We start from the raw sequence: 104,454 nt of genomic DNA, 5'->3' as shown, positions 1-104,454 counted from the left end.
TGATGAGTGGAATTGAGTGAGTCACTGCAGTCAATGCCCTCAATCTGCATTCTTCAGTTTATTTTATGGTCCTTGCTATTCCTGTATTTTAAAACCTGTTAAAATTCAGGTTTCGTTGCAGAGTTTGTAAATTATTAAAATATAACTGCCAATGATATGTATCTGAATTTAGTATCAGTGAAATATTCACTGGGGATTTGACACCAGAATTGCATCTGGATTCATGAATAATTATGAGCTTGTTAGTTCAATTAGAAACTCAGAAGCACACAAGCAATGATGCAGCGTCACATCATATGTTAGTATGTTCAGTAGTTATTCTTCTAAGTGTAATGCAGTCTTTTTGCACTTGTGTTTTTGTTTTTGTCCATAAACAGCTCTGGTTTTGAAACCTCTTGTAACGTAGTTGTTGCAGGGAACCCATATCTAAACACGAGCCAGCATGTTTCCACTGTCACCCTTTCTGTCCTCTTATGGCAGGAGTGGGCATTGTGTGGCCAGCAGGCTGAATACGTTCGCTTCTTCCGGCCCATGAGGTTGAGGAAAAATTGCACTGTTTTGCTGATGACGCCTTTATCGATCCACCCCACAGGCCGCACAATGTCCATGTCTGCTATATGGGGCCCCCCCACAGGGTGACATAAAGCTTTCGGTAGCCTTACATATATCCTTTCCACTCCACATCTATTTCTGGCCTGTCTCTTAATATCATGTGTGAAATGACGCATGACCAAGGATTTCTGGAAATCTCTGATTTATGATCTCTCATACCACATCATTGATTCTGTATCAAAGAGAACGCCTGTAACATAGTCTGTGACCTTGGCTGCCACTTGTGCATGGAGGAAAATGCTGCAAACTGAAAGAAAAAAAATTGTGGAAGTGAGATTACCTTTTTTCTGTTTTCTTCTTCTCCTCCTCCTTCACTGTATAATGGCTGTTTTTCTTCTCTGGCTCGGCTGATCTCAGTGACAGGCACGTCCAAAAATAGTCCCAGAGGCTGGGGAGGGGGGGGTTTCAGTAGAGATTGTAGTTTTGCGTGCTGCATGCTCCAGCAATAAGGAGACCCTTAATTAACTGTGTCATGATAGCTTTCGTGAATTATTAAATTCTGTCCTACACACCGAGTCCCTAAGTGTAAGTACTGCTGGACTACCAACCAGCAGCATTTGTTTTCTCCTGGAGACAAAGCAGCACAGTATGGTAATGCCATTTAGATAAATTGGCACTGCAAACACCATTTCTTTCTGCTAGGACATGAGAAAAATGTAAAAGCAGCTCATTCACTGTCTTTTCTGAGGAATGTGTGTTAGTTTTGAGCCCTCACTTCAAGGTTTCGAGAAATTTGAGGTACATTTGTTTAATTAATTAGTTATTTAAACTAAATTTTTAACAGGTTTATAGGGTTTTAGTGTGATTCTTTTTAGGATACTTTTACATATTTGCAGATGAGAAAATCTGGAAATGGCAAAACTACATTTTGTCAGGTATTAAGAAGAAAGATCTTATTGGATAACTTTATTTTGATGGTTTTAGTTCCATTTCTGGGCAGCACGGTGGCATAGTGGTTAATGTTGTTGTCCTACAGTAAGAAGGTTGTGGATTCAGTTCCCAGCCTGGGACCTTTCTCTGCAGAGTTTGCATGTTCTCCCCATGCCTGCGTGGGTTTCCTCCAGGCATTGCAGTTTCCTCCCGCCATCCGAAGACATTATGCTTAGGTTAATTGGTGACTCTAAACTGTCTGAGTGGTCTGTCTCTGTGCGTCGTCCCTGGGACGAACTGGTGACCTGCCCAGGGTGTACCCTGGTGAGCTGGAATTGGCTCTGGCACCCCCCATGACCCAGAAAATGATAAACAGTGGAAGATGAATGAATTCATTGAGAAATCCCTGTTAAAAGTATATTCTGACTCTTAGCTCAGCTCTTCTGAGAGGAAGGATTGCTGTGTATGTATATTCCTTCCTGATTCACAGCTGGCTGACAAATAGTAATAATTGTTGTGCACTAAAGTAAATCTTTATTAAAACTAGTAGAGATGAGTTATGAGTAGAAAGGTAAGGGAGAGGAAAATGTTCAATTGAATCAAAATAAGGTGGATCAGTATGTTTTTGCCAAAATGAGATAATTATCATGCTGAGGCACACAGCCTCAAATATCAGCAATTTCTTCACTGATTTGCACCTGCAATGCAGATTTCCTGTTTGATGTTAAGCATAGTTTCAAAATGATCCCCATGGTATCACAAATTGTTTGTGGGGTAAGGGTAAATATGATATAACTATCTGCAGTCAAACATCTTGAGATGAAGTGACGTACCTCTAGTTATGATGCAGGTAGGAAGCCATTGTCTTCCACAGTTGAAATAGGAAATCCGTTGCTTGGTGAAAGGTGTCAATTTAAAGCCTCAAAGTGTGCCTGGATGGGAGGAGGGTTGTAAAACAAGGACATTGTTACAATTTTTAGGACTGGATTAATAGGATGTGCTTCACTTTGTTTAGTTTTTTCCCCCTCTAAATTTGCAAACATTTCTTGAAATGGGAGACAATACGACTGAAAATACCTCCCATCGTGCACTTTCAAATCCTCGGTTTCCACCTGGCTCTTCTCTGCTTCAGTGGAGGTCTGTGAAGCTGCACCAGTCATTTGTAATCATTTATACACCCTAGGCAGAGTATCAATCTAAATCTTAACACAATCTATCAGAAGTGCAGTCTTGGTATAGGAGCAGTGGGAGTTGTTGTTAATTGTGCTGGGAGTGAAAGTGAGAGATTGGAGAGCACTTTTGCAGCAGATAGTAATAATCGCATCCTTGGTGAGACGAGTCCCTCTTCTCTCTCGGCCTCCACTTTAGCCCTGTGTAATGTCTTCCACACTCTGCTTTTGCACACTGCTACTTCCAGTCCTTTCCATTCTTCAATCCCCTCTCAAATCTGATCCTGGAGAAGAACTGGAGTGCTGCAGCTGACTGACAGAAACAGAAATCGATCATTTTTGTTTTTTTGTTAACTAGTTTAATAGTTGCTTTTACCTTCCTGGTATTTTTGTGTGGAGTCATTTCTTAACGCTGGACTATTAAATAGGTAGGATTACCTTCAACTGTTTGGATAGAATTAGGCAACAGACACAGGACAGGGCAGTATAGTGGCGCCACCAGATGAAAATTTTTGGGTTCAGCATGATTATTGTGATTAATCATCCTCTGAGGATCCGTATGAATAAAATGTCATGAAGGTTTTTCCCTTTCCTCTTTTTCGCCTTCAGCTGCAGTTTTTCTAAACTGTTATTATGCTATGTTTTTGATTTGCTTTAGATTCTTTAGGCAGCTGACTTTTCTCCGTCCCACTTGTGTGTGAGTTGAAGGAGTTCACTGATCCTCATTTATTTCTCAAGGCTAAAGGCCTTATTAATCCACTGATCAAAAAGTAGGACAAGACATAACGCAGAGAAAGATTGAAGAATTCAAAATGTTTTATCGACAGCACTATAATATTTGTTGCAATCAGCAGAATTTCTTCATGGTAACTAAATGAGAAAAACATAGTTTGCTTTTAAGTTGTGAACTGTTGTTACACACGGTTGTTTGCCAAGCCGAGTCTTTCTATGGTGATAAAGTTTGCAATGCTTTTCTCTGTTATTGGCTTATGACTCAAAAGACCATCCCAACACGCACGTGGCTAAGACGGCACAAATCTTGACAGTCATTCAAGAGTGAGTCATTTATTATCATGAGACAATGAGGCAAAGAGGCAATGAGGCATTGTGTAGCATTGTGTAGCTAATATCTGACTGACCTTATGTGTTTCTTTTTAGAATATCTGAAAAGGCCATGAAAAATATTTGTATTATTTCATTATAATTCATAACTTTATATCTGCACAGATAGTGTATAGAGTGGCTAATCCAGAGCTTTGGTTTTCACAAAAGACCTCCACCTCACCTTAATCTACACTTGTATTGAACGTATTGACTCATCTTCTCAGGCAGATCTTGGCTTTAAAGCTCTATGAAGGAATGTGGAGGATTTATTACAGATAACCTATAACATATTCTCAACTCATAGCTTCTACACTGCTGCATAGAATATCAAGGGGATTTCAGTGGCTCTTTGGAAAGGATTTTGGCCAATTCTTAGAGATAAAACGAGAGTATGGCATTTGGCCATTAAAAGATTATAGAGGAGTGTAACAGAAGGGGGCACACTTTTAAAATGAGATATTGAGCTTCATTTTATTAGAGGCAAAGGTATTGTTTTTTGCAGCTTAAAAAGACAAATGCCAGAAATGCAGATTTTTGTTCAATTATAAGTAATATTAAACAAACAGAATTAAGTATTATTAATTTCTTCATTTTTTTTTTTTTTTAATCAAACCCTTACCAAAGCTGAGCTGTATCATCACTACATCTCTTATTTTTTAAATGCTGTTTCATCTGCTGCTTTTTTCAGTGAAAACACACTGAGATGCCTCTATAGCATGCATGGACATACAGTGAATAATGGCAAAGAGTGATCGGGAGCGAGCAGCGGCAGCAGTCAATTTTACTGAAGGCTTGAAGTATGTTGTTTTTAGGGAAGAAGTGACTTGTGAGGAAAACATTTTCTTTTTTTTCATTTGCAGAGGTTGGCCGTAATCTTTACTGCAGCCTGAAGGGCAAGAGGTGAATGCGGGAGGAAATGAAACAGATACATATCAGACTAGCGTTAAATTCACTGTCAGTTTGGTCCTCTTGCCAGGAGCAAACACTTTGGACATTATACTACTGAGCTCAAATGCACTGGCTTCGCAGAAGCAATATGTCTTTTTGTCACTAATTTTTGCTGAGGAAAAACTTTAAATGAGATTCATCTAAAGTTGCTAAAGGTACTGCACTTTCTCAATTTTGTTTATTTTTTGTATAACTGGTTAGCTAAGCAATTTAGAGACAAATTTCTTAACTATAAGTCAAGACACTAGAAGGCTGCCCTTCACATTTACAAACAGATAAGGGCCCATCAATGTAATGTGACACCCAGGAGACAGATGACACACAGGCTGATTTCAATATTAAGGAAGAAAACACATTTCTCCCAAACTTTCTTTAATTCACCATGTCACACTATCATATTAGATTTTATTTTTAGTTTTTTCAGTATTGGGGTGGCGATTATTTATATTATTATCCTTTTTCAGTGAGTGGTGGGCTAAGTCATGAACACATATGTTATAGAAATAATACTTTCTTTCTTTTTTCTGTGCAACCCTTTTTTTTTTTTAAACCTAACCTTTACACTTTGCTGTTGAGATGGAACATAAACAACCAATGTATTATGTAAAAAATGTGCAGCAAAAGCACTGAAATAAAACTGTTCTGCTTATTTAAAACAGCCAAGAACTTTTTCTGCAGTTTTGTACAAATGACTCTAACAATCAGAAGAGTAGTCAGCATTCCAGCTGCTGATGGATTTCTTGCTAATAGCCATATTGTATAGAGACAGTTGAAAATTGCTTTTCACATGAATGAATTAAGGGATTTAGCTAACTAACAACTAAGCTTGTGGAAGAAAAGAAGCAAGCATAAGCAAACTCAATAGAGTAATTACAGTATGGATTACCTATTATTACGGAAAAGGCCAAAATAGGATCATTTTGTGTAAAAGATAAAATATACAAGAAACAAAGAGGTTTGATGCATGAAATTCACACACAAATAGACTATTTATCTTACCAAGACAGTTAGGAGTTAGGAAGTGCATTTCTCCTCAGCATGAGATGCTGCTAATCTACACGTACTGTGCTGTAAAGTGTATTCAAATACTCCCAAGTGTTGGGGTGTTCTGCTCTGCGCAAGGATGATAGCAATGTGAACCACCATTAATCATTTTGCAAGAACATGATACCAAGAAAAGCTGAAAGGATAATAACAATACAGGAGAAAACAAGACCAGTCAGCGTAGGAATGGGCTATTATTTAAAATCCTAAAGTCATAAATTAAGAATAATCTTTCTGTAAACTGTTGTGTATGTACTTTATCTATTCGGCATGTTAATGTAATTCAAAACTAATTCAACCAAAATGCTCTTAGTAACCTGAATGGAAGCTTGTTGACGTGACAAAAGCTCAGTCACTCGCAAATTAGTAAGCAACTACCTTGGAGATGTAGAGAGACCAAACACACATTTTTTTCCCCTGTCATGCAATATTGCAGCGTGAGAGGTCGCAAACAGATGAGGCAAAAAATATTTTCCATATCATCAATCCAAAAGGAATAACTCCCTGTTAGAGATGATCAATTGCTCAATCACTTACTGTGACAAGGACCAGAGACGCCGGCTTAGAGGCCTGTTTAGTCCTGCTGGGGTGGCACACCTGGGTCAAAAGACACAGATGCGTCAGTCATGATTGTAACATCTTAACACCACAGGGCACAGCTCAAAGTTGACTTTAACCCTGCCAGTAAGATGGGCCCTTCGGAGAGTGTATAATGGCTCTCCACTGAGATGCTAAATATACCGATAAGTAGCCAGATTACTTCCTATCATTAAGATGAGAGCTGTGAATGTCACACAGACCTTTATAACTGCTTCAGAGCCCATGATGGAGTTAAATAAAAATGTTTAATCTTTATGGAATTACAGCTGTAACTTTTCTGAACCGCCTAAACATTGTATAGGGGTTTAAGTAGAATGAGAAAACAAATTAAACTGCTCATCCATATAAATCCCAAATGCAATTTTAATGTATGCAAATTGCTCTTGATGAGTTTTACAGCAAAGCCTTTAGGGCCTTTGAACGCAGCAACACAATTTTAATTTTGTGTCGATGGAAACACATCACGGTGAGATGTATTGTTTTGTCATTTTGCGTCCGTTCAGTCAACAATTACTGAATCTTCTTTTTAATTCAGTTCACAAAAATTTTACAAGTTGCACTACTGCACTGCACAAAACATAAACAGAACCACAGGGCATTGTTACATCATCCTCTTCCTTTTCCTTTATTCTCTGGCACTGTTGGCACCAGCAACATATGTGACATTATCTCCTTCCTGCTTCACTCTCTGTTAGAGAACAAAATTAGTTTAGGAGCCTCCAAACCTAATTATTGGGCAAACGAAGGTGTCAAATGTGGGGGCAGCAATATTGATTTAGGTAGACCGGATTAGTTGTAAAAGCACGCTTGAATGCTAGGATAAAAATGCTGTTGGACGAGTTACACAATCAGACAGCTGTGTGGATTCCATAGATGAGTGTTATCCCCTTCAGTTGAATTATGGCCATGCTGTTTTCCGTAGAGAATGATTTCACAAAAGTGGCCCGCCTTCAATTTTTAAGACATTGATACCCTCCTAAATTTCAAGTGATTTTCAAACTCAAGTGGATAGATAACAGTGAGAGCAAGGTGAGCCTGATAGGTTGTCAGACTTCCGATATAAGCCATGATATTATAAACCAGGACTTTGCTTATCTAAATCTGAGGCAGTCAGGGTGAGCGCAGCTCCCTGATCAGTGTCTAAAAGTAACAGAAAAATAAATAAAACAGACTTAGATCAGTATTGCAGGAAGAAAATATAACCAAAGACTGAATCAGAATAAGCAATTTATGTTTGCCAAAGTAAATAAACACTTATTGTGCCTACCTGTAATAACTTTTGTTGTAAAGAAACTATGCTATAAAGTGTGTATGAGCCTAGGTTATCTTATTAGAGGTTAATTACCTTTTAGTTGGGGTTACAAGTAGGTCTGTTTGTGCTCCTTGGAGTGTACCATGAGAGGTGAAAGGTCCAACAAAAAAGCGGTCTAAGTCCATCTCAACTCTTCTCTATTCGGTTACAGTAATTTGATTCGGCTCAGCTCCCACATCTCCATCTGAGTCAGCCTCTGGCGGTTTGAGGGAGCACTCGGTAAACACGTATGCCAATATAACGCCTGAATCTGTGCATTTCATTTGAATTTAATAATAAGTTGTCAGTGTGGCACAAGCTGGGCAGTGCCTCCTCCAATCTGCTGGAGATGACTTACGCATTTATAATGGAAGTCAGCTTTTTCATCCGATTACTCGACTCCCAATACTCTCATTAGGTTTTATAGGTTTAGAAAAATTTATTTGCCTATAAGTCACAATGCAAGCAGCTGTTTTGTTCTCATTTCCATCCCTACTGTCCATACAGAAGAGTTCACCATTCACCATGAAAAGCATAAAGGATAATCAATACCTGCTTTGTCATTATGGCGTACTTCACCTGATTATGACCCCATGTGCAGGTTCTTACACACTACTTTTCCATTATTTGGCATTCAAGACAGTTTGTCTGGTAGATCTATTAAAGCTCACCTTATGGTAAATACAGTCCAAATTAGACAAAGAATAAAAAATCAACAGTTTTAATTCTACAATGATTAGCCAGAATCCAAAGTTAAGGGCTTTTGTGGAGTAGTCTGGTATCACTTTCCCAAAGGTCTGATTAGGAGGAAAACATTATGGAACAAAGTCTTTGTGTATTTCCCCTGTATAGTATAAAAATCTATTTCTAAAAAGAAATAAGGCATTGAAAAGTAATAGGTCAAAATCTTGCTTTCAGCAGCCTAATAAAAGTCCTACTAAAAAGCAGGATAATGCTTCCGTTGCGGCACTGATGTGTTCATTGTACCATAATCCTTCCAGACTATCGGCTTTACCCAAAACTAGAGTCATGGTTTCCAATCCTTTTCCAACAGTTGGACTATTTCCCATTTTTCACACCTCTGGGCTATATTCAGAGCTGTAGAGCCAGAGGAATCCAGCAATGTCCTGTCTGCTCCATTCAGTAACAGCGCCTTTACAATTGGGGCACAGCCATGCTGGGCAGCCAGGTGTAAGGGCGTTGCTTTTCCCGAGTTCACGGCATTGACATCTGCATGATGTGTTATCAAGTGAAGGACAGCTGGGAAGCTGACGCCATTGCAGGCTACATGTAATGGGGTCCATCTTTCACTATCCTCTGTCAGGTTTGGGTCAGCTTTGGCTTCCAGGAGCCGTGCCACCACTTCCGTCTCGCCCTGCTTGCAGGCAAGGTGAAGGGGGGTCCATCCATTCTCACCTGAAGCATTCACACAACCGCCCTGACTGTTCAGCTCAACCACCGTTGTTTCGTGACCCCTCAGGGCCGCCAGGTGCATGGCAGTCCAGCCTTGGAGGGTCCTGGAGTCGGGGCTGGCCCCATTTGACAAAAGTTTCTTGCATATGACTGTATGACCCCTGAGAGAAGCCAGGTGAAGTGCAGTATATCCTCTTCTGTCTGCACTGTTAGGAGTTGCCCCGTTCTGAACCAACTCTCTCACTACTCTGTAATTGCCTTCCCCGGCTGCTAAATGAAGAGCAGTAGAGAGAGAGTGGTCAGTGGCGTTGGGGTCTGCTCCCTGAGAGAGGAGAAGCTTGGCAATATTCAGGTGTCCATAGACAGAGGCTAGGTGGAGCGGCGTCCTCCCTTGTGCCATCTCACATTCTCTCAGTGCTTCCGCTGACAGCCTTGAAAGCAGCAGGCGCACCACTGTTTCATGCCCGTTCTGACAGGCCAGATGGAGGGGCATCCAGCCGACTTTTTCCCGAACATCAGCCACAGCTCCTTTGTCCAAAAGGAGACGCACAGTCCTGCAGTCTCCATTCTGAGCTGCAAAATGCAATGCTGTCCACTGGTCCTCATCTCCCTGGGAGACAGACGCACCATGGTCCAGCAGCATTGAGATGATTTCGTGAAATCTGTTGAAAAGATGTTTCATCCTTAGTGTTCTGTATTACTTTTAAATTATTATTATTGCTTATATGCTGATTTTCTCCCTTAGCAAGGGTTGGTTAAAAGAAAATGAAATTTGATGCAGTCATTTCAGTGCTTAGTATGGCTAAAGAATCAGAATCAGTCCAGCTCTGACGAAATAAATTAAATGACTCACAGCCACTACAAACTTTTATGTGACATCATGTTATGCGATGTCAGAACAACACATTTTGCTGTTGCCTGGGATTGTGTATAACATTTCACAGGGGAGATTATGGTTTAAGATAAACAAACTGTCATCTGTGTACCCCTAATGCACATTCATTGTTTAACTTCATTATGAAATATATTATTACCGAAGTATCTTGCTTCCCTCTGTCAGAGTTTTCTACAATTATCAGTACAGACCTGTGCAGAACAGCAATGATGAGAGGAGTGTAACCACTGGCAGTCACACAATTGACTTCAGCACCGAGACTCAGGACATGCGCCACGCTCTCTGCATCCCCGCTGGCAACCGTATAGTGAAGAAGGCTCTTGTTTCCAGAAAACTGTGTGTGCACATGCTCTCTTTTCACAGACTGTCTGAAACTACTAAAATCCTTTCTGTGCAGTATAGACAGGATGCTCTCTGTATCTGTCAAATAAGAGCAAAGGGAGTTCATTTTTACTTTTATGAATTTAGTTTTATTTCTGTTATTTAGAGCCGTCCTTGTGAACATAATGATAGTTTTCCGCACAATCAGTCAATGGTCTGATTTCTGAATGGTGGTCAGTCAATATCAGATGTTGATGGGAAATATTAACCTTGTCCACCAGTTGATTTCTACAAATCTACCAATACACATACTGTATTCAAATTTTGTTACAGTTTAGATTAAAACATCAACATAATGTGTAGTGACTCATCAATTCAATAGGCTAATCAGCTTTTAAAAGTAAACGCATTCAAGGCTCTATGAATCTTTCTTTTTTTCTTTTCTCCAATAGTGCTAGCCTGTGCTTTTCAATACAAAAAGGTAATATTACAAAAATGACGGCAGAGTAAATAGCAATTATCCAAATGTGAGATCTCTAAGCTTTACATTCAATATGATTTCCCCTCCTGCAGTACCTGAGGGAAGGTCGGGCAACTTGGGCCAAGAAATCTAAAATGAATAGGAAAACAAAATATTTAAAAATGTATTAGTTGCACCATCAATCATCACAAGCAGCAAATAAGCTATATTATTATAGTACTATATCAATCAATACTGTGAATATGGTTGTTCATGGGTATGAATGACTCAGCAGCTTAACACAAGAATCTATCACGTGTCTGCACAGAATAAAGTAATCTCATGCCAAGTTATTCTGTATTTTTTTCTAGCTTTTAAGAATTCTGTAAAACGTACATAAATTCATGGCCAACACTGAAGTTTCAGTGAACTAGCACCACTATTCTTAGCAAGAATTTTTTCGCAACTAATGAATGAATGACCATTAACTTTTGGTAGGACTGTCCATTGTTTCAAGCTGGACAAATCCTAATAATTGGGATGATCAGATGACTTTTGATTGAACATGCTAGCATGCTAAAGTTATCATTCACCAGTGTTGCCAGATTTGATTGGGATTTTATTGACAGTACTCTAATCAGAGCATAATGAAATTGTAAAATATATACATATGTTGAATATGTAACACATGATGTACTGACAATAGTCACTGGGCCTCTGTTGAAAACATGATTTTTTTCCTTCATTCATCTTCTACTGTTTAGGTCGGGGGGGGGGGATTGGTGCTGGACACTGGACATGTCACCAGTCCATCACAGAAAGGCCCCGGGCCCAGGAACCAAACACACAACTTGCTTGCTGAGGGGCAACAGCATTGACCACTATGCTGCCGTGCTGTCCAAAGACATGACCCTGTTATTGTCTAAACTGCATTACCTTTTCTGTCTCTTCCTTATAATAGCATGGTTTAATTATGGTAAAGGTGGATAGTAGATATTCCAATATAAAATAAACAAACTTTATGAATTGGAGGAACCAGCCGAGAATTGTCCTCATCCCCATCTTTACGACAGTCGATTGGTCCAGGTACCTTGAGCACTTCGCTCAGAGTCTCAGTTTTTATCACAATGTCTGAAAACAAAACAAAAATCAGAGACTGATCTGTATTTGCCTAATCAACCAAGTCTAGTCTGTTACCTGCAGCTCCACGCCCCAGAGGGATTTCCCTAAAATTGCATCACTACAGAGAATGAACAGTCATGCATGAATTACAGCTAAATTCTTTCAAAGACAGAGTAATATAGCAATGAGTTTCTCTGAACATCAAAAGTAGGAATGTCTGCACTTTATGAATAAACATGACGTTGCTTTGTATTCATGACTATGACTTCTCAAACAAAGGTGGTTTGAATGCATTGCACTCAGCTGTCACAACCTTAGTCTTATGTTGTCGCCATGATTGCATGCAAAATAAAACCACAACATGCTTGTCTTGTGGGGGACATTTTGTTGCAGACAGCTGTTGCCGACAACTTCCAATTTTGATTGTTGTTATTTGGGGAATATAAGTAAGCGTACATTGAAATATCCTTGTACAGATTTGGACTAACATTAAACATTAGACAGCACGAATCTGATGCTTAATTTAATGATAAATCAATATTTAATTTTAAGAGCAAGTTGGTGATATGACAATCAAGTGAGAGATTTTCAAACAAAATGTATGTCAATATTCCAGTGTTCTGCTGAAATTTAACTCCTAAAGTTTGGAGAATTTGAATTCATATTTAATCATCCTAAGTGTTAATATTATACTGTCGTCAGCAAGTTAACGTTATAAAGAGCTATAATTCCGCTGAGTACTTAAAGTCTAAATTATGCAGTGACAGATTTTTGTTTGCTTTTTTTTGTGTGTACCTGTGAACTGTGGCCTTGTCCTGTGGTCCTGGTCCCAGCACTGCTGCATGATTCTGATCATCTGATCACACTCATTGGGGCTCTGCTCAGAAATGATCTTCACACAGGGTCTCTTACCATGTGACACCTCTAAAAGCACCGTGGTCACACTGCACCCTGGGTCAACACATTGGGTGGCACACAGAGATATGGACAATTTCTTTACATAGTTGCAAAACTGTTCTCGACAACCTTGTTACAATTTGTTGACACGTTAAAAAATAATAATTGATATGGAAATTACTTATCTAGTCCTATCATACCTTTAAAAGGAATTCTTTGGCAGATACTGAGTCTACACTTTGTTGAAATCAATTGCCTACATGTTAATTTGTTAATTTGTGATTTTCCAAGGTAAAAATCTGTGGGTTTATTAAGATTTAGTAAGATGTTATGATATGATGTGAAAGCAAATTAAAATCAAATATTAGGCTTGAATTTTTAGTTGAAGGGCTGCCATTAAGTTATAATGATTAACCAAACCTTAAAACCTTAAATAAATAAATAAATAAATAATCAATGTAGCGCCTTGAGTTAACTTGAAAGGTGATGCTCTTTCCTATTATTGTCATCTCTCCACTGATATTTGGAGCTTGTTATTTTGATGAAAAACTGTGTGACCACTGGTAATTCTAAGCAAGTGTTTTTCTTACTTTCTGTGTCAATGAGGCTTGAAACAATAAAGCAGTTTTTAGTAATATTGTATTTATCTTTTATGTTCAGTTTTGTAAGCAAAAGAAATTGCACCCTCGTGCTGTTCAAGTGATATTAGGTGTGACATGAACCCTTTCTGATGTCTTACTTATAAATCTATAAAATATCAAGATAGAATTCATATCAAATGGATGAAATGCTACCTGTATATGGTTTCTGCTGTGTCAGAATCTCCCACACCACAATTCCAAAGCTAGATCAAAGCAGAGAGAGTCATCAATTCTCACTTTTATCGTTTTGCAACTTTGTAAAGGTGCATTTTCTATTCCATAAAAATACTAAATCCCATTAACAAAAACTGAATATAAAAAGGTAAGACTCTCAGACATGAATCGAATATACAGAATTGGTCCCTGTCATTTATAATAGAATACAAAATGAGTGTTGACGCTAGATTGTGGATTTACCACTGGCACATAAGTAAACAGTGGCTCTCTATTGGTGTAATTTCAAAAATTCCCTTGGCAAGTCACCTATAAACATCAAAGGATGGTCCTGGAGGATCAGGGCAGTGTGTGAAAATCTCTGGAGGAATATAATTAATGTTCCCTCTCGCTGTCAGGTGCTCCATAAACAACTTTTTGCTCATTCCCTCTTCCCAGTGAATTAATCCAAAATCTGAAATCTAAGAGAGAGAAGAGAGAGAGAAAGAAGAGAGAGAGAGAGAGAGAGAAGAGAAGAGAGAGAAAGAAGAATTCTAAAGCAGCATGCAATTATGATTAATTGGTCAGAAATGTCAACAGATCGTCTATTATTCATTACTGAGTTTCACTGACCTTGACATGGAGGTGATCGTCCACTAATATGTTGGATGTCTTAAGATTAAGATGGAGCAGCGGAGGTTCCATGCTGTGGAGGAAATTCATACCCATGGACGCTTCATGAATCATCAGGAACTTCTTTGGCCACATCAAAGTGTGGTTGGCTAAGAGATTGTTCAGTGATCCATTACTCATGTACTCCATCACCACAGCTCTCACTTCACTGCACAATCCGTAGATGGACATAACATATTTGAATTTCAGTTTGGCTATGTTGGTTGCCTCTTTCGTTACTCTCCTATGATGGAAAAAGTAAAAGTAATGATCAGTAAAGAGGCTTGGGACATTAAAGAGGAATTTTAAACTTTGACAACTAGAAACGTTACATTCTGTGTCAATTGTTTTCAAAGGCGTAATACTAGCCTTAAGGTCTTTACGAAGTTCAGTAGAAATTCAAAGCACACAACCAGAACAAACACACAAAGAGATTTGTGATAAGTCCTACCTGTAAAAGTTGTTTGCACACAAACCGTCAAGTGTTTTCAGGGCACATTTTTCACGCCAGAGCTTGAGCTTGACCTGGTACACCTGACCAAATCTGCATTCTGCCACCTTAATCCAGTTGGCTTCAAAGTCGTCTTTCCGGAAGTTCCTAAACTGCCCAGGGGATCTGTCAAGGCAATCCATGAATACAGAAACACACACTCCGTCTCTAATCCTACACACTAACAGGGTTTATCCTCCAAATCAGCATCGATCAATGGCACCGCGGGAACTTGTGTGTCAAGCTGGGAAAGAGAAGGCTATAGACCTCCGAGGTACACATGAAAACCAGTAGCAACTAGGTGTGTGTGAGGTGTGTAGAGTCACACACAGTATACTGTTGATCTGTGGGAGGAATTCATACAGAACTCGTTTGCACTGAAATGTTGTAGATCCGGTTTCCATCTCCCATAACTGCTGACATAGCTTTAAGTCATGCAGACACATGAGAGAGACATGTACGATCATTCTCCAGATGCAAAGAATGACTCACAGCTTTCTGAGAAGAGAACTTAGTTTTTGCTCAGAATTTCTCTGATTCAACACCATCAGAGCAACAACATGAAAGCTGAAGCGATACATATACTAAATGGACTGCCTAATGAACCATCTACTGCTATCAGATTACACTTTAACAAGATGTTTAACTCCCAGCAGATGCAGCGGGATGGCTCAGTGGTTGACAGTTTGAAATAGAGCATAAGGCAGTTCTGTGCCATTCGTGCATGTGTCTGTGTGTGGTGGCGTGTGGCTTCAACCCACAAAAACCCAGACATTTGCAAGTGGTTATGTCAAGAAATCTTGAAATATCCGTAAATCAGAAACTAAAAGAAAGCAAATACACAAGAGGCATGCCCTGTAACATATATTATTACATTACCAGTAATTAGTTGAATGTTTTGGGATATGCTTATGCACGTTGGTGTTTTAGACCCATTTAAATAAGGTCACTAGCACACTCATGTCTGTCAGTGAACTATGAAGTTATGACAGGCAGTTATTCCAGCCATGAAATGTGAGTCCTCTTGTCACCGACACAACCAGCAGAGCACATTACCGCTCCTGAACAACTGTGGGTCACTCACATGTTGCAGAACTGGCGGTTTGAACGGCGGATCTTCTTGCCAATTGTCCTTGTATTAAATACTGTATAGTTCCTGGTTGTCAGGTCAGACCAAAGTTTTGAGTGTAAGAGCTTCATCTTTCATGGTTTTCATCATTTCTTGCACATAGCACATTTATATTCAATATGGTTCCTGCTGAGCGTATGATGCAAATCTCACCAAGAAGCCAACCATCTCCCATTGTTTCTGTTGTTCTGTAGTTTAGATTAACTGAAACTCTAGCTAACATTCGTTTCTATTCTGCAGCAATTTCTGCTCTTATTCTATCTTCCTGCTCGTCCTGCCCTGCTCAGGATTCATTCCTGAAGGAAACTTAAACATGACAATTTCTATTCTATCTATTCTATCTATCTTTCTTTATGATGGGATGTCCAATCTCTCTTTAGTACAAACAACAAAAGAAATAGCCAACCATAAAAACATTAAAGGCCACCATCATTAAATGCATAGTCAGCTTGTATTTATAGCAATATTTGTCACTACTCAAGCCTTGTATGCAGCCACATTGAAACCTGTTATTGTCCTAGCTGTAGACTGCAGCTGCAGAAAATGTGATTTTATTGCTACATATCCCACAGGTTTTCTTTTCATTTAAGTGTCAACCACTTTCAATATTATGTTCTCCAACACTTCATATCTGCCTCTTGGTATATATATGTAGTTGTACTAATTGATTAATCTAACTGACAGTCATTGTTTCATGCTTCACTAACTCTCCCTATTATTCTGGACAGACTCGTGGATTGAAAATTTATCAGATTTTTGATGACTACCTGAGGAGCAAAGTCTTTCTTCAATGATGGAAACGTCTCAGAACTCAGCCAATCACATTAGCAGGCTCCACCACACTGGGTAAGCTGACTGGCTGGAGCCAAAGGCTTTTTCATTCCCTCTCATGTCCTCTAATAACTAACAAGCTTAACTTCAGTGCCCCTGATACTTATCCTGTGAGCATAGACAACAAAACCAAGCAAAATGAACAAGTGGAGGGGCTGTTGGCATTGCAGTGAACAGGATATCTAATCAGCTCTGTTATTGTAAATGCTGGAGTATGTCAACAGTGCGTTTCTAGACTAGAAAATTAATTGGTTTTTGTTTATCTCTCAAAAGCACTGAAAGTTTTATTTAAATCAAAGTTTTATCGTATGCAATTTTTTACCATGTGTATTTCTGCAGAAATATAAACTTGCAAGGTGATTGTGTCATATGCTTGATTCTCTGAATATATTCAAAGTGCCAATAAAAAAAAAAGTGTGGGTGGGAAAAATTGCAGTATGATGATGAATCCTTCTTTTTGGTGCTGGTCCATTTTGTGTATAATCTCAGTTAGAAGTCTTCAAATTTTTGAAACCTCGCTCAATATAGGGTAGAATCTGTTTTCTTATATCTCTGAATGTCCCTCGGTTGTTGCATTTTCCTCTACAGCAGAGGTGTCCAAACCTTTTTCAAAGAGGGCCAGATTTGATGAGGTGAACATGCATGAGGGCCGTTGTCGTTGGCAATTTTATTGCCAATGCATTTGTTCGGCCATTTTTGTCAATCTTTGTGTAAATAGATGCCAGCTAGCATATCTGTGCGAGAGTAGCCTACGTTAAGTAAACCTCACTGCCGGATCACTTACACTAGTTGGTCGCTTCGAAATGGACTGCTAGCTAACTGGTTAGCTAACTGGTTAGCATGCTCGGCTGACAAATTGATGACATTATTTTTGACGTATAACGTAACTATTGCTCACCGTTCATTTGGAAACGGGCAGAGCGCCTGCGAATGACACAAGTTTACCATTTTAAGAACATACAGTCACATGACAAACGGCCATCCTGGCCTCCCGAATGTATCAACTTTGCGCCCTTTGGAAGCCTACACATCTGTTATGTCTTGAACGACATGCCCATAAAATAGGCTATAAGTCTACATAAATATCACTGATCGATCAGCCAGTTAAATTGTAGCATATACACAAGAAATTTTCTTGTGTAAAGCATGGTATTTATTTACTCATAAAAGTTATGAACAAGTCAACAGGCGTGGCCTCGGAGCTCAAGAAGAGGTCACGTGGGATGCTGGAGCCAATCGCAGCCCACTCCGGGTCGTACGTCATCACGGTTAGGTCAGGTGACGTAAATGTGAAATGGTGAAGTAGCGCAAATGTTTGCTGCAACTCGAGCAGCGCTGTGGCGCAGCGGTAACGCTGCCGCCCCGCACCTAGGTGGGAGGGGTTCGATTCCTGTAAATGTATAATGTAATGTAACCCCGGGGTTAGCGATGATGATGTTAATATGTATATATGATGTAAATGTAATGTGATTGTATGACTTACTGTAACCATAAATGTATGTAATGTTGAATATGAATGTAAATGTATGTAATGTAATGTGTATGTATGTAAAGGTCCATTCCCGGTGTGGGCACCTGAACGTGTCTACGAGTTGGTTACGAGTAATGGACTGGGCTAATGCAGATACGGCGCCCCCCCCAGGACCTAGGCCGAACCAGACCGGACGGGTGACGGCACCCCTCCAGGAACGGACCAGACCGGAGACAGGACGCGTCCACAGACTAGACCAGTAAAGCGAACATTGATCAGTTATTTTAGTGAAAGATTATGTAATTGTTTTCTTCCTAATTGTAACCCCCCCCCCCCCCCCCCCCAACAACAAATGGTTTGGCCACCGATCCTTCGCTAAGCCCCGCCCTCTTTGGTTACTGTTGCTATGCTAGCCTGTTGTCTGAAGTCGGTAGGAAAATGTCCAGTCCACAGAAGACATCCAAACTCTGGCTACAAGCTAATGAGTGTTCCAGGTAATAATACGGCCACAATGAATGAAGAATGAGCCGATCGTTATGGAGAAATAATCCAGGTAGGATGAGCATTATACATCGTGGCCATCTTCTTAACTGGAACACGTAGAGATATGAAATGTGCAGTCAATTTCTCAACCCTTTATTTTCAGTGCATACATTGTATGCATACAGCAAACACTTGCGCTACTTCACCATTTCACATTTACGTCACCTGACCTAACCGTGATGACGTGCCACCCGGAGTGGGCTGCGATTGGCTCCAGCATCCCACGTGACCTCTTTTTCTTAGCTGTCTGTTAGCTGTTGCTGTCTCTACTATTCACCTTGATTAACAGACTGTCCTGTGTGCTCCATGTCTAGTTCTTCCTCTGCCTCCTTTTATGATTGTACCTCTTGTCATATATTCGGTAGAAATGGAGGTGAGAATTAGTGAGTTAGAGTCGCGGCTCCGCATTTTAGCTAGCTGAGCTTATGCTAGCTCAGCTAGCTACAAAGCTAATTCTGTTTAACCTTAGCTTGGCTCGTTCACGCTGGTAACCATGGTAACTATCAGTCCGGGCTAAGAGGAGAGGTGGAGTAGTTGAACACATGGACCGGCTTTATTCAGCTCTTTACTTCCGTCAACATCACAACAGCACTTTTAGGAGTTTCATCACACTGACTATAAAGCTCACAGCGGCCACAGCTGGAGTTACTTCTCACACCGTTCACCGGACAGAGGGACAAACACAACACAACATGGCTACGTACTGACTACGTCACACATTACCCACAAGCCCACCTGCTTAAAGGGGAATGCTCGGGTCACACTGAGCAGCGGCCATGAGACAAGTGAACGAGAGACTCAGAACCGAAGACCCGGAGTCGGATCCCCTAAAGTGGAGCTGTGTGGACATTAACCAGCTGTTTTAGCACAATGTCTCATGTGCCACAAGTATCAACATACGTTTCTATATAGTTCCCCATTTCTGAACATATTTTGTGTTTAAACCTTTCAGCATCTAATCTGTACAAAAACGAGCTGTTTGTCTGTCATGTTGGGAAGTAAAGCACACTGCAGTGTAAAGCTGAGGCAGCATGTCTCTGTATGACTTACTGTGTGAATCATGCATGTAAGTGAACTTCCCTCATGATAAATAAAATAGATATCACATTTATAACAAATATATATATATAATATTTATAATATTTCTGTTTCCCAGTTCAGGATGTACAAGAAAAATGCAGATAGAGGATCCTGATGTACAGATTCTTTTCTGCCGTTTAGTGGTTAGTGCTGCCGCCACGCAATGAGGAGGGCAACGTCCGAGTAATGGACGGCTACAGCAAGGTATGGCACCCCCCAGGACCCAGACCGGACCGGACCAGGAAAAAAAGGAATCACCCACTGAGGAAAGGGGGACAGAATTAAATATACCAGAGCATTAATTGTAAAAATATAGAGAATTATTTCACTTTTTAATTTATTATTGCATCGTCCTGTTGCAGTGTTGCAAAGTCAGTGGGCGGGGCCAGGCCAGCAGATGAGGGTCAGCTGTTTTCAATTGTACTCCACCGCTGATGAGGAGTTGGACCGTGTTGTTGTCAGTGATGTCAGAAGACATCCAAACTCTGGATACAAGCTAATGCATGTTCAGGTAATACGGCCACGATTTATAATGAAGAAGGAGCCGATCATTATGGAGAAATAATCCAGGTAGGATGAGGATTATACACACACAGAGGTGTGTGATAAAAAAACAATTACAATTAAAAACAATGGACAAGTAAAGTTAGACGAGAGCAAAAGTAGAAAGTAAGTAGAGCAGCAATAGAAATGTAGTGGAGTAAAAAGTACAATATTTGTCCGTCAAATGTGGTGAAGTGAAAGTAAAAGTATCCCCCAAAAATAATACTCAAGTACAGATTCTCTGAACTGTACATCAGTACTGATTAAATGTACTTCAGTACATCACTGAGGTAAACATGTCCCTCCCTGTGAGTCATAAATGTAAATGTATCTTGGGAAGACATATTTTCACTAACATTATTTATAACAGTTGGATTAACTTCCATTGTGTCTTCAGAACGGAAATTGAGAAGTAGCCTATGGTTTTTGGATACAGAACATGTATCACAATGACCTTAAATATACTCACACTCCCTCTAAAATGAAAGGTGTTCAGTAACTTTAAGTGTTACAAATGGCTCATACTGATCCAGTCAATGGAATGAAGGAGAATGAAAAGGTGAGGGAAACATGAGCTACTAACTTTGGCCATCGTGTTACTCAGCTCATAGGTGCTAGCTCGTTCAGTTGATAAAGATTTTGCCTTGTCTTAGTTCAAAGAGAATTTGAGATGCATTTTTACCTCCCAAGAGCTTTTGCATATTTCGTTATTTGGATAAAATACTCTCATGCACAATTTTATTTTTTTATTTACTCCTGTGTTCTCATTGTTAAAAGTTATGTCTCATTAAATCTCTCCATTTGCTCTGTCTTTCTCCATATTTGATGCAGTTCCCACACACTCCCACTGGTCATTTATTTGGCATGTAGCCTGCAGCCTCTGTGACCATGGATACTCTAATCAAATTTGTGTGTGTGTTTGTGTGTGCCCTAAGAAGAAGGTAATTTAGGCCCAGAGAGGATCCAAGGCAGCTGGACAAACTGGAGGAAAGAGCTGGCTCTGTGATTGGAAACAGATTAGGCGCACTGTGGTGGAGCGCTGGGCAGAGGAAGGCAGAAATCATTTAAAAATATTCGGACCATCCACTTCATAAGACCCAAGTGGATCACAGAAACCAGAGCAGTGTACGATGCAGGGCAGAAAGATACAGAAAATCATTCATTCCCACTGGCATCAGACTTTACAACTCCTGAACTATTAGAAGATCAGACACCAAACAGCAGGAAACCAAATAGTAAATGAAAATAAGAAATGCACATGATAGAATATGATTATAAAAAATATGCAAACCTTGAATATTATTATTTTGCTTTTAGAATGAAATCATTAGTCATCTTATCATCTGTTTTGATTTTGTAACACAATCTCCCTTTTTTTTTTTTTTTCAGATTTCTTTATTGGTTCAATTATTTCATTTTCAATTCAGTGTTTTTGTTGACTTATTTTTACTTTTTTCTTTTTCCACAGTTTATTTCTTTGCTTTTAATACATTTTTTGCTCATCATAAAAGGTGCCCGTGCCTATATTTTGGCTTGTAGGGATTTCATGGAGTACAGTGGTCAATTATTTGCTTTGAAGCAGAATTTTATTACAGCATTGCCTAACGTCCTCAAAGGGTACACGACTAAAGTCGTCATAATTTAAAGCAAGTCCTGTGTATTCATGAACCTCGGCTTGGTAATAATGAAATGCATTCACTAAAATTATGCCTATGAGATTTGTCCCAAATAGTTGTGGGTGTGTGGTGGCTCATGTTCATGATATTACCATCATAAAAGTAACATTAAAAATATATGAAAGGGGTCTTTTGAGAGGCACATCGTGCTTTTTAAATAGTATACATTTACAGACAGCTACGGTAGGAAAGTCCCAGTGCAGACAGTGTTACAGGAAAATATTGTTATTTCATTTATATAATGAATATAATGTCAGAAATAACAGCCAATAGTGAGCCAGTAATGGCTAACTGTTACTTTTAAGTATTAAAATCATTAGTTTCTCTGTAAAGTGCCTGTTGGTGTATATATTCAACTAAAGGTCATATGGTACATGATGAATAATGACCGCACAAATTACATTATTTTTCCTATATTCCAATATAATGATGGAGTATGGTAAACAATTTCTAATTGCATATTTAATAAGAAAAAAGTATTGGAAACTGTCTTTGTATGTTCTCTTGCAATGAAAAATGGGTTTGAATTTGTGTAATCTTATGAGACATATTCTGTAATCGTTTTATTATAATATAAAGCCTCAATATAGCTGTCAGGCCATAACTGTATGTATTATTCTACCTCCTATGATCAATCTCAAAGCGTGATACAAAGACTATTGATTTTGTGCCACTGAGGAAAATAAAATGATCAAAGCAGCTTTTCTACTTGGGGATGATGTATTTTCTTTGACTAATAGACTGCTCTTGGTTAAGTGTGAAATTTGACTTCGACAGCTGTGTCACCTATGAGAAGAAGTGTGAATTGGATTGCTTCTCATCATCTGGTCCTGTCCATACCAGCTGATACAACTGGCCACCACTGCTCTATGGCTAATATGATTGACTGCCCCACTGTCTGGTGACTAATGTAATTGTCTGCTGCTATTTTGGTGAGGACACGATCACCATAATTGGCGGCGGTTCCTCCATGGTCACGGTAGGATCAAGTCACCTCCTTGGCGCAGACAGCCACAGCAGGGTTGGGGTGGAGCTCGGTGACGGTAGGCCAGCCACATCAGCAGCAGAGTCACTGTGATAAGGCCGCCAAAGACCACAACCAGGTCCAGCTCACATGGATCTGAAAGTCAAATAGGTAGGCAATCTGGCATGATTACTCTGAGCACCATTGTCCTTCGAGAGGAAAACATTTCTGCTCTTCTTGAAGTGCAAGCTTTCCATGATCAATCCAAAAAGAGAAAGTTAAAAACAGAGAACAACTTAACATTGTGGCTCTTTTTCTCACATAGATGCACAAAAAGCACCAAAGATAAATGCCAGTCTTTCATTTCCTGTCCAGCAGTATGTCTCCTCCCATCTTCCTTTATCTGTGATTGATCTTTTTTAAAGCAGAGCGGATAATTACCCATCTCCAGTGGGACGGAAGGGTTCTTCACTTCTTTCAACATAGGACCGAAAGATATGCGATTCCTCACGTTGGTAACAAGAGCCTCTAAGGGAAATGCACTCCTCCGCTGAAGACACTGCTATAAAAAGTCAAGGGATATATGTAAGTAATGAGTATGAAAAATGCCAGCATTGCTAACAGGTAATTAACTTTTGGGAGGAAGCATGTTTATCATTAAGGTGGTGGGAACAGAAATAGAAACTCAAATAACAGTACAGGTCCAGCTCTGATAAGAGTTATCCTTCAGTGTTTGTTACAAAGAAAGCTGCGAGCTCTGTTGAAAGCTTGAAAGTACACAATCAAATTTATGCATCAATAACCCAGTGCAAACACCATATAATGCATTTAAAATGGCTATAACCTGCATCAGAAAATTTCTGATATGACAGAACTAAAAAATAGGAAGATCCTCAAAAAAAAAATGCTTCAGGAAGAGAACTGTAGATTTGCTATACAAATGCTAGTTAGTTCCTATAGTTTATCCCATATTTCACCTCTGCCCTGCAGCATGCGTTTGTCAAATGATTCAGTTTTTCCCATTAAATATATTGCCTAATTCCCGCAACAGTAGGAGGCAGGAGTATTCGCCTCCTTTATAATTCTGAAAGCGTTATGCTTTATTCTGCATCTTTTCAATACCTCATTTGACCTTTAGAGTACATAATGACATAATAGATGTTTTAGAATGAATTTGTCCAGCTGTCGGCCTTGGCTGTAGTCAGTTAATATCACTCATTTCAAATTTAGAAATACATTCAAGGTCAGTGATCCTACCAACTCCTTTTAAATCCTGGTTCAGGGAAATGATTTACACTCCTGATCCTCTATCCTTTGGGGATCTACTCTTTTACCCCTTTAGCAGTTAGTCGTCATGATCTCTCCGACACAGTTACATCAGCCGGTTTTCATCTCTTCTTTGTCTTGTTTTCATGGGGTCAAACCAGGTGTCATTGAATTTAAATCATTCTGAGCCATTCATTCTCTTGTCTTCATGGATTCATTACACTCCGCAGCCTCACCCTTTCACAGTCGGAGCGGTTCCTCAAGCAGACACTGAGATCACAGTGTAGGTACACCACAGAGTAATTAATCATTTGGAAGAGACTGATGGTGAAGCTGGCACTGGTTGACAGGGCACTGGGCAGGAGCGTTATCCCTGCTGGCTCAGCCGCTAGCCTGAGGCAAAAACAAAAAAACAAAAAAACAAACTGTGTATTTTTAGTGGAGTTATTTCCCTCTAAAAAAAAAAACAAAGAAGAATGCTAAAACAGAGAATATTCTGTAGATAAGGTCCCTGTACAGCTGCCAAAAGACATTGAAGTTGTGCTGATCAATAAACACAAAAAAACTCAGTGAAGCTTGTTATGAATATTTTATATTGAACTGAATGCTTCAGAGAAATAATATTCAGTAAAGGGCAGCTTTTATTTTGAATCTGTTGCTACCAGGTCAGTGTCATTACTCACAGTGTACAATGTCAAGAGTTGATGTATTCAAATTTAGCCTTATCCACAAGACTTTGTTCATTAGTATTTAGATTTTTGGTTAGTTTATTCGACAACCAAAGAGAGATTTTTCAGGCGATTGTTAAATGTTTAATAATTATCTTTTTGAAGAAAATTATGAATATCAAAAAGCTTTGTTCCACTGGTAGTTGCAAATGTGTATCTTAGGTGTTATTGTCAGATAGATGACCAGTCTAATCCAACCACACTGCGGCACACAAGTTTCAGCATTCATAAAGCTGCATCTTGACGTGTACAAGAGTGATGGCGAGTGGCTTGGAGAGAGAAGACCATCAACCAGCAGCTGTCCTCTGTTTACTCAACTAAATATATCCGGTTCTTTAAAATGTAACTGCAACTTCCTGGAGTGACGTGAAATAGAGTAACACTGTTTCTCTTGTCAGCATGTTTGTAAGCAAAGAAAGTCTGACCAAGTTGTATCACAGCTTGTACAATGTTGAAAATTTTGTTCATTCATTGATGCACTTTTTCTAATATTCGCTGATGAAAAAACCAAAATTTTGTTTAACTTTGAAAAAAAAAAAAAAAAAGACACAATGGAAGACTGAGAGCAAACACTACTCTTCATGAAAAGCAGTCCACATAGCAGCATTATTCAGTATTCTGATCTTTTCATTCTTGCACATACGCCATTCACTCTATTATTAACTTCCCACTGTGCTCTTGTATTGGTTACTTCCCTCTGTACCTGGAGAAAAGGTAGCAGGTGGAGTTGGTGAGTTCAGGCTGGACGGTGGGAGACAGGCAACAGGAGGTGACCTCAAGGTTTAGTTGACTGTTGTTTGTCTTGAGGTTGACAACCACTCTAAGTTTTCCCAAGGCAGGCACAGCATCACCAGGCTCCAGGCCTCTCCCCAGGTTCAGACTCATCACCGCTGTGTAGTTTCCACTGCCACACAACTCATCTGAAACCTCTGTTACACTGGCAAGAAATTGAAAAATACCAATAATTTTGAATGTTCATGGCCATAATCAGGTCAATTTCAGTGGCTTGACACTCTATACTCACCCTCTACTCATATACACATCTATTTTCTTCAATAGTAACTATTATAATAATAAGATTAGGCATTGAGTTTACCCAGAGAGATACAGATGAGGTGAACTCCTCCTCCTGTGGTTCAGACTTGGCAGCTCTGATTCAGACTCTGTCTCCAGTAGCAACAGCCTGCGCTCAGACTCTTGAACTGCTGTCTCTCCTTCAGCCACAGCACGCACTGACCTGATGACATTTTGTGTTTCAAATGTCGTTGTTTTTGCTGCTCCTCTATTTAATTGTATTTCAGATTTTTTTTTAGCCGACAATGTCTGCTCAGCAGACTTGATAGTGGTCTGAGCTCCAGATACTTCAGGTTCAGATGAAGTGACCTTTGTTGCTGTAGCCTCCTGAGCCCCAGTGTTTTCTCTATGAGAGTGACTTTGTGCTGTGTTGTCTGCAAACCAAGCCTGCCTGGGTGTCCCTCGACTCTCCATATGGTCAGATTCAACAAGGCCTCCCAGTGTTTTTGTTGAAATTTCATCTGTCATGCTCCTGGCATATTTTTTCATAGTCTCATCTGTAGCAGCATGGTCATGATCAGATTTGCTGGCGTCACGTTTGGTGAGCTGTGGGATAGCCTTTCCAAGCAAGCAGAAGTAAGTGCTACAGTTACCATCTTGTAGTTTTGCTAAAGGAGTGTGTGCTGCGTTGAAATTATCCCTTATTATGTTTTCAGCCTGTGTTTTATATATTTCCTCAGGAGCAGTGTGATCAATCTCACTGGGTCCAAATGTTGTTTTAGTTGTCTCGATTGGCTTAGCACAGGCGATTGTGCCACAGTTGGTTGAAAGAATAATCCCTGTCAGCAAGGTCCCTGTAGGTTGGACAGAATCACTCACAGCTCCCAGTATCCTGTGACTTATTGAGGTCTGTTCGGGTAATGTATTCTTTTGTTGGACTTCTCTGTGCAGCGTATGTGCTACAAAAGTCCTTTCATGGTTGGAATATTTGGCCTCAAAGGCAGCCTTTGTGAAGAAAGCTGTTCTGATGTCTTTGGATAAATATTCAACTCGTTTAGACACAGTGTGTGTTCTGTCAGCTGCCCATCCAGCTCTGAGGGTATCCTCTAACAAACCTGTTTGCGCCCCCTGCACACGTGGAGTGAAAAGCACCATCGTATCAGATGAGGCGTGCTGGCTTTGTTCAATCGCCTGCACAGAAATTCCATGCACAGGCCGCTGTACACCTTTTGTTTCTGTTGTATTTTTCCCTTTGACAGCAGGGGGGAGTTTGCCAGGAGTTGGAGTTGCAGGCAGTTCTCCCAGTGACAGAGGCTCCATGTGACTCTTGGACTGTACCTTACTCTCAGCATCAGCAGGTTGAAATGACTTTTCAGTAACAAGTTGAGTGCTCTCACTATTGGTCAGCACTGATTCATGAGCTTCTGTGGACTCCACAGGGCTGCTTGTGATGGCAATCGGTGCCAGAGATACAAAATCATTGTTTTTCACACTGGATATGTGAAATTCAGATGTAACATTCATTATCTGAACAGAAATTGGCTGTGTGGATTCACCGGTGACCTCATCGTCACAATTGTGTGGAACGGGAGTGGTGTCGTCACCCGCCATGCGTTGTTTTTTTAATTGTTTGCGCTGCTTTTCAGTTGTTTTGACAAAAGAGTGCATCATGAGAGAAGTGCCATTGCTAATCACACCATTAGCCAGTGTTTTGGGCATTTTAGGCAGACTGCCTGGTTTGAGAAATGGAGCGGTGCTAGTTGGATCTGTCCTGTCAATCACAGGTACAGAAAGACCATCCACAACAGGCACAGAATCCTCACTTACTTCCTGTATAGTTGCGTGGGTGGTCTCCATTATAAAGACAGCCGGTTCAGTGCTTATGTCATTATCATCTGCTATCTGGGACAGATGATTATTCCCCAGGCTCCCTCTCGCTGTATTGTTGGCATCGTTGTTGCCATCGACATGGAACAGGTCATCATTATTATCCTCGGTAATGTTTTTCCCTGCTAGTTTCTCAGTTTGCATCAGAAACGAAGAGCTGAATTCCTCTCTGTTATTAGCATGATGTGTACTTCTGCCAAAGGGTTGTGCTATTGGAGGGAAACTGTTCTTTTCATCTCTGCTCTCTAACGTCTGCTTTATGACTGGGACTGAATGCTGTAACGCAGAGCTCACAATTATTTGCTCTCTTCCATCCTCTAGAGTTTGAATTGCCTGCTCGGCTGTTCCTAACAGAGACGCAGCTTGGCCGCTGCTTGCACCGGAGTTGTCCCTCGATATTTCTTTTTCTAAGGATGATCTTGTTATCCCTTCCAGGCTGTAGGTTCCAGGTAAACTGTCACCTCCAGGCCTCATGAGATTTGGCAGTGGTGACACGCTGCTGTGAGGAAATTGATCGTCTTTTGCTTCAGGGCTCAATGATGCCATTAGTGTCTGTGCAGATTCTTTCCTGCTCTCATCAAGAGCAGCATGCAAAGCATTTGAATGGGCTGTCTGTTCTGACAGTTTAAATGAGCATGGCTGGCCCGAGGTCATGTCAGAGGAGGTGACAGAAGACTGGCTTATCTGAGGGGCGGTCTGCCCTTGGTGAGGCTGCAACTGGCCTGTGGAGACGTGGGCCGCAGATGACAAGGCTGTGGCTGTGGGTGGTCTGTTGGATGAGTCATTACACATCTGCTGAGACTGTGCACGATTCACTGGCATAGATATGTGCACTTGTTCAGTCATGTTAGAGGTTAAAAAGTCCTTGACACTGGATTTAGAAATGCGTGCTGGTATGATGTGTTGTACATGGCCTTTTTTATTTTTAGACCATAAAAGTGAAAGTGCCTTTGAAGCTCCAGTACTAAATGTACGCCTCTGAACTGACACACTGGGACCGAAACTTTGTCCAATAAAGTTGGACTGAGCTCTCATGAGGCCAGTTGTGACTGGCGGTCGCAGGACAGCGAATGATAACATATTAATGGTATTGTTTGGTACAGGAAGAGCTGATCTACTGCTGAGCAGGGAAATAGTTTGCTTCGATTTTGAAGTTTCAAATATGAGAGTGCATTTAGGGAGCGTTTTTGGCCTAGCAGTCACAGAAAATGCAACCTCTGCAGATTTATTCAGAATATTTTCCTTTAATGGTGAAGATATATCTTTATGTGGGGAAGACAGATGAGTTTCAATCCGGGTGTGTGACTTTTCGGGAAGAGATGCCACTCCTGATATTTCTGGGCCCTGAGACGTCACAGTTAAATGATGGATTGACGGCGGCTCATTTTTTAATTCAACTTTTTGAGTAATATTTTCACGCAGTTTAATACCCTCATACTCAGAAACCCTTGTCTGTTTAATCAGACTGTGACAGCAAGTCAAGTTTGTAACAGTGTGCTCTTTGTCCCTGTGAAGTAAATTAGAATTAGTGGTAGCTTCAAGGGGAATATTCGTCATATCTCTGTTATGTTTAATATTTTCCTCTGTTTTAACTTTTGCTCCTACGTTCATCAAAGTCTCTCCCTTTTTAGTTAAATCATTGGGGAAATTTGTTGTTTTTATTTTTGTCTCAACTTTGCTTCCACCACCTTCTTGTTCCCTAACCTTGTCTTGTTTCAAAGTACCTGCAGTACCTCCCTCTGTCGTTAGCTCAGCCTGATGTTCTTCAATCCCCCCCCCCTCCATGTCTGTGTTCGGGTTTATCTCTACTTCTGCACTAATTATTTCTTCCTCTTTCCTGGTTTCTTTCTTATCTAATATGAGTAATGATTCTCCTTTGCTCTGCAACTGTTCAAGTTCCCAGTCCTCTTTGTCTTCCTGCAACTTAATTATCTCTTTTTTACCTTTAATTTGTTTGCCCTCTGTCTTAATACTCCTCATTTTATCATCTGCACCTTCAGACAACACTTTCTTAATTTTGTCACCCTCCCTCAAATTATGGGCTTTTTGTGACTCTCTGTTGTATTTAATAAAATACTGGTGTATCATGGCCACATGGTAATCAGCACTAACATTAAATGTCCTCTTGTGAGTGCTTTTTGAATGATCACCTAAAAGAACGTTCGGTGTCTGTCTTTTAGAGGATGCTTTCCTTGGCAGTGTTGTTAGTCTCAACGTTTCGCCATCATTAAAGTCCCGTCTCGGTTCTGAAGGAAACAAATTCACAGGCACAGGAGCTGTTATTGTTGTGGAGGGTAGAGTTTGCAGTTCTTCCGTAACTGGATTATCTGAAGACATTACAGCATCAAAAACAGGCTGTTTTAAAATGCTGTTTACATTGTTCAGTGTGTGAAAATCTTGCACCTTTGTCAGGTCTCTCTTTGTTGCGGACTTGGTGGCAGAAGTATTTGGTAAAAAAGTAGGTCCAGGCTCTTCAGTTTCAGAGCTTGAATTATCTTGTGTTTGGTTCCTCAGTGCAGAAGCTGAAGGAGTCGCTGCCCCACTAAGGCTGAAGAGTTTGCTATGAGACTCCATTAACCTCATTCTTGCAGTTGGGTGAGATGCAGAGCTGTGAGCTCCTGTCTTGCTGCTCTCGGGAGCTCCAGAGCTGCCAGGTGTGATGCTTACTGACCTACTGCTGAGGTCCAAAGGGTGCTTTCTGAGAAACATATTTTTGGAGCTTGTGGGGGTACTGTGTGAAGAATTTCTGTTATTCAGTTTTGACTGCGTGTTCCCAATGCTCACATTTTTTCCAAACATCTTTTGCTCTAGGTTTTTTTCATGAAGTGACTTTAATAGGTGGTAAAACACTGTGGTTGTTGAGCTTGGTCTCTCAGTGACGGACAGATAAGTGTGTGTCGATTGTTGGTTGTTGTCTACTTGTGTTGCTGATGACATCTCAGCTAGAGACTGGGTGCCAGATTCAACTGTTCCTGTATCGGAGGTAAAAAATGTCGTTTGGGAACTAATCAAAATACTTTGAGTGTGATTCACAGTTTTATTGAAGGACAAAAGCTCCGTCTTACTGTAACTAGAGTCTTTGACTATTTTTTGGTAAGTTATCTCTTTGTTCAGTACGTCTTCTTGTTTCCCAGATAACTGTTGATGTAAGCTAGGTAATGAGGCAGTAAATTGATTTGGATCTGAAGCAAGCCCCTCTGGAGGAAGTGAGACGGAAGAGGTATCAGGTGACAGTGCGGGCAGAGCCACAGATTTCTCAGTAGACACTCGTCGATCTCTCAGGCAGGTCAAACACAAGTTTGTCACAGTGTTTCCTCTCACAGAATCATCCGCTGTTTCATTGTGGGAAATGGATTGCGTCGTACCCAACGGATACTCATTCCTTCCGAGGTTTGAAATTGCCTTTTCATCCTTGCCTTGAGATTGTTTGTCATCATCATCATTAGTCACAGAAACCAGGTTATCAATTAGAGAAGGACGGGATGCAGTTAGCGTCAGATATTCTGACCCTGAAACAGCAGACGTTACAGCAATAGATGTAGTGTTTCTCCGATTTCTGTTGTCAAGCAGAGTGTGAAGCCAAGATAAGGGTTTCGCTGCATCTGAGGAAAGATGGACTTCTGGATCCAAGGTGTCATTCAACGTTGACGCAAACGCAGCATGTGGAGATGAGAGAATAGTATCCTCGTAATGAGAGCTCAGTGGTTTTGATTCAGTAGAAAGTGTCATAGCTAATGGATTGTCTCTTGTCGCTGTGAAGGGGTTTTGCTTGTTTCTGGAAACTGAATGTTCTCTGGCCAATGAGGGAATTAAAGTCGATGCTTCCATGATTTGTAATCTCCTATAAGGAGATGTTTGCCTGGTGTCCAGCATGACCACCGCTGGAAACTTAGTTGATGCAGTGACTTGTGTGTTCTCCATAGTTGTTGCTTCTCTGCCAAGACCGATTGCATTTAACTTTTTCAAAAGCAGATCTTTTATGACAGTTGTGCCCTTTGTTTGTTCTGTGCAGGGACCTTGAAAATCTTCTTCTGCCCTGACTGCAAAGAAAAAACAAAGCATGTCACTAAACTAAACTATTAAGTGATGATCGATTTGGGTCATTTAGTGCTACACTGTTACATATTACAATTGGAGAATTCATACTCGGACACTTGGAGAGTGAGTGAATGATTAGTAATTAAACAGTATGGAGAATTGTATTTTTTTGTATTAGGTGTTAAGCTACAGCACAATAATTATCTACAGGCAATGTCAATGTTGAAGCACTGTTATACACATAGTGATTAAACTTATGTTGTATGTGGGGAAAAAAATGTTTTTATACAAGAAAGGAATTTCCTGTAGTATGAAATGTTTGGACACTCAGCAAGAAAAACTGATTGTTTATATTCAAAACACCACAGGGTATGCCCAACAATTTGAAACCTGTTGTAATACCAAACAAGAAAAAAGTAATGATGTTTACTGGCTTCAGTGTATGATTGATGCCTGAGCTACAGCGTTATGTACCTTCATTCTCAGTTATAGCATTAACACTTTGTAATTTGGGTACTTTTCAAATGAAATTTGTTTGTGAAGCTTATCTCAGGCTTCATCCAGTCAGTTATCACGACAACTCATGTTGTGTAAGATGCACAGAATGAATGATTCGAAGACAGAAAAGTCACAAGGGAAGGAACAATAAATGTGGCTCATTCCTTCCATTATTTGCTGATAAAACAAGTATTGCTTTTGCAGACTTAAATATTTATCAAATATTTGTTTATGTATGCAAATTATTTGTCTTGGCTGTGCATCTCATAATGAAGAACAGTAACAGCATTCAAATTAAAAGATCCATCTTTTCCATTAAAAACAAATGTAATGGCAGTAACTACTTCACTGTGGCTAAAAAATGAACAAAAACTCAAATGAGCAGTTACCTGTAAACAGGAAGAATCCCAGTGTAAAGGGGTAAAGCCTCATCATTTCTTTTCAGTCCTGCTTGCCTTTACTCTGTGTTCTTATTATTGTATAATCCAGTTCAGTCGAAGGTATCAGTCGCTTGCACACATTCGGTGATAGAGTCATCCCAGACAGTGAGCTTTTGTCTTCTGCTGTTCATTTATACACGGATGGGGTTTCTCACTCACTGCTCCTTCTAGAGCCAATGTACGTATGACAGTCAACAGTTTTCATTATATTATAACTGGCCTGAAAGAGTTATAATGGTTTCCTGCTGGGTTAAACATGCAAGTGTATAGAATGGCATTGTGTTTGAGCTTTTGTTGAGAGAGTTGCCATATTAAATTGTGGTGCCCAGCACTTTCTGTGAGTTTAAAAGTAAAACCTTAACTTCACTGTAAACACTGAAAGCACATTTGTCTCTTATAAGATAATTTGCCATCCTGGGACTCTAAACACTGATGTTTTTATATCTAAGGCCCATTAGAACTTTTCTGGATATTAAAAACAACAACAACAACAAAAAGAGACAGACTTTGAAAGGACGAGGCGATATCACATTATTCATTATGAGTGTATTCACGATAATTAACCATATTTAATAAATTCAAATGGAAAATAAGGAAAGCCAAAAAGAATTTATGTTTATGTTTATGACTATGTTTATGGAGATGAAGTAATTAGGAGCAGGGTTATTCATTTTCAAATGAATAAATCTTTGCTTATCGTCAAGATAATCTTATTATTCTTACAAAAAAAGAGAAATTGGTCTCAGAATTTAAAAAAAGGTATCATTTGAATGGAAATGCAATAAATTATAGAGAGAGATTTTTACTTTTGAGAACTGATGAGTGTTTAACACGTTGTCAGATGTTCATGTGATGAGCTTCACACAGGAATGCAGGATCTCTAGCCCATGTAATTCTCGCAGTTTGTTCAAATGTCTGCAAATGGAGAAAAAAGATAAACAAAGTGACAGTGTTCAGTATATCTGCTTCAAATTATGTACGTATAATGTGTAGGAATATAAAATCTAACAATATAATAAATTATGTTCAATTGACTTCTTTGACTGGAGTCATAACATCACATTAGCTCTTGTCAGCGTGGCATTTTGTCAGATTTCATCAATGCTCCCTGAAGTGTGTTTCTGAAATGTAATCAACAGCATGTGGTTGATAGATTGAGAGGGCACCTGGGCTCAGAGCGACACAGCTTCCCCAGAGCAATTGCTGCATTTTTTTGCACAGCTGTCCTCTTTGCATCCCCTGCAGCATGGCGTAGCAGCAGTAGCACAATATCAGTGCCCAGCAGGTTGCTGGCAGTTCTCTCTAACTCAAGGCAGTGGGCCAAACAAAGGGCTGCATTTCCTGACACCATCTCATCACAGCTGGAACCCAGTAAATTGCGTAAAATAGACAGTTCTGTGTTGAACAATCAAAGAACAGCAAACAGAAAGAGAATGGTAACACATTAAATTAATCATTCAAGTGAGCGAATAACATGCACTAACACAAAAACCTGATTTCCATATGAGGTCAACCATCATATAATATTCATGCCCTAATAAAGGAGCCTGTTAAAATACTGCTAACATGTCAATCATTCCTCACTTTTATCAGACTTCACCAACTCCTCCCGTGCCAAGTAACTGGAAGCTGTACAGATTGTCAGCGTCTTAATGGCATATTTCGTGGCAGTCAGCCCTGTTTTCTGGGAAGACAGACACAAAACAATTTATTCAAAAAGTAGAATTTGTCCATGTAAAATTAAACTTTACACTCATAGGTAACACAACTGCAAGTATGAATAAGTAAGCAGTTGATATGTGACACAATAATGATGGTTAATTTATAATTAAATACACATGAATGAAATGAAAATAGTTTTTCTCCTCTCTTCCCAACATGATTTGATAAATGGCCTACACTTATACATTTATTCTTATCAACCACTCAAAGCACTGAACACTGCATGCCACATTTATTCATTCACATATATACTGTATTCATACAGCACCTTCTGAAATAACATTGCTATGTCCTACAGTGCATACTGTATGTGTCCTAACTGATTCTTTCATTTACCATCTCAGTTGTTAATTTGCCTCAACATATGCACAAGTAGAAATCCAAGCAAGACCCTGGTTATTTGTATGCATGGCTAAGATATCTATATTCTCCAAGAGAAATCTAGCTGAGGAAATCAGGTGTAAACAGAAACTGTTGTTTACATGATGTGTGCGAAATAAAAATAAGAATAACATATGTTCAAAGATTGTTGGGAAAAAGAACAAGATGCAAGTAAAAAATATGCTCGCTGTTCATTGAGCTATGTGATATGTACCTTTAGCAACCGGCACATGGTCCGAACCGCATCCCCCTGAATAACATGCTGAACAGCATCGGGGGACTGAGGAGTGACACTGCTCAGCACACCTGTAGCTCGCTGAGGGACAAACAGGAATGTTGTTGAAGAAATATAAATAAGAAACTGCATTGAACAGCAAAACATCAAGAGACAACTATTTCATCAGGAGTTTTCAGAATAAATGACAGACAACAAAATGAAAAAAGACAAAGAATGGGAGAGGGTGTGCGGGACAAAAAAAAAAAAGCAGGAAATAGAAAAACAGAAAACTGTTGCTTCAAGACATGAAGTCAGCCGGTGTTGTGGAAGTGTCTGCATGAAGTAGACACACATTTATGAGATGGTGAGAAAATTATGCAGAAACATGTTTGAGTGAATATAAATTTTGTGACCTTTTAAGGACAAGATGAGAAAATGAGCATAACAACAGAGACATTCCAATAAAAGCATGAGAATTAGAAAAATGTCAGGCATGGGTCACAAATTGTCATTATATGCAATGGCTTGAGGGTGTAATTTGGTCACCAAAGTGCACCAAAAACAAATGAATTGTCGAACAGAGAGAGTGAAATGAGTAAATGTGACTCACAAATTTGGAATGAATAACCTATCAATATACTATCTGTCTATGGGACACATAAACGGAGACCCAATACAGCCTTCAGTTGAATATCACTGCTCTCATCAGTCGAGCTCATAGCAGCAGCGGACAAGCAAGCATTTCTCAATACAGGCTCATATTAATACTCAGCATTCTGCCAAAGGGCAGATACACGCATTGGTGATTAGCTGGTAAAGACAACTGCACATCTAGCAGCTCAAATTTCTTAATTTATCAGGAATCAATAAATAAATTTAAGATTAAATAAAATTTCATTCATTCATCTTCTACTGCTTATCCGTTTCCAGGTGGCAGGGGTGCTGGAGCCAATCCCTGCTCACCAGGGTACACCCTGGACAGCTCACCAGTCCATCACAGGGCCAACACACAGAGACAAACAGAGACCAACAACCCCAAACATGATGTCTTTGGACACTGGGAGGAAACCAAAGTACCCAAAGGAAACCCACACAGACACAGGGAGAACATGCAAACTCCACACAGAAAGGACCTTGTTATGGGGCAATAGCACTAACCACTCTGCCACCATGCTGCCCTTGAATTAAATTTAACGTTTAAAATGAAATTGTCGCCCCAAAAAAAACCTTAACTATAACCGAATGATAATACTGTCAATGTCATCAGGGTCGTGTCGCTATCTGGTTTCTGAGGACCTTTGCTCCCTGATGCCTAATATTCATTGATGTAGCTTTCAATCTTTAAATCCAAAACATATTGCAAACACATCTGGTTGCTCTGCACATCTGCTAAAAAGAACAAAATGTTTAAAGAAAAAGAAAAAAAGAAACAGCACTCGTATTATGATGCATCAAAGAGAAAAAAGTAAGCAAAGACAAGGCAAGATAAGGTGAGATGCGCTAACAATAAAAATTAAAGCAAAATTGGCATTCGATGAAAAAAAGAAGTCAGAAGAAAGCATCACAGCTAGGCAATGACTGAGCTTTGAAACAGAGAAAACAGACAGATGTGTGGATGTGTGAGCCTAAAAAGGCAGACTGAAACTGCTATAACAGCCATTAGCAGAGACAACAGCAGCTGGAGTTGGGGTTTTAATCAACTGTAATGCCTCATATACAAGGTCCTTTGAACAACGTGGAATGCTGTTACCTGCTTTTGAGGCACATTGCCAATGAGCTCACAAGGCTGAAGAAAGTGCCATTACTCAAGATGAATGTCTTATATGTTTGTCTACTTGTCTACTAACGGAAGGCTTTTGCATTAAGGAATACAAAAGTTTTGAAAAAGAACAAGGGAAAAAGTTTTCAGCAAGCATCTTAAGAAGCTGTACAAATTTTTAAGGACATGTTTTTTCAAACTTCAAATACAAAAACCTCAAGAGTGGAGTCAGCCCTGCTGAGTTTATTTGTGTAGTGCGAGTGTTAGAGTCACTCACAGTTATGACTCCTCCATCACTGTCCTTCAGCAGGCTCAGACAGCATTCACAGAGTGAAACAGCGTGCTCCTACAAAAAGGCAGGGACAGAAAAATGGTCAAACCAATTTTTACATTCATGTCACCTCTGAATAGGTGGCATCACAAATCAGGTTTACACAAATGCTCTCTGCTTCCTTTCCCGTTAATTTGCTTTTGTCATAGTTTCACAATGTGTTCTTATCTATTTTCAATAACTATAAGTAGTAATGGTTAGGATGAAGGCTTTTTTATTCTTTGATTGTGTCTATCCAAACAGGATTTTTATGTGTTTTGTACTTTTTTTTTTTTTTTTTTTCAATGAGCACTCCCTAACATTCCCAGACAGCATACCTGGATGACTGGAGAAGTTATAGTTGAGAGGTTAATGATCAACCCCAGCAGAGGGTAAAGGATGTCCTTGTATTCACATGCATGGGAATGCCTCTACAATGAAAGCCAACAAATAAGTAAAGGAAAATTAAACGCATACAGTGAGTTTAACCAACAGTGCACTTTTCTGAGCATAGTTTGTAATCTTACTAACAATGGCGTCCAGAAAGGCCTTCCAACATTCTGAATCATGAGCAAGTTTGTGATGTAGGACATTGTCCTGAGCCAGATATCCAATAGCCTCTATTAGCGATGGAAGGATATGATGATTTGACTTGATGTTTCTCTAAAAAATGAGGAACTTTTACTTAGACACACACACATAAACACACAAATGTGCAAAATATTCATATCTTACCAGAATTGCTGTAAATGGCCCAATGACAGCGTCTGTCAAGACATTCCTTAGCTCAATACAAAATCTGAAAGAAATTAAGAGCATATTTATATTGTGCACAATCAGACAAATACACTATAGTGGAAGTACGCATAAGTAAAAATATTCTCATAGGTGAGGCAGTGAGTCAAGCTGCATCTATTTAATTTCTTTGCAGCCCAGCATGGCATAAGTAAGTGAAGCAAGAGCAAATAAAACTTTCACGCAAAAATCACTAAAGCATGTGTGTGCTAAATTCAGAGGTATAAAGCTATTGATATGTTTCTGATGTTTCTAGTTTCTCCACTTAGCAGGCACTAAAGAAATCAGTTCCTAAACTCTACAGTCCAGAATTTAGGACTAAAGGTAATAGGAAATATGCTAAGAACCACATATAAATTGTGTTAGATACATAAATGCTGTGTGAGAATCTCTATATATAATATACATTTTGTACTCTTTTTACTTGGAAGGATTTGAAATATGTGGATTTTGGACCAGTTCTTTTAAATTTCGCACAGAAATCTAAAATCAATTCATGTGAACTTCAACAATAAAGAGAAACCTCTGTGGGATATAACACATTGTAACTCTCTTTGAGTTGTAGTCAGGAAAAATTGATCTCCCTATTTCAAATCTTGACACCTTAACTTATTTCCTGCTGTGTTGGAGAGCATAGATTGTCCTTTCTTGTCTATTTCCATGACTTGCCAGAAAGGCAGGGAGGTTTTAAATGGCCTTTTGCCTCCAAGTGACATTAGCCCTTAGAAAACCCCTGCTGATTTATTAACGGAGCCACATTTCCCATTTCTCAGGAGATCTCTCCTTGTGTGGGTGGATTTTAAAGTGCTTTTAATTTACATTAAAATGATTTACGGTATGGGAAGATAATAGACCAAGAGTTCTGCAGCTAAGTAAGGTGTGACAGGAATAATGTTAGGTGTTTATCTGTGTATCATAAATACTTGTTTTCCATGGCGAAGTTTTCCAGAATGCTGACCGCTGTTTTCTCCTGTTGCTGCTTTGGCTGTGAGATGCACCCCATGAGGTTACTCACTAACCTTTAGGTCCAGATGAAGAGTAAAGAGAGATAAAGAGCAAGACTGAAGTAAAGGACAAAGTAAGGGAATCAGCCATTTAGCTAAATTACTTATTCTTAATGATTATTATCAAATGTTAATTAACATTTTGTATAAGAAAATACAGTGGTGTCCACTATTTGATTAATTACAGCTCAATTAATTTCTTTACAGCTCAGATTTGATCAAACATAAAGATAGTAAGAAATCACCTTTCTGTGTTATTTTTAAAATTCTGTAACAAAGCAAATAATATATCAAATATATAATGTGGCTCGTTGAGACCTAAAATAAAAGTCATGTGGTTGATTTTGGGGATAAATATAATTATATTTTCCTAGTTGGGATGCAAAAATGAAAAATGAAAAACAATTATAAATAATTAATTTGATTAGGACATGCAGTGAACCAATCATCTCCTTCTGTTCCTGCAGTGTTCCTAGGTTTGAATGAGCAAAGAGGCCAGCCATGTTATTGCTTTCATAACTTACTTCAGAGGATAATACAAAAAATGTCTTACATGTCTACATTCAGATTGTCAATGACTAAATGCCTGCCATGTGGCTTTTGTGAGTACATATATAGTAATGCCAGACATTCTTTCTGTACTGCAGCATGTTCTGATGCCACCAAGTGAACAGTGGCTTGTTTTGTGACTGTGCATGCCATCAGCCTCTTTTGGTTTTCATCTGCAAACAAATAAAAAACAAAGTCATGCAGAGTTCACTTGACACAGTTCCCACAGACCAACAACCTTTAGTGTAAACATGATTACAGTACCATTAAGTTGCTATGCTGATGATAGAGAATGCTCTGTTGTTCATAAGTAATTAACATGCACACATTGTGCAATAGCAGAATTAATGAAGAAATTACCACAATTTGTACAAACAACTGATGGAGCCATCTTGTGTGATTCAAAGGAAAATAAATACATGAGAAAAGAATAGCTCTCATCATCATTCTAACAATCTATGCAGTAGTGGTTCAATGGCGTCACATAAATTATTGCCTCTACCAAAGGGATTTTTTCATACATGATTATTTCTTTCACAAAAAATTACTCAGTTAAAGTTCCTTATGATTATGAAGCATTTTTTAACATTTTCATCATATTCTAAGGGATTGTTGTCATGTTTATGAGGCTGACTTTGTTTAATGCAGACATGTTTGTTTTTTAATAGCAGAGGTTTGCATTCTACTGAGTGTCATTTTATTATTTTGTGCTAAACTGATTGGAGTCAACTGTTACATAGACAAAGATAACACTTAAATGTAACTCAGTGATCTAAATACCATTTCCACAACAAATAGCCCTCCATAATTTCAGAGTTGATACACACAACTCTTGGCTGTCTGGATCCTTTGTTTCCTGCAACAGGCAACTGTGGAGAGAATCATTTTGTGAACAATCAGTGACAATGACAATAGCAAATCCAGCTGAAATATTACTGTTACACTTTGAAAAGGTCACCTACAGAAATTTACTCCAGCTAAAATGTATCTTAGCACAGCACAAAATATGAAAAGAAAATTACATACCTGTATGCAAAAACAGGACATAATACAAAATTATTATCAAGGGAGCAATTCAAAACAATTAAGATCATTCCATACTGATATTCTCTAATCCTTCTGCAGCAGAAAGTATATTTTAGCTTAGCTGTATAACAAAACCAAAGTAGCCAACATTTGGGAGCATTTGGGTGAACTTGCACTGAAACCACTGCTGGACTAAATTACTTTGTCATTTACAGTGGCTAACTTAACATAGCCATCAGTCACTTCTTTATTTCGTTTAAATTTGTCCTGTAGCTTCAATTTCTTTTTCTTTCTTTTGAAGTGCTCCAGTCCTTTTTCCACATTCCTCTAAGTCTCAAAAAGTATTCAGACTTTCTATAGTAAGTTATAAGGACACATGAACTCATTGGTCCCTTCAGATTGTGATCAGGACAGCAGAACAATGACACTGGCCTCTCTGCTTCCTTCCCCCATAGATTTCAGTTGGTTTATCTGACTCACAGCACTATCTTTATGGGTATTTTTAATCAAGCTAAGGCTGCTCCTTCAGTTTCCATGCCACTGAAGGAGCTTGTATAATACTAGTACTGACAATTGAAAACATGGAAAGTATTCAATACAATAATAAGCTAACTGATCTGGCATGAGGGAGTTTCCATCTTGTACAAAACACCCACTCTTTTTGGAACAAAACACTGTCTTTGATCATTTCAGTAATCAGCATGCTCTCCAATATGATCATCTGTTCCCTCTTTGGGCTCTCAGTCAAAAAAACCATAGAGGGAGAGGGTGAGGAATGATCTCCCTAGTTTAGGCTATCATTGTTTCCGTATGCCTCTGTCCCTGGGTCCATCTGTCAAAGCATCTCTGAGGGCTGGCAGCTACCTCTCTCTGTGGTCTCCTTACCTCTTCACCATGGTATTGCTGCTGATGATACTAAAGCCATTGTTCAGTCTGAAAATGGTCTGGCCTGTACCTGTTGAAAGAGAACAGGAGATAGTGTAAATATGTTAGGCATAAGGTACAGTCAATCTACTTTCCACTAATTAGTGGGAATATCAAGAAAGTAGAGTAGAGCAGTGCAGGAGTAGTTTGAGGGGCAAAAGCTTCTCATGAGAGCCCTGCTGAGATCCTTTCACTTCTTAGTTATGGTATTTTTGCCCTTTTCAGTTGAAGGGCACTTGGTGTATCAAAAAATAAATAAATAAATAAACATACTGATGGGACCATTTAGTTTTATAAATTGTACTATTAAATTGGTTTAGCTAAAAAAAAAAAAAAAATTGTATTAGCCTTGTGGAATTTCAAAGTTATCTGCTCAAGAACAAAAATATCAACAGGTGACAGAGGAGGGGTGAACAATCTGGTGAAGAGGATCTGCCTGTCAACAAAGGTTTCTTTTCATACAGTAGAGGTCTTTGTAAGTTACTTATAGCCACTTTTCAAACAGATACCATCATTATCTGATGTGTGCATGCTGTGGAATTTCTCTTAATATCAAATATCCCACTTTGCCAGCACAAGGTCAAAAGTTTTTTTGTCCCTAAATGGAGAAAAGAGTTTGGGCTGCAGGAGGTCTGTCTGTTTTGACTAATCTGAAAACCAACAAACACTGCACCATAACCACCCTAATTCAATTACACACCATTTGTCTTCTGCACATATTTGAACTTCATGACTAGCTGTAATGTAAATGAATCCTCCTTCTTAAATAATCTGGAGAAGAACAGTTCATCCTTGCCATGAAATATACATAAGCATCAACAGCCTGACAAGTTGCAGGGTTCTTGTCCATCACAATACCTCAGCTTGGGCTATCATAAATCTATAGAGCTGACAGACAGGTACCAGTATGCACGAGTTCTACACCCTGAATCTGACAAGGTTTAGTCCGGGTATACCATGAAGCATATTCAATGGACACCAGCTATCACACTGGAATCAATTAATTGCTTCCAAAATGGCTACAGTAGGCTTGATAGTGTTCTCTATCATCCCATCTACTTGATCTCAACATTAAAGTATCTATACAACCCTGTACTTAAAAGTATCTTAATGACATTACTTAGCTGATGAAACAGCGGTCATTGCTATTCACTCAGTTGACTAATCAAGTTACATCAACAAAAGCCAGGGTGATGTCTAAATCCTCCAACACAGAAAATTAGAATCACTAATCAAATCATGCCAGCCTACCATACAGGCAACTGACAACATGTGATACAGTGTAACCAAATACACTTCTCCTTTGCACAGTGCATCAACAGGAAGCTTTTGTGGGTAAGGGTGGCCGCCTGGTGGCAAGAGAGGCCGTAAGAATTTTAGCCTGTAATCAAAATGAAATGAAGCAGCCAACAGGTTTTTCGCTCTTAAATGCTGATGGTTGAGAAATTGAATGATGAATGAACTAGTCAGTATTTACTGTTTGATTTTCTGCAGTTTTCTGAAGGTTGAAACCCTAAAAGGAGGAAATATGTAGTGTGGGTGTATTGGTTGTCTAGGCCATGCTGGCCTGATCTGTTTATTATAATGGGATACCCAGAAGCGTAATTGTTTTCATAAACGGATGTGTTGAAGAATTGCTGGAAATGTGCAACCATTGGAAATTTGGCATACACAGATATGCTGTGTGACCTCAAAGACATACTGGAGGAGTGAATTTGCCAAAACCACCTCCCTTTTGGAAAATTTGCCACTTTGCAAACACACACATGCATGCACACACATTTGGACCTACACTACCAGTCATTTGAATGTGAAATTGTGTCCAAATGTTTGACTGGTAGTGTATGTGTAAGTGAGGGAGATTTTCATACGCTGGGCTTTTAATCAGCTGTGTTGATGCGATGAAATAAAAACCTTTCTCCACAACACTGTTAGGTTTTGTTCTTCTAATGTAGTTTCACAGTCTTCACAGAAATTTGTTCAATATAAAGAGCGTGTGGCACAATAACTGAAACCAGTGATGCACACTGTTAGGCCAGCCCTCTCTTCCATTGTCATACAGCAATGCCACGTCCTAAGATGTTCTATTTCAGTTCTTTTTAATGCCCCTGTCTTGAAGGCTGATGTCTTGAAAACATCTCAGCCATAAAACTGCAGAATAAGTGGACCAGTGAAGCACATTATAGTGGAAAGAGTGGACACAAATAGATTAGGCAAGAAAGATAATTGCGCAAAGCTTTTCTCTCAAGAGCCCTCACATTCAGTAACTGCTTGTAAGAGAATCTTCAATCCTGTAGAGTAGTAGAAGGGGATCTGGCCAGGTCTTGACAGCTTTTCCAGTAGCTCGGGTACTGTTGTGGCCTTCGCCTCTCCCTTGTCAAACTCTTGCCTTGCTTGCATCTCCTGATTCTCTCTCTCTTGTTCCAGATCTACTCGGATCAGGTATTCTGCATGAATAAAACAAATCAATAACAGAAGAACAAACAAACAGAAAAAAGGCAGATCTGAAAGACAGTTATTCCAAAGCAGTAACTGTAGTTGCAGTGTATTTAGACCAATATATTGCATCAGAAAAAAAAAACAACACATCAAACTTTTCCTGACCTAAACCTTCTTTTTATTACCTTTTACCATCTTGTCCCTCTCAGGTTCAATTTCCACTATCTTTTCAAAGCAGTGTCTTGACTGAAAAAAAAAGGGTAAAAAAATTGCTTTAATGGTTGTATGTACATTAGTGGTCTCTTCTATATCTATGGAATTCAATATTATCGCCACTACTCTAAAAGACTATGGCAGATATAACAGTGTGGAAGACAACTATATTTCAAATTGCAATAATGTAGCTTTTACTATATAATATTATGGTATGTGCAAAATTCTTACACTGACTTCAGAACTGTTATTAATGTTCTGTATTCCAACCACACAAAAAAAGATGTGAGGGGAAATAATTATACTTGCCTCCATATATTTCTTCAGCTCCATATATGCTTTTCCCATGTGTAAATATGCTTTTATGCACCTCTCATTACACTGATAGAGAGACAGTCATTATGGGGCTGTATTAGTTAAAGCACCTCACAGCACATAATGCATAAAGGTAATTTAATATTTCTGCACTAACAAAACTAGCCCAACAATAAACAAGTATTCAATCTTATTTCACAAATGTACTACACTACAGAAAGCTTAAATTAAAAAAAGCTTAAAACAATTTGCACTGTCACTTATAGAGAACACAAGCCATCTTCTACTTCTGCACAATATCAAATGAGGCAACAACTAGCAGATGCACATCACCAGCAAGGCCTTACTTTCAGGGCCCATTCACAGTCACGGATAGCCTCCTCATACTTTCCCAGCTTGATGTAAGCCTAAATAGATTCAAAGGACAGTAACTGGCAACTACTCATTAAAAACAGACCTAACAACTTTTACAAAGTAGAAGTTATTTATAGTATACCAGTGTTTGTTTATTAATATATAACACAGTAGCCTTTTAACATTTGGGAAGGGGTAGTTGGGTATAATCCTGCTGAAATTATAATTAGTAAATGGCAGCCCTAAAGTTACCTTTGGACCATTGTAACAACCTTTTTTGTCATCATGTCACAGTCCTACAAACATTCAAAACATTGCCACTCACTTTTTATCTAAATCTGTAGGTGTACAACATATATAAATTATAAATGACAAAAACATAGGTTGAAAATATTCACTTGCGCTCTATTGGTGTACAATGGCTGCATGTCCCGTTGTTCATCCAAGCCATTGCTGTAATACTTCACAGCTGTTTCATAGTCTTCTTGAGCATAGGCTTCATTCCCTTTGTGTTTGAGTGCTGCAATGGCATAGAGAGTTCAAGGTTGAAAAGCACAAATTACAGGAAAACATTTTACCTCAAACACTAACTTCGAGTAACAAAATCACCTTACTTACCAGTTGCTTTTTTTTCTTTAGCAATCCGTTTTATCCTCCTTTCTTCTGCATCTCTCTCCATAATCTTCATGAAACACTCTGTTGAAAAAATATCATCAGTCAATATTTCACATTTTATGTATGAACTTCACTTTAAGTTCACTGTCACTGAACCTGTACTGTAATAAATATCATTTGGGGGAATTTTAAAAACCTTACTTTGTAAAGTGATGCAAAATGGGTTAACTTCAGCTTTTGTGGTTTCACAGCCATAGGTGTGATACAGTCACGTATTTGCAGCTTTACTGCTCCTAGAGTTGGCTCCTGGGCTTCTACCACCTTGTTCAATATTTGAGTAGACACTAAACCTTAGTAAAAACTCCAAGTCTCTAAATTATTAAGCACCTAGACAAACCAACCAACAAAATCATATCAATCATGTCCAATGATTGCCATAGCTGTGCCCTTTCCATGATACAGTGGCAGTTTGATAAGGGGGTGAAGACTTCCTTTCATACTATTATCAAATGTCTTCCAAAAACAATGACAAAAATAACAAAAACATAGGAGGCCATTTGAACTGGTCTTAGCAGGCAAGTAGCTGATAGTGTGAAACATGCTCAAGTCACTTAAATACCAAGGACACACCTTGTACCGCATCTGTCTTAGTACTGACTGAGTCACCTATCTGACAAAAAAAAAACAAAAAACCTTAATATTATGTCTGGAGTAAATATCAGTGCAGAATTTATTTTTACTTATGTTTTTAATCCTATGAAGCATGGAAATCATTGAATAAATGAATAATTTTTGTCCTTTGTAGAATCTAACAGTTATATTCATAGAATTCTCAAAAAGACTGACTTGTGTAAAGCCAGCACACGCTGCTATATAGGCAAGGCTGTTGATATTCACATCATCTGCTGAGATCCCAAGTGAAACAAACTACATCTTTTACAGCTGTTTGTTTAGGCAGTCTCAGAAAATACATAGAGCAGTCCAGTAGAGCACACAAACAGTTTGCCACCTCCTTCAAATTCTTCATTGTTGTCTTTATTTATCTTTGAGAATAATTAATATATCCATTTCCTTCGGTTGTCATTTGGAACCTTTCCTGACCAGTCCGCTTTAGCAATAATTCAATTAATTGCAAGTGACAACAACAGAGAGATTTATTTTCATTGTATCTCACCTGGGCTTTCATTCTGCAGACTCTGTCAAACAGAAAAACTCATCAGAGCAATGTTAAGAAAGAAAGTCCCTTTGTGATCAGTGCTTAATGTAGCACCCTGTCCTTCTTACAGTACATGGGCCAAAACAGACAGTACAACAAGAAATTGTATCGTTTATATGTGCTTGAGGGACAGTGAGAGAGAGAAAGACAAACAGAGGATTAAACAGAGTGAAAAAGACTGATATGGACAGAGGGCAGGAATGTGATGAGAATGACTTTGTGTGCATTTCTTTACAAAGGAGGACTGGAGTGATGGCTTTGTGTTGATTGTAGTCTTGTTGATTTTTGTCCTGCAAGGTTCATCCAATGCAGCAATATAGGAATCAGCTTCCTCTATGGCTTTTTGCTGGACTTTGACATCAGTGGAGTTAAGATCCTTCACTAGCTCACCTGAAAAGAATTAGCGATTTACTTTACTGTTCACAGCCTTAAATTCAACATCTGTAATAATCACAGATGCTTCAAAATGCACATTTTATATGAATAACCAAGTAAATAGACAATATGTATAGTCCATTTTGACTTAATCAAACTAAATGAAATTTTATTTGTATGGCATATTTCATTCATAAAAGCAACACAAAGTGCCTCACATAGAGGCTAAAAACAATAAGGGGAAAAAACAAAACACAAAGCAAACCCTCCCATCCCCAAAAATACGCACAGACATAGAGAGAGACATGCACACTCGTACAAGTTTACACTCACACGCACTAGCTGTCATTAGAGAGACATGGCCAGGCACCAAGACCTGAGGTGAGAAGGCCACCTTTGGGGGGCCAACCACCCTGAGGCCTCCGGCCCACGACTTCATAAGTTCGTTGTTTTCTTTTAGTCAGGAGGAAGGAAGGAATTCACAGCATAACGGATGAGATTCTAAGGTGTAAATGAAGACTTGACAATCATCTTGGATCTGCTTAAATTTGGATTTTATTTTTTTTTCATTGAAAATGACTTAATGGATTCATGAACCATCCAAATAGTTGCTCGACTCGTTCTTCCTACATTATTTCTGTACAGTTTGACTTTATTTGCAAAACTGTGATGGCTAAGACACAAACAACCAAATTTTAAACCAATAAACGAAAATGTGAATTTAACTATGTAACAAAACAGCTCTTTCCCAATCCATTTTTTCAGGATGATACGGCCCATTTACAAATTAAAAGCGCCATTACTGTGAACCGGTGGCGTCGTCTTACACGGACGTTTCCTCGGTAGCGTTTACCTCATAAAAGTTGTATTACTCACTTATTTTGTCAACGCTGTTCAGAAATGTCTCGAAGTCCTCCGCTTTCTCCATCGTCCCTTCGACCTTTCAGGGCTACTTTTACTTTGCAGCTTTGCAGTTTGTGCTAGCTAACGCTGCTTTTATGTTAGCTTACCTGGAGTTTTGGCGTGACTATGACGATGATGCCTTCAGGGCCCCTCGTAAGACCCTAATCTACAGACCTAAAATACACACAGTTGATTACGTTTAGTTACTCCGTGGAAAGTAATCATGAAAACTTCCCTGTAGTTTGTGTTTGCACAGATTAAAGAACGAGTCTGTTGTTTTAGGTAAAAAGCTTTTCATAACAAACAAAGCAGCAGAAATCTGCGACGATCATCTCCGCTGTTGTGAATGATCGCCTGTATTTGTTTCTACGTCTGCAAAGGCGTGACGCTTGACGTTGTGCTCAATCTGGATTTGGAAGGTCATATTTTTGTCAATTTGGTCAGCGCTACGATCACATTCATTCCTTAAAAATTCATATATATACTATTTCCTGGCTACGTCTGTTGTTTTCATTGTGCTGTGGAGGGCTTCGGGGACTTACTATCCATGCATATGTAGTTTCTGTGCATCCCAGCTGTGCTATGAGTTTCCCTGCAGAGTGACTACAGATCACATAGCTACTGGAAATAAGCTCAGCACTTCAATGAACATACTGTCATCATGGCTCTCGGTGAGAGGGCCCCTGGCCCTTTGAACCCAGGCCTTGTATTTTCTGAACAGAAGATCAATACTGCCTCCCTGTGGTTATAGACACAAAATTACAAACTGTTATGCCAAAACAAAAATCAGATGATTGTCAGAAAGAAACTTATAACTAGCCCGTCTTTCTATTTAAAACATGTAAATGTGGAAATCACGTAAACTCAAACTGTAATAAACTGTGATATTTTGGATGCGGATATTGAAGTCTGTTTCAAAACATCTGTTTGCTGCTGAAAATCAGGTAACCATTTTACTTCATACAGGAAAATTTTTACTTTGTTCATTTTAGTTTGTTTTGTTGTGTTTTGTTTATTCCTCCTTTCAGTAGCTTGTGCTTGTTTAAATGTTTATGCAATGTGAACTACTATCTAATTGTGAATATGTTTCGAAATAGGTGAAGATTTCAATAAAATTCAAGTTAAATTTAAATTCAACATATTGTTTTCAGTAGAACTCACCCTTATAAAGATTTCTGCATGTTTTAATGTATGTATATATTTATGTTTTCAAATGGCAAGAATAGATTTCTTATCATTTAGATTACATAAGCAAATAAAAATGTCTGAAGCAAAATTGGAATCAGGTTTTGCTTTAAAACAGATACTGTGGCAACTTAGTTCAGTTGTAACAAATGCAAACTTACAATACAACACAACACAGACAGTAAAATAAAATGGGGGAAGGGGGCCCCAGCGTGCATTGACCTCCTCCTCCTTCCAGAGCCTCAGCTACATTCCTGTCAACAACAACCAGATAGAAAGAGACCCTTGTACAAAAATAATGAGGATAAAAACTTCCCAGCAACAGTCATTTGAGCTAAATTATTAAAAATTTACTTTCATCTTAATCTTAAATTGTTCACAAGTTAGTTACGCCAACAGTGTGCCAGGTTAATTGAAAGACTACTATTCTTGCATCTCACACATTCCAGAGATAGTCTCTCCAAGTCTTTAAATAGCAGGATGGAAAGTTTTCCGGAGCCAAGATCTCAAAGGTTAAGAGGACAGTTCTTATGAAGAATTCAAGAAGATGTTGTGAAAGAACTGTCCTAACATCGATGAAGTGTAAAATGAGCACTCCCACATTAAAATATTTAGAAAAAGACATCTGGAAGATATGAAGCAGCATATGTAATTGTATCAGATTTCAATAACACAAAGTGCGAAAGATTCAAAGATGTGGGAGTGTGTGGTACGATGAATGCGCTCTGTCTTGATTCAGATTCTAGTGAGTTATTTCAAAACCCTGTGCGTCAGACCACAGGATGTAAGAAAAACAAGAAGTGCAATCAAATGTTGCAGTACCGAATGAATGTCTATTTTTAATTTCAAGTGCACTTACAGAGAGATATTAAAGGTCTTTTCTTTCTGCTGGTGGCAGACTGACACCTTACCACATGCAACTAATGACATACACCGATTGTTTAATATTTTCTCAATATTTTTTTCAATTGTGTAAATACCAGACGATTGTCAATTTTTTTCAAAACTTACAAAAGCTTGTGGCTTTGTGATTTAGTATTTCATTTTTTTAGCGTTGTCCCCTTTGCTGCTTTATCACCAGAAATGTGTTACCCTGATATTACTGTGCACATACGGTGCACTGTGCAGGCATGCAGTCTGTGCTGCCTCGGAAGACAACTAATGAGGTGGTACACTCCAGCAGGTGTCTATTGTAATGTACTGAATTACTGATTTTGCAATATAGTCATCTATAAATTATTCTTGATTTTTGCTGAGAATCTTTTGAATCTGATTTGTGGTCACAGAGAGAATGAATAGAGAAAATAACCGTTATTAGCACTGATTATGGGAAAGCAAACTAATTACTAGAGTATTGGTGAATGTTATAAAATGTAACAGTCTTTATTTTCTTGTGTGAAGCATTCCAGCCTTTGTAATTCATTGTGTTGTTGATCACTTTTTGTGATTTTTGGCTAATTTTGAAGATTTTTGCCCAGTGTTCTTGTACTTAAGCCCATTCTGACCGTCTGCCATGGGACCTTGCCTGTGTGTGTTTGAGTTCATTGTTTGTTCCTGCCAGCTGCTGTTATAACTGACTAATTTTAGTGTAAATACTGTTTTAAACTGTATCTACACTTTCTAAGTAGAATGAACTTAACATGGGTAAAATTGAATGTGAAATATCAGCCACAAAAGAGGATTTTCAAAGTTGTAAAGCACAGCCACCCAAGCAACACCCCAAAAGCTGATTTGCTGAAAAAGCCAAATAATAACTTTTTTCTATCCACATTTCTTCCACATAGTTGTTAGTCTTATATAACTCCTTAAACCACACCCACCAAGGATATAAGTAGAAGCCCCAACCCCCCACCAGCCATAGAACCACCATCAGGGAGCTTTGAACAACTACATATTATTCCAATTCCAATCCAGAGAGAAAAAGCCCTGCCATGGAAGGAGGCCAAAGCCGCTCTGTTGTGCCATCCTATCTTGGATGGTCCATCTTCAACACTTTGTGTTGTTGTTTGCCTCTTGGAATTGCAGCCATAGTCTATTCCTGCAAAGTAAGTGATTTTTCCTGAATGTCAAACTTAAAAAAAAAATAATAATAATCTTTTTCTGCTTTAAATTAAACTTCACAAACTAGTTTTTAGAAACATTTAAAAACATACTCCTTAATTTGAAATTGAATTGAATTTTGATCATTGTTTTTTTAAGGCAAAAAATGCCAATGCTGCTGGAGAATCCACCATAGCTGCTCACGCATCAAGGACAGCCAAGATCCTAAATGTGGTCGCACTTGTCTGTGGAATAATTTTGATCATCATTTTCATCGCTCTCAAAGCTGCTCAAAATTAGCAAATGAGACTGACGGGGCCAGTTTCAGCCATCAGAAACTTTGGGATTTCTGCAGAGTTTTTGTTACCATGGACTGTCCCTAGCTCACCCATAAAAAGAAACAGATGTCTGAATGTGTGCTCATGCACACGCACACACAAATTGCATGTTGGTTTATGTACTTCTTGAAACCAGGCACTTGCACAAATGGCAATTGCTATTAAAGATTGTGTTCAAAACTAACATTTATATCAATTTTGTTTTACTCATTTATAATGGAATTATTGTTTTGTAAAATAAAATAAACATTACAAAATGACTCTTTTGTGTGATCAGTGTTGATGAAATTTACAGAAACAAAAACATGGGTTGTAGAATAAAGCTCCACAGAAATATTAAAGGAGCAGTTCTTGCGTCAGACGGACATCTGAGTTTGATTAATAAACAGTGGCGTCTGTTCTCTCTGCTGTAAAGGATACCATACTACCTAAATGGGGAGATGAAGCAAATCCTTTCCTAAACAGATTTTTTTGTTGACTCATTTTTTTCCCCCCACAAATGTCTCATTTCAAAAAAGGGATTATCTGAAACATAGTGTAGCAGTGTGAATAGTCAAATAACATAAAATACTGCTGCTCTAAGGTTGGTGGTAATTACATTTGGATGTAGAGTTGTGGTTAACAATGTGGTTTCTCCATGAACAGTTAGAAATACAGTACAGTATGATACTTCCTATTTAGTAATTTATCGGAAAAATGTGGTGAAACTGCACTGTACACGTTGACTTATAATCATTTCTAATCTGATAGTTGTTTTGTGTAATATCTCATATCTCACATTTTCATAACTCCTTTGAAGAGCAAAGTTATGTGAAAAGCACAAGCTTTTGACAAAGATGGCAGTCTGTCTGTATGTTTATCCCAACTAGTCTCCGCCTTTCTCTGTAGAGTTCTTTTCTCTCAGAAGACTTTCAAGATGATAAAACAAAGATGTTTCTCTGAGCTTCCCCTGGAGTTGTCCAACTTCCTGTCCCCATAATTAAAAACAGACACACAACAAGAAACATACAAACATTCTGGTTACTCTCGAACTCACAGATGTTTCTCTAACTGTTGCGACTTTTTCCACAATACCGGCAGACAAAAATTCCTTATGTCAAAAAAAAAGACATTATTATATCTGTTAACATGTAGTGGAAAAAAATCAGTTCTTACTTCTGCAAACCTCTGCTTGGTTTGTGAAGCTTGTCAAACAAGGAGGAATCCAGAGAGTCTGACAGAGTCCTGTGTAAGCCTCCTGAACACCAATTAGCCTCCTGTCCACAGGGGGGCATATCCAGCCTGGTCTGAAACAACTCTCCAAGGCATGCCTGTATTACCTGTGAAAGAGAATTAAGCAATACATTTGAATTTATGTCATACATAAAATAGTAAAACAAACAACTTTTAAACCCATACAAAAAGATCTGAAAATTCATCTGTAACTTTTCATGAGTGAGTGCTTGTCTGTACCTTGTAGAAAAGCCTCTGAAAAACAGGACTGGAGTCAGTGGTCATGTCTTTTACTTTGATGTGGGACAAACAGTGAAGCAGCAGTAAAGAGAAGCCTCCAACTGAATGGAGCCTCTGGCGACGAACAAAGAGCATCCCCTCTAGCTCCTGTCAACAAAGTAGTCATTCACATGTGCGTGACAGTTGCTCTGAACAACACACTGCAAATGTCCAAACATGCAAAACAGTAGTAGTAACTAAGTAGAAAACAACAGAAAAAAACATCATCATTTATTTCCTTATTATAAGGGGGAAGTTAAATGCACCAAATTGCTGAAATGCAAAAAATTAAAGAAGAAATGGCTACTACAGAAATCCCTAGGCAGCTATTTAACACCTACACAGAAGTGAAGCAAAGCTTAATGTTAGTTTGAAAAGATGTTGTTTTGCTGGTCTGTAATCACAAACTGTAAAACCCCAGTTCTGTGAGCTTTAATCCAAGCTTCTCTGTTTTCATTAGAAGCTCTACACATCAGATTTCCCTTCATTTGTCCCCCATGTTGTGGCCTTCCCCACTTTTAAATATACAGGCAACACCCATATGTGAACAGAACACAAAAAGAGGCGGAGCTAAGCGTACTGCATACTGTTCTCTGATTGGTCTATCGTTGCCAGGGTAGTAAACACCTGAAGTTGGTGTGACGTTGGAACAACGTTGTCTCCCGATATTTGCTTATAATTGGATTATGATATGGATTTGAAAAGTGGGCTTACGTTAAAAACCTACCGTTGGCTTGATGTCTATCCATGTAACATTGACAAAATGTTGGATGGCGGTTGGTTGTCAGCACTACACAATTAGTTATCTAACGTTGTCTGACGTTGCAGCCCATATCCAACCAAGGACCAACATTAACACAACTCCCTGTGTCAGCTGGGAATGAAGCGGAGCGGCTTCGTGGCTTCCCAAACCGCTAAACCATTCTGATTTTTGAGCACAGTGGGCCACATAAAACTGGTTCGAGGTCAGTAAGCACAACAAGAATTCATAAGGCGCACTGCCGATTTTTAAGAAAATGTAAGGATTTTAAGTGCAGCACTTTGTGCGACTTATTGCTTCCATAAATTTAGGTTCACGCATCCAAAGTGCGTACATATGATTTCCTGGTATCGCCTAAAGACCAAACTTTGAAGACGTGTATTACATGACAAAAACGCAGTGTTATTACCAAGTAATGCACGAATGAATGCAAGAGTTGTGCGCAGCCATCTCAAGCGTGCAAAGTTGACACGGGGTGCTTAGAGTAGCCTAAATAAAGTTGTTTTTTTTGTTTGTTTGTTTTTACCTTTATTGCTGACAAACACAGAAATCGTGGTGAAAACAACAAAATAAGAAAATAGATAAATAAAAAGTACATGTAAAGATTGGAAAACAGGCCCACTGGATGTGTGTGGTGGAAGGGTGGGCGTGGTTGTGAACGATGACTATACCAGGAACCTCATTTACAGAACAATGGTGACAAGTTGGGCTGTTCACATTTGAGTTGTGGGTAGAAAAGAAAAATGGCTGGGCTGTGGTAGAAATGGGAGGGGGGACTTCTTCCGTGGCTTGGCTTTCTTCCATATTATGTCCAAGACACTCCCTTCTCCAATTTTGAGTCCAAGAACAACCTATCTGATCACAGACTAACACAATGAAATTTTTTTTTTTTTTTTCAAAGCAAAAGTTATGTGGACACACTCAAAGTGCGTCTCACTGTGTGCTGTAAAGTGCTGCAAATTCACAGATGAAAGTCAGCTCATGACATGAAATGCTTGTCCACAGTTGCTGGATTGCTCTTTAGATTGGGAAATGTGAACTGTTTTGGAACGCCACAGAGTAACAGGAAACTAGATTTCCTTATTCAGGAAATTTGAAGGCTATGGAAATGCTGCTTATTTCCTGACACTGGCGACATTTTCTACTGCCCTTTCTCCCTTGCGAACCGATAGAGGATGACCAGAGAAAGAACTTTTTGTGTCAAGATAAGCAGAGCTGGAGCGGATTTTCAACAAAGCCATTTATTGTTCAGACTGCTCTCTGGAATGGCTTGTTCAGAATAAGTGAGGGCTCAAAAATAGATAAATAGGAGATGGCCACAGCAAGATGTTGTGGTGGTGGGGCATGACAGTGTCCAGTGGCCGGAAGAAGTATTCTGATCAGACAGGAGCAGAATTACACCAAATTTAAAAAAAAACAAAACAAAAAAATAAAAAATGGAGCTATTAACCCTTGTTAACTCTCTATTGTTTTTTTAATTACAAACTACTAATAATACCAGTAAGGTACAATTTCTTTGCAAAAAAATAATAGTGATATGCAGAAGACAGTCTTCAGTCTGATATGAGATTATGTGGTTTTGATCATTTTGTTTCGCTTTATGTATGTTTTGTCACGTGCCTTATGTATGAAAATTTACATTGCGCCTTATGGTCCGCAAAATACGGTAATAATGGTTACTTTTGGCCACTAACCATAATAAAGATGTGCCAGGGTCTATTATCTAATCAAATTTTACACTCTAGTTCACATGACCAGCTGCATATTTGCAGTGAGGTACTTTTACTCAAGTCTGGCTTTTGGGGAGTTCCACGAAGTTTATGGGCAAGTCATTCAACAGCTTTACAGAGCTGTTCATTGCATCCATCACAAGTATTTTCTTTTAATCCACTTTCTCCACTTTATTGCTCTTCTTTTAACTGTAGGATTTCATTATTATAATAGTGATCTTATTTCTCTTTTACAGACAACAAAGTTTACCTGATAAAAGAAAGAATTCCTGAAGGCGTTGTTCAAGTAGTTGTTGTTTGGGAGACTAGCAGCGATATGAAGTGAAATGGGTGGAGTCTGTAAGAAAAGAAAACAACATCTGTGGCTTTTCTATTAAAATATGTTAACTAACTCTTAGATCTTATATCGAGACACTGACATAACAAGGAAATCAAGGAAAAGAGAAAGAATGCAGATACAGGTATATATTTCAAGCTAAGATAAATTAAAGAATAAATTAGTCTATGAAAAATGAATAGGCAGTAATGATAAAAGATTGAAACTGTGGCACTAACCAGGTTCAAATTATGCAACGTATGTATCAGGAATAACCCGTGCTGGTAGACCAGGAACTCTCTGGGGTTAAGGACCGACAAATCCAAAGGGATCAGTTCCCCTTCACATTCCCACTGTGCATCAAGAACATCTACAAAACTCTTGCCTCCATCTGGACAGATGCAGAACAGTTGGCTTGATCAGATCAAGCCAATTATTTGCAACAGTGGCACACAATTATTAATCTGTCCAAAACATTTGACTTCACATCACAAACATCAAACTCATGGTGGCACTGAAGTAAAGATCCGAGTGTCACCAAAGTCAGTAGCATTCATTTCACGAGGATGTCCGTAAAAACTGGAAAGCAAACCATCCTTGTGTTGACACAGAGATTGGCTGACAATAACTTCCCCTGAGTCACATTGCTTCACTGATTTCTTGATAGTCACTGTAGATCTATTTTTTGATACATGTGGAAAAGCATCAGTAAAGCAAATCTGATTAAGTTAATTAAAGACTGAGTTGCTGAAGCCAAACAAACTAGCATATGGTTCAACACGTAAGGTTCAGTAAGCATCTACTTCCTGTGCTTCACAAGGCTTTGGAGAGCAATAATACGAGAACAGTTGCAAAAACATACATGAAATGCTAAAATTTTACACAGAATTTCAGTCCTACTCTTGATTCATGTATGCATGTATAGATAAATACTTTTAAATTGAGCATATTCAAATTTTCTTCATGTTGGTTTTATTTAGGAGGAAAGGCGATTGAGGAACATGCAATGGTTGATTGTCTATGAATGGCCAATGATTAGTTTGCTTCATGTGTATCTATAGATGTGAAGCAAATTACTTTGTTTGAAATATAAAAAAAAAACAACTCCATCTGACAGACCTCTGCGCTCTCCTTGAAGAAGCCCTGCCCCACATGCCCAGCCCCTCAGCTGTAGCTCCACAGCTCTCACTAGGTGGAACAGGGGAGAGAGCTGCAGCAGCTTGTTCCAATCTTCTTCTGAGGAGTAAGTGGCACACGGATGAGAAAAGTTCCAATGAAAATGCATGCCACACACTCTGGCTATGATTTATTCATTCATTCATTCATTCATCTTCTACCGCTCATCTGTTTCTGGGTTGGGGTGGTGCTGGAGCCAATCCCAACTCACATTGGGCGAGAGCGGTGTACGCCCTGGACAGGTCGCCAGTCCATCCACAATTTAGAGTCACCAATTAGCCTAAACATGCGTGTCACGTACCCAGAGGAAACCCACACGACACATAAAGGCCCCAGGCCTGGGAACCAAACCTGTGACCTCCTTGTTGTGGGGCAACAGCACTAACCGCTATGCCACTGTGCTGCCGGACTATGATTTATTTTTTGATTACTATTATTATTAAATTATTATGTTGCCTGTAATTGAAAAGACAATAGTATTTCTAAGGAGAAGGAGACTCTTTCATAACTTTGCTTTCTGTTAAGAAATTAAGATAAAAATTACTCATTGTAGTTCAAGAAAAAGAGTTATTATCTGATAATTATCTTACTTGTCCTTTTTGCTTTGTGGTTGTGAAGGGCAACTGCCATCACTTTTGTTTTTTCTGGATGAATCTACAGCCAGCTGGTTATCGTAACTTCCCTGTCTGTGTAGTGCATAAACAAGCTGCATAGTTTTAGAGATTCTGTTTGCAGTCTGCTAACTGTACCTTCGTCTGCTCATGAGGGAGTTTCAAATGTATACTTCACTGCACAGCTGTAATAAATTCTATGCTTAAATATATATGTGCAAGGGAATTTTACCATATATGGCTCTGTCACACATCTGGAGCACAGTAATGCACAGGCACCAAAGAATAGGACAGGTCTCCTGAGAAACCCATTACACTGACTACACTAATTTCCAAGTGTCTTAATGAGGTTTGGGGCCAACGCATTCTGCCAGAAAAACCTCTTTGCCTTTCACAATAATTTCACTCATCCCTGCAAGTCTATTAGAAGGTACTGTTGTTCCTCATCACTCCTTCCTGTTAACAGTGATAGAGGGTTCCCTGATCAGTTTGAGATCTAGTTGCTCATCATTTTCATGACCATTAAACAATCCAGCAACCTTTCATGCCTTAAGAATGGAAGCAGTGTCAACATTTTTTGCACTGTTTTTTAACATCTTTCCTGTAATTTCTCACCCGTCTGTGCAATTCTTGGCTTTTCCTCAGCCTGGGAGTGAATACCCAAAGATGCAGTTTGTTGCGAGTTGTGTGTTGGTGCTGAGTTGGTCTGCAACACAGTGTCCTGGGACTGGGCTAGACTCAGAGGCTCCCTCAGAGAATGGTTGGAGTTTCCTTTAAAAACACAAAGTCCTTGCAATAATTGTGTGCCAGAGATTGTGGTATAATAAACACACCGCCACGAGAGCTTTCATTTAGGATCAAACTAATTTGTGTGGAAAATGCTCTCCAGCAACTCCTATGCTTTATTTTGTAAAAGTAATTCAAGGCAGAATATACTGTGGAACTGCAATTTCACTTTAAATAATGAGCCTTGACAGAGACAGTTTCCTCACTCTAGAACATATCCCAATGCTCTCGCTATTTGTCATATGCATTTGAATATACATAAAAGAAACAAAGCATAGAGAAAAAGACAAACAGAATGTCCTGCAGCAGTAGAAAAATGTGCAAGTGAATATGTGCCAACATACTGACTGTTTCCCTTCTCACTGTTCTGAAACATTTTGACAATGAAACTGTCACGATCTGTTGAGATGTCCTGAAACACTCCATGTACACCCATAAAGATGGTATCATAAAGCTGGAGTGGCTTAAAAAAGAACATACCTTTTACCACAGGCATTGAGGAAGTCCAGACTCGAGAGTCTATCTCTAATCCATAAGCCTGCTTTGCTGACAAAACTGAAACATAAAAAATCATATTCAAAAGAGAAAATAAAAGCAGATAGATCTCTATTGATGCATAACAAATGTTAGCATTAACAGCGGTTTAATTGCTTGTCGTGTCAAGTTGCTAAGCCACTATTCACTATACAAGATGGCTTACAATACAAGTTACAGTACACCTCAAGGGCAGACTGGGCACAAGAGGGACTCAATATCAGGAAGAGATGTATGAATCTTGCAGGTCAGCAGGCTGATCCATTAAATAAGAATAGAAATACATTTTGTGTAACCGTAACGCAAATGTAATGCAAAACTCAAATATCGCTCGAAAAGACGAGCCTCGCCAAATTGTCAAATTGGATTCAGATTTCTGATGTCTGAATAGTAAAAGCCTAAAAAAAAAAATATACGAAAGCTAGGGTGCTACATTCACAAAGTATTTTGGAAGAATTTTAATCATTTATTTATTTATTTATTTATTTATTTTTAAACTGAAAATGCTTTAAATGTTTTGAATTTTTGTTAAGAAACCGGGTCTAGTTTGGGTCTCACCAGCTTTATCTTTCAATCAAAATGTGTTTGTATAAGAATTGGCATAGGTAATCAAGATATCTCAAACTCAAAGATGTTCAGATCGATGAAGAAAATTTGTAACTGTAAATGAAAGCCATTTATATTTAGGTAATGTGCTAACAATACCGCATACCTAAATGTTTGCCTCCTTTCACGTATTGGCACCTGTAAAATGTGGTAAACATCCTGCTCCTGTCTGCTACTGGTCCAGTACCTGAGCTGTGCTGAGGCTGTTTGTCCTCCAGGAGTTGGTTCAGTCTCTCCAGAATAGGCAGCATCCTTTGTTGGAGCAAACCTATGGCCTGCTCTCTTGGCTGCTGGCACTGAACCAAACCAAATTCTCTGTACCACAAGTTCCCACATAGTACTGCCTGTATAGGCAAGACGGAAAGATGAGCTCAAGCAGGTGGTGGAATCCACCAAAGTAAACAAATATCATGACTATCTGTGGAGTGTGTTTCCATGCGTGTTTTGACCTGAGCAGTGTTGGCACGGAGCTGAGAATGGTGCCGGACAAAATGAAGTGCAGCAAGAGCAGTCTCCAGCTCTGTCTGTCTTGACATACACTGCTCCCACACATCTCTGTGTCTCATTTCTCTAGCCTGGAGAACAAACAAGCCCATGCTTGCAAAAGAAGATGCACCAAATCTTGCACAATTATGTAAATGCCTGCATTTCACTACAAGGCCATTATTCTGACCAGAGCATTCACAGTGGCGGCCCAGTCTCCTCCCTGTGCTGTCCACTTTTCTTGGTCTTGTTGCAGCTGCTCCATACACACATCCACCTTATCAAGGCCCAACAAGAGCTCTGAATGAAACAGAGCCTGGTGATCCCACTCCTCCTCATCACCTATATACATGCAGACAGAGATGCACAAAGACATGCTGCCAATCCACATGAAGCACTGAAATTATGTAAATCACTTCAAAACTCTAGGGTGCAAGATATAATGCTGACACGATCCATGTGCCTCTCAGAAAGCAACAAAGTAATGATAATGGCATTGCAGGTCATGACAGTCGTTTCCCTTTGTACCACTCATGTACCACTGCCATCTTGCCAGCCAATTTACCCAATGTGAGGATATGTAAAACATGTGGAGGAACAATCAGAGCTAAGGGATAGTGCTGAGCTGCTCTCCTCTGTGCCTCAGTCTCCGATGAATCCCGCAGCTCCAACACTGCTTCTCTCAGCTGTCTCCCTGACCACTGGACCTGCTGTAGAATAGACACTTTAACTTGGAACAAAGAAAGTGGAGCAGATTTTTTATATTTGCACACAAAAAGACACATCCACTCACCCATCTTCAATTTAAGAAAAAAGAGGTATGGAAAACTCTCATACACAGTGATGAGGTGGCATTGCAGTTGTGTCAAAAAAGAACAAACAGCAATTTGCTTATTTACCACGCATTGCCAATGCTGCTGCTTCATTGACGTATCTTTTTCTTTTTTACCAATTTCTACTGCTATATTCCAGCACTGCTACAGAGCCAATGTACAAGCACAAACAACTCCTACTTCTGGACTTACATTCCTTGGCAATAACTGAAAAGGTGAGCAAGCTCTATCATGATCCCACTCATTCCCTCCTTTCTACATTTAAGCTGCCAAAGAAGAAGGGCTGTAAAGCTCCTTTATCCCATCACTTGTAGTCATTCATTATAAGGAACAGTTTAATAGGTCCAAACAGGATCTGTCACTATCACACATACATGCCACTAATTTTTAATATAAGTCTTATTTATCTTATTTAGCTACACTGCTCTTATCTCCCACCCCACATTTTTAGATGGATCTGAACTAAACACCATTTGCTTATGTTGTGTTGTTTTTTGCCACCCATGCCAGTGCCAAAGACAAATGTCTACTTAGTGGAATTTTAATGGCCAATAAAGTAGACCAAGTCTGACTCTCTGTCGAACAGCTGTGTATTTGCGAGTCTCATATAGTGTTTAAGACATTTTTCTATTTCAAAGACAATTACAATATAAGGTGTTGGAATACACCCTCTGAATAGTGCTATTTCTTATGGCTTCAATGGTTAACCCTATTGAAGCAAAGCATGAGAGTTGCTTTCCATAGATCTTGGCAAGTTAAGCATGGTGCAATTATAGTTCAGACTTAATAGTTATAGAGGGAGTAATTGATCATGTTGAATTTCCTCTGAAATGTTAAGTCTTAGTTCTAATGGTGGCTATGCAGCAGTAGTGAAAATATGAATATTGTGCCTTTAAAATATAAGCCTGGCAAAATTTTATTGCCTGAAGACCAAAATGGCCAACCAAATGTATTCAGATGCCTCATGTCTGTTTAGTCAAAGCCTGGTGCAGCTACTGTCTGTCAATGCCAAAGAGCTCCAATGTTTTTCAAAAACTACTGAAAACACATGAATAAGCCTCAATGTTACTGGTTAAATGCCCTTTCAATATTATTAATATGGTCACTACGGCTCTACAGACTCACCAAAACACCAAGGCCGTGTTCACACACTATTTTGGAACAATTTTCATTCTTTTTAGAAATTGAACTATATATTTGTAAGTGGTTTTTTAATTTTCACATTTCTTGCGGAAACCACAAGGTTCGGTTTTGGTCTTTTCACGGGATTTGTAAAAATCCAACAGTGCTTTTCTCGACTGTCTCCCCAACGACTGGATCTGCTGTGGCGTAGATTCTTACACTTGGAACATAAAAAGTAAAGGCAGATTTAGAAATTCAATTTAAGAAAAAAAGAAAGGCATGGGAAACATTTATGCACACACTCATACCCAGTAATGAGGCAACTTTACGTTTGTATACAAAAACCTAACCATTAACTTGCTGATTTGCAGCATATGGCAAGAAAAACCTGAATCTCTTCCCAGTATTGCATGCCACCACAAGCACATATCTTTGTACTTGATTCCATGTGTTTAAAAGGCCAAATCCTTTGAATCTCTCTTGCGTTACTCACACTGTGTGTGATAATTTAAACCAAAAGAGTAACCCACCCTTTCTAACCTGTGAATAGTTAAATTGTGTGATTCTAAAGAGATACTGGGATAGAGATAAGTCCAGATCTGAAAGGAAATCCTCCTCCCGCTGTCTCTGATGCTGCCAGTAAATATTTCGAGCACACACCTCCCTCTGCAAAGCCTCCACCTGGCATACAATGGGAACAACAAAAGAAAGTGTATTAGATTCATTCAATTCTGTGAAAAGGGAAAACTGACACTTAACATTTGAAAAACTGCCATCAAGTGTTATCAACAAATTCGCCACCAGTGGAATTTATGACAGCAAAAAAAAAAAAGAAAGTTTTTTGCAGACGAGAAAGGTCTCTAATCGTTTTTCACCCCACCTGGACGCTATCAGTGTGATCCATCGCTGTTAACCAGTAGGAAGCTGTGACAGGTAGAACATTTTTTCTTGACACATCCAGCCTTGCTCCAATCACTGGGGCCAACACACCTGTCACTGGGTCCACAGTCTGAGATCCACAACGGATCGCCACTAGGCCTGTCACATGCCACAGCATAGAAAGGTACCAGTTGCTTTATTCTTTTTGTTTTATAGAATAACTCAATTACATAAAAGGTCAGGTGAAGACCAAGGAGTACAACGGCTTCATTTTCATACTACCTTTTCCGTCAGGGTCCTCCATTGTCCCTGCCAAGGGTGTTGCAATACCAGAGCAAAGGTCAGTTTTGCATCCCAGCACAGGCACACTAACACCAGATCCCACAGGATCAGGATATTCCATCCCCAGCAGAGCAGGCACACACATGTCAGAGCCTGGGAGAGGTATCTCTCCTAGTTTAAACAGCACAGAGGAAGCCAGAGCATCAGAGTGGAGCCAGAAAAATGTTTACCACGTGCAAAAATATTACATGTATGATATAAGCATTGCTGAAAAGGATCAGAGTTTTAGACCAGTCTTGAATTACACATTGGCATTACTGTGGCAGAATAAGCACCATTTAGTGGTGTCTCATTTGAGATTAAACAACTTCTGAACAAAAGTAAATGCAAAAAAAATTGAGTGAGATACATAAAACAAGACTGTGAACGACATGCTGCTTATTGGAAAGTGTATCAATCTCTATAAACTGCAAAACTAAAAAGCTTATTATTGAGCAGTTGAGCAAAGAAGCGCAGCACCTGAAACTTAGCCTAAAAGTGTACCACAGCAGACACAATACAGAGATAAATCTGATCTGATTATGTCTGTGACGCAGGCATAATTGGATTTGCGAGTCAGAAGCCCCAAACCACTGAAAACTGAACGCTAACTTTAAGTGAGATTAGAGCAGTTCTGTACAACCAAATATCATAAAAAAAAGAAATTAAAAGAGTTGCACATTCCCAATTGCGGTGTGTTTATGTGGGACAAATCGGCCAGAGGATAGGACTATTCACAAGAATTTATGACGTCAAATCAAGACACTCCTCATCCGTTCATCCACTCAAAGGCATTTCCTTACCCAAGATCCCTCCATCCTGCTGAAGACAAATGGCCCAGTCCAGCAGGCTCTCCAGCCTGGTTTGTAACTGCAAATGGCAATACACACTCCTACCCCAGGCCTGCTGGAGCTCCTTGGTCACAGCAAGAAGATGCTCTTGTTGGCCACTTGCTCTGTCACTGCCTGCATGGGGCTGCGGGTGCTGCAGGACTTGATCTGAAGCCCACTCCTCAGTTATTGGCTTCAGGATATCCAGTACTTTGAACATCTCTGCAAGACCCTGATTGAGAAAATTTTGCATTTTTTTTTTCTTTTTGTTTGTTTTGCAACAAGATAGACCTGGCTAAATTGGTAAATGCATGTTAGAGGTATCAAAACAAACTAGACAAGAGTTTCAAAAGAGTATAAATAATATCTATTTAAAGAGCAAGTTTATGAATGATGTGTCAAACCAATGTTCAATTCTATAAAAATACATTAAGAAGAAAAGCACTTTCACAGAGAGTAATTTAAACATTCACATATAAAGCGGACCTTCATGCTGAGTAAAGTTTGGTATCCCCCTGAATTAGGCAACACTTGGCCCATCCTTATGCTGGCCCCCTCTATTCTCAACATCTGCCCACTCAGAGGTTCAATGAAGGACTCAGCCAAAAGAACTCCACCAACTGGCAGCACACCTCCTGCACAAGCATATAAAGGAGAGTTAACAAATGTGAGTATAACAATAACTCTCATTTGCTGGGGTCTAAGCAGCACTGACCTGTTGCTGGATCTAAACTGACCCCAGCTGTGAGCACCATGTTTCCTGTCCTGGGGTCTAACATGGGATAACCAATCTGTATGGGCTGAGGCAGGCGGGTGATGGGGCAGATGTGCACCCCTCCCAGCGGGCAGACTAGTCCAGTTTGGGGGTGAATGGTCACAGCCAAAATGGGAACCGGGACACCCGTGTCTGCGTCTGTCATGGGAGCTCCAAACTGCAGAATCTGGCCAGGTCCAAGACCTCGAAGCTGAGTGCTGGGCAGAGGCTGGTCTGAGAGGCAGGTGGTTGGGTAAGGAATGAAAGGTAGAACGGGACTGTCCAACTTTCTGTTGTCTCCTGGGACAGAGAAAGGCACCAAATAGCACAACTATATAGCCATCCACTTTGATATCTTATACTTCTACCAAATGTTTTTGAGTAACATCTCATGAACACAAAGTTATCAAATCAATCTCTAGTTCACTGAGGGCCGATTTCACACCAAGAATAACCACGTGATTAAATGATCAGTTTTTGAGAAATAAGTATGTGACACACTTTACTCTGGTTGCGACACATTCAGATACATTTTCTTCTGGTAGCTGTAGATTAACAGCAAAGTCAGATCAAGTATCCTTAAATTGACCTGACTTGTACAGCTACTCAAAGTCTACATCTATTGTCTCTGCTTTTTCTTCCAGTCTTCAAGCGTAAAACACTGGAACAGGTCAAATGTCAATTCTTTTATGTCTACTTTACCCTTTTAAGTTCTACAGAGGCCTACAAAGAAATTTCAATTGACACTGCGTTTCATCCACATGTTAACTGCGTAACTGGTTAACTGGTAATTATTGGAGATCCTTTTGTTGCTGCCAGTGTAATGTTAAGTGATACTAGGGCAAGAAAAAATATTACAACCAAAAGGTCCCATTTGTTTTCATCAGATATCAACAAATGAATTGCATACATACAGTAATTGTGTTTTTTTTGTTTTTTTTTCTTGTCTTTCATGATCATGTTTTTTCTTCGCTTAATTTAGCGGACCATCCTCCACAGCACACTCTCTTTATGTTACCTGTACCTGGGCAATTCATGAACACTAAAGTAGAGCTTGCAGCGTCAAAGGCCACATTGCCAACTATGGGCAGAACTCGGCATGTCTGAGGGTGGAGGAAGAAATTAGGTGGCACTGCCATGGTGTGGCAGCTGCTCAGCAGCATATGGGTGCGAGCATTTGGCTTTATGAGTCCTGTGACGGAATCAAAATGAAGCGCTCTGGAAGCACACAGGGACCCATCAGGACCTTGAGAGAGGTAGAAGGAGATATTTCTGTTATCAGTCTTCAGACTGAATAATTATGATGATGATTTAAAGCAGCAACATTCAGGGTATAAAATTTACTTTTTGACCAACGTGCCAATGGCAGGTAAGGTGTGCATACTTAGGGGCCAAAATATATTTTTACAGGCTACTAAATTTTTCAGTACTAACTTATGTTAGCACAATAGTACACAAAATCTGTTAATTGCCCATCAACTGATTTTTAGTAGGGAGCTTTATTAATGACTGTTTTCTGAAGCTGTTAGCAATAATGTAATTTTTAGTTTAAATCCCATGCCATACACACACAGTACACTAGTATGTGTAAACAACAATGTGCACACAACATGCACTCTTATGTGCATTCATGTACCATCAACTACAATCTCACTTGGTTGAATTTAAATGTTAAATGATTTCATGTGAGATCGTCGTTGTGTTTGCGTCACTTTTCACTAATACAATGTTACATACTCTCAAATGTTGAGAGACAGTTCCTAGCCAGGGACAAAATCCAAATTTAGCAACAGATGGCGCTGTTTCTCTAAAATTCAGGGACAGAGTGTCTTGCACTTGAATGGCAGTACAGATGAATTTACCAAAGATGTGCTCTTTGGTGAGCACAGCTCCAGAGTCCGGACAGAGCAGCTTGGCTCCTGGCCCCTCACCCAGCAGCTCCCAGGCCCCCTGACGCTGACACTCCCCCGATACCAGATCCCCCATCTCATCCACTAGGGATGTTAACCTCTGCATAAGACTGATGAGGGGAGACAGCTGATTAATAGAAGATGTGAGCTACTTTACTTGGCCCCACTTGTTGCCTGTGACAGTCAGGAAGAATAAATGGGAGCTTTACTTCTGCTGTAGCTCACATAACGGCTGGTTGTTGCTGTAAATTTTGGACAATAATCTGGTGCACTCTCTCAGATGAGTCGTAAACGCAGTGTAGACCCTCTGCTGGGCCTGCTGTTCTTGCCTCAGGACCTGGAAGAAAACAGTAAAACAGTCATTACTGACCGAACATCCTAACATAGTTCACAGAAGGATTTGGATCTTAAATAATTATTAAAGAAAAGGAATACAGGTCTTTATATTTATTTTGATAAATATGAATTAGTTAGGTCAATTTTCAAGTAAAAATGTTGAATGTTCTCTGGGTCCAGTAATTCTTCATCTGTGAAATTAAACCTAAAAGCTTTGGGCTTTCTTTGGCTTTAGGAAATTGTGATTGACTATTTCAGACATCCTCTAGACAAAAAAAAAAACTAATCTAGAAAAATAAATTGCATATTAAAATAATCAACAGTAGTAACCAGAGAAAGATATTTTTCTTGAAAAAACCCAAAAAGATTAGATAGATTTATTAGATATATCCAAATTTATTTAGCAGAATTAGGAACTTGGCTTTTTCTAATCTTATGAATTGGACAATAGGAGATGCACAGATGGGAGTGAGGTGTAAACCTGCAGCTGACTGTTGAGCAATGTCCTTAGCTGTGAGCCTAGGCTCTTCCGTCGTGCTACCTCTTTCTCCACCTCCCTCTTTATCCTCTCATAACCTTCCCCCACCCTTTCCTCAGTCATCAGGCAGGGTTGGATTAGTTGCAGTTTCCCAAGAACTCCCTGGTACAGCTCTTTTACCTGGATGTAAATAAGACATATAAAATCAAATGGCTGCTACACAAATACCACAAGGGAGTAGTATTCTCATTCCTTAACACCTCAGCTGTGTTGAGGGCTGTAACAACAATCTCTGCTTGCTTCACTACAGCCAACTATTTGATGGCAAAACAGGAAGCAGGCAGGAGAAAAAGCTCCAACCAAAATAGAGACATTCCAGTTGTGACACTTAATCTGCTTTAACAGACATGAACTTTATGAACAGCAAATACTGCTCTCCCCTATTGTGAATAGAAAAACTCAGGTACTGATACTTCATTAAATATTGTATCTATTTTCAAACAATGGCAACTAAATGATAATTGTTCATTGGTGATAAAGGACATTAATTTTGTGTGTGAAGCAGCTCAAAGGGGAACAGTTGTGTCTTGGCGGAGATATGTGCCACTTTTTGTTGTATGGTTATTTTGTGTGTAAACTAAAAGCTGCACACCTCAGTGGTGAGCTGTCCCAAATGTGTTGTGACAGACAAGTTCTGTTTGAGCAGAAGTCTGTAGAAGGTGTTGCTGCTGAATGCCTCCAGATCCACCTGGTGTTCATAATCCCAGAACTCCCCCATGGAGTCTGTACAGGCTGTCGTTGAGAGGGTGAAACAGAGAAAGAGGTTGAAACATATGTGTCTTGGTACTATAGGTATACAGTTCTCATGTTCATTTGGTTCCTGGAGTCTTTTAAGAAGTTTTACATTTAGAAAATTTACAAAGAAAAGATGATCGCTTCTATTTGTTTCCCTGAACACAGATTTTGTGAGGGTTTTTTTGCACAAACCCAGTTTTTTTACCTGTCTCATCTTATAGCTCCATGTTTGGAGAACACACCTCCTTTATTGTTATCAAAATATGAAGGATCTTTCATAATTGGACAATTTCAATGCCACAGTGCATCATCTAGAGCTGATGTAATTTGATGTTATTTCCTGAGTTGCATGACATTTGGAGTGCTGCTATTTTTATCTGTTAGTCACAGCAGGAGATATGAGGTCCATGACAAGAGCCTTTTCAACAGTATTGCCTGGGTGGGAGCTGCACCCAAGGGTCACTATTAGTGTTACATAAGAGGCTACAAGTCTTCAAAGACTAACAAAGTTTGCGTGTGTGTGCGCAGATTGTAGATTCTGTTTGCATGTAACTTATGTAACTAGTGTCCTTTTGGCTTTCACTAAAAGAGAGGAGTAGTTTTGTATCTGGTTTCAAATGCAACAATTCACCTGCTTGCACAGTGTCCCGTGCCATTCTGGCTTGTTGGCTTCGGTGAGTCTTCCTCAGTGAGATCACCCTTGAAACTTTCGATGAGTAATCGTCCATGTGGTAAGCCAGCTGCAACAAGCGATACCGTGCTTTGATTTTTTCCTTCGCTGGCCATCCATATTCACGAAACAGGATCTACACATGGGATAGATTTATGAATGCGTTGTATTTGATGTGAAGTGGCAGCATAGGTCTGTGTGTCTGCACTAACCAGAACGGTAACACATAAACAGAGCACAACCACAGCTCCCAACAGCAATCCTCCAGTCACCAACCAATCTGGCCGAAGTAAAAGGTTGCGTCTCCGACTGATTCCAACCCTGGTCACATGACGAGGGATGCTGGGGAAGAAGGGGCCAGCCTCATAACACTGGACCCCTGCAGGCATCACCCGCACATACTGAGTAAGAAAAAAATTAAGATTGTTGAAACACTGATTGACAGTGTTTTAATTTTAATCTGTGTATTCATATTAGAATGGGACAAAAAAAACAAAAACAAAGAAAAAAGGGTAATTGTGGCACAAACTATATGTTTCAAGTTGTGTATGCTACAAAATCTTTTCTCTATTCAGTTGTTCTGCTCTTTTATCTGTTGTTTGGTTCAAGTACCCTACCAGCAAATGCACAAGAATACTAATATGCTTTGGAAAACGTCATGTTAAGTGGCAGGAATTCTTAATGCCATTTGGTCAGGCATGCAAATATTAATTTAAAATGAAAACTGTTTGAAGGCTTCTTTTAATCATTTTATCAAATTGAGTTACCAAGTGTTTGTGCTGATGGCTGCTCAGTGTAAAAACATATACGCCAGGCTGGCTAAAGAGCACTGAAAAGAAACTGGGAGGAGTCCAAGACAGCATCAGCTCCTCTTTCAGCTGCCTGAATGTGCCCCAGTCGAAGTCTTTGTTTGTGTTGTACAGGCTGTCACTGAAAGACATGGACTTAAGTGTAAGGGTAAGTGAGTAAGATGGTGAGTGTAAAACAAAGGTACAACACAGATTAATGACAGGAAATGTTTATCCCTGGAGAATGACTTACAGGTCATACTGAGGATAGTGATGCATGTCAACAGTGAACAGTATAACATCACCCAGATTGAGACATGCTGTTGGATTGTGAACTCCAGTAACACTTTTCAGTTCTTCCTTCGCATCTCTCTTGTCTTCCCTTGTCCTGCTGGAATTAGTTTTTCTACTTCCATGACTGATATTTTCGACTTCAGTGACCTCCTTCTGAAAGTCAGACCTTTCCACTAAAAATCATTATTATAAAACCTTCATTAGTGCATGAATTAATCATTAGTTTGCAGATACCCATCTGACAATCACCAGTTATTCTTGTATTTATTGTTATCTGTGATTTAAAAATGATGAGGAAACATTGTAACAAACCAGCTGAGCTGTTGAGGTCCTGTGGTTTGATGACAGGAAACAGTCGACGAAGCTCCTCTGGGAGGCCACTCAAGAGACCAAGGAAGCCTGTGTCTGTAGGCAACCAGCCGGGAGAAATGCAAAACAAAGGAAAAAGGACAAAGAAATCAAGTGCTGGTTGTGTTTGTTTGTGCATGTGTTAATGTGTGTCTCTGCACCTGTCGTCAGAACAATGTAGACAGGACGTGTGGAAGTGGGATGGCTGCTGCACAGTAGAGTCCCCTGGGAGTCCCACTGTTTAAAAAGCATCTCAAGCTCACGGCCTGAGACAGCCAAGACCTGCACAAGCACAATAACAGAGTTTACCATTTATAACACAAAAGACACCTGTCTCTTTTACTGCTGGTGAAAGTAGATACAATGAGTAAAGGTATTATATGCATTGTGTGTTCAAATAGCATCACTCAGGCAATGCTTTACTATGTTTAATCTTAGTCCAATTTCATGGAAATACCATTATGGATATGAGCATGTTATTTATGTAACTCAAAAGCTGCCTTTGTTCACCTTACTGTCATGGCTCCACACCAGCTCCAGATCTCCACTGGTTCTGCAATGGAGGTGCAGTTCATCAGCTGGCCTGCTCCTACAGAGGTCTCCACATAGCACTGTTCCAGGAACCTCTTTACAAACACAGAGACCCAGCTCTCTATCATACCCATGATAGTCCTCTGCAGATAGACACACCTGTAGAAGAGTAACCAGTGCAAAGGTAGTATCAGCACAAGGTGTTTTAGTCAAATCCTTTTTTAAACCAAGTGGGGATTTTTAATTCATGCTGAAAGAATTGGTAGTATTTTCAGCTAACTTTCTCTCTGAGTGTATAACTAGGTGAAAGGCCATGTGTCCCAAAGACTGGGACAATGACTAACATAAACACTGCAAGGGGGCAACAGTGAAGGCCTTTCTAAACAACAGTTTCAGGAAGCATGCTTTAGTTAAACATTTGGCTGAACTAATACAATCCTCTACCAAATAAAGCACTATCGGATTAATTAAAGAAATAGGGCAAAGGCATATAGCCTGTAAATCATTCTGATTAGCCCTGTCTGCAATTGCAGAGTATGTTTTATTGACGTTTTCTGTAAACAGATCTCTGTTTACAACTTAACTTGTATTTCTCAATCAACCTCATTCATACTGGGATGGGTTTCTTGCCAGGTCAATTTGTCAAAGACAAACTGATTATCTCTGTCCTACTTTTAGTGCTCACGTGTGATTTCAAACCTGCTGCCTACAGTGAAGTGACCACTGATGTTTGTCCAGGCAGCCTCCATACTGCGTACGTGTTTTTCCATCTCTGCAGACATCATAAAATTTGTGTTTACACACATTTCCATTCTTGGTAGGTTGATAGCCGATGGTACAGTGGCACCGCCCATCACTGACCTACAGAGAAGGCGGAAGGGTTAAGACACTCAGACACAGTGTTGTGCAATGATATATTCAGTTCACACTGTAGTCGGTTTGTTATCTAATATGTTAATTTGGTCATACATTCATGTACAAAGTCTATGTGTGTGTATCAAACTGCATCTGTTTTTCTTTTCCTCCTTCCATTCATTTCTTTCTTCATCTGTTTGACTTCCCTCATTGATTGCTTAATTCTTTTCTTCACTTTCCTTCTTACATTGTTTCCTTCCATCCTAGTCTTGGTGATTTGAACTTCCGTTTTTACTTAATTGATTCCTTCCTATATTGGTTTCCAACAATCATTGCCTCCTGTCTTTCTTTCTTGCAACTTTACTTCACAGAGTCCTTAAAAATTTTCATCCACCATTCCTTCTTACCTTACAGAAGTCAAATAAAAAAAAATCTCATTCCCCTTATCATGATCTGATGAATGGAGGACTCAACATTCATGCAAACTGCAGTAGACTCGGAAACAGGACCCCACTGAAAGGGAACCTGATCTTCAGTTCTTTCAGCTTGAAGCTACAGATTGTTCAGTGTAAAGTTACTGATGGTCTGTGAGGAAGCTCTCAAAACTATATTCATTTCTTGGTTGTATCTCAGGGCTCAAAAGTAACAAAAATAATGGCTTTGAAATGTTAGTGGTAGTTTCTAAATTTATAGAATAAAGGTTGCGTGTACTGGGGAAAAGTACAATAAAGGACTGCATGGTGATGTTGGTACAGAATCATGTGACAACCAGAGTAAATGCACCTGACTGCTACAGAAATGACTGGTTTAATCTTACTATCATGTGAAAACACTTGGTCACCTGAAAACTTTGTCCCTCTCCTGTGCAAATGCAGCTGTCTTGTCCAGTAAGAGGCTGCTGAGCCATGGAACCACAGGCCAGCGCAGCAGACAAGCCTGGTCTTGGACAGTAGTGGTGAGGTGGGCACTTCAGACAGCTGTCTATCGAACTAGCACCAGCAGCTGGCCCGTAGGTTCCTTTGGGGCAGGGTACTGGGCCAAAGCTCTCCGGTGGGCAATAGAAACCTATAAGATGTAATATGGTTGCTCTGACTTTGTTATGTACACATTTGTTTGTAGAGTCATGCTCATTATAGTTCTTCTGTGTATTTAGACTATACAAAGTGGGAGGCATCCTGGTGGGGGTCAGCTGAAGAAACCAACCTCTCTCCTTTCTGATCTAGCTGTTGTACACGTCACATTTTCATAAACAGGTCTTTCTGCTACCTATTCTCTGTGTAGGAATGGCTGATTTGGTCACAACCAAAAAGTAAGAGTCTTTGGGCCTTTTGTTCATTATTCATGTGGTTACAGCAGTAACATCACCAATGCTGTCTCTAGTGTGTGGAGGGATCCGGTTTAGTCTTTAGTCTCTGGAGGGGTCCAGCCTGTGGAGGGATCCGGTTTAGTCTCTAGTCTCTGGAGGGGCCCAGCCTGTGGAGGGATCCGGTTTAGTCTCTAGTCTCTGGAGGGGTCAGGGGGTCCAGTCTAGTCCCATCTCTGTGGAGGATTGGACTCACATAATCCATATCACATCACAATTCATCTACCACTTTTCCTGATTTGTGCGGTCCATCAGTCACACTATGGACACTTTAGAGTCACCAGACACCAGCCCCCATGACCTACACCGGTGACAGCACCCCTCCAGAGGCCGGAACACACCAGACGAGACCAGTCTACAACCGGAGACCAGAGGAGACCAGACAATATGGACCAGGAAAAAAACAGAACGAATCACCCACTGAGATGACATGTTTATGGAGGAAAAAGGGGCTGAATTTAATATATCAGTTCATTAAATGTAAAAAAAATATATAATTATTTCACTATTTAATTACACACACAAGGACCGGCACATTAATCTTGTTAATGTTTTTGTTGTGCGTGTGTGTGTGTGTGTGTGTGCGTGCAGAAAGACAGACCTGTGTCCAGCTGTGACTGATGAGGAGTTGGACCGTGTTGTTGTCAGTGATGTCAGAAGACATCCAAACTCTGAATACAAGCTAATGCGTGTTCAGGTAATACGGCCACGATTTATAATGAAGAATCATTATGGAGAAATAATCCAGGTAGGGTGAGGATTATACACACACAGAGGTGTGTGTGTGTTACAAAAACAATTACAATTAAAAATAATGAACAGTAATTTTAGACTAGCGATGTTAATGCTAAAGTAGCGAGTAACAACAGAAATGTAGTGAAGTAAAAAGTACAAAATGTATCCTTCAAATGTAGTGAAAGAGAAAGTATCCCCCAAAATAATACTCAAGTACAGATACTCAAAAACTGTACTTAAGTACAGTACTGAAGTACATTTACTTCGTTGCTGTCCACCCCAGCTTCTTGTCATAGATGCAGGATGACGGCAGAGCCGGAGGTGAGAATCAGCTAGCCCAGCTTATGCTACTGTAGCTAGCCGCCCTCCTGTAGCTGGAGCAGCTCCTGCGGCAGCCGAGAGAGTTTCCTCCCCGACAGCAGCTCCCAAGCAGCCGGGATCTATTCAGGACGGCTGGGGGGCCATCCGAGACAAGAGGCAGAGTCTTAGGCAGCAGCCCGGTTCACCGCCAACAGGCCCCCCACTGGGCGACACACCCGCCGAAAAGCCGACTGTAGTGATCGGTGAGGTTAGTTACACCAGCGTCCATTAGTGATGTGTCGTTCATTTTGAACGAATCTTCTGTATGACTCAGGAGAAAGAAAGTCATCTCAGGGGTGATTCATTTTAGTTCCCTTGTACACGCATGCGCACCACACGCTCAGGTTCGTTCACGACTCACAAGTACGGGTCTTCTGATCTGAGTCTCTCGTTCACTTGTGTCATGGCCGCTGCGCAGGCTCAATGTAGAAATGAGTGATTCGTTCACAACTCATAACTACGGGTCTTCGGGTCTTTTGTTCATTATTTTAGTGGTTACAGCAGTAACATGACCAATGCTGTTATTACTGGAGAGGAGAGCTATTGGATGGATTTTTAATTTGTCTTTCTGTTGGAACAAATTCATACACTACAGGTCTTCAGTGACCAGGTAGGCTGAAGTGAACAGCCATCACAGAATGAGAAGTTTTTAATGATAGGCAGAGCCCTCTCCTACTGGCAAATGAAATAATCATTTCCACCTCAGTAGGATATGGCTTAAAAGTTTAACAAAATCAAACTTGTGCATTATATGCCAAGTGAAGCAGACCATGTTGCTCTTGGTGCTTTTTCCGTCATTGCTCAAATGACAGCTACAGCGCCACACTGGTTCCAATGCACGAAATGAACCAAAGACTTGAAAAAAGATTTGTTCCTTTTACTGAACAAGATTAAAAGACCTGAGTCAGTAAAAAGATCAGAACTTCCCACCACTGGTACATAGGCATGTGCCTATGTAAAGAACATTATGTAAAGTAGAGTTTTTGGGATGGATCAAACATCAGCCACATTTTTGTAATGATGTACATTATATATATATTATATATATATTTAAATTAAATTGTAGTATGTACAATTGTAGTATGTAATCAGGACAGCCTACCTGGCTGACAGAGTGGCCTCTCCTGGTAATGATGACTGAAGTTGTTTTCCTTTGCCAGAGTTAGCACAGAAGCAAACATCCACAACAAGAATCCAAAACTCTCGTATTTAAATGTCTTACACATTGTTGACTTGTCTGCTTGTCAAAGATTAGGGGGGCAGAGTCAAAAAACTAACTTTTCACAATTCTTTTTCATCCAGGAGCTGTGAATAGCGTCTTGGTTCCCTGTTTTGTTTTGGCCATAGCCAAGAGAGTTATGAAGATGCTGTATCCAGCTTATTATCTTGATAAACCTCACCTGACTGCTGTAGGTCTGCACCTATAACATGATCTGCCCACTGGTAGAAAGAGCTGGAAGGTAAGTGGCAGGGTAGTTAGTTTGCATAACTTTCAGTGACATTCTGAATGATTGATGAGGCCAGTGAGGTAAGGTGACAGCGACTGCGAGCAGGTTTCTGGTTGGAAAGTGACTGCGAAACAGAAAGTATCACTTTACTGTGTTTGTTCCTCTCAGTTCTACCGTGAAGCTGATTAATGATTTGGCTCACACTCTACATCAAGGCAGCTTTGCTTTATAAGATGCACCAGCAGCTTAAAAGCGTTGAACAACCTGCCTTCATCACTTTAATTTATATTTCACATGGCAAATTGGTGGGAGGAGTCTACAGGTAAGATTGGAAATCCATGCCAATAAGGTCAGGGTTCTGTCTTCATGGTTAACTGTTTTTTAGTTTTTATGTTTTTGTTTTATTTATATTTTAGGTGATTGTTATTTATTCTTTTTTCCTGCAAAAAGGAATTTTTTCAACAAAAAAATGAAACAAAATGTACACAGTGACACAGTTAACGCTCTTCATTTTTCCACATAAGCCATTGACCTTCAGGTTGCACAGCTCCTGTGATGCTCTGTACTCCAGTGTACAACCAAGATCAGATTCCTACAAGATACCTCTGAGATGCACTTTGCTCCACATTGAAATGAAACAGGTGACTTCATTTTCGCTTACCATGCACTGAGGCATTCATATCAGAAGTTATGAGATTCCCCGCGGGTATAAATTCTTCAGTGAGCACACAGGAGGTAGTGCAGAAAGTATTCAACTGTGCTATTTTCATGTACAGTAAGCCCTTTTTCGACACTGTTGTTGTATTGAAATAAATGTTGGACTTTGATAACTGAAATAACCAGCATATTTCATCATGGAAGCAATGGACTATGATCCTCCAATGACAACTCCTAACTTACCTAACTGAACAGGTTCAACTTTCACTCAGATATCCATGTCACAGGGGAAAAACCTACACATTAGATTTTACAATCACAAACAAGGAATCATTAGAAATATGAGGCCATTTTGTTCACAATTATGGGACAATTAAAGCAAAAGCACCTCAAACTGTAGATGTAAAGACCTCCTCTTTAAAATCAGCATCTAAACAAGGCATTCCTTATTTTGAAAAAAAAAAAAAAAAACTTAGCACAATTGGCAATGTTTACCTGGACTCTTTTGAGCTGTTTTGTCCAGATTAGCAATACAAACAAATAGTGTAAACTGTTGATTGTCAGGCATCCAAAACAAACCATGATAATCAAGGCTTTATCAGTACCAACCTTGAATACAGAATAAAATTAAAATATAAAAAAAAATTAAACCCTCTTTAAATTTTCCATAATTCTTCAAAAGCCACATCAGACACTGTATCAAACTGGGGACCTCACTGTAAATATTCATATAATTCTGTTTCCTGGCAAAGTGGAGCTTTTACATACAAAGCCAGAAATGCAGCCTAAACTTGCAGCTGACTATAACATATAAACGTGAACTTGTTGAACCTTTTTCCTTTTTTTTTTGGTGCAGAGTTCAAACATGTTTTCAATTTGTCTGCAGTCTTTTTATATCAATCATTAAAGCACTAATCAGTGAATCCTTGAACTATATATATATATATATATATATAAAATTGTTATTTTTCTTACTTTTATAGTTATATATTATTGTTATCATATAGTGCTAGATACAATTTACTCCCTTTGAGACTTTCTGTTAAAGTAGGACATCCTTAATGACACTTCCTGAAATCAATACTGCAAAAATGCTGTTAAGTTTTTTTTTTTGTTTTTTTTTTAATGGTCACCAGTGGTGTAACTCCATTCATAGAGAGTGTGTGTGTGTGTGTGTGTGTAAGTAATTCCCTGTGTAATGTATGTGCATGTTGTGCACTATCATCAGTGTGACCCTCCACGTGTTGACTGTTGACACAGGCAGGGTTTGTGCAGCCACTCTGATAACAAACCTTTATAAGGCAGATGAGAGGAGCAGTTACCCTGTAGATCCCTGATCCTCAGGTAAAGGCCAGCAACTCTTTAACAAATTAATCTTTTTGCGCACTTCAATTGTGAATGTAAAAGGAGTTGTGTTTAATTTACAGAAATGTTCAAAATCTATAGTTTTTTATTCAGATGTAAAAATGTTATACACTTCTCTCATCTGTTCTTCTGCAGAAAGATAAAAATGCATCTAAAAGTCATCCTCTTCACTCTTTCATTTTTGGCAACTTCAGGTATTAATCGTTAAATATCATTTAGTATCCTTTATTCTGGAGCAAGCTTTTTTAATTTGTTCATCTGTTCATTTTTTTTCACATCTCATTTATTAATCTGTAGCATACCCACTTCATCGTAACACGAGGGAAATCACTTGGATTAATTCAAAGGCCAACCAGGTTCATGACAAGATAAACTTCACAAAGGATGTGGAGTGAGTGATTCCGTTCAGGACTTTTAACCAGCTGAATTCTCAAAAACGTACATCCGTGCACTGATTTAAAGTGAATGTGTGAATTGTTGAATGTGTTACATCTAAGTGTATCTGTCTGTCTTTCCAAAGCGGGATCTACAAGAGTCACATAGACAGCAACAATCTTTACAGCCAAGAGGAAAGGGACAACAATAACCCTGTGGCACAGGAGATGCAGCACAAAATCAATATGGAGTCAGAGCGTCTGCGTATCCGTGTGCGCCAAGAGCTGGCTGAGCTACAGGAGAGGTTGGCCCCATCTCCGACCCACCTCTATTCCACCCTGGCCAGCATGAGGGAGCGTTTGGCTCCCCTTACCCAACAGCTACAGAGCTCTCTCAGCAGCAGCACACAAGATCTTTGTGGCCAACTGAGCCTCTATTTCAAGAGTTTGGAGTCAGCGGAGGCCCAGTCTGAAGCCAGTCCGGCTCTCTATCAAGAGGCCTTCCACTGGATGACCCAAACCCTGGAGCACGGCAGCTTCAAAATGGCTGACATCATCAGTGACTTCCAAACAAAATCTGTCGAGGTGATTGAACATCTGAGAGAGATTAGTACTAGCGAGGAAGAAGTAGACAAGTCAGACATCTGGAAAATAACAAGCTCCAGGTTGGGAGAGGAAGTGAATTCACTGAGGGTGGAGACACAGGACAGGATAGAGGCTCTCAGAGCAGACCTTGCTCTTCTGCTTGAAGCGCCACAGCGGCTTAAGGCTGAAGTGGCAGCCAGTATCAAGCAGTTCTGCCAAAATGCAGCCTTACAGACTGAAGTTTCTCAGGCACGCATGGCAAAGTTTTTTCAAGAACTGGAAAAGGAGCTAGAAGGCCACAGGGCCTCCAGTCTGTCTCCTTCATTTCTCCCCCCTTCCATACAGCCTGGTGCGTCTCTGCAGGAGGATTTCTCAGTTAAACTCTCTGCTCTTATCCAGGACATTCTGCACTTGGTGCAATGAGAAAGACACCTGTACATATTTAGGAAACATGATACATTATAAATTAAGAAATGTTAATTTACTACCATTGCCATAAAAAGTGATTCTTATCATGAATTTGTTTGGGGTTTTTTTTTTGTTTGTTTTAGTTTTCTGGGGGATGGGGATTTGTTTTTGTTTTTTTGCCAGGCAAATAGCCAATATTTATGAAAGTATGGATTTGATTGATGTTTTCATTTGATTCTCTTTGTGAATAAGTGTGTAATTGTCAGCATATGTCCACTGTACCTTGCAAAAAGATGCTGTTTGGTAGTAAAGCTATTCCATTCATCTGTATCTGCCTATCCAAGGTCAGGTCATGGAAGTAAAGTTATTGATATTCAAATTACCTCTTCCTATTGTAAGGCAGAGCGCAAAACCAAACTTTTTTTAAACTTTATTTCAAATGTGTATAAAATATATATTCCATATTCATGTTTGCTTAAATATATATTTTAAGCAATGCATTCAAGATTCTGTACAAAACCCCCAAAAAAAGACACCTGTAAAATTGTTAGCCTCTCAGGCATTCTCAAAGCAGATTAATACTTTCATAAAATATTCAAATTACTCTTGTTTCATTTTTTTCTATGGTTGAAGTATCTAGTTTGTTTCTTTATTACTCTTAGTTGAGGCCAGCAAATATTAGTATTAAATGCATGATACAGAAAAAGCCAGAAAAAGCTATCTGTTGTTTTTGGCTATCAGTGAAAAATCACAACATTATCAGAGTTGTCGAGGAGAATATCTGTCAGATGACAAGGCATGTTGTTGGTGGATCCATCAGCCAAGCACATTACGTAATCTTCCTGTCCAATAAAGCTTCTTCAGGACGAACCAACCACCAAGAACCAGCATGGCAGCAGCAGCTGACCCAAACACCACCCCCACCACCAGGCCTGTCACATTTAAATCTTCCTTCTCTGGTGCTATGTCATTACCTGATGGATGCAAAGGGAAGGGAATTGAGATTTCATTTGAAAATGACCAAATATAAGGATGCATTTCTGAGTTTATTATGCGATTAAAGTATACTCACTGTAGGCGGCTGCATAGGGCCTGCCTTTATAATGAGGAAAGATAAGGTAGTTTATTGTGGCATTTAAAAAGTAGATGAAAAAGTTAAGAAGTGTGTTTTTTGCGAGCAGATCAAACCTTCTTGAGCGGTGTAAAGCGGTCCGACTGAAACAGTGGCTGACTCTTTGCTCTCTTCTCCAAAGGGAATCACAGACCTTTTTCTTCTGCTACTACAGGACTGAAAAACAGTAAACATCCTAAATAACTTTATGGATTTTCAATATACATTTTAAGAAATAGAATGCGATTTTATTGTTTGTTTGGTTTTTTTTGTGATAAAAATTTACAATAAAAATCTTAATGGATGAATTGCACTGATGCCTGTCTAAAGGCGCTTTGTTGGCATCGTTGAAGATCTCTCTCCTTAGATTCCCTATCATTCCCTCACTATCACCTTAAAATTATCACAAAACAACTTAACACAACAGCTTAACACTGAGGACAAGCTATTTTTTATTTCTATTATATGTTATTTAGCAGGTGTAAAAAAAACTATTTCCATTGCATCCTCTGATGTCTTTACAGAAAAATTAATTATTCCTGACTGCTCAACTTACAGACAGTAGCTCTTCACATTTGCTGGGCTCACAGAGCCGTAGTATGCAGTGCAAGTAGATGCTGGACTTTGCCTGGTTATGGTGCTGAACAAAGCGGAAGGCCTCAAAGTTGAACTTGGCAGACTTGGAGAGGCCATTGATTGACACCGACGTCCGCTGATCAACTGAACAGCTAATGGAGGTCAATGTTTTTTAGCATGTATTTAAAAAAATATGGTGCAAAAGTTTTATTTGCACGAATGGTGCAGGCCCCCATACCCAGTGAAGAAGTTGTGCTGCTCGCTCTGTGATATGTTGTAGGGAGTTGGAGTACTGAAGCAATGATCCAGCAGGATATGGAAACTAAAAGGACAGTGGGCCAGTGAGTTACTCTTTGGCACACGCTGTGATGACTTCCATTTCAGTATTTGTTTAGTTATAAACACATTCAATATGACCAACTGGGCTTTACTTACTTTCCTGTGAGGTTGACGGCCTTGACCTCAACATAAATCCTGGTTCGTAGCTCAAGTCCTGTTGAAGGTACCACTAGTGGATAACCATAATCCGAGTCCTGGAGGAAAAAAGGCAAATATAAATCAGGAGAAACAGCTGTAAAGTGTATTTGAATCAGCTGAATGCTATTAAATACTTACATTAAAAACAGCCATTTGTAGTGTATCAATAAATGTTCCATTTCTGTCACTGGTCGCCACTGAAACTGAAGAGCTAAAGAGCATGGAAAAACGAAAATCAATGTTTATCATTTACAGCATACCTTATTTTAAATCCAAAGGGGTAATCAACTGGTTGCCTTTATAACTGCACAAAGTAATCACTCACGCAACAATCTGTGTGTTGTTGATCAGGTACTCCAGTGGGTAGCGGCAGGAGAAGTGATAGTAGAGGTCTGTGGAGTAGCTGATCACACCCTGGTCGGATCTAGGTGTGTCAATGAACCCGGTGATGATAACTGACTGGATACTGAGGAAGCTGCTGAAGGGACCAGAGGGATCTGGGATCTCATCCACAATCTGTAAAACACAGTTAGAGCTGCTCCACATAAAGAAATTTCCATCTAATGTCTTTTCTTTTTTCTTACCAACAGAATTGAACATATTGTGCAAGTAAAATTCTGACCTGCAGGGATTGGCGACAGGGATTATCCAGACTGTGGTTAACAGGAAGCTGGTAACGAACGATGGGGGGGTTCACAGTAGTGTCGACAGAGCCCTTGCAATCGGAATTGTTGTGGTTCCCATTCAGAGCCAGGTCTGAGGTATTGAAACCCGCCCACTGAGCAGTACAAAGGTTGATCTCCAGAGTGATCGTACTGGTACCACAGTCAACTATCAGGTCTGAGTTGTCTACAAAGGAATAAATAGGAGGAACCAAAAGCGCATTTTCCTTTTAAGAAATATGAGGAAATTTATGTAACTATCCAGCTGCTGGGATAAGATGAGAAAAGGTCCATAACTTAAACACTGATGCATCTGCTATGATTTGTGCAGTTCATACTGCAAAACAGTATTATGCGTCTCACTTAGAATTAAAAGTTAAACCAACCTGGGGTCCGATCATACTCAGAAGAGCAGTTGTAGAGACACAGAGCAGGATGCAGGACCGTAAGCAGCAGAGGGAAACAAAGGTAAAGATTCATCCTGTCTGAAGGCGGCTGCACCACACTGACCAGTCCTGAGAAAAGTCACCAATCTCATCAACAAATAACACCAAAAAAAAAGCCATGTTAGCCTGAGTGAGACCAGAGGGAGTAATTGGTACTTTTATCACTCTACAATTAGTTCTAAGTGTTGAAATTCAAATGCAAAGAAATCAATGTCAAATAGCGCCCAACGTGACAATCCAAAGACTCTTACCGTGCTGGTACCTCAGCAGGTGTTTGTCACTGATGTTTTTCATGCATTGGGACTTTTATAGCTTGAAGACACTTTAAAGCAGAGGTGGGTCTTTCAAGCCCTCCCATCAGCTAATTATAGATACCTATGTAAGCACACACAATTACATGTACTTTCTCCATGTTTCTCTGTGACTCCTCAATAAGACAGCATCACCTCCTGGCAGGGTTCACTGTCACATCTTCACCAGGCAGATTAATATGTTAGTGGGTATAACACACCTCTCTCAGGTTCGCTGCTGTCTCGCATTTCCCTCTATAATACAAAATTGTCAAAGAAAGGCGATGGGGGCTAAAGTTTCTGACTGCTTGTGCTGAAGCAAATGATGCTCACAGTTCGATCCAAAGGGCCAATTGGGGAAAACCTGGTTGTTGAATAGGACAGAGTTTCACTGATTTTCTCCTACTGTATATATTCCCACCCAATCCAGGTAACATTCATAAAACCCAGCAGTTCCTTGAGTAACACAATTCAAATGCTAACAATCCCTTTAAAAGGAGAAGACATGATGAATCAGAATTTACTGGAAAAATAATCCCTTTTACTGATACTATACTGAATGAATTACAAATTTATATTCAGAACATAAAGAGGAGAAATTGGATACATTTTGCAAAATGTAAAAATCATTGTCTAGAGTTGCTTTAAATAGCGGAGCCTTGTCTTGAGAGTAAAACACCTCAAAGACCGGAAAGGTGATCGCGGTCGCCAGAAGGTATGAAGCACTCAGCCAAACAGGAGGATTTTCTGTTAATATCCCTTCCATGTCAAACCTCTCATCTTTTGTCTCTATAGAACTACATTAGAGCTAGTCAGTATAGCTATAGGCCACAACTGTTACCGCTCAACTGAGAAGCCCCCATTGTTCCTCAGAAATATATGATGAAAAGGAGCATCACTGTTTTTGCCAAAGTGCCTATGGTGAGAGAGGGCATTTGACACACTATCCACAAATGAGTCATTCATGTACAATCTAACCCGTCCTCATCGGTGTCTGAGGAGTTTCCCTCCCAGGACAGTTTGTTTGGAAACAGCTTGTTGGCCATTCCTTTGCAGTCTAATCACATTCTCCATTTCATTTTACCACTACCCTTTACTATTGTGTTTGGCTGGAGGGAAAGTTGTAATTGCAGGCCATGCTAAGGTTTCTGGACATCAGAATCAATTGATAGGTGGGAATAAACCAAGAATAATACCTCAATGAAATAATCCTCTAACCAGCAAATAACAGCTTGGAAGTATAAGATTTTGCTCCCCAGAATTGTCTCACATGAAAAAACAAAAGCTTTTACCTATGTAATTTGACAGATTAGATATATTAAATATATAAATGTAAAGATAAAGCATTCCTTTATAGGCTGAGACATTACTCCTATCTCCTGGCCACCTAAAAAATTATTTAAGGATAAAAAGACGTGGTTGAGATTTGAGATGTATTCACTGCATTCAATTCACATGCTGCTTATATATGGGTTTATAAATATTTTGCTACATGAATGTATTGCCAAATAGAACAGAAATTAACTACAAAGTCACAATGCCTTTGAATAAGAAGGCTCAAGTCCTAAGTAAGACACCAGACTGTGTTGTGATAATAATTCACCAAGCACAACAATGGTTAACGACATACAATCGCATTAGCAAACAACGAAAGCAAGGCCCAGGGGAGCAGACAGATTTAGATTCAGAAGAAAGAAGATACACTGTGAAGCTTGTGAAAACAGTACTGTACGCTGTGGGCATGTACAACGAAGCAGACCATTAGTGTGGGTGTATGTACACACCATGATTTTGTTTTTCCTATATGCCGACAAGAAAAAGAGTACACTTGTGTTGCAATGACTGGCAGTAGATTTTCTTTGAAATCTTAGAATGTCTTATGGCCACGCTGTTACACATGAAGTAATAAACCATATTAAATGTTTGTAACAGAGTAACATTTTTATGAGAAAATAACATATTTATGTAGTGTTAGATAAATGTAATGTTCTTTAATCTGTAATTCAAATACAAAGCCCCAAGAAGGTGTAGCATTCAAGTGACGCACCATTTTATCAGCACTTAATTGTTGTCTAGTATAGTATTGTAACTGTTGAGTGGCACTAGTGAACATGAACTGGTGCCTTCCAAAGAGAGTGCTCTGTTCTGTCTTCTGTCACGAGTCCTTTGGTGTCATCTGCTGGTCAAAATGAGAAAAAAGCACAAAGGCGTTTGTTCTTGTTTTGTGCAAACATAGGTTTTGTTTGCACAGAGAGCTTGGGCCCGTGGGCCACCTAGCAAATGAATCTAACAATGTCTCAGCCAGAATCGTGATGCACATGTTTACCTGTGAAAAGATGGTAAAATGGTCTGCTCATACATTAACAATACAGTTCTAATGCTTATGGAACAATTTATACATATTAGCTCCTACAGTATACATTTTTTTTCAAGTGTTTGTTTATTAACCCTTCTTAGCTTCACTTGTTTCACTTCCCATTAATCACTAATGGGCTCTGTTTTTCACTTGGACTTCTTCCCAATTAGCTGATTCAGCATTTTAACATTTACTTTCAATTCAACCTTTTTTTTTACCATTAGATGGGGCAACTGTTCTAATAAGAGGTTGATGTACGTTTATTTATTTACGCTAGTGATGTGTCGGTCGCAAATGATACGGCTCTTAGAGCTGGCTCTTTGAAATGAACGACGGGAACCACATTCTGCCTGGTTCTGACTCACTTCATTTTTGTCTTTTTTCCTTTTTGTTCAAGCCACACGTGATTGGTCGATTACATGAGCACTGAGCAGGGTTAGGGTTTGGGTTAGGGGTTAGGGTTGAAAAAGCAACAGCAGATCAACCTTCTAAACATTTCTTGTTGAAAATATGTCATTGAATCAACATTGAATAATGACTGAGTTTGATGATTGATACGCCAACATTGAATCAATATTTTTTCAACAATGCTGTTTCGATGTGCAGAACTGGGTCAGACCATTTAGGGGTGCCTCATACAGTCCAATTTGATCGCCATATGCCGTGGACGTAATTTTTTACAAGTAAATCTTCTTAAAGTTTGTGTGTAATAGGTTATGACATATAGAAGCTGCCTCTGGGTCATGACAGAAAGGAGTGGGGCAGTCAAAACGTTTAAGCCGGGTGGTATATCCCACTCCCATTCTGTTGTTCAATTCAGTTGTTACTGTTGTTTCACAAGTTTTCAGAGTAAATGTGAAGGTCAAAACAATGTGCTCTTTTATTTTTAGCAATTCAAATTTTATATTTCATGGTTCAAATTAAAGCACACAAAGGTAATTTTGAACTGAAATAATAGCGGCATTTATATCCGTTTAAAATTTACATTTAGAATACCATTTGGATGATGGTTGAATCAGTGTTGATTCAGTGTCAGATGTGGTTGAAAATATGGCGCTGATTCAACATCAATCATAATGAGCGCTTTCATTTCCATTTTGGGTAGATTCAGCATTTCTGCCTGACCATAAATCAACGTTGATTCAACGTGATTTTGCTATTTGGGTAATTTAACCAACAAAAATTTGAGGAGCCACTGAGAGCCAAAAGAGTTCTTTTCTGTTTAGTGAACCGTGTCACAAGAACCAGCTCTCTAAACAGAGCCAGAATTCCCATCACTTTTTTGCACCATGTTAACATGAGAACTTTACTTATTGAACATGACCTTATTCGATTGCTTTAGTTACATTTTTTTACTTGCTGTTGTGTTTGTGTCTGTGTTTTTTCTCTCCTTGTATTTATTTTGAGAAATAAACCAGAAGATCACGAGTTCACAGATTTTTTTCCCCCTTTCATGCATTGTGACTGAATGCCTATGATTAATTTCTTTGATTTGAATTTCCTCCTTAATGCACATAAATAATCCTTTGCCCTACAGTAAGCATATTGATGATGAGAAAAAAGTTAAACAGGAGCAGTGTTTGTATTACACATCCAAAGACCTTCATCACATGTTCTTTGCGTGTGATGACCAATAATCAAATAAAAATTTCACAAGCTTTTAAAAGCCAAAGCAAGTCAAGTCACATGTTACAATCATCCAAAGGTTCAGTCTGACAAATCTTCTACAAACTCATGTTTCTGCTGGGAGAAAGAAGGCGGGCATGAAGCCAGGTGGTAGACAATAGAGCTTGTCTGTCCACTCAGCAGCAGCTATTCATTACATCTCTTACAAGGTCATCTGCTGATGACAGTTATTGAAATCATAAAACACAAGGGATAAACGGCAGGATGTGGTGAGCTTAAAATTCATCTTTGTCTTTTTCTCTCTTTGATCTGCTTTTCCAGATGTAAAACTTCCATCGCTGACAGATAGTCATCCATTTACTCTTTGTAGTTTTTTTTTTCTTTGCCAGTCTACTTTTTAGTTCATTAAAAGATTAAAACCTTTCCGGGCTTTTTACAACGCTAAAGCAGATAAAAACAAGGTGCAAGTATTATTTAAATAAAAATAAATATGAACTGATTTCCATGTTCTGCATCTTAAGCTACTGTCAGAGCAAAGAGAGGGGTTTAAAAAAAGGCCAGTAAACTAACACATATTACAACAGGCATAAGTCAAATTTTAATGAAAACAGCAGTTGAACTCATATCAGCATAGTTCCACAACTTCAGCCTGTTAACTGGAACCAATTCTGATCACAAATGCAAATCGCAGTGGAGTGCTTCTTGACAAAGGCAACAACAGCAACAAGCTAAAGTACTGTCATTTAACTACAGTAGATTCAGAGCAACATTTAATCTGCCAGTCTCATTTGTGGAAATAGTCTCATCAGCATTCTGATGATTTAGTTGGACCAGAATGTGCAGAATGGTTTAGTTTCACTGTGTAACTTCTATGATTGCCCCAGACTTTCACAATAATTCATTATGTGAAAATATAACTGCAATACCTTGAAACCAACCCAAAGCAATGAACAGGAAATCTGGCTCTGGGGGAGAAAAGGTCATTTTCACTTCTTCCACTGTACATTTTCCTCCTCCATGTGCAATCTCTCTCATTCAGTCTCTTCCTCTTTATCTCTAACTCTACCTATCTCTCTTTTAGTCCTCTCTGTTTGTCTATGTAGAGTATTTTCAGAGGGATGTCTGAGTCAGTTTCCCATATACACTTCTTTTTATGAGAGATTTGGATGTTTCTGTTTTGTTTAGTTTTTCACTTCAAAGTTGTGATCAATAAACTCAGCTGTATCACATGACAGGAGATCAGCGTGTTTACTTGAAGAAGAAAAAGGAAAAACTGACGTGAACCTTTAGCAGGGACTGGAGTTTCTGAGGCCTTCTTTCTTGCTGCTTCTGCTTTCTCACTTATTTTTCTCCTTTGAACTATTTTTTCCCCAGACAGCCTTTGTCGGTGTGTGTGTGTGTGTGTGTACAGGACAAAAATGAGACTGCAGGGAGCAGGGTGCACGGTGTGATCTCAAAGAGCTTTATTGATTACATGTGGAAGACATTATATGTGAAATGCAATGTAAGTGGACACAGGCTGCACGAACGCACAAATGTATGCCTAGGAGGTTTGAGTTTGCATGCAAAAGGACAAGAAGCACTCGAAAGTATCAACAATGTCTCCTTTTCAAGGCCAACCCCTTGGACCATCTCCCTGCTGTTTTGTTTCTTTCCCCCAGCAGACGCCATATGCACGCCTTCAGCAGACGTCCCACTTCTGACGGGACAAACTCTGCTGCCTGTGTTCGTGCTGCGTTGATCTCCGAGCTTAGAAAAAAAAAAAAAAAAAACTCCACAAAAGTTCACCTTGTAACGAAGTAGTTCGCAGTTGATTTGAATAATAATCGCCCCGCAGACTGGGGTGAACATGTAGAGATGGATTTTATGAAGCTTTTTGGCACCGTTATCGCCGTTTTCTTCCACCCTGGATCCGCCTCTAAATTAAATGGTAAGATTTTTATTTCGGAGGACAAAAGAACTCCCCCCTTTTTATAACTACCTTAAGACGTGTTGTGCATTTCCATTTCTTAGTTCTTAGTTTCGTTTTTGTCTGTTTTGTGGTTGTGTTCGTCAGTGTAATGCAGACTTGACACTGGTTGTTGTTGGTGATTGGCATTAACATAGATGCGAGCAGGCTCATGCTGAATGGGAGCTTTATAATGATAAACAGGCTGCAGCCAAACTCCGCTCGGCAGCATGTGATGTGGTGGAAAGTGAATAACAGCTGGAGGAGTGTGTGTGTGTGTGTGTGTGGACTTCAGAACACTGATTTGATCACTGGCCATATTCTTCTTTTAATAAAACCTTCATACTAACATTGCTAATACATTTTTTTAGACTGCAGCATCCTGTTACCTACACAACTATGCAGCAGACACTCAGATCTGGAGATTTTAGTCATGTGTGAGGAAAAAGTGCTAATAGAAACCATCAGCAGTTGCACAATTTTTCATTGGTTGGTCATTTGGTTGTTTAACTCAGACTGCGCCATTGAAAATAGTAATTAACAAGGGTCCTTACAGTTCTGTACAAATAATAAAGCATAAGATGCAAATTATGTTTGTTTGCAAATTACTTTGTATGTGGGGATCACACACCAGTAAATTGGCAAAGCAGTGCATCCAAACATTCACTGTTGATAATCAGTGATACTCTAAGTTGTTTGTAATCCTCTTACTACATGGGTGCCACATGGATCTTCAGAAACTAGAAACGCTGCACTAATCATCTTTTTATCTCCCTGATACTGACTGTGATATCCAGGACAAAGGATCTGCAGACGAGGCACAGAGCGACCATGCTACAAGGTGTCCTACATCCAGGACAGTAGGCAGAGGTTGACCTTTGAGGAGGCCAGGAAGGCTTGCAGGTTGGATGGTGGTGAGCTGCTCAGCATTGAAACAGAAGGTGAGCAGCGAATGATTGAGAGGCTCATACAACAGCTGCAGGCCGGAGATGGAGACTTTTGGATTGGACTTCGCCGTAGCCAGCAGTGGGACAGAGCAGGGACCACAAGCCAAGGTTGCCCCTCGCAATACTATTGGTTGGATGGAAGCAAAGCCAAGTTCAGGTCTTTGTTTTTTTGTGTTTTGTTTTTTTTTTTTTGTTACATTTCACTCTTTAGACACGGAAGCAGCACTGCTGCAACAGCTGCAACAATGAAAATGTATGTGATACCAAAAGGTACACAGCACAATGAAAAAGAAATGAGGAAAAACTTTGTTTTCAGTAGTGACTAAGAAAAGATTAGTGGATAAAATGCTGCTTGTTTCGCAGTTATGCAATCTGTACAATCGTCTGCAAGCATTTGTTGATGAGACATTCAAACATAATCGAACTGTTGATCTAATCACATAAATCTTATTTGCTGTAGGAATTGGCACTGGGATGAGCCGTCATGTGGTGGCGAAATGTGTGTGGTTCTGTACTACCAACCATCTGCACCACCTGACGAAGAAGGCCATTTCCTGTTTCAGTGGAATGACAACAATTGCAACTCCAAGAACAACTTTGTGTGCAAATACTCAGAAGGTGAGAGTGTAGATCACAGACTCTGGACTGTTGTACCTGGCTGTCCAGTCCTGGGAATTATTTGAAATGTATATTTGGTTCTCGAATCCACAAAATCTGAATCTGACCACTATTAAATTGAGGTCACTGTGGTTAACAGCTGACACCAAACATGTAACACACCATTTAAATGCTGGTTGGCTTACTGTAAAACTCTGCACTCTGACATATTTACCAATGTTTACACTCTTTTGGTTTGAAACTGGTCCAAAGCCCTCCAACTTACAAAGCTGGCAAAGTTCTTGATTTTCCTCTCACCAGAAATTTGGCCACAGATTCCCTAAAAGTCACCCACCTAATCTGCCACCAACCCCAGTCTCCTTCTGCTGCAGCCCCCCTCCCACCCACTCACTCCTCAAGGCTCACCTCCTTAGCCCCATTTTTTGCTGATAAGATTGCAGCCATCAGTTGCCCATTTCACACTCCTTCCACCCTCAGTCCTCCAGCTGAGTCCCAGGCTAAAGATAAACTCATATCATTTAGCATTTCCACTTAGAACAATGTATCAAAACTTCCTACTTCCACACTTACACTGGACCCCATTTCCACAAAACCTCCTCTAAGTTTTACTGCCCACTGTTATGCCAGCAGTCACTTGTGATAAATGCTTAAATTGCTTCAGGATCAAATTGGCTCAGATTAAACCCTTTCTTCAAGTCCTCATTTGCACCTGCTCAAATAGAGAGATATCAAGCTGTTTCATGACTCCCATTTTTATCTACGTGCATAGACAGGGAGGTCTTACAGAAGGTGTGAATCCTCATCACAGAACAATCTCCTCCAAATCAGTCAGGCTTTTAAAGCAGCCACTCCAATGACTGAAGCCTTAAGGGCAGCCAGACCTGCAGGTCAGTCCAGTTTTTAATCTTGCTGCCTCTCAGCTGTGAACCACCACATCCTACTATCTGTACCCTCTGAAATAGACATCTATCTCACCAGTAGCTCCTTCACTGTCATGATAAGAAAAAATTTCCTTTTTCATCCCCTTACCACTGGGCTGCCTCAAGGATTGGTTCTCAGACCTCTCCTTTTTTGAATATGCACCTCCTTGGGGGCAATTATTCCCTCACATGGCTTCTCTAGACAGTGAAACCCCTCTCTCCCTCTTCACAGATCTCAGCCTTTCTCTCTGATATGTTCACATGAGTGAAAGAGCACCACAGTCAACTAAACTTTTCTAAGTCCTCCTCCAAATCATCAAAGCCAGTCATTCTCATGGAGTCTTTTTACCCCAACTAAGGCCACAAGAAACCTTGGAGTCATGGTCTTTGGCCAGTTATCCTTCTCTGACCCTGTTGCATTTGTGTCTTGGTCATGTTGCTTTGCTTTATATAACATCAGGAAAATCTGGCCTTACGTAACCACCACCCATCCTGATGATTGCAGTTCTCTTCTGACAGGCCTTCCTTTGCATTCAGTGAAACCTTTGCAGATGATCCATGTAATAGCCCACTTGGTCCTCAGTCAACCCAAAAGAGCATGCTCTTTTTACTACTCACTGCTCACTTACAGCGAGACACTCTACAGCACTGTTTTTACAAGTTGACACGTTTAATTTACTTTAAACAGTTTAATCTCACTATTCATTCATAATTTTATTTAATAGATTTTTATTGGTTCTAATTAATTGTCTTACCATTATGCAGCTTTTATTTTCTTTCTATTTCCAATGTTAAATTGATTTTATTTAACATCTTTCTATGTTTTTCTTAATCTTCTATGTCCATTAAATGGCACAGAATGATGTGAACTTACATATGTCCTTGCTCTGTCTTTTACAGAAAAAGTGCCACCACTTAGTGAGGAAGAGAACACAGCACATCCAGGTAAAACATACACTACATTACCCCATGGACACTGTCCAAGTATGCACAATGTAGTTAAATCAGATTCATCTACTGTTCCACTACATTTTCCTATTGTCTAAATTAAGCTTTAGTTGTAATTAAAAATGTGAACAACCTGCAGGTAAAAAATACCATAATTTAACATTCAAGACATTTAAAGAGAGAAATACAAGCAATTGGGCATAATTCAAGGAATTTAACATACGTAGTTTAGATATTTGAAATTGTATTTCAACAGGTTTGACCTTTTGTTTCTGTCAGTAGAAATGAGTTGACACATCTTAAGATGTCATGTCATGTCACACAGTTGATCTTGTCATATTGAACTGTTTTCTGATAGCTCCAGTTCCATCTCTGAGGACAAAATTATTCTCAACTACAGAAAGTGATGAGAGAATAAAATTGGGACTTCCTGAATCATCAGGTGAGAAACTCATATTTTATTTTTTATGCTTAGGGTTAGGGTGCCTTTTATGTTTACAAAAACACTAATCATCAATGTTTGTGAAACCAAGTAATACCAGAATATCAAGATTCAAGATTCAAGTTTTTATTGTCATTACGAGGACATAACAAAATTTTGCACACTCCCAGCTTAAAAAAAGGCACACACAAATAACATAATAACATAACATAGAACACTTAGTACAAGAATAAGTTATGAGAGGTATCCAAGGATAACACTGGTGTTAAAAGAAATTGTGCCAATTAATGTGCTCTCCTTTTACAGTATCTCTCTCAGACAACACTCTGTATCTGTTCTACATCCTTTATGCAACGATTCCGGCTCTTCTGTTGCTGCTGTTTGCAGTTGCTGGCTTCTTCTGCTACAAACAGCATGCTAAGAGGTAAAAGCAGTACACTAAAAATAATACTAGACTTACTGTACTGAAATAATAAACATTATGTATTTAGATTCAGATGGTTATAAATGCACTCAGGTTTCCTTCCACCATCATAGACATACATGTTTAGGTTAATTGGTGACTCTAAATTGTCCGTAGGTCTGAGTCTGAGTGTGAGTGGTTGTTTGTCTCTGTCTGTCTCTGTGTGTTGGCCCTGCGATGAACTGGTGGCCTCTCCAGGGTGAGCTCCACCCTTGCCCATTGTGAGCTAGGATTGGCTCCAGCACCCAGATATGGGTAAGTGGTAGAACATGAATGAATGAATGAATGAATGAATGGATAAAATTGCAATCCAACTAGCGTTCAAGGTTGCTTTTGCAGAGGAAATAAATATGTGTGTAATGCACATTTTGTACATATATATGTTCTAGCCTTTGTAAGCTACATGTTTGCTACAGATGTACAGTATATAACATATACCTCTTGTCTCTTTGGTCTGAATGTTTGGTTAGAAACATGCATGCAGGAAACATGTTTTCTCTGGCTGGTAAAGTCGTATATTAACCAATGTAAAAAATATCTCTCTTTAAGTCACATTGTAATGATACCATCTGTCTCTGTAATGTAATTTCTTTTACATTTAGGGGAAAGACAGAAAGTGAAAACGATCCCTGCAGATCAAAACCATGGATGTCACCCACAGCTTCCCATTGTTCCATACAAGGACCTTATGCCTTTAGTGACATTACTAAACTGCCTCACACTGCTCTGGACAGCAGCATGCCAGTAGATATCATGGCAAAGTACTCTAGTGAGCCCTTCCGGGACTCCCATTGTGACTATGAGAATGTGTCATGCATGGACAGAGAGAGTGGTTTTGTGACCAATGATATCTATGAGACCTGCAGAACTCAAAGCCAGCACTGCAGCAGTCAGACCGGTTGGGTGGAAAATGAGATCTATGGATAAGTCTGTTGACGCCTACCTGGTTTCCAAAAGTGTCCATCAACCAAATAACAGCAAAAGAGTATGACCCAGCTGGACAGAAGAGGACGATGATTACCATCTCTCTCCTTTCTTTTTTTTACCCCTACTCTTCACATGTTTGGTGCAGCATTACTAACAGATAGCTTGGTTATTTGAACAAAGATCTGGTTCTGCCTGCATCTTCAGAGCTGCTTCCTGGGCCCATAGCAGTGCAAGTCAAATTCATGGTTAATGCACAGTTATCCCAAAGTCATACATATTAAGGCTCCAAACCCCCAAGGTGTGCCAGCAAGGCTGTATCTAGGCAGGGAGGTGTTGTAAGTTAAATGTGTCACCATCTGAGTAATGTGTTTTTGCTTGTTAACAGTGGCAAATTAGCACTAAAAGAGAGTAGAGTGGTATTTTTGAATCACTGATGGTGCTGATGTCAAGATCCTATGAGGTCTAACTAAAGTTTTTACCAAAGCATGTATAATTGTTGAACTATTTCACAGGATAAGTGAAAATTTGACCTGTTTGAGGCAGGCATAGAAAACAGAGGTGTGTCAAGATCTTTCGAATTTATCTGTTTGCCACCTTTGATATTTGCATGACTTTTCATGGCAATCAAATAGTTGAGATACGCCATTCTGGACTGTCGGACAGACTAAATATTCTAATATATTTCAACTTTATTTAATGTATTTTATTATTACAAATTCATCCAACAAATTTCAATCAAAAATCTTCTGGTGGGTAAAGAAGACTTGAAAAGTTGTTTCTTATGCCCAGGTTTTTTTTTTTGTTTTTTTTTTTTTTTAACTTAAGTGGTTTTTTGCTTGTCTGTTTTTTTTACAGCAGTATATGAACTCAAATAGGAGAAGTCAGTTTTGTGGTGTAGCAATGTCCCTATATTTGGCATGGTGGATTATACATCTAACACTGGGAGTTTTGAGGACTCGTGCAAGGAGGTTATGCATTCTGTAAACAATCCAAAATGTTCCAAGACTAGAGATTGATCCAAAACTACTCAACCATTACCCTGATAATGTCACCAGATATTATGAGACACAAGTACAAAAAGGTTCGGTAGGCTCTCTACTGCTGTGGATTTGTCCTGTTCTGGGACTATTCTGAGATTTTCGCTAAACCTGAATAGCGGTGTCAGCCCTTTGCAAGGCTTCCTGTTTGGACTTTAATGTCAGGCAACGGGACAGTACATGCGGAAACGCTGATGAGAGAACTCTGCTGACCCTGGTAAAACTCAAAGCTGCACTTCCTCGACTGACTGTGCGAGATAATCAATCCGTCCACTGATATGACAATACAGTATCTAGTGACCACTTTTGGAAATTGAATGGATTTATTCAGTCATGTTTCCGTGCAAAAGCACGTCTGTCTTATACGTGTACAGAAATGGTGTTTAAGAGTATGTATGAGTGGGCTGTTGGGTCTGTGTCTTGGAAAGATGTAGCCAGCCCAGTAAGGAGAGGCTGAGTGTGTTCTTGGAGAATGTTAGACAGGAAATGCCAAAAGCACATCTGGAACTCTTACATTCAGGAAGTCTATGCGTGACAGCAGAGGCCTTTTTGTGCGCTGCTCTGCCCGCCTGCTTAGCAATCCACTGTTTTCTGTTCAACTGTCACTGCAGGGGCTTAGGAGAACAACTGCTGGGTGTGAATATTTGCTGTATCTCAAAAATGGCATGATTTCTGGGTGTCAAATAAAGTGTGGATACAAGATCTTGTGGTTACATTATTTTTAATGATCGTGTGAGAATATTCTCCTTTTTTTGTGTGTTTAAGTGTCTAGTGGGGTGAATTTAGATGTAAAATATACCTTTTGGTAAAGCTATTAAAACACCTGCACTGAGAAAGAAAACAATGGTAGTAGACATACTGCAAAGCAATATGGTGTAAGCAGAGATGACTGGTAAGGGATGGGGATATGGTTAGGTTCAAGGGAAGGGAAAAACACACATAAACGGGGGGTAACAAGACTCTTCTCCTGAGCTTTGGAGCCAAACTCAAAACGAAAGCAAACGCTTAGCCTTGCTTCAATTTTTACTTTATGCCAACAGATGGGGCTGTTGTGTAGCTGAACAGAGTGTCTTTGTGGCTGATAAAATGTCTGGTCTCACATGAGGTCCAGCATGTTACATTATATAAGGATATACATTATGATATGTTACTACAGGATCTACAATGGCCAGTACGGTATTTTTTCCCCTCTGCATTATGTCACCAAAGCTAGAGATAACGAGGAATGCATCATTATCGTTATTATTTGTTCTATTATATTTAATCCAAACATATTGTTTAATGTTACATTTTTTTTTTTCACCCATTCATATTTTCAGAGGGGAAAAAAGAGGGGCTGTTTCAGGCAGACTTAGAGAGAATTTCACCCTTTTCACAGCATTTCTTTTTTTCACAGGAGCTTATTAAACACCTGCAGGGCAGAACTTCAAAGTTACCTATGCGTGCAATCAGGGAGGGCAGACAAGCAAACAGATTTCAGAATAGCAATTTTGCCGGTTGACGTAAGAGGTGGGTCTGGTTGTCTTGGCAACCAATTGGCACTGAAGTGTGGAGCGACTCGCTGGCCCCGCCCCCTGTACAAATACCCCCATGGCTTTGACGTCAATACACGTCAACCGGAGAACATGATGCCTCTTTGCAAGTCAACTCGTGCGCTCCGTAGCTGATAGAGGCGGCTCGGGCTGAAACAGTAGAGCCGTATTGTGTCGGGGGACGCGGTGTGACAGTCCCGGCTGCTCGGCAAATGGCCTGCTTCGTATCGCCGCGCTGACGGAGAGCGTCGCCACAGAGGCGTTCAAGCTGACAGGGCGACAAGAAAAATCAACTTTGTCTGTTTTTAATGGACGCGCTTCGAGCGGCGGCGGCGGCGGCAGCAGCAGCAGAGGTGGTGGTGGTGGTGGTGGTGGAGGAGGAGGAGGAGGAGGAGGTGGCGGGCGGTTTGTTTTCCTTTCGTCTTTATCTGTAGCTGCCCAAGCAAAGCAGAGCAAAGCCAGCCAGCCCGTCCGTGTGAGCCCCCCGTGTGTCCCCTCGCTCGTCTGGCCAGCCTCCTACTCGTCCACTAACAGTCACATTTAGAACAGCATGGTCATGGCCGACAGTGTCCAGAAACCGCTGATCCGGGGTCCGGTCCGAGTGGGCTTCTACGACATCGAGCGCACTTTAGGAAAGGGCAATTTCGCTGTGGTGAAGCTGGCTCGACACCGCATTACCAAGACCGAGGTGAGTGTGTCGGTGAACTAGTTAGCCCGAAAGCTAACTTGGGCTACTGTTCATCAGAGTTACATAACTTTTGTGCACCGCTTGACACCCCAGATATTCACAGCAGATACCGAAATGCTGTCCACATCGTGCACTAATAGAAACTTGGATCGGGTAGCTGCCGGCCGCCCGGCTGCTCCGGTGGGAGCAACAGCTGGTGTGTTTGAACAACGCTGATCGCATTGCCCTTGTACCTGCAAAGCACAGAGGCTACATGACTGGACTGGCTGCACGTTCGCCCCTCTCAGCCGGCATCACTGCCAGTAAGAGGTCTGAGCGCCGGTGCTGCTGGGAATCATGAACCGTAAACACGCATGCTGTACTTCCTCCGCCGGACCAGCGTCGTACACCTGCTCTCTGTTTGGTTAATGACCCAGACAGTGCCACAGAGCACCGATGCATGAGTCTGGCTGGTGTAAACATCCCTATTTGCAGTTATCTGGGACACGCAGCATGGGTCTGTGGTCCCATTATGTAATCCAAATAATGATGCGATTTAGTGCTTTCTTGTGCCAGCAGTGCTGACAGCTTTCTGAGGAGCAGGGTTTGCCAGCCAGAGCTGTGAAATTGGGAAGCAAAGTGCTCTGCACACATGCATGCCGACAGCAGTCCACTGGCAATGCTCTTGGGTGTTCGCATAGTATGGAGAGTTTGATATTATAAAGCACAGCATACTCCCCGGCAATGTGGCACGAGCATGGAGAGAACAGGGCTTACTCTTGTCTTGAATTTATTCATAGTTTTATGTCAGCTCTTTGCAGAGAGGCTTTTCTTGAGCAGTACCACTGAGTGCCACAACTTTCCATTGTAATGATAGACACAAGGATTGACTGTAAAGAGTGCTGGCTGTTTGTGCTAAGAAGCACTGTTATGTGAAACTGCGTGAAAGGGGAGTTATTGGGGAAAAAAAGGCCAGGGGACTTGTAAAAACATAGTTGCACACTTTGATCTATGACTTCCGCAGCCTCCAACTGTTTGTCTTGAATGCGAGCAGTCATACTGTACAGACAACAAAGATTTATGTCATCCAGATGAGACCCCTGTTAGGTTAAATGAATAACAAAGCTAGAAAATGGCTCCCTGAGGCGGTTGGTGTGTTAATCTAGTAAAACCAGTGAAGTCGCGTAGCATTGGTCTAGCCAGGTAATGTGCCACTATGTTACACTAACAGCTGCATGAATGCAGATTTTCATTGGAAAGACTACACCAGGTGATTTCAGGTGAGTGGTGTTAAGGTTAAACCCCCCATCCCCCCACCCTTAGCCAGTGTGGTACTAAAACATGCATGTTGGTGGCGGTTCCCAGGCCACGGGTATGGTAGAGGTCATTCAGCCCATGGCCAGAGCCACTGTTTTGGCTGTTTGTTACAGTAGCCAAGGTCATCTTTAGAGGCAAGTTATAAACTTGATGTGATGCTATCTGCCCTGGGAGATGAGATTAGGTGTTAGCCTAGTGATTTTGCATGAAGAATGTAATAAAGCATTTAACATCAAATCTGAAGTATCTGTGTACCTGTGTGCATAACCTACTTTTTCTGCTCATGGCTCATGCAAGTTATACTGACCCAATATGTAGATATTGCAGCTTGTGCATTCACATATGCAGGCTTATTCCCATATGACCTCTTGTATTTATCCATCATCATCATCGTCACCACACCATTGTTTTTCTTTTCTACTCTCATTATTATTTATTTATCTATTTATTTATTTTTGTATAGGCTAAAATTATCATTAAAACTTATTGTCCTCAAATGACCTTGTATGAACAGAGTTCATAAGAAATCTTAGGTTGTCAGTGTGTGTGTGTGTATTGCTGACAGTGTAATCATTTAGCTCAGATCTTCTAATGTACCCTGTAATTCTTTTCTAGCAGACGAGTCACTTTAAATCTTACCCTTTGAGGTCTGGAGTTGTAGCTGGAGGGCCATTAGAAGATTTGGATTTCTTTATAAGATTCAACGCATATCTGCATGTTCTGTGGTACTGGGAATTGAGATAACAATGGGAAGTGTTACACATAAAAACACTCATTACTACACCTTTTTAAGTGCTAGCTACAAATAGACTAGGGAGGATCAAAGTGAGCGTCAGTAGGATGAGGTATCAGACTTCAATTTTTTATATTGACATAGTAAAAGTGCTCATACAAAATAAAGGACATTGAGCATTGTCTGAACTTTTTCTGAAACCCTAACTTCAACTGTAGAAGCTGTTCAAAACATCTAATTGCACATTTATACTTTTACATTATGGTGCAAAGAGGGTAGTTCTACTTTTTATCTGATGTTAACAGATAAAAATTGAATTTAACAAAGGAATTTTTTGTCAGAGACATGGTAAGATGCTGTGCTGTGATAATTCTTCATTCTCTTGGATCTGTTACTTGAACCTTCTTCAGTGGATCTTGCTTTCTTAGGTCACTTAGAACTACAGATGACTATTAGTGTCATGATTATTTACTGTGATTTCCAAAATAGTGCTTTATAACTTTTTTCCCCCACAACTTAAAAAAAGCCCAACACTTGGTGTATTGCAACTGCTGTTTCTTTGTCTGTCGGTGAGCCAACTCACCAAAAGCTTGTTTTCAGTCTCAGTTTTCCAGCTTTAAAAGTTGCATAATTGCTGATAGGCGAAGCGGTCTCTCCTGCTGTTTACTCTGCCGCCCTGCCTTACAGATGCTTGGAGCACTTAAGATCACGCTGATGAAATGTTCTTTATGACACCACGTGAAGGAGAAATGTTAATATTGCTTTGTTACTGCCAGGCATCATTATTCAAAGGCAAGATTTACTCTTGTATAGCCCATTGCGGTCATGAGTATATTAAGCATGGCATGTGTTTGACTTTGCTGCATCCTTACATAACTCATGTTTTTGAGAGTTGATTAAAAATTTCAGCCCAAACTATATTTTGTGTTTATCACATGTTTCAGAATTAGCTATTTGCTCTCACATACTAAATTGTTTTGCAGAATATTAAATTGTTGTATGTGCTAAGGTTTGTGCCTGTTACGGCTTATCACATGTCATTACCAACATGTTTCTGCTGTGTGCTATTGACAAACCAACTGATTATGGCTGTATTATGATGCTCTATCACTCTGCAGGTGGCGATTAAGATCATTGACAAGACCCAACTGGATGCTGTCAACCTAGAGAAGATCTACAGAGAGGTTCAAATCATGAAGATGCTTGACCACCCCCACATTATCAAGCTCTACCAGGTGATTCTCAATTTCAGTGTTTTTCATATACAGCTAATCAATACCTTTTCACTGTCTAGCTTGCAAAACGTCAACAAAATGAATACCATTTTACTGGTGCTCATTTCCTCTCACCACTCTTAACCATTTAAATGTAAATTATTAAGCCCCATGTTGCAATGCTCTATGGTTATAAATAGTTATAGGATTTTTTTTTTTTTTTTTGTAATTGGTATTTTTGTGGGGATTTTTTGTCTCTTGCATGGCAAGTTGTGCCAATGAAGAGACTTTCTCAAGATGTATTTCTCTCTTGGATGGTTAGTTGTACCCTTTTTCATCAACCCATCACACCACAACTTTTGCAATAGTTAGGAATGTTGCTGTACTTTACATATCAGGTTACTATTTTTACATAATTTTCAATTAATAAGCAGTTCTACTTGTACACTAATAAAAAAGTAGGAAAAGTTACAGTAGCCTGAATTCATGCAGACCTGTTTGCCCCTTACCAGCGAATGATTTGGTTAATATAAAGTATTCTTTGGAGCAGTGTGATTTCCTCACCCCAGTTTCTCAAAGTCATGCAAGGCTTGTCTTGACCAAGCTGAGTGGCTTGACTTTGTCTGTCATGTGTTTTAGTATGAAAATATCTTCATAAAATTTGGTCAGGAGCCCGACAGCAACAGATTACTTTAGACCTTTATCTGTGGACTGACTATTAGTTGTGTCCAAATCAGATGTAGTAATTTATGTTTGTGAAACCCCTCTTGGTTGAAGAATTGCTTGTAAGCTGATTCTGTAATACTGTTTCATGTTTTGCCATGTGGGCTGAATTTATCGTCTGTTGAGAGAGTCTAGAATTAGCTGCACCTCTGGCTAATCTGTGAACAAATCATTTTTGTAGAGAATTTGCTGCTGCTCCTTGTTGATCTTCTCTCAAGGTACTTTTGCAGTTGGGGTGTTGAAGCGCAGCACCAATCCCAGTCATTTTCTAATGCATTAGCAACCGATTGATGCCTAGCAGAACCTGCTACTACCGGATAGTTTAAGATATGAGAGCATAGTTAATGACTGAATGAAACTCTCACAAAATAATGTTGATGTATTTAGTATTTTAGTGGGATATCTGACCTCTACTGCAGTGTCAATGTCTATTAAATCTGTGTTTAAAATCCAATACATCTCTCTTTAACGTCAAACCTTTTATCGATAATCAGAACACTAAGGAAACATCCCATCTAGGCCAGAGCAGATGTATTGCTTGTTTGTAAGTATTATTAGTTTCCACTGACTTTATGCAAACCATATGTATTTAAATATGGAAAGTCCCAGTATAAGTTTGTTTTTTTTTTTTTTTTGCCTAATAGTTTAGCTAAAATAATTTCGAGCAAGAGCTACAGTTGCCATAAACACATCTGTGTAGATGTTTAACCAATTTACAACAAAAATTCATGTTCAAGAACTGCAAAACATGCAAAAAAAGAGGAAACATGCATGGCTAGATGGGAGGGTAATTATGAGGCAGAGAAAAAAAAAAAGATAATTTTATTTATACTATTTTATTTTATGAAATTTGTCCCTTTGATGCATATGGCGAATTGGTGTCTGAACAGTAGAGGTGTTTCATTCAAATATAACTAAGTTAGTGGTTGCATAAGGTTGGCACCACTAAACTGTAAAGGTCCTCTTGTTTTTACATGTATAGACACAATATACTTCATATTTAACTTTGGTCTTGTCCCTGCTCTCATATAAACTTTTCATGGACAGACTTTAAATGTCATTCGAAAAAGTACAGGTGTATACAAATAACACTGGCTGAATTCCATTTAGCTGCTTCAGCCAGGGTCTTCATTTTTGATCTGTTCAGTCACATTGTCATTGGTTTACTGGTAGACCTCAGTAATGTTTTTAATAATGTCTGCTGGGCAACATGGCGGCGTAGAGATTAGCGCTGTTTCCCCACAATAAGAAGGTCGCAGGCTTGATTCCTTGGCCAAGGGACTTTCTGTGAGTTTGCATGTTCTCCCTATGCTTGTGTGGGTTTCATCCAGGTCCGGTTTTCTCCCATTGTGCAAAGACATAATGTTTGGGTTAATTGGTGATTCTGTATTAACCGTAGGTCTGAGTGTGAGTGTGTGAGTGTGTGAGTAGTTGTTAGTCTCGGTCTGTCTCTGTGTGTTGGCCCTGTGATGGACAAGCTGACCATGCGCCTTATAATCCGGTGCGCCTTATATATGGATCAATATTGATATTGATCCATATATATATCTGCCAGTGGATCGTAAATGCCTGGGCTGATATATCAGTCTCAACTGTGGTCCGAGCTTTCAGGAAGGCAGGAATTGTCACTGAACTGCCAGACAACAACAGCGACACTGACTCGATTAATGACTTTGATCCGGGCGTGTTGGATGCCGCATTCGCCCAGCTGTTCAATTCGGACACTGAAGAAGAAGAATTCGAGGGATTGGTAGATGAGGAATGAACTGATAAAGTGAGCTTTACGTGTTTCTTTTGTGTGTTTACAGTTGAACAAGGTTGGTCATATTGTGAATATGGACATTAACGCATAACGTAACGTAACCCCAGCCTCTACTGTAGCGCCTTATAATGCGGTGCGCCTTATATATATATTATATATATATATATATTATATATTGTTGTTTGATGAAGTAAAGGCCCAGTTCAAGTTGTTTTATGTCTCTGTCACAATTCAAGTAAACTTGTATCGTGGTATAGCTGCAAGCTTAACTGTACACTGCAAACTGGTGTAATTGTTAAAATATATTTATTGCAATAGGATTTAATGCAACATAAATTTGTTATAATTACTTTAGGTATAGAAGTCAGCAATTTTGCTATATGTGAATCTTTTGCAATTGTTTCATCATAATACAGTGCAGTGTCCCGTTCAGTAGTGAGATTTGTGTTAAAAGGAATTGGAGAGATGTAAATCTTGTAAACATCCTTTCCCTCAGACCATTAATTTTAATGTCCAGCACTGCAAAGAGGCTTCACATAAATTTTACAAGACTCAAAGTTCATTTTCTGTATTGGTATCTTAGCCAGATAGAGAGAAATTTTTCACCTAGTTACCATGATGTTCGCCATGTGGTTTAAAACAGCCTAACCACTGATAACTCAACAGTTTTTGTAATTTATGTATATTACATAAGCCTTGGGTTCCTGCTATTTTGTTTAGGCAAACTAAATGAGTGGTCATTATCATTACACAACCATGTGGCAAATCTCCAGCTGTCTGCTGTTATTTTGGTGTCTATCATTATTTCCATGGCCCATCCATCCAATCAGCTCAGGTCAATTAGTGATTTCCTTTCCAGTCTCATGAACTGGAACTGGCCCTTTGGCCCGGAGGGAAGCCCAAGCCAATGAAGACACACATACCCTGACAACCCATCTGTGGACGCCACTTGCCCTCTTCTCCGTTCAGCTTCCACTTCTTTCCCCAGCTGACTCTGTTGTGTTTACAGCTTTTATACCTGTCCTCCCTTATTCTTGACTGGCAAGAGTCTCTCTACAAGTACAAAGATTATTTGTAGGGCTGGACGATTAATCAAATTTTGAATTTGCTTTTGCTTTTTCATGATCATGAAAACTTGATAATCAAAGAGGATGCATGTTCTGTGATGTGCTTGTGCTGTAAATGCAAAGCCCCCAGCTTTTCCACAAAATTCCGTGTAACCCCTTCTTCTACAAAAAATTGAGGAGCGGTATGTATAAGCTTGAAGTGAATCAAAATGGCAGAAAGGAAGCCTTTGGCAGCAAAGAAAGGTACGATGTCTTCTGTTGTCTGGAAATATTTTGGCTTCAAGTTGTGAGAACAGAAGAAAGTGTAGTTCAAACTCTGTAGCGCTGTCTTGCTGCACCCCAAGGCAACATGACCAATTGGTTTAACCATTTAAAGTTTAGTTGACCACATTTCTGGAGAATTTTCATTCTGGCACCATTTGAACACCAAATGAAAAGTTTTTGCAGTAGTTTCTGGGTATTTATTATTATTTTATTATTTTATTTATTTATTTATTTATTTATTCTATTCTATTCTATTATTTTTGTTTAGTGTTTCTTTAGGGTTTTTTTTTCTGGTTGTTTAATAAATGTTTTTTGTCTTTTTTCAATAATTGATGATCATTTTAATAATCATGATTTCA

The 104,454-nt window shown here is 39.6% G+C and overlaps 7 protein-coding genes across 15 annotated transcripts in view; 3 read left to right on the top strand and 4 right to left on the bottom strand.

The window, feature by feature from the left end:
• Positions 1-6,857: 6,857 nt before the first annotated feature.
• On the bottom strand, positions 6,858-15,017 carry ankk1 (ankyrin repeat and kinase domain containing 1). Its single transcript, XM_029518274.1, has 9 exons — positions 14,664-15,017; positions 14,174-14,456; positions 13,871-14,022; positions 13,541-13,590; positions 12,645-12,800; positions 11,746-11,858; positions 10,844-10,877; positions 10,138-10,366; positions 6,858-9,713 (listed from the first exon to the last, which is right to left on the bottom strand). Exons 1-9 carry the CDS (start codon positions 14,843-14,845, stop codon positions 8,666-8,668), a joined length of 2,247 nt encoding a protein of 748 aa, XP_029374134.1. The 5' UTR covers positions 14,846-15,017; the 3' UTR covers positions 6,858-8,665.
• Positions 15,018-32,753: 17,736 nt separating this feature from the next.
• ttc12 (tetratricopeptide repeat domain 12) lies at positions 32,754-48,588 on the bottom strand. 2 transcript variants are annotated; one of them, XM_029516933.1, is made up of 22 exons: positions 48,470-48,584; positions 47,901-48,101; positions 46,885-47,039; positions 46,608-46,629; positions 45,437-45,514; positions 45,217-45,338; positions 44,812-44,871; positions 44,459-44,530; positions 44,122-44,182; positions 43,756-43,944; positions 41,459-41,528; positions 40,328-40,416; positions 39,552-39,720; positions 38,918-39,013; positions 37,935-37,998; positions 37,731-37,862; positions 37,538-37,630; positions 37,167-37,235; positions 35,128-35,229; positions 34,395-34,494; positions 33,977-34,205; positions 32,754-33,725 (listed from the first exon to the last, which is right to left on the bottom strand). In XM_029516933.1, the coding sequence occupies exons 2-22, from the start codon at positions 47,950-47,952 to the stop codon at positions 33,656-33,658; spliced, it is 2,094 nt and encodes a 697-aa protein (XP_029372793.1). In that variant the 5' UTR covers positions 47,953-48,101; positions 48,470-48,584; the 3' UTR covers positions 32,754-33,655. The 2 variants fall into 2 exon arrangements, with proteins under 2 accessions (XP_029372793.1, XP_029372794.1); XM_029516934.1 differs by lacking the exon at positions 32,754-33,725 and having other exon boundaries at positions 33,983-34,171; positions 48,470-48,588.
• Positions 48,589-49,109: 521 nt separating this feature from the next.
• LOC115052674 (uncharacterized) lies at positions 49,110-61,398 on the bottom strand. 5 transcript variants are annotated; one of them, XM_029516939.1, is made up of 13 exons: positions 60,777-61,398; positions 60,549-60,693; positions 60,174-60,325; positions 59,950-60,075; positions 59,607-59,844; positions 58,841-58,915; positions 58,190-58,345; positions 56,907-57,023; positions 56,027-56,178; positions 55,722-55,808; positions 52,943-53,089; positions 52,646-52,809; positions 49,110-52,457 (listed from the first exon to the last, which is right to left on the bottom strand). In XM_029516939.1, exons 3-13 carry the CDS (start codon positions 60,246-60,248, stop codon positions 52,391-52,393), a joined length of 1,404 nt encoding a protein of 467 aa, XP_029372799.1. In that variant the 5' UTR covers positions 60,249-60,325; positions 60,549-60,693; positions 60,777-61,398; the 3' UTR covers positions 49,110-52,390. The 5 variants fall into 5 exon arrangements, with proteins under 5 accessions (XP_029372799.1, XP_029372795.1, XP_029372797.1 ...); XM_029516935.1 differs by having other exon boundaries at positions 60,549-61,398; XM_029516937.1 differs by having other exon boundaries at positions 52,943-52,957; positions 60,549-61,398.
• Positions 61,399-77,800: 16,402 nt separating this feature from the next.
• On the top strand, positions 77,801-79,037 carry LOC115053575 (uncharacterized). The gene is made up of 3 exons (XM_029518400.1): positions 77,801-77,849; positions 77,953-78,046; positions 78,176-79,037. Exons 1-3 carry the CDS (start codon positions 77,801-77,803, stop codon positions 79,035-79,037), a joined length of 1,005 nt encoding a protein of 334 aa, XP_029374260.1.
• Positions 79,038-79,838: 801 nt separating this feature from the next.
• Positions 79,839-82,588, bottom strand: LOC115053213 (zona pellucida-like domain-containing protein 1). Its single transcript, XM_029517780.1, has 10 exons — positions 82,546-82,588; positions 82,235-82,363; positions 81,809-82,035; positions 81,512-81,702; positions 81,325-81,397; positions 81,145-81,242; positions 80,948-81,031; positions 80,690-80,861; positions 80,211-80,310; positions 79,839-79,996 (listed from the first exon to the last, which is right to left on the bottom strand). Exons 1-10 carry the CDS (start codon positions 82,586-82,588, stop codon positions 79,839-79,841), a joined length of 1,275 nt encoding a protein of 424 aa, XP_029373640.1.
• Positions 82,589-88,238: 5,650 nt separating this feature from the next.
• On the top strand, positions 88,239-95,511 carry laynb (layilin b). 2 transcript variants are annotated; one of them, XM_029517393.1, is made up of 8 exons: positions 88,239-88,496; positions 89,312-89,618; positions 89,922-90,079; positions 91,900-91,944; positions 92,306-92,389; positions 92,696-92,813; positions 93,051-93,107; positions 93,455-95,511. In XM_029517393.1, exons 1-8 carry the CDS (start codon positions 88,424-88,426, stop codon positions 93,777-93,779), a joined length of 1,167 nt encoding a protein of 388 aa, XP_029373253.1. In that variant the 5' UTR covers positions 88,239-88,423; the 3' UTR covers positions 93,780-95,511. The 2 variants fall into 2 exon arrangements, with proteins under 2 accessions (XP_029373253.1, XP_029373254.1); XM_029517394.1 differs by lacking the exon at positions 93,051-93,107.
• A 1,244-nt stretch (positions 95,512-96,755) lies between these two features.
• sik2b (salt-inducible kinase 2b) overlaps positions 96,756-104,454 on the top strand; it is a 40,281-nt gene continuing 32,582 nt past the window's right edge. For all 3 annotated transcript variants that reach the window (XM_029516876.1, XM_029516875.1, XM_029516877.1), the window contains exons 1-2: positions 96,756-97,036; positions 100,184-100,300. In XM_029516876.1, the coding sequence (XP_029372736.1) occupies positions 96,899-97,036; positions 100,184-100,300 (255 nt within the window). In that variant the 5' untranslated portion in view covers positions 96,756-96,898. The remainder of the gene's footprint in view (positions 97,037-100,183; positions 100,301-104,454) is intronic.

Source organism: Echeneis naucrates, chromosome 13, assembly GCF_900963305.1.
Source record: "Echeneis naucrates chromosome 13, fEcheNa1.1, whole genome shotgun sequence".
NCBI classification, from domain to species: Eukaryota; Metazoa; Chordata; class Actinopteri; order Carangiformes; family Echeneidae; genus Echeneis; species Echeneis naucrates.
The sequence above is the reverse complement of the archived record's forward strand: the minus strand, read 5'-3'. Positions and strand labels throughout refer to the sequence as shown.

Bases quoted from the DNA above. Each gene is read 5' to 3' on its own strand.
- ankk1 (XM_029518274.1), bottom strand. From the start codon at position 14,845: ATGGATTGCCTTGACAGATCCCCTGGGCAGTTTAGGAACTTCCGGAAA. The intron at 11,859-12,644 runs GTACACACAAAA...TTTTGTTTTCAG, and splicing joins GACAAGGCCACAGTTCACAG to ACATTGTGATAAAAACTGAG. The intron at 10,367-10,843 runs GTACTGCAGGAG...CTTATTTGACAG, and splicing joins GTTGCCCGACCTTCCCTCAG to ATACAGAGAGCATCCTGTCT.
- LOC115053213 (XM_029517780.1), bottom strand. From the start codon at position 82,588: ATGAAAAACATCAGTGACAAACACCTGCTGAGGTACCAGCACG. The intron at 81,032-81,144 runs GTAAGTAAAGCC...CTGTCCTTTTAG, and splicing joins GCCGTCAACCTCACAGGAAA to TTTCCATATCCTGCTGGATC. The intron at 80,311-80,689 runs GTAAGTTGAGCA...ACTGTTTTTCAG, and splicing joins AATGTGAAGAGCTACTGTCT to TCCTGTAGTAGCAGAAGAAA.
- LOC115052674 (XM_029516935.1), bottom strand. From the start codon at position 60,909: ATGAAGCAGCAGCATTGGCAATGCGTGGTAAATAAGCAAATTGCTGTT. The intron at 60,326-60,548 runs GTAAATTGGCTG...GCATGTATATAG, and splicing joins TTTACATATCCTCACATTGG to GTGATGAGGAGGAGTGGGAT. The intron at 56,179-56,906 runs GTCTGTCAGATG...GCATCTGTCCAG, and splicing joins TCTTCAAGGAGAGCGCAGAG to ATGGAGGCAAGAGTTTTGTA.
- ttc12 (XM_029516933.1), bottom strand. From the start codon at position 47,952: ATGGAGAAAGCGGAGGACTTCGAGACATTTCTGAACAGCGTTGACAAA. The intron at 43,945-44,121 runs GTAATAAAAAGA...TTATTCATGCAG, and splicing joins GAGGGACAAGATGGTAAAAG to AATACCTGATCCGAGTAGAT. The intron at 33,726-33,976 runs GTGCCCTCTCAA...CTCCATTTGCAG, and splicing joins CTGTGTCGCTCTGAGCCCAG to ACATTTGAACAAACTGCGAG.
- laynb (XM_029517393.1), top strand. From the start codon at position 88,424: ATGGATTTTATGAAGCTTTTTGGCACCGTTATCGCCGTTTTCTTCCAC. The intron at 88,497-89,311 runs GTAAGATTTTTA...TGTGATATCCAG, and splicing joins ATCCGCCTCTAAATTAAATG to GACAAAGGATCTGCAGACGA. The intron at 93,108-93,454 runs GTAAGTGGTAGA...TTTTACATTTAG, and splicing joins GCTCCAGCACCCAGATATGG to GGGAAAGACAGAAAGTGAAA.
- LOC115053575 (XM_029518400.1), top strand. From the start codon at position 77,801: ATGCATCTAAAAGTCATCCTCTTCACTCTTTCATTTTTGGCAACTTCA. The intron at 77,850-77,952 runs GTATTAATCGTT...ATTAATCTGTAG, and splicing joins TTCATTTTTGGCAACTTCAG to CATACCCACTTCATCGTAAC. The intron at 78,047-78,175 runs GTGAGTGATTCC...GTCTTTCCAAAG, and splicing joins AACTTCACAAAGGATGTGGA to CGGGATCTACAAGAGTCACA.